This window comes from Aulostomus chinensis, chromosome 4, assembly GCF_037954235.1.
Source record: "Aulostomus chinensis isolate RoL2024-O1b breed Wild chromosome 4, RoL_Achi_v1.0, whole genome shotgun sequence".
NCBI lineage: Eukaryota > Metazoa > Chordata > Actinopteri > Syngnathiformes > Aulostomidae > Aulostomus > Aulostomus chinensis.
In genome coordinates this window covers 21,932,769-22,056,459 of record NC_141323.1, presented here as the reverse complement: position 1 = coordinate 22,056,459, position 123,691 = coordinate 21,932,769, and the positions used below count along the sequence as shown (strand labels likewise).

General features: G+C 42.3%; 2 long non-coding RNA genes, 37 other non-coding genes and 6 pseudogenes across 40 annotated transcripts; 4 read left to right on the top strand and 41 right to left on the bottom strand.

Moving 5' to 3' along the window:
- Positions 1–16,588: 16,588 nt before the first annotated feature.
- On the bottom strand, positions 16,589–16,660 carry trnae-uuc (transfer RNA glutamic acid (anticodon UUC)). Its single transcript has one exon. It is a non-coding gene; the product is annotated as a tRNA-Glu (tRNA).
- Positions 16,661–24,181: 7,521 nt separating this feature from the next.
- Positions 24,182–24,254, bottom strand: trnak-uuu (transfer RNA lysine (anticodon UUU)). Its single transcript has one exon. It is a non-coding gene; the product is annotated as a tRNA-Lys (tRNA).
- Positions 24,255–27,162: 2,908 nt separating this feature from the next.
- Positions 27,163–27,244, bottom strand: trnas-aga (transfer RNA serine (anticodon AGA)). The gene has a single exon. It is a non-coding gene; the product is annotated as a tRNA-Ser (tRNA).
- Positions 27,245–34,267: 7,023 nt separating this feature from the next.
- Positions 34,268–34,349, bottom strand: trnas-uga (transfer RNA serine (anticodon UGA)). Its single transcript has one exon. It is a non-coding gene; the product is annotated as a tRNA-Ser (tRNA).
- Positions 34,350–46,527: 12,178 nt separating this feature from the next.
- trnaf-gaa (transfer RNA phenylalanine (anticodon GAA)) lies at positions 46,528–46,600 on the top strand. Its single transcript has one exon. It is a non-coding gene; the product is annotated as a tRNA-Phe (tRNA).
- A 1,275-nt stretch (positions 46,601–47,875) lies between these two features.
- Positions 47,876–47,994, bottom strand: LOC147263550 (5S ribosomal RNA). The gene has a single exon (XR_015114724.1). It is a non-coding gene; the product is annotated as a 5S ribosomal RNA (ribosomal RNA).
- Positions 47,995–48,303: 309 nt separating this feature from the next.
- LOC147263549 (5S ribosomal RNA) lies at positions 48,304–48,422 on the bottom strand (annotated as a pseudogene).
- A 310-nt stretch (positions 48,423–48,732) lies between these two features.
- LOC147263548 (5S ribosomal RNA) lies at positions 48,733–48,851 on the bottom strand. The gene has a single exon (XR_015115591.1). It is a non-coding gene; the product is annotated as a 5S ribosomal RNA (ribosomal RNA).
- Positions 48,852–49,160: 309 nt separating this feature from the next.
- LOC147263547 (5S ribosomal RNA) lies at positions 49,161–49,279 on the bottom strand. Its single transcript, XR_015113728.1, has one exon. It is a non-coding gene; the product is annotated as a 5S ribosomal RNA (ribosomal RNA).
- A 310-nt stretch (positions 49,280–49,589) lies between these two features.
- On the bottom strand, positions 49,590–49,708 carry LOC147263546 (5S ribosomal RNA). Its single transcript, XR_015113503.1, has one exon. It is a non-coding gene; the product is annotated as a 5S ribosomal RNA (ribosomal RNA).
- Positions 49,709–50,017: 309 nt separating this feature from the next.
- LOC147263545 (5S ribosomal RNA) lies at positions 50,018–50,136 on the bottom strand. The gene has a single exon (XR_015113727.1). It is a non-coding gene; the product is annotated as a 5S ribosomal RNA (ribosomal RNA).
- Positions 50,137–50,446: 310 nt separating this feature from the next.
- On the bottom strand, positions 50,447–50,565 carry LOC147263544 (5S ribosomal RNA). The gene has a single exon (XR_015113726.1). It is a non-coding gene; the product is annotated as a 5S ribosomal RNA (ribosomal RNA).
- Positions 50,566–50,875: 310 nt separating this feature from the next.
- Positions 50,876–50,994, bottom strand: LOC147263543 (5S ribosomal RNA). Its single transcript, XR_015113424.1, has one exon. It is a non-coding gene; the product is annotated as a 5S ribosomal RNA (ribosomal RNA).
- A 309-nt stretch (positions 50,995–51,303) lies between these two features.
- On the bottom strand, positions 51,304–51,422 carry LOC147263542 (5S ribosomal RNA). The gene has a single exon (XR_015113253.1). It is a non-coding gene; the product is annotated as a 5S ribosomal RNA (ribosomal RNA).
- A 310-nt stretch (positions 51,423–51,732) lies between these two features.
- LOC147263541 (5S ribosomal RNA) lies at positions 51,733–51,851 on the bottom strand. Its single transcript, XR_015114588.1, has one exon. It is a non-coding gene; the product is annotated as a 5S ribosomal RNA (ribosomal RNA).
- Positions 51,852–52,160: 309 nt separating this feature from the next.
- Positions 52,161–52,279, bottom strand: LOC147263540 (5S ribosomal RNA). Its single transcript, XR_015113725.1, has one exon. It is a non-coding gene; the product is annotated as a 5S ribosomal RNA (ribosomal RNA).
- Positions 52,280–52,589: 310 nt separating this feature from the next.
- On the bottom strand, positions 52,590–52,708 carry LOC147263539 (5S ribosomal RNA). The gene has a single exon (XR_015113252.1). It is a non-coding gene; the product is annotated as a 5S ribosomal RNA (ribosomal RNA).
- Positions 52,709–53,018: 310 nt separating this feature from the next.
- On the bottom strand, positions 53,019–53,137 carry LOC147263538 (5S ribosomal RNA). Its single transcript, XR_015115207.1, has one exon. It is a non-coding gene; the product is annotated as a 5S ribosomal RNA (ribosomal RNA).
- A 309-nt stretch (positions 53,138–53,446) lies between these two features.
- Positions 53,447–53,565, bottom strand: LOC147263537 (5S ribosomal RNA). The gene has a single exon (XR_015113724.1). It is a non-coding gene; the product is annotated as a 5S ribosomal RNA (ribosomal RNA).
- Positions 53,566–53,875: 310 nt separating this feature from the next.
- LOC147263536 (5S ribosomal RNA) lies at positions 53,876–53,994 on the bottom strand. The gene has a single exon (XR_015112992.1). It is a non-coding gene; the product is annotated as a 5S ribosomal RNA (ribosomal RNA).
- Positions 53,995–54,303: 309 nt separating this feature from the next.
- LOC147263535 (5S ribosomal RNA) lies at positions 54,304–54,422 on the bottom strand (annotated as a pseudogene).
- A 310-nt stretch (positions 54,423–54,732) lies between these two features.
- On the bottom strand, positions 54,733–54,851 carry LOC147263534 (5S ribosomal RNA). The gene has a single exon (XR_015113220.1). It is a non-coding gene; the product is annotated as a 5S ribosomal RNA (ribosomal RNA).
- A 309-nt stretch (positions 54,852–55,160) lies between these two features.
- Positions 55,161–55,279, bottom strand: LOC147263533 (5S ribosomal RNA). Its single transcript, XR_015113416.1, has one exon. It is a non-coding gene; the product is annotated as a 5S ribosomal RNA (ribosomal RNA).
- A 309-nt stretch (positions 55,280–55,588) lies between these two features.
- Positions 55,589–55,708, bottom strand: LOC147263532 (5S ribosomal RNA; annotated as a pseudogene).
- Positions 55,709–56,017: 309 nt separating this feature from the next.
- LOC147263531 (5S ribosomal RNA) lies at positions 56,018–56,136 on the bottom strand. Its single transcript, XR_015113723.1, has one exon. It is a non-coding gene; the product is annotated as a 5S ribosomal RNA (ribosomal RNA).
- A 310-nt stretch (positions 56,137–56,446) lies between these two features.
- Positions 56,447–56,565, bottom strand: LOC147263530 (5S ribosomal RNA). Its single transcript, XR_015114587.1, has one exon. It is a non-coding gene; the product is annotated as a 5S ribosomal RNA (ribosomal RNA).
- Positions 56,566–56,874: 309 nt separating this feature from the next.
- LOC147263529 (5S ribosomal RNA) lies at positions 56,875–56,993 on the bottom strand. Its single transcript, XR_015113721.1, has one exon. It is a non-coding gene; the product is annotated as a 5S ribosomal RNA (ribosomal RNA).
- Positions 56,994–57,303: 310 nt separating this feature from the next.
- Positions 57,304–57,422, bottom strand: LOC147263528 (5S ribosomal RNA). The gene has a single exon (XR_015113134.1). It is a non-coding gene; the product is annotated as a 5S ribosomal RNA (ribosomal RNA).
- A 309-nt stretch (positions 57,423–57,731) lies between these two features.
- On the bottom strand, positions 57,732–57,850 carry LOC147263527 (5S ribosomal RNA). Its single transcript, XR_015115621.1, has one exon. It is a non-coding gene; the product is annotated as a 5S ribosomal RNA (ribosomal RNA).
- Positions 57,851–58,160: 310 nt separating this feature from the next.
- On the bottom strand, positions 58,161–58,279 carry LOC147263526 (5S ribosomal RNA; annotated as a pseudogene).
- Positions 58,280–65,267: 6,988 nt separating this feature from the next.
- LOC147263525 (5S ribosomal RNA) lies at positions 65,268–65,386 on the bottom strand. The gene has a single exon (XR_015114909.1). It is a non-coding gene; the product is annotated as a 5S ribosomal RNA (ribosomal RNA).
- Positions 65,387–65,695: 309 nt separating this feature from the next.
- LOC147263524 (5S ribosomal RNA) lies at positions 65,696–65,814 on the bottom strand. The gene has a single exon (XR_015113720.1). It is a non-coding gene; the product is annotated as a 5S ribosomal RNA (ribosomal RNA).
- A 310-nt stretch (positions 65,815–66,124) lies between these two features.
- LOC147263523 (5S ribosomal RNA) lies at positions 66,125–66,243 on the bottom strand. Its single transcript, XR_015113362.1, has one exon. It is a non-coding gene; the product is annotated as a 5S ribosomal RNA (ribosomal RNA).
- A 309-nt stretch (positions 66,244–66,552) lies between these two features.
- Positions 66,553–66,671, bottom strand: LOC147263522 (5S ribosomal RNA). Its single transcript, XR_015115228.1, has one exon. It is a non-coding gene; the product is annotated as a 5S ribosomal RNA (ribosomal RNA).
- A 309-nt stretch (positions 66,672–66,980) lies between these two features.
- Positions 66,981–67,099, bottom strand: LOC147263521 (5S ribosomal RNA). The gene has a single exon (XR_015114911.1). It is a non-coding gene; the product is annotated as a 5S ribosomal RNA (ribosomal RNA).
- A 309-nt stretch (positions 67,100–67,408) lies between these two features.
- Positions 67,409–67,527, bottom strand: LOC147263520 (5S ribosomal RNA). Its single transcript, XR_015113719.1, has one exon. It is a non-coding gene; the product is annotated as a 5S ribosomal RNA (ribosomal RNA).
- Positions 67,528–67,837: 310 nt separating this feature from the next.
- Positions 67,838–67,956, bottom strand: LOC147263519 (5S ribosomal RNA). The gene has a single exon (XR_015113351.1). It is a non-coding gene; the product is annotated as a 5S ribosomal RNA (ribosomal RNA).
- A 309-nt stretch (positions 67,957–68,265) lies between these two features.
- Positions 68,266–68,384, bottom strand: LOC147263518 (5S ribosomal RNA). The gene has a single exon (XR_015113795.1). It is a non-coding gene; the product is annotated as a 5S ribosomal RNA (ribosomal RNA).
- Positions 68,385–74,006: 5,622 nt separating this feature from the next.
- LOC147263517 (5S ribosomal RNA) lies at positions 74,007–74,125 on the bottom strand. The gene has a single exon (XR_015114238.1). It is a non-coding gene; the product is annotated as a 5S ribosomal RNA (ribosomal RNA).
- Positions 74,126–74,434: 309 nt separating this feature from the next.
- LOC147263516 (5S ribosomal RNA) lies at positions 74,435–74,543 on the bottom strand (annotated as a pseudogene).
- Positions 74,544–75,083: 540 nt separating this feature from the next.
- LOC147263515 (uncharacterized) lies at positions 75,084–75,975 on the bottom strand. Its single transcript, XR_015112628.1, has 3 exons — positions 75,847–75,975; positions 75,505–75,618; positions 75,084–75,361 (listed from the first exon to the last, which is right to left on the bottom strand). It is a non-coding gene; the product is annotated as an uncharacterized LOC147263515 (long non-coding RNA).
- Positions 75,976–80,721: 4,746 nt separating this feature from the next.
- LOC147263514 (uncharacterized) lies at positions 80,722–82,720 on the top strand. Its single transcript, XR_015112627.1, has 3 exons — positions 80,722–80,836; positions 82,263–82,500; positions 82,622–82,720. It is a non-coding gene; the product is annotated as an uncharacterized LOC147263514 (long non-coding RNA).
- Positions 82,721–92,912: 10,192 nt separating this feature from the next.
- On the bottom strand, positions 92,913–92,985 carry trnaf-gaa (transfer RNA phenylalanine (anticodon GAA)). Its single transcript has one exon. It is a non-coding gene; the product is annotated as a tRNA-Phe (tRNA).
- Positions 92,986–106,188: 13,203 nt separating this feature from the next.
- Positions 106,189–109,330, top strand: LOC147263512 (E3 SUMO-protein ligase ZBED1-like; annotated as a pseudogene). The gene is made up of 3 exons (XR_015112626.1): positions 106,189–107,001; positions 107,369–107,985; positions 108,143–109,330. The product of XR_015112626.1 is annotated as an E3 SUMO-protein ligase ZBED1-like (transcript).
- A 4,153-nt stretch (positions 109,331–113,483) lies between these two features.
- trnas-aga (transfer RNA serine (anticodon AGA)) lies at positions 113,484–113,565 on the top strand. The gene has a single exon. It is a non-coding gene; the product is annotated as a tRNA-Ser (tRNA).
- The last annotated feature ends 10,126 nt before the right edge of the window (positions 113,566–123,691 follow it).

Below are 123,691 nucleotides of genomic sequence, written 5' to 3'. Positions count from 1 at the left end.
AGATCTTGACAACCAACAACATTGAAGGTCTTTGTTGGCTCCATGCAGCAGACCAGCTCACTGTGGTGCTTGTGGGATCCAGAAAGAAACACTTCTCTTACAGAGTCAAACAGTGAGAAGAACAATGGGCTGGTCCTCAGTTGACTCTACAAATACAGATGTGCGTGCAGCTGAGTGACAGGGAGATGAGAGGAAGCTGAGACTGTATCACGCACCTTTTTTTGCATTTTTTCCGCTACTGCAGATAATTTTGTCAACTCATAATATATCAATTTTGTCTGTATATCAAAATGTTTTTTTTTTAACTTCTAAAATTTTGATTTGAGGGGGCAGTGCATTTGTTTGAGACAGATCTTGCTTCCCCATAGAGCCGCCCTGTTGATCTTATATCATCTAATATCCCACATGTGTCAATCAGAGAACACAACTGGAATCTCTGGTTTTCATCACCTTCTGGACCCTTGCAAAATTGAGCACTGGTTATGTCACGATCCCTGTCTCGTGCTTCCTGTTTTATTTTGTAGTCATGTCCTGTCTTCCTGACCTCCCTCCTGTGATTCCCTCATGTGTCTCACCTGGTTGATTGCACCACCTGTGTCTTGTTTCCCCTCTCATTTTTAACCCGTGTGTTTTCCCCTGTTAGGTTGTTGGGTCATTGTTGTTGTTGTCGTTGTTGATGATGTCGCTGTCGTCGCTGATTGTTCTGTCTTGTAGACTGTCAAGTTCATCAGTCACCGGTCAAGCCTCCAGCCTCACGTCTTGTCTCCGCCCTCACACCACGTCTCCGCCCTCACGCCACGTCTCAAGCCTTCGCCCTCACGCCACGTCCAGCCCCCAGTCACCCAGCTTCAATAAACCTCTTTTGTGCACCTCCCAAAATTGTCTGCATTTGGGTCTCCCACACAATCCTCAACCCTCAACCCTAACATGTTACCAAAAGGAAAGAAAATTAACTTGTGATTGGAAGGTTGCTGGTTCAATCCTCAGGATTTGCAGGAAGAAGCAGTGTAAATGACTCTAATGTCGGTCCATTTCTGAGGGAAAATTTCCCGTGGGCTTTTATTTTGTTAAGGCAATTCTCAGGAGTTGAGGCTTTTATATTGAAGAGCATCCAGTTAAGTTCCTGCACATCTGGCAGGCAGCATTTTGAAGCTCCTGGCTGGAACTGGAACAAGGAACTGTGTTTCATTTGTTTGATGTCAATTTATGGGAATCAATGAACTTGATTGAGTGTTGAGATGAAGGCTATGCTAACAGGAGCTTCTCTCACAACTGTTTCTCAGTCTTGTTAGCTTCTCTACCTCACCACATGAGCACACTATGGGTGAACATGACTAATTTTTGTGGTTCGTTGTTGTGAAGATTGTTTATGTTGCAGATCTGACGTTTAAAAAAAGAGCTAATTTCATTTATCTGTCTTTTAGCACTTGAGGGTTTTTCCTGAAGAAAAGGATGAAACAGACAGTAAATTATGTTAAAATCCTGCTGAGTGCTGAACAGATTAAAAAGCTACTGGAAACATCAGTGCACTTCACCTTTGTCTCACCAGGATTGAGCTACAAGCAGCACTGCTGCCTCCCTCATGAACACCACTGAGGTGCCCTTGAGCAAGGCCCTCAGTAGGTGAACTGAGCAGCTTGATTTGGTTTTTGTGAACATTATCAGAGTGATGCTGCAAATGTGAGTCACTCAGGGAGTTTCTTCTGGTTAAATAAATGTTAAAAATGGAATATCATCATTGTCAGAATAATAGAAGAATATTTGTGTTCATGTAAACAGCCAAAGACAACTTGTCCTGGATCTCAGTCACATGACTGTTAGTGTCAATAATGTTACCTGAGCAGGTGATTTCCAGGATGGTGAAACCAGGAGAGTTCCATGATCTCACACACTCCTTCAGTGTTGATGTAGACTGAACACACTCAGAGTCGATGAACCACACGAGTCGTTCTGAGGACTCGTCTCTCTGCTGTGTTGAGACAGCAGAACCACAGTCCAGCCATCTACATATCACAGCTGTTTCCTTCAGGGTCCAGGACCGGTCTGTCTCTGCTTCTCTCCACTCTGCCAGGTGTTTCACCTCCAGTCTACCAGCACAGTGGTTTGCTCCTCCCACCAACCTGACATCATCAGCATCTGAGCAGAGACAAGAGCATCATTAATACATGAATATGCAACAGGATGGAGGAGGACCTGAACCAAAGCTCCACCTGAGCAGATGAGTCCAACTGATTTGCCAGGTGAGCAGGTGTTTCCAGACCCTGAGCGTCCACAGTCCAGGAGGGAAGATTCATGGCCCTCACACTGGAACACCTGAGCCCAGAATGGAGACTCTGCTGGTCCAAAAAGTGCCCCCTCCAGGACTGAAGGTGTCCCACATCTCAGCTCTCCACACAGCACCTCTGCATCCTGCATGTCAAAGTCCTCTTCACACACTGAGGACCACAGCTGGTTAGATTTCACCTCCAGTCTGCCAGAGCAAAGGTCCGACCCGTCCACCAGCCTGACAGACTCTGAAAAAGACAACAAGAGGCAGATTCATGATGAGAATGAATTCATGTTAACATGAACTCACCTGTTCATGCCTCTGACATGTTAACTAGCAAATCCTGTAAATGAGACAGGAAAAAAGATTTCCTAGGAATTTATCCTCCTTGGAAAAATTCATGTGATTGTTGAAACTGGGAAACAATATTCCTGCTCATTTCTCACTGAACCTAATATCCCAGGATTTAATATCCCACATTTCTAAATCAGAGAACTCAACTGGAATCTCTGGTTTACATCAGCATCTTGACCACATAGAGAAGTGAACTTGTGATGGGAGGGTTGTCAGTTCAATCATCAAGAGAGGCAGGAAGAAGGAGTGGAAATGAATCTGATAGGCTGTTATTGGGGTTAAACTCTGTGAGCTTTTATTTTCTTAAGGCCTTTTTTAGTAGAGGCTCCTCACATGTAGGAATCATTCAAAATTTTGAAGCGCCAAGTTGGAATGAGAACAAGGTCTTCTGTCATTGATCTGTTTGATGCCATGTTCTGTGTTTTGGGTGGGGTTTTTGTATCTGTGTGTTGAGGTAAAGGCTATGCTGACATCAGTCAAGTCAAGTCACTTTTATTTGTATTGAGCCAAATCACAACAAAAGTTATCTCATGACACTTTACAAGTACAGCAGGTCCAGCACCAAACTTCTTCAATGAATCTACACCCAACAATTCTCCATCAGCAGGCACAAAAGCAGTGACAAAAGCCTTCCTTTTAACAGGCAGGAACGTCGAGCAGATCCAGGCTCAACAGGAACGGCCTTCTGCTTTGAATAGCAGGGGGAAAGAGAGCAGGAGAGCAGGACAAGACAGAAAAGGGAGGAAGACAGATAAACAGAAGGAAAGAGAGGGACAGATGTAAAGACAGAGAGAAAGTGGAAGAGACTGATGGACAGATTGGGACGGGGATTAAAAAGAGTTCTGTGGAAATACAACTTGATATTCGGCTTCAATTCCATACGACAGGACGAGGTTGAGGGTGTGACTGAGACAGTGAGTGGGCTCACCTGCAGACTGATGGAAACCAATGGAGTCTAAAACCATGAGCTTTGGTCACAACTGTTTCTCAGTCTTGTTAGCTTCTCTACCTCACCACATGAGCACACTATGGGTGAACATGACTCATTTTTGTGATTCATTGTTTTGAAGATTGTTCATGTTGCACATCTGACGTTTAAAATTTGTGTTTTTATTAAGAACTGATTTCATTTCATTTATCTGTCTTTTAGCTCTGAAGGTTTATTTCTGAACACAAAAATGAAACAGAGAGACAGTAAATTATGTTAAAATACAACTGAAAGCTGAACAGATTAAAAAGCTACTGGAAACATCAGTACACTTCACCTTTGTCTCACCAGGATTGAGCTACAAGCAGCACTGCTGCCTCCCTCACTACCACCACCATGGGGCCCTTGAGCGAGGCCCTCAGTGGCTGTACTGAGCACCTTGTTTTGGTTTTTGTGAACATTATCAGAGTGGTGCTGCAAATGTGAGTCCCTCAGGGAGTTTCCTCTGGTTAAATAAATGTTAAAAATGGGATATCATCATTGTCAGAATAATAGAAGAATATTTGTGTTCATGTAAACAGCCAAAGACAACTTGTCCTGGATCTCAGTCACATGACTGTTAGTGTCAATAATGTTACCTGAGCAGGTGATTTCCAGGATGGTGGAACCAGGAGAGTTCCATGATCTCACACACTCCTTCAGTGTTGATGTAGACTGAACACACTCAGAGTCGATGAACCACACGAGTCGTTCTGAGGACTCGTCTCTCTCCTGTGTTGAGACAGCAGAACCACAGTCCAGCCATCTACATATCACAGCTGTTTCCTTCAGGGTCCAGGACCGGTCTGTCTTTGCTGCTCTCCACTCTCCCAGGTGTTTCACCTCCAGTCTACCAGCACAGTAGTTTGCTCCTCCCACCAACCTGACATCATCAGCATCTGAGCAGAGACAAGAGCATCATTAATACATGAATATGCAACAGGACGGAGGAGGACCTGAACCAAAGCTGCACCTGAGCAGATGAGTCCAACTGATTTGCCAGGTGAGCAGGTGTTTCCAGACCCTGAGCATCCACAGTCCAGGAGGGAAGATTCATGGCCCTCACACTGGAACACCTGAGTCCAGAATGGAGACTCTGCTGGTCCAAAAAGTGCCCCCTCCAGGACTGAAGGTGTCCCACATCTCAGCTCTCCACACAGCACCTCTGCATCCTGCATGTCAAAGTCCTCTTCACACACTGAGGACCACAGCTGGTTAGATTTCACCTCCAGTCTGCCAGAGCAAAGGTTCGACCCGTCCACCAGCCTGACAGACTCTGAGAAAGACAACAAGAGGCAGATTCATGATGAGAATGAATTCATGTCAACATGAACTCACCTGTTCATGCCTCTGACATGTTAACTAGCAAACCCTGGAAATGAGACAGGAAAACACAGATTTCCAAGGAATTTATCCTGAGAGTGAGAAGGAAAATATAGAATTGGAAGGAATTTATCCTCTTTGAAATAATTCATGTGATTATTGAAGCTGGGAATCATGATTCCTGCTCTTTCCTCCCTAAACCATCTAATATCCCACATGTGGATACCAGAGAACACAACTGGAATCTCTAGTTTACGTTATCATCACCACCATTTTCAGATCCTAGCAGTGGCAGCCTAAAGTTGTGATTCTCAAACTGTGGAAAACCCAAATATCTTTTGGAAAGTTAAACAAGTCAAAATTGTTTTGAAACAATGAATACTATAGAAAAAATAGCAAACAATTTTGAAAGAAAATACATATCTGTATCAATCAAGGATGGTTCCAAGTCTGCTTTCAGACAGGAGGTGGAGCAGCTGGTCCACTGGGGCAGTCTGAACCACCTGGAGCTGAACCTGCTCAAGAATGTGGAGATGACAGTGGACTTCAGGAGAAGCCCACCCACACTCTCCCCCCTCACCATCCTCAACAACACAGTGTCTCCTGAGGACATGTTCAAGTTCCTGGGAACCACAATCTCCAAGAACCTGAAGTCCACCTCTAACATGGACACTGTCCAGAAAAAAAGCTCAGCAGAGGTTGGACTTCCTGTGACAGCTCAGGAAGTTGAACCTGCCACAGGAGCTGCTGATCATCTTCTATACTACAATCATTCAGTCTGTCCTGTTCACAGCCATCACTCTTGGTTTGGATCGGCCACCAAACAAGACAGGATCAGACTGCAACGAACAATCGGGTCAGCAGAGAGAATCATGGGGGCCGACCTACCTGTCATCCAGGACCTTTATCGGTCCAGGGTCAGGAAACGGACAGGCACCATCTCTGCTGACCCATCACACCCCAGTCACAAACTGTTTGATCCCCTCCCCTCTGGAAGATGCTACAGAGCCCTGGATGCTGAGACCACCAGGCTAAAAACAGTTTCTACCCTCAGGCTTTCAGTCTGATGAACGGGAAATAGTCAGAGTGTCAGGAAATAAAAACAAACATCTGCTACACCAGCAGCTCAATAGCAGGTGATCTGACAGGAGGGAACTGCAAATCACTACAATGGTGATGAAGGAAAAGCCGGCCCTGGTGTTGTTCAGTGTGAAAACCCTGGAAGAGATCGTCATGAGGCCACAGCTCCTGGAGGAGCTGAATGATTCCCAACTCCTGTGTTGTCCTGAGGATGAACTCACGTCACTGCTGCTCGCCTCCACAGAAGAACCAGAGCCAGCGTTTCCCTGATTGATGCTAAGATACATTCTGATGTCTGTGATTCTACAACTGTCTGGTGTGCATCTCAGTCAAACAGCAACAGTGTGTTGGCCTACCTGTGCTGGACCCTGAGCAGCACACACTGGGTCTTCTATTGGAACCTGTGCTCAGTGTGTATTGCTATCAAAGGTGATTCCAACAGAGGCTCCAGCTGACTGCTGCATCAGAGCACTGATACCAAAGACACTGCCCAGCTCCTTACTTTCAAATATTCTCAAACACTATTCATAATATAATTTACTGTATTTCATCATTGATCAATGCATCATTTATAGCAGTAATTGGCAACAAGTGGATCTTTTCACTGGAACCTCAGAGTTCACCAGATTGACACACACACTTGAAAACAAGTTCAGATTCATAAAATATTCCAGTGTTTCATGTTTCTCTATGGTTGTCTGATGGTTGGCCTCTGACTCACTCTGACTCTGAGAAAACATGCTGTCCACCTCTGATGCAGCTGAACAGAGGCACTATGACACTGTTCCATGGTCATCATGGAGGTACTTGCTTCAACAGTTAGACAACCACTGGCCTGAAGGACAGAGAAGTGAACTTGAAACTAAAAGGTTGTTGGTTCAATCCTCAGGACTGGTAGGAGGAAGCAGCCACACTCATTAACACCACCAAGATGCCCTTGAGCAAGGCTCTCGGAGGTGGTACTGAGCAGCTGCTGTTCTATGACTGTGAATGTGATCAGGGTGCTCCTGCAAATGTGAGTCACTCTCAGTGAGTTTCCTTGGACTAAATAAAGGTAAAAAATAAAAACACTGGAGTTTTGTGAATATTTGTGTGCATGTTAAAAAAACAAAGTCACTTGTACTGGATCACAGTAACATGACTGCATTACTGTGTACCAAATCACATACTTCCATACTGCATATGTAAAATTTTCAAACTGAGTATTCTACGCAAAGTATGTACTCAATCGCGCAGTGCGCGTGTTTCGAGGGTGCAGTGCTGTCCCAAACCACATCCTGCCGTGCGGTGCACTCTTCAAAATGATGACGTGATGTCTTCTTCTTCTACACAGATTTGTGACTGGCGAGCACCGCATCAGCATCAGCTAATTACCGCCTCCTTTTGCCTGTGCTTGTTTGTCAATTTCTGAAGCAGTAAAAAAGCAAAATGGAGGGTCATCGCACATTGGTACACCACAATAGGCGCCAACAACACGATGTCCTCCTTCTACTGGCTGAAGATGCAACTGTCTGTAGAGTTTAATTATGTGATTTATTTAGCACAACATTTTGGTGACAAGTGATTTTATCTTTTCAAACCCGTGTCCACACAGAATTTCCTACTTGTCCCTGTTATTTCATGTAAAGATGACTCTATACAAGTCAGTGTTGGCCGACTCTCACCACAGCAAGTGTCCACAGTTGCACACTCAAAATCTTAACTGATTGGAGTACATCATCCGGGAACTTTTGCATTCTCAATTTTTGAAAACTATCCATACGTTTTTCCATTTTCAGTTGAGTAGACTCAAAATTTTAAGTATGCAGTATAGAAGTATGCGATTGAGAAAACACGCAGTGAGAGTCTTCTGGCGAGATGAAGGTTAAAAAAATTGTTATGTTATTGTCAGAATAATAGAGGAATATTTGTGTTCATGTAAACAGCCAAAGACAACTTGTCCTGGATCTCAGTCACATGACTGTTAGTGTCAATAATGTTACCTGAGCAGGTGATTTCCAGGATGGAGGAACCAGAAGAGTTCCATGATCTCACACACTCCTTCAGTGTTGATGTATACTGAACACACTCAGAGTCGATGAACCACATGAGTCGTTCTGAGGACTCGTCTCTCTGCTGTGTTGAGACAGCAGAACCACAGTCCAGCCGTCTACATATCACAGCTGTTTCCTTCAGGGTCCAGGACCTGTCTGTCTCTGCTTCTCTCCACTCTCCCAGGTGTTTCACCTCCAGTCTACCAGCACAGTGGTTTGCTCCTCCCACCAACCTGACATCATCAGCATCTGAGCAGAGACAAGAGCATCATTAATACATGAATATGCAACAGGATGGAGGAGGACCTGAACCAAAGCTCCACCTGAGCAGATGAGTCCAACTGATTTGCCAGGTGAGCAGGTGTTTCCAGACCCTGAGCGGCCACAGTCCAGGAGGGAAGATTCATGGCCCTCACACTGGAACACCTGAGCCCAGAATGGAGACTCTGCTGGTCCAAAAAGTCCAACCTCTAATTGGCCTTCCTGGATGAGTTTTACATTTTACTTTCTACTGCTCACTGCAGGTCCAGTCAAGTGAGAGCACTTTTCCTTCACCTGCCTCAGCATTTTGGGACTCAAAAGTACTGCAATTGGAGGAGGGTGGAGCCGACAGGGAGGGAGAAGAAAATGTGCTTGAGAAGCAGCTAAATACATAAAAACTGATGCTACGTTTCCAGGCAGCACCTCTGGTTTGAAGTAAACATACTAGCTTTGTTTATATGTGATCTAACCTCATGTACACAGCAAGTTAATGGTGTGATTCTCATGATACTCCTGCCTAAACTGTATAATACAACATTATTCCACATTTATACTTGGATTCATCTGCACGTTCCAGTTGATTTGCACTTCTGGTTGGATGCTAGCTGCATGTCAGTACTTGTACTCTGAAAAATGACAAATTTGAATCTATAATTGATGTTTAATATACATCATCGAGACTATTTGTAAGTATTCAGTGGAAAATGTTTTTATTGCACCAGGTGAACAAGTGCACCTCCTAAAATTACGAGTGTATATTAGGCCTGTCACAGTAACACGTTATGTTAGTTGATGTATCCCATCAATTTCGTACCTCTTATCTTGTTAAGGGTGCCGGGGGGCAGGAGCCTATCACAGCAGCCTTCCTGTGAGAGGCCAGGTTCAACCTGGACAGGTCACCAATCCGTCACAGGGCCAACACATAGAGACAGACAACCATTCACACTCAAAGCCACACCTACGGACAATTTGGAGTATCAATCAGCCTCGTCCCCTCTTGATGTCTTTGGACTGTGGGAGGAAGCTGGAGTACCAGAGAGAACCCACACAGACACAGGGAGAACATGCAGACTCCACACAGAAAGATCCTGTGCTCAAGTTTGGGCTCAAACCTGGAACCTTTTCGCTGTGAGGCAACAGTGCTGACCACTGCACAACCATGTCTCCCAGGATATATTATCCAAGAATTATTTTGATTTATGATATGATTATTGACATTTTAACAATTTTACCACTTCAATAATTATGTACCACCTAATAAATCAAGTGCACACTTTATCTTTGTTCCTGTCATGACTTGAGCTTGGACGAGAACCCAAAGCCACGACTCCCAGGCAAGGTGCCAGATGAAGAAAGTTTATAACTAAAGTACAAATCAAAACCACTCTTTTGAGGAAAAAAGCCTAAACTACAAAAACTCAAACTCACTCGACTGAGGAGAACCTGACTCGACAAAGTGACAAAGAAACTCAAAGTTAGATCAGGTAAGGAGCATGGCATGGAAAACAAAACCTGACTAGACAAAGATTCAACAAAAACACAAACTTGATGAGGCATTAAATGACGTAGCACGTTTGGAACTGACGGAAAAGACAAACTCGCACCAGACAAAGAGAAATGCAGACGACATAAACTCATGAGGTGACGGAAACAGGAGGACACAGTCGGGGTGGGGAAGACAATCAGACTGGTGGGAAATCCACCACGGGGAAGTGGAAGTTACCAGAAACTGGGAGGATGGTTAAATTTCAAAATAAAACAGGACGTCATGACACAACATAGACACATGGCAAACAAAGAACACCACTACATGCATGGACATGACAGTTACAAGAGTATTTAAGTCTGTTACATCACCAAAGAGGACCAGTATCATGATGGGTTTATTGAGAAAGGACTCCAAAAAGAAACTGAAATTCCAGACTGGAGTATCAAGACTCTGAGAGAGTCATGTTCACTCAGACCTGGATTAACAACTGTGTCATGATGAGTTTCCAGGACCTTTTCAATTACGGTGCTATGAGCCAACTTAAAGGAAATAGAAGGGAGCTGTGCCCCCCCTCCCCCCTCCCCCCTCCCTCAGTGGAGGAGGAGAGGAGCAGGAGACCTGTCACAGGAGAGGAGAGGTGCTGGTGACCAGTAAACCTGCCTCAGTGGTCTTTTCTGGTGTCAAATGCTCACACGTACACACAATTATCACAGTTACTGAGGACAGAAAAATGATGGAGGTCGTACTGGAGAAGAGTTCAAACTGGAGCCAGGAGGCAACGACCATTCCATCATCCATCTTCCAGCATTCCCCTCCAGCACTCACTATCACCCAGAAGTCCATCCTGTTAGACTGGAAACCTCCAAACAACCTCAACATCCTACAGTGGAAGAAGCTGCTGATGAGCAGAAATCCCTGGAAAAATGTCTGCATCCATCAACCATGAAACCACCAACTTCAGTAAAACCTGGTCCACTACCATCAATAAATGAACCTCTGAGATGCCTGACCTCCAACCCTCAAAGTGACATTGAACACACAAACACCCAACACATTCAACACACACACACACACACACACACACACACACACACACACACCAGCTCCATTCACCCTTTATTCTTTTTAAAATGCCTTTATTTGTTCATACATTTATTGTTTTCATTACAATATCATAATTATATTACATTTGATATTATTGTTGCTGTATTAGAAACATTTCTACTGATCGTGGTGATAACAACAAAAGCATTGAAAAGGATACCATTGATTCTGAATAATACAGAATTACTGCATGATGAAATTATTATTATTGTTATTATTATTAATACTCTCACTCAATCAATATTTTGTTCTATTTTATTATTAATAATGTATCATTTCAGACATTATAACTATGTTCTGGTCTCTTTCTCCTCGTCCACTTGCTTGTTTATATATTTTTTGACAGTAGAAATGCTACAAATCCTGTATGAGGAATCACTGCAAGTGGAGGAGGAAAAAATAGGAACAGCAAACCAGAGATGAACAATTTATCCTCATTCACCATTATTATTACCAAACACAAGTTATTAATGAAATGTGACACTTCTCTCTCATTATTATTATTATTATTATTATTATTATTATTATTATTATCACTGTTTTTGTGGCATCACTGTTTTCTGGTTCTCATCACTACTCTTGCTATTATTGTTCTGGCATTAACAACGTTGTTTATGATGACATCACCTTTATATTAATATCACAACTATGGTTATTGTTTTTCTTATTATGGTGATAGTCATTAATTACATATTTCTACTCTTTGTCTCCTATGTGTTTGTTTATTCTTTGCTGTACAAAATTATTGTGGAATTATATTTTATTGATATTTCTGTATGATAGAAACCAGAGGTTCTCAATTACAAATGTTAAAAGGCCTTAAAGTAGGATTTATTTCTCTACCCATTCATTTATTCTATTTCTTTTTACAATGATCTTCTTCAGATGTCATTCATCAGCCTACCATGATAGATATTCATCATTCATTATTAATATGATTGAGATGCAAAGATAATGAACACAACACACACACCATCAATTTACACACAACACTGACACAATATTAGTCTCTCATTATTAATGAATTATTGATTTGTTAAAATTATTTTTAGTTTATTCCTTTTTTCCCCCAGATAATTCTTTTAATTTTAGCATTTCAATTCATGAATTAATCTTGTTCATTGTTTCCTCCAATTTCCTGCCTCTCCCTTTCCAGTTTGTCCAGTCCTCTTTAAAGAGAAAACACACAAAATGACTTTCAACCGTCCGATTGCTCAACTACTTGAATAAATGAATAATAAATAAATGAGACAAATATGTCATGAGCAGACGCCCTGACATTGGGTCTGGGGGTTGAACTGGGAGGAGATGGAATAGCGGCTGGTGGCTTCCATCAGCAGCTTCCTCCTTTCGTTTGGTTCCACACCCGACGCTGCTAACGAGTGGCTAGCCAGCCTCAGCTGTGAGCCTCTGCTGCTGATGCTGACTGGTTGCTAGGCAACCAGGTTCCCCCCTCCTCCTTCTCTCTTTGGGACACACACACACACACACACACACACACACACACTCACACACACACACACGTTATCACTTTGTATCTTTTGGTTAGATTGAACTGTTATTCCAACGTGTTGCTGATTGATTGATGCATTGTGTTTAATAAACATTTTTAATCATAAGAGAGAAGTCGCAGTGTCTTTTGTGTCCAAAACTGTGGTCACGTGTCTCAGTGATAGGCAGCGCTCTGATCTCACTCTTCTAAGATCAGAGTTGTCCCTGTTTAGTTGATATGACAGAATATTGACTGTTTAGTGGATAAACTCTGTTTGAGACTGACAATTTTTACAAATTTGGTCAACATTTTAGTTTCCCTGAACTCATCAGGGTGGTGCCCCGATTGATTAATATTCAATATTAATTAGTATTTCATTCAATAATCAAAAATTATATTCATAATTATTGACAATTATAATTTTGACCAAATCGCTCCTCAATGCACAACATTGGCAAAAAAGTCTTTTCTGGTTCTGACCCCCCCTCCCCACACACACACACACACACACACACACACACACACACACACACACGCACACACACACACACACACAATTTCTGCAAATGTGGCTTCAGTGTCTTTGATTCTAGTTTCTTATTTCATGGTTCAGTTGTTGACACTCGGTCTTTTCTCAGCGTTCCTGTTATCTTGTCTCTCCTGCTTCATGTAAATTAAAAGAATATTTTTCAAGTTGATCTGAAACTAAGCTGAGACTAGTTAGACTGTGGAGGACCGACACTCTCTGGGTTTAGCAGCAGCTCAGCCACCTCATGTGATTGAACTACTGTGTTTGTACCAGCACACTACAACTGGAGAACAGTCCATTTATTTGACTTCTTGACATACGGAACACAGAACATCAGAGCAGTTGAGGGCCGACTGGAGCAAACAGTGAGGGAGTCAATCCAGAAATGCAGCTGCTGCCTCCAGGACATGAGGCAGTTGATTTGAGCCGTTTCAAACACACGTCTATCTGAACCATGCAGATCAACAACACCTCCAACAGGAAGCCTACCTGAGCTCCACAGCACCAGCAGCACCAGCAGCACCAGCAGCACCCTGCCATCCATGTCCAGTGTCAAGCTCCTCCGATCGTCTGCTACTAGTTTCTTCACTCTTATTTCCTCATCAGGACTCTTAAGTGCAGCTTTTCATGTCCGTGTCAACAGCTCCTGATGTGCTGAAGTGATACAAAGATAAAGCTGGGGGTCGGACACGTCATCCACATCAGAGTTGCGACACTCATGATCTTCTGATCAGATGAGCAGTTTCCTCTCCTTCACTGCTGCAGACGCATCAGATTGTCAGCACCACATCTCCTGTTTCCTGATATAAAACGACACCTACTTCATAAAACAAGCCTGACCAACTTAACACATTTCATGTCAACTGCATTTAACAACACAGAGATGTTTTGTTAAATTCTACTAGAGGTGAATCTCATCCATGATTCTCCAGACATTTTTTAGGACCTCTGACAGTTTCAGCATCTGAGGAGGCAGACGACAGCGTGTCTGAAACAGAGGGTTTCAAAGTGAAGTCCTCAGATAAATTAGCTGAGTTTCACTGGACTGCTAACGAAGGTCAGAGGAGAGAGAGAGAGAGAGAGAGAGAGAGAGAGTGAGAGAGAGAGAACAAGCAGTGTACATAAGAATGAAATTTCATTCCAGAGGCAAAAACACAACACTGCACAACAAAACAGTGAACCCTCCTGAGCTCAGGATGAAAGCAAGCTTTTCCCAGGCATTTCATAAAAGTAAAATCTGACAAAATCTCTGATCTGACTTTTAAATCCATTTCTTAAAATGACACTTTTACTGACTTCAGGTGATTTCCTTGCTGTCGTTACTTCTCATTTTTAGGGAGTTTCTTGATCGTCACTCAGGACTTCATCCCCCATGTTTGTGAAGGAAACAGGAAAAAAAGACTGAAAACTGACACACATTCCTGGAATATTAATAACAAACCTGCCAGAGGAATCATGAATAGAACAGACAGGAAAAAAGTTAATTCACTTTAATGATAGTTTTGAGTGTAAACTCACTGATCCTGGATCAGATTTGAGTTTAAAGGATAAAAGCAACTGGACTTGCTTGAATGTCTTGAAGAGGCTTCATCATCCAGGTACTTCTTATCTTGTAGTAACTGCAGTACTTCAACCTTTAACTTGGTCATGTTCACACATTGTCACCACATATTTCAAAGCAGGGAAACTGAACTGGTGATTTCAGGCCTGTTAAAAGAACCCTGCAAGTGAATGTGTTGGTCAGACCAGCAGATTGAGGGCCAAGTTTTTCCATTTATTTCTGTGTGAGAAGCAGCGTTGCACCACAGGCTTGTATTTTTGTGTCAAATCTACAAATCTTTGTTCAGTCGTAGAAGCAGGAGGAAGGGGAGGACATTGGGTGAAAGTGAGAGTCAGAGGCTGATAGAGAGGAGGGGGGAGGCCGGTGGAGACAAACCACAATCATGAGACGTTTATCAGCACAGACGTGCAGCATTTAGAGAGACGACCTGATAGAAACCTGTTTTTGCTCTTAACTTGCTTTTGCTGGTCTACAATGTTGGAGAGAAGAGAGAGAAATCCACAACACTGGACCGGGCTGATACCAGCGGAACCAGAGCTCCGCTCCTCCAACCTAAAATTAACTTGAGGTCACTCGGTGCATTTTGCTGCTTCCTAACTTGATCTTTTGAAACACATCAGCTTCATTGGGAGAGTGAACAAGAAATGAAATGGTCTCCCTACAAGAGTCACCTTCAAGCTGCTGAGGCAACATGGCTGCTGATCTCTGGTCCTTTTGCTTGAAGCACTGTTGCTTCCTTGACCGGATACAATAACCCAGTACAAACACTAAGTAAGTGCATTGAACAAATCAACCATTGGATGTGCCAGAATTTTCTTCAGCTGAACAAAGATAAAACTGAAGTAATTGTTTTTGGAGTTGAAGAAGAGCGATTAAAAGTCAGAGCTCAGCTTCAATCAGTAATGTTAAAAGCACAAACCAAACCAGAAATCTTGGTGTAGTCATGGACGCAGACCTGAATCTTAACAGCCACATAAAGACAATTACAAAGTCAGCCTACTATCACCTGAAGAACATATCAAGGGTTAAAGGACTGATGTCCCAACAGGATTTGAAAAAAGCTTGTCCATGCGTTTATCTTCAATAAACTCGACTCCTGTAAAAGTGTCTTCTCAGGTCTCCCTAAAAAATCCATCAGACAGCTCCAACTGACTCAGAATGCTGCTGCTCGAGTCCACACGAAGACCAGGAAAGTAGATCATATCACTCCAGTTCTCAGGTCTTTACACTGGCTTCCTGTCTGCCAAAGAATTGATTTTAAAAGACTACTGCTGGTTTATAAAGCACTGAATGGTTTAGGACCAAAATTCATTTCTGATCTTCTGGTACGTTTTGAACCATCCAGACCTCTCAGGTCGTCAGGAACAGGTCTGCTTTCTGTCCCCAGAGTCAGAACCAAACGCGGAGAAGCAGCATTTAGTTTCTACGCTCCACATATCTGGAACAAACTCCCAGAAAACTGTAGGTCTGCTGAAACTCTCAGTTCTTTTCAATCACAGCTAAAAACCCATATGTTTACCGTGGCCTATTATTAAATCAAACTTGAGGCCTCTGATCAGTATCTCACACTGCACTGTAACTTCTATCTGCCTGTTTAGCTTCTATCTCTAACTTTACTTAAGCTGCAATGTAACTCTTCTAATTGTGTTGAATGTCTTTCTCTGTCTTTACTTTCTCTAATTATGTTGAATGTCTTTTTATGTTTGTTTTATGTAAAGCACGTTGAATTGTCCTGTTGCTGAAATGTGCTGTACAAACAAACTTGCCTTGCCTTGCCTTGCCTCACTGTTCTGTGTTTGTTCTGCTCAGTGGAGGAAGGAACGAAGGACTGGAGCTCTAAGTTTTTCTGTTCCTACATCAGTGAACACACTTTCTGTGCTGAGAAGGAACCAAAGCTACTAAGGAGGATTACAGAGTTTGTCCTTGCAGGAGTCAGTGACTTAATTGTGTCTAACAAAGGGTTGAATCTGAATGTGACAGTTCCCCTTCAACTTGGGGCCATGGCAGAGTGAACCAAGAACACTGGCAATGGGGGTGAGAGTGGAGCCAACGATGGATTCACAGTTCATCACCTCCACCATAATGTGGACCACCTTTCCTGTATCCAGTTTCAACCTCTAAAGAACTCATTCCCTGACCGGGAATCAAACCCGGGCCGCGGCGGTGAAAGCGCCAAATCCTACCCACTAGACCATCAGGGACCACACAGAGCTCTCCAACAACAGAGATGATACACAATGACTGTGGTCTCAGTTGAGCTGAGCCACTCAGACACAGTCACCCATTCAAGCTGGGCCTGATACCACACTTCAGTACAGACAGAGAGAAAGAAGATACACGGGATCCTTTGAAGAAAATGCAATAAAGACAGGAAGCCCCCATCACATCGTCAGTGTTTCAGTGACTGGCATTGTGAAGAGACTGAGACAAAGTCACATTATGAATGGAGGGCTGAGTTGGAGCAGAGAGGGGGCAAGATCCTGGGGGTGGACTGTCTTTGGGAAGCTGAGGTGTCTGGTGGTCTTGGTGGACCCTCTGTAGCTCAACTGAGACCACCAGAGTCAGTGTGACTGTAAGCCTTCAAAGCCAGCATGAAGGAGCTGGTTTTATCTTTGAAGGGGAAATCACACACACAGCTACTCTCAGTTCCCAAATGTGTGTGTCCTCACTCCTCCGTCCTCCTGCTGCCCTCAGAATACAGACACAATTCAACCTGGTAGGTCTGGTGCATAGAAGTGCTCCTGAAAAGATTTGTGTCAGCCCACAGCTGGCTGTTCTTACCTGGAACCTCAAGATGAAACTGCTTCCACAGATTGGAAATGAATCTGATGTTGACTTTTGGACAAATCACCTGTTCATCAGTTCAACCATCACTTCCATCCATTTTCTACTTCTTATCTTATGATAGAAAGGAGTCTATCTGCTGTGTGACGGAGGCAGTTACTGTGAGCTGCTGCATGTCTCAGCTGTGTGTGTGTGTGTGTGTGTGTGTGTGTGTGTGTGTGTGTGTGTGTGTGTGTGTGTGTGTGTGTGTGTGTGTGTGTGTGTGTGTCAGTGACGTGCGGTCAGGGGAGGCAAGTGAGGCTTTGGAAAGATACTACAAAATTTTATATACATGATTATATACACTACTTTTTCAATTAGAATGTGGATCAGATCAGCTGATTTCAGTGTGAAGTCCATCCCTCCATCCACTTTCTATTCTTATCCTTTAAGGGTCACGGGGGGGGGGCGATCCCAGGTGACATTGGACAAGAGGCAGGGTTCACCCTGGACAGGTCACCAGTCCATCAGGAGAAATGAGGTGGTCGGTATCATGCAACCTAAACTAAAACATTAGTCAGATCAAATTCAGGTTAAAGCAAGAGTCTCCAGATCAAAGTCAGAATTCCTGATGATGTCATCAGGACTTTGACAGTACCTAGAATTCTGTCTTTGATCTCAGGAGGACATGAAAGAAACACAATTGAGGAAAGTATAAGAGAGCACATTCAGCTTCATCAGAAACACTTGAACTGTTGAACAGTAGAATTTGTTTGAAACAGTTTACAACACTTAGTGACACGATTGAAGAGGGAAGATTTTTCTACTTTAAATTTAATTCTAACTTCAAAGTCAAGTCAAGTCAAGTCAATTTTATTTATAAATGCCAAATCACAACAGAAGTTATCACATGACACTTTACAAGTTTATCTACTGAGATCGGTACCCTGGAAGGTATCACCTTGGCCCCCAGCACGACCCGAAGGAACCTTGGAGTTCTCTTTGATGAGGATCTGTCCTTTAATGCCCACATTAAGCAAATTTCTAGGACTGCTTTCTTTCATTTGTGAAACATTGCTGAGATCAGACACATCCTGTCTCAAAAAGATGCAGAAAAACTAGTCCATGCCTTTGTCTGCCTTTTGCCTTGCCTTTGAGAATTCAAAATTCTCCTTCTAACATACAAAGTCCTCAACAGTCAGGCTCCTTCATACCTGACAGAGCTCCTAGTCCCCTATTATTCAGCTAGAACCCTTCGCTCCCAGGATGCAGGGTTACTGGTGGTTCCTAGAGTTCTAAAAGTACACTGGGAGCCAGAGCCTTCAGCTATCAGGCTCCCCTCCTGTGGAACCGTCTCCCAGTTTCGGTCCAGGATGCAGACACCCTCTCGACCTTTAAGAGCAGACTTAAGACCTTCCTTTTTGATCAGGCTTATAGTTAGGCTGCTTAGGCTGGCCCTTAGATATGCTGCTATAGGCTTAGTCTGCTGGGGGATCTCCCATGGTGCACTGGGCTTCTCTCTCCTCCTCTCTGTCCTCCTGTATGTGTCATACATAAATCATACTAAAAAAAGGTCCAGAGGCCCACAACAAAATATTCAAATCAATATTTCCATGGATAAGGAAGCCTAACAAGGAAACCAAGAGATGGGAAACAACTTGGATGATAGAAAATTGTTTTTAGTTTATTTGACAGCTGATTGAAGACGTGGGTCAAAACTGACCTGTTCACATAAGAGATGGGAACAGAAAGCTAACACAAGAGGAAGGTTGAAGCTATGAAAAAGGAGTTTGATAAAAATATTGAACTGACAGTAGAAATATCCTTTTGTATGTTTACCTTTTTTGACAGAAGTCACTTTAGCTTGGCAGTGAAAAGAATCTCTGCTAGCTTGACAAATAAGTGGCACAAACTGGGTTCAAGCTGGACTTTGGACACTGGTATCTGCAACAACTCCCATCAACTCCTAATCTAGCATCTCTGCTGTGCTCAAACTATTTTACAGAACATTTGACAGACCTGTGGAGCAGTGAGGACAGACATGAGTTGATCCACTGAAGCGCCATTTTCCCCTGCCAATGAGGTCACCAACATGAGCTGGAGTTGGGAATCTTGAACTGAACCTGGTATCACAGCGACACCTACTGCTGCTAAATGGAACAGCAACATTGAACCCAAGTGCAGGATTGGAGGGAGACTGATGGTCGCTGTTTGGGTTTTTGAAGAACAAGGAGGGCGTTGGTTCAAGCTGGATTCTCAGAGACTATTTCCCCAACCTCTACATTGGAATCTACACTGTCATCCAGTCATGTGACTGAAGTCATCCAGTCATGTGACTGAAGTCATCCATTCATGTCAGTGATGTCACTTGGCAGGACTGTCATTGCCATCACATTCTAGAAAAGAACCCAGACTCCACATTTACTCCTGTCTATTATTGTGTACCACCCTCCTGGTTCTTACTCTGAATTCTCAGAGTTTATATCCAGTTCAGTTCTCAAAACAGATGAAGTCATGAGTGTAGATAAATTTCCTTTTCTCCACTGATTATATGTCAAGGTTTGTGTGTGGGGGTGGAGCCTATCCCAGCAGCCTTCGGACAAGAGGCGGGGTTCATCCTGGATGTGTCACCAGTCCATCACAGGGCCAACACATAGAGACAGACAACCATTCACACTCACAGCCACACCTACAGTCAATTTAGAGTATCAATCAGCCTCGTCCCCTCTTGATGTCTTTGGACTGTGGGAGGAAGCTGGAGTACCAGAGAGAACCCACACAGACACAGGGAGAACATGCAGACTCCACACAGCTGGGGCTCGAATCTGGAACCTTCTTGCTGTGAGGCCACAGTGCTGACCACTGCACCATTGTGTCCCCTGAAAATGCCACCAGATCGTTTGGATTTCCTTTAAAATGAAGTACACATGAACATGAAGAGGTTTTCACAGGGCTGGAGGTGCAATGGATAGCATGACTGACTACTGTCAGAAGATTCCAGGTTCAACTCCTGGCTTGCGCACTTAAAACTTTATACTGAGAAGCTTTCACACCTGAAGTGTGAACCACTGCTAAAAGTCCCTGAAATCCTCCAAGGTTTCCTCCTTGTCTGCTGTAAACATGAACACATGCATGGATCCTGCTACCTCTCACATGTTAAGCTGGCACTTGACAGTGACAGCAGGAGAACAAAAGAGCTTGGTTCTCACGTTACTTGACAGCACTTTTTAGGGCCTGAGCCAGAAGGAACTTCTGGCAAAGACTCCATTATTTTTCCACTTTTTTTTCTTCTTGCAATCAACACTGCCCAGAGTTGATCTGCAGGAAATAAGACTCATACAATTGATGCAGTTTGGTCAGACGGTGCAGACACACTTGACACCCAGAGAGGTGAGCAGGTTTTGGACCAAGTTGAAACTTGTCAAGTATTTGAGACAGAAAATGACAGAAAGCTGTGGCTGTGTTCTGGTTCTGCATGTTTCAGATTTATTCCCCTCCCAGTAATGTCTTATTTCCAGCTCTGCTCTCCCTCAACTACTGTTTAGTGTCATATTTATTTTGCTGACTACTTCATTGACATGTGGTAAAAATGTCTTGTGTTTCCTGAAATTAACTGAGTGCTGCTCAGTAAAGTTGACATGACTTGAGATTCTATTCCTGGTTGGTCCATTTCAACATTCTTATCCTTCCTAGCATTGGAGATAAAGTTTCAGTCAGGGCTGTACTTGATTAGTACTGCATATAGTACACATCAGTCACTGCCATTACACAGTGGAATGGAAGTTGAAATACTGTTGACCAGCAAGCTGAAAACTGTTGTGGTATTTGACAATTCTATTGTTTCTGAATGAAAATCATGTGAAGGAGAATCATTGAGACATCCTTAAAATGGCTGAGGTCTCTGAGCTGCAGCAGGTCTGAGCTGCTTTTGATGCCCAGATGATGAGGAGGCAGTGAATGTTGGGTTTGGTGGAGCTGAAAAAATGCTGCAGGTGTTGAGAGGTCTGCTGGTGTCCAGGACTTCCTCTCCAGGTCTCAGCTTCTCCCTGCAGTTCCCACAAACACCACAACAGTCCTGGAACCCCTGCAGATGGTGGAGGAACATGATGACCCCGATGCACCATCAGGGCATCAAAAACCAGTCCTGATGATCAAAAAGGTCCCTCCACTCATCCAGCGTCAACTCTAGAAGAAGCTTCTGGAACAGATGCGCAAACGCACTCAACTAGAAATCATGATTTAAACACAATGTTGATTTTTACAATTTCCTTCAATGTTTTAAAAACCATCAAAGTAGACAGAAGCCCAGATGGTCCAAACCTGTTTCCTGTCTCCTGCCATTGTGCAGAGCCTCTGTTCTGTCCTGCTGCTGTCCAGTTGTCTCTACTGAGCTCCTCTGCTGGTTCCACCTTGAAGAGGGTCTGAGCTAAAATTGAACCTTGGGGAACATCAACCTTTGATCTCAGAGTTTTGTGTTTGATCTTAGAATTCTTTCTTTGATCTCATCTGAGACAAAGACATGGAAGCTCAATCTGGTGTTGAGGAGGCCCTGATCGTATAGTGGTTAATACTCTGTGTTGTGGCCGCAGCAACCCCGGTTCGACTCCGGGTCACGGCAGCATGAGACAAATTTCTTGTGTGTATTGATGGACACAAACCAAGCAGAATTTTCCCACAATGCAATAGGGCGGTGTTTGGTCAGTGTTGAGCAGGCGTCAGTCTGACAATGATGTCATATTATTTTGTTATCACTTGACCAGACCCAAAAGTAGGCTCCAGGTATTAGTCTCTTCTCAATGCTAATATCTGCTAGCTTAGTCTGCTACTTTGATGGCTCTGACTACTAAAAGGTCCAGACCCCTGGATATGGTGGTTCCTACCTAAACGTAGATTCTGTCAGCTCATGTTTTGAAATCAACTCACCATGAACACAAGTAGATTTCAATGGACTGCAAATGTGTCTCATTTAATGGTAAACATGTCAAATATAAATTCCATCACCTGAGGAGGTCTGCTGCTGGAATTAAGCTCCAGATATTCACAAGATATTTTATATCTTAAAATGAAGCATTTTTATATTTGATTTATTATTCATTAGCCTGCTTCATGTGGTGTGATTTTATGTGTCCTATATTGAATCGAACTTTGTAAACGATCGTCCCTCAGGATGTTGAATGATGTCAAAAAAGTGTTCTCTAAGCTCTCCTTTCCTCGAAATAGAGGAGTCTCTGCTGAGGTTGTTCCCTCTCAGAGTCCTGACGTCTATTCGGATGCACCGAGAGACTCAGGCAAACAGAAGACAAGGGGAAGTGAAGTAACCTGAAAATGAGAGGGGAGGTTCGACATCAAACTAAAACAGGAAGAACAGGACACAAATGGGATATCAAAATAAGAGAGACCATGAGACATGACCCCCCAGTTCCTGCTGCTTCCAGCTCTTCATATCGAGCCCCTCGTACAGTGGTTGAGAGAGACCACAAATATTCAAGGTGTCTAAATAAATGGAGAAGAACACAAGGTGGCGCTGGACGCTGATGATGTTTTAACATATTGAAGTGAGCCCCCTAACACAGGACCTGCATTAATAAAACTCTTTGAAACACTGGAAGCTTTGCTGGATATAAATTCTCCATTCTAATCACTCACCTCCAGAACACATGGAGGAAAACCTCCACCTGGATTGGGGCCAGAACTCCTTGAAGATGATAGAAGAAGATGGAACTCCATTTCCTTTCTGAGTCTGAGTCACAGGGTTGATAGAGTAAAAACAAATGTCCTACCACAAGATCTCTTTCTAGTTCCAGGACCAACTGGAGAAATTGCCTTCAAAACCGTTTCTGAATTGAACAAAATGCTTTCCAGATTTATCTTGCAGGGGAAGAAACCCAGGCTCAAATTTAAACCACACCATGAATGAGCCCCAGTTCCTGCTGTACTGGCCCATCAAAATCTGGAAAAATGTTTCCGTAATGTCCAAATCTCAATGAATAATTTGGAATGTTAACAGGAGAATATCACTACAAGTCATTTAATGATGTGCTTTTAATCCAGGGTTCAAGCCTCATGAAATGAACCCTAGATTTAAATCCTGGATTCAAAGAGAGTAACAACTTTCTACTCACTTGTGGAAAATGGAAATTTAAAAGATTTGAAAGCCTGAGAAGAGAATATCACTGAGAAAGTCGGACTTTTTAGAATCCTCTTAGGTGAGCAATTATTTTAGAACACGACATCAGAAATGAAACAGACTTTAATGATCCAATGCTGAAAATATTCTTGGCTGCCCATCAAGAAACAAGTAAAACCTCATATCGTATGTTGTTTTCCGTTTGACCTGATTCTTGGTTGTCAACTAACTGGCTCATTGGCTTTCTTGATGGAACAACAAAAGCAAAAGTTGAAGACTTTGAATATCCAGACCTCTGGCGTGATTCTCAGCTGTCATTTAAATTTCACATGAACTCAGTGTCCAAGCAAATATCTGGTTGGCTAAAATGACTTTTGTCGTTCTGTTGACTTTTTCCATGAGAAGTCTGGAAAAGTATTATAACACAGTTCATGTTCCCAATGTTGGACTACGCTGGTGGTTTCTATGAGAACACTGGTGACGGCCCCAGGCCTGGGTCCTATGCAGCGTTGTGTGTGCAGGGTCCTGTTGGTGGGTGTGTTTGTGTCTTTGCAGGTCTGACGTCCTCAACAGTCAGGTTCCTTCATACCTGACAGAGCTCATAGGTGAACCCTGCCTCTCGCCCGTAGATGCTGGGATAGGCTCCAGCCCCCCTGCAACCATTAATGTGGGTGTTTTGTTAATTGCATGCCACATGAAATTATTATTGGTCACTTTTCTAGCAACAGTCTCACAGTGGTAAGACAAGAACACTTCTACTTTTGATGATGACAGTTTGTTCAACACTAAACTTCATCCAGTACCATGTTGTCAAACACTGGAACATCCACAGCACCTGAACAGGGACTTGAACCCTGGACCCTCAGATTAAAAGTCTGATGCTCTACCGTCTGAGCTACTCAGGCTCTTTCTACAGCATTTAGACAGGAAAAGAAACACCTGTGAAGGTCAAACTGCTGCTTTCTTGACTTGTTCAATCCTCCATGTTAAAGTCCACCATGCTTTTGATTGGCTCTGATTCTCTGTGGCAAAATCCAACAAGAGGCTCCAAAAATGTCTTGAATGTCATAAGAATGCACAGGACAAAATGTTAGTTTCCTTCATGTCTGCAGTTCCTCCACTGGAAAGTAAAGTCAATGCTGTTCCTCTGCTGAAACCTGGGATCGGACCAGGGACCTTTAGATCTTCAGTCTAACGCTCTCCCAACTGAGCTGTTTCAGCTCTGAGGGAGGGCCCTGCTTCTCTCATTTTATAATCTCTTCCACTCTCACTAGAACTTAGAGAGGATTTGAGCTTCTGAAGTCATGACACATTGAACAGTTCTACAGGACCATTTTTGATGAATGTCTGAATCACACAAGCCTCTTTTGTTTGTCTTCTTCCCAGTTGCCTCAACATTGTGAGAGCCAATAATTCCACATCTGTACCAGACAAACCTCTGGTTGGTGGGTTTTCTGGATCTTTCTGTTCTAACAGTGTCTTTTGTCTTAATTATGCCACTTTCACATGATACAAACACAAAATGAAAAGCAGAACAAGCCAGAACCCAAAATATGGATTTGCAAGGTCAAACAAACAACAACCAGTCAAGCAAATCAAACCAACAGAAACCAACTACTGGTTCAAAACCAGTAAAAAACAAAAACAGAGGAAAAGTCTCTGTGTGCAAGAACATGCATGTGTGTGTGTGTGTGTGTGTGTTTAGATGCGTGTGTGTGTGTGTGTTTAGATGCGTGTGTGTCAAAAACTGACAACATGAGCCAACAGTGGTGGTGTCTGTCAAAGAGGTGGAGCTCTGTCCTTCACCTGCAAGATTTCAGCAGGCAGCTCAGGTCCAGTTTTCTTCACTGTGCCACCATGATAAGTTTCCTCCTGAGAAGTTCTTGTCCAAGGTCATAGCTAGTAAAAGAATTGTCACAGTGATACTGGGACCCTGCAGTCCAGTCGTCATATCCAGGACCACACTGGACATGGCCGTCTTTGTTTGTTTTGTTGTTGTGCAACGTGAGAGAACGTGACAGACCATTTTATACCAAAGACAGGCTCTGTGTGTGTGTGTGTGTGTGTGTGTGTGTGTGTGTGTGTGACCATGTTAAATTCTTTTAAATAAATGTGTTTCAACCTGCTATTATTTGTATGCTGTATGATTTCTGAAAACCAAGACTAACTAAGCGCACTGACCGATTGAGCCACAGAGACTCTGAGTCTCCTGCTTTTCATGAAGAGTTTTCAGGCTAATTTCAGAGTGTGAGGTCCACACTGCACATTTGAGGGAACATGAGGGACAGCTGAGAGTCTGACTGTCATGGTGAAAGCCTTCAGCACTAGAACTGATACAGCCCCCACCATCTTAACCCCCCCCAGACCAAACATCATCATCCAGCCTCCAACCAGAGGTCCATCAGTTATCATGGGAGCCACGTGTGGAGTCTGGATTCTTTTCTAGAAAGTGACGGCAATGACAGTCCTGCCAAGTGACATCACTGACATGAATGGATGACTTCAGTGCATCCAATTACCAAGTGCACTGCAGCAGTCCTTGTTGCTGTCTGCTGTTGTGTCACAGCAAAGTCTTTGGTGCTGGGATGAGGTCATGGAGACGATCTGGGAGCAGTCCTGATGTCAAATGGACAAAATGTGTCAACATGAAATAAAATTGGAAACCTATTTGAAGCCTTATTTTGTGTTTGATGGACATTTTTTTTTAAATCTCTAATGACTTGTTTTAACTGAACCTACTGGATCCTGTGGTGCCTGATGAGGAGACAACTTGCAACTCTCTTCTGGGAGGCCTCCCTGCATGCTCATTCAAGCCTCTGCAGATGATCCAGAATGCAGCAGCACGCCTGGTGCTTCCAGCCCAGCGCTGCTCCAAATCTCTAGCCAGACTCTTCTCTTCTGTTGTTCCCAAATGGTGGAACAAACTACCGAACTCTGTGTGTTCTGCTGAGTCCCTTTCTACTTTTAAGAGACAATTGAAGACTCAATTGTTCAGAGAGCACCGAGGCACTTGACCTGACTCTTCTCCTCTTTGTGCTGTGGGGTAGAATAAGTCAGAGGGTCCAAGACCCAGCACTTAGTGATTATGTAGCACTAACTGTGTTGTGTGATGTTGTATGTCTGTCAAAAAAAAGAAAAAAAAAAAGGGAGGGGGGGGCGACACTTCTTCTGCCACTAGATGGCGGTAGCTGTGACCAAATCACAACTGAAGCACTTTTGCGCTTCCTATGGACTTTTCCTTAATTAAGTCTAAATTCTTACTTGTGTTGTACGTCACTTTGGACAAAAGCGTCTGCTAAATGAAATTGTAGAATTGTAGAATTGTAGAACTTGGGTACAAAGTTGAAGAGGAGGGTTTTTGGAGGGGAGGGGATTTTTTTTCCAGTGTTGTAAATCAAAGTAACTACAACTACATGCTAGAATTTCTCAAAATGTCCTAAGATGGATTCCAAACCAAATCAGCTGTCACAAGGGAAAGTCTGCATGTAAACACACACACACACACACACACACCAACTGACATTCCCAGGGACTAAACCAAACCAATTCCTACGTAACCCAAAGCTCCACCTCAGTTCCAGATGAAACTGGTTGAACATGGAACCGTCCCACTTGGAACATTTCCATCAACTTCACCACCACTGGAGTATCAACAAAGATTTTGGTCAACACCAGAATGGTTGAGACAAGACAACATGCTACCAATCCTCTCTCTCTCCCTCATCATCAGCTGCTACAGCCCTTGAAAGAAAACCTTTGACACATGGACCTACAGTAGGAGCAGATGTTGTCTCCCCTGGAACAGCAGTTTAACGTTGTTGGCAGGACTCGAACCTGCGCGGGGAGACCCCAATGGATTTCTAGTCCATCGCCTTAACCACTCGGCCACAACAACTACACTCCCACACACATGAGTAGAGGACTGATATTCAACAATTTATCTTCATCAAAGCACAGTAGATTTTTTTTATCTTCTCACAAACACAAACTATTTGTGTGTGTGTGTGTGTGTGTGTTGTTTACCAGCAAGCTGAAAACTGTTGTGGTTTTTGACAATTCTATTGTTTCTGAATGAAAATTATGTGAAGGGACTTCCGGTGACGCCATGATGTAGAAGACACGAGGGAGAATTGCTCCGAGAGAAAACTTATGTAAAAATAGCTCTTTAACGTGATATTAGCAGCAGAAAGGGGTCGAGGACGCGGATAATCAGAGACTAAAGATAAGAGAAATAAAATGGACAAAAAAGGGAAGTCAGCTAAGAAAGAAAATGCGAATGATACAGGCGCCGGTGGAGCGCGGAGCGCCGCACCGGGGATGGCGATGTCCGGAGACGAGGTATCGATGATATTAGCGGAGCTCCGTAAACTACGCCAAGAACATGCAGACGCGGTGACGGAAAACAAAGGAGCCTTAGCAAGACTAGAAGCTAAAATAGCTGAAATGGGGGAGAAAATGGCTCAGTTGGAGCAGCGGTCAGATGAGATGGAAGAGAGGATTAACGACACGGAAGGCCGGACGGCGAGGCTGGAAAGAATGGTCACTTTTCTACTTCAACACGAGGCAAGGCTGTCCGCGAAATGCGAGGACTTGGAATCAAGATCAAGAAGAAACAACATAAGAATACACGGAATCCCAGAGGGTGCTGAGAAAAACGACACCATAGGATTTGTGACTCATTTTATTCAGTCCTCAATGAACTTCCCTGATAAAATGGCGGTTCATTTCGAGAGAGCGCACCGATCACTGACTACGAAGCCGAGAGAAAACACGGCCCCCCCGCGAGCAATAATTGTTCGCTTCCTCAACTACAGGGTGAAAGAACGGCTGATTCAAGAAGCATGGAAGAAAAAGCTCACGTATGAGGGACGTAACGTCTACTTTAAACAGGATTACACAAATGAAGTACAAAAAAAGAGGAAACAAGTAAGGGAAGTTATAAAGAAACTGAAGGAGAAGAACGTGAAGGCACAATCTCCATATCCTGCACAGCTGAAAGTCTTTCTGGAAGACGGGACAAAGACGTTTGCCACATTAATGGATGCTGCACCCATGCTGAGGAATATGGGGATTCAGGTGGAGGAGGAGGACGAGACCGAGAGACTACAGAGAGTGATGGCGCAAGGCAGCTGGACCATCATGACGGGACAGAGGGGGAGAAGACAGCAGCCAAACATCACAGAGACGGATCTACGGGCCCTTATCAAGTGAAGTATTTCATACGAAGAGGATGCCCTGAAATATACATGATCAATAAAAGTGTCTGTTAAAAAGGACATACACGAAGACAAATGGAGCTGGTTAAGAGGTAATTTACTACTTATAAAAAAAAAAAAAAAAACAACAGACAAAATATTGTTTTGGTTCTATTTTGGAGCAAAATCACTGCTTTTGTGGAGCAAATGGCAACTTTACACAACATCCGAGAAGTTGCAAGTGCACATAGTGCGAACCACCAGAGGGCCTTCGTCACAACTCTCTGGTCAGGGGACAGTTGGGAGTCTTGTTTTTCTTGTTATTGTGTATTAGTTCTTGAGGAGATGCAGACTTGTCTTTTTCGCTGTGCTACTTTTTGCACAGTTATATTAGTTAATAAGAGATGTAAAGTTACTGGGTTTCCACTTAAACAAATATGAGTAGGCTAAACCTTGTGTCATATAATGTCCATGGGTTGAATCACCCCATAAAGAGAAAGAAAATACTGAGTCAATTGAAAAAAATGCAATGTTCAATAGCTTTGATACAAGAAACACATCTGGATGACAACGAATGTAACAAACTGAAAAGGGAATGGGTAAACCAAGTATTTCATGCTTCTTTTGGAAAAAGAAGGGGAGTAGCCATATTAATAAATAAATCCCTGCAATTTCATACAGAGAAAGTGATAAAAGATCATCTGGGAAGATATATAATGATGGTTGGTTCCATAAGCGATATGACAATATCCATACTAAATGTTTATGCCCCAAATGAGGAAAATGCGGCATTCTTTAAAAATATAGCCAACGTAATTGCCAACAATGGGAAAGGGATGATAGTGATTGGGGGTGATTTTAACACAGTGCAGAATGGTAAGCTGGATAGATTGCCTCCAGAACAGGGACCAAGTGTCAAAAAAAATCGAAGGTACTAAATAATGTCATAAGAGAGCGAGGTCTTACTGATCCATGGAGAAGAATTAACCCTAGAGGGAAGGATTTGACTTTTTACTCAAACCCACACGGGAGTTATTCAAGGATAGATTTTTTCTGCGTTTCACAACAACATATGCATAAAGTGCTGGACTGTGGCAGAGACACCATAACTATAAGTGATCATGCTCCTATTACGCTAACGGTAGATATGGGTAATGAATCTTTTTTCAAATACTGGAGACTTAATGTATCTCTGTTATCAGATGAGAGTGTGGTCAAGGAACTAAAACAAAATTTAAAGGAATACTTTCAAACTAATGACAATGGGGAAGTTTCACCTTCAATTTTATGGGACGGGGGGAAGGCAGTTATTAGAGGGAAAATAATAGAGATATCTTCCAGAATGAGAAAGGCCCGATTAAAGCAACAAAATATGTTAGAGAATAAAATTAGAGAGTTGGAATTGGAACACAAAAGAACATCAAGTAACTCAACACTTATCGAACTGAAAAAAATCAAACAACGGCTCGATGAACTATTAACTTACAAAGCAGAGGGGGCTTTAAGGTTTACGAATCAGAGATATTATGAGATGGAGAATAGAGCCAGCAGATTATTAGCATTTCAACTTAGAAAAGCCCAGGCAAATAGGACGATAAATAAAATAAGACATCCTAACTCTAAAAAATATATGATAAAGCCAACGGAGATAGCAGCAGCGTTTGCAGAATATTATAAAAATCTATATGATGACCCTGACTCGCAATCACTAGAAAATAAAACACTGGCATTCCTCAAAAGATTGCACTTACCGTCATTATTAACAGAGGAGGCATCTGAAATGGTTAGGCCAATCTCAGTACAGGAAATAGCTAATACAATTAAGGTACTTAAAAATAATAAATCCCCTGGCACGGATGGGCTCTCGGGAGAATTTTATAAGTGTTTTGCGAAGGAGATTACACCAGCCCTTTTCAAAGGATTTAATTATGCCCTGACATCAGGTGACCCAGCAACATCTTGGTCAGAAGCCATTATCTCAGTCATACATAAAGAAGGAAAGGACCCAACCACATGTGAAGGATACAGGCCTGTCAGCTTGTTATGTAGTGATCTGAAGATATTGACTCATATTTTAGCACATAGGATACAGATATATATAACAAAATTAATCAAACCAGATCAGACAGGGTTCATCCCTGGTAGACAAGGAGCTAACAATATTAGGAGAACATTAAATCTTATATGATGTACTAAAAACAACAGACAACCCGCTTTGATGCTCAGTTTAGATGCACAAAAGGCATTTGACCGGGTAAAATGGAGCTTCCTATATCGGACATTAGAAGTTTTTGGGTTTCATTCAACATTTATAGATTGGGTAAAATTGGTTTATAAAAACCCCAAATCACGGATTAGAGTTAACGGATGCTGTTCAGATTTCTTTCCCCTCAAAAGAGGGGTCAGACAAGGGGATTGTCTGAGTCCATTGCTGTTGGCATTAAGTACTGAACCATTAGCCGAATCAATAAGACAAAATAAGGATATTAAGGGAATAAGAGATGAAGGGGGAGTGGAGCATAAAATATCTTTATTTGCTGACGATATATGAACATATCTAAGTGAACCCTCCTTAACTATACCAGCTTTATTGAACAATCTGAATGAATATGGAGAATCATCAGGTTATTTAACTAATGAATCTAAGTCAGTAGCAATGATGCTTTCAGGCAAATATCCAACTGAATTAGAGGGAAAGTTCAATTTCAAATGGACCACCACAGGGTTTAGATATCTTGGCATCATTATTACTCCCATTATATCACAGCTATTTAAAGAAAATTATGGAAAACTGATTACAGAAATAAAGAAGGATTTGGCCAGATGGGAGATATTGCCCCTGTCGATGGTGGGAAGAATCGAAACAGTGAGAATGAACATTGTACCCAGATTGTTGTTTCTGTTCGAGTCACTGCCAATTATGGTCTCGAGTTCAACTTTTAAGATGTTAGACAAAATCATATCTAAATTTGTTTGGCAAAATAAAAAAGCTAGAATCAAATACAAAATCCTTCTTTGCCCAAAAGAGAAGGGAGGGTTAAATTTACCTGGTCTAAAAAATTATTATTGGGCAGCACAACTTAGAGCGATTATTACGTGGATCACGAAGGAGACAGACACAATGTGGGTGGGAATGGAACAAAATTCCTGTCAGAAAACACCTTTGGAGGTACTCCCGTTTTTGAAAGAGAAGATGCAGAAAAAAGAGGGGCTGCGTAATGACTGGATTAGGGTAACAATAAAAGTATGGTCAATAGTGCGAAAAAAACTGAAAATATCTAAGTCAATAAGTAGAATCACCAAAATAGCAGGAAATCCAGACTTTTTACCATCTGTTATGGATGCAGGGTACAACAAATGGAGAAGTAAGGGGTTAATTTATATTGCACAAGTTTTCAATGGACAGTATATGAAGTCGTTTGAGCAACTTAAAAAAGAGTTTAACTTACCGAACCATGACTTCTACAAATTTCTACAATGAAGACACTACCTTCAGAAGCACAGAGAGTGGGAAAATATTTGTAGAACACCATCTAAGCTGGAGGAATTGCTGTTGTCGTATTTGGAGGGGGAGACTAAAAAGGGGTTAATATCAAAAATCTATAGAGTACTACAACATGAATGTAAGGACAACAATTTGGATGTTAAGGAAAAATGGGAATTAGAAACAAATACGATTATACCAGATGAAAATTGGGAGGAAACATTCAGAGCAGGACACAAATTAACAAGCAGCCCAATGTGGAGGGAGTTTGACTGGAAGGTGAAGATGAGATATTTCAACACTCCATCTAAGACTTCAAAATATAGCAACACATCTGAACTGTGTTGGAGAGGATGTCAGTTAATAGGAGATTTTACGCACATATTCTGGGATTGCCCACAGCTGTTGAACTTCTGGGAGAATGGTCGGAAGGAGATTGGGCAAATTTTGGACATTAATTTTGCTTTGGACGCAGCAATGTTTATCCTTGGCATACCACCTGAGAATCTGACAGACAGAAACCTGATTGCTTTGTGGAGGATTTTGATTCTGATCGCTAAAAAGACAATAACAGCCTGCTTGCTAAAGCCAGAACCTCCAAACATATCACAATGGAGGAATAGAGTAAAAAATGTATACATCATGGAAAAAATCACAGCAAGGTTACAGCTGAAAACAGGACAGTTTGCTGAAAGATGGGCACCAGTGAAAACAGTATTGGAATTATAAACATCAACATTTTTGAAAATTTTTTTATTTATTTATTTTTTTTTCATGTGTGTCTTGGAATAAGTATCTGAACACTTGTCTGGAATATTTGTCTGCGCATCTCTGTCATGTTCTATCTGTGCTGTATGTATGTTAAATAAAAAATAAGTTCCAAAAAAAAAAAAAGCCTCACAGTAATTCAATAATCTAGAAGTAGAAACCAGAGACACTTGGGACAAAGATGGGATTCAAACCCATGCTTGCAGAGCACAATGGATTAGCAGTCCATCGCCTTAACCACTCGGCCACCTCGTCTGCTGACAGCAACCCTGAGCTTTTAAACACCTGAACTCTTTGGAGCCTATTTGTCAGAAATGGACCCAGCAGGAGCCACTGAACACAACTCTGACATAATCAGGCTTCTTCCCAGCAGCATCGTGCTACAGAAGGCAGAATACAGACCATCGATACATCATCAGAGTGAACACCAGCTGATGTTTACAAGTTTAATTCACCTCTTACTACAAAATGACATCCAAGCTCAGATTCTCTTGTCCTGATTGAACAAGTAAATGTTTAAGAAGATGAGAGTACCAGACTTTTTCATCCAAGGAAACAAGCATCCTATCACTGTCCTATGCAGAGTTTCTATGAAAAAAAGTGAGACAACCCCAAGATTTTCTTTTTCCTCTTGTTGGATTTTGCCACAGAGAATCAGAGCCAATCAAAAGCTTGTTGGACTTTAACGTTGGAGGACTGAACAAGTCATGACATCATCAGTTTTACCTTCACAGGTGCTTCATTTACTTTACTTTCAATTTTACAGAGGTAGAACCTGAAATCAAAGCTGTCTGTCAAAAGAAGTGAAAGCTTCCCAGGCTGTGATGTTCTTGTCTACAAACTGTCTTGTATGGAGCTTCAATCTTTAATAAAAAGAATAAAAAGAGGATAACATTTGTTGTGATTTGGCGCTTTAAAAATAAAACTTACGACTTACATGGAAACTGGGGGGGGGGGGGGTGGAGCCTCCATCAGGTATGTGTTTGATGTCTGAATTCTGTCTCTGATGTCTGAATTCTGTCTTTGATCTCTGGGTTCTGAGCATTGGTCTCCTGCTTCAGTCTTTGATCTCTGACTGATCCTAAACTAATCAAAGGATCACATCAGCATATTGGTCCAGTCTACAGATGGTGATTTTACCTATTTGAAGCCTTATTTTGTGTTTGATGGACATTTTTAAAATCACTAATGATTTTTTGACTGAACATCCTGGACACTGTGGTGCCTGATGAGGAGACAACTTGGGTACAAAGTTGAACAGGAGGGTTTTTGGAGAAGGGATATTTTTGCAGTGTTCCAAGTCAATAATAACTGTGGCAAAATGTCATCATTTTTCAAAATGTCCTCACGAAGATGGTTTGAAATTCTGTCTCTCCCTCATCCTCAGCTTCTACAGCCCTTTAAAGAAAACCTTTGACTCGTGGATCTAAAAAGATCAGATGTTGTCTCCTCCAGAACATCAACACTTTAACGTTGTTGGCAGGACTCCAACCTGAGCAGGGAGACCCCAATGGATTTCAAGTCCATCGCCTTCACCACTCGGCCACAACAACCACATTCACACACAAATTTGTAAAAGATTCACATTGACACAATTCTTTAAAATTATGTTACAAGCCCATTTGTGTGAGGTCCTATTTTCTCTTTTTCAGCATTCCTTTGTTTCCAGGTCTCTAATAAGTGCAGAATTACAAAGACAAGCAAGCTTGATCCATCCTGGGCAGGTGATAGGAGCCCATTGACCACTGGCCAGAGACCCTGGCACAGACGTTGGGGGTGGTGATAGAGAGCATTTCTACAATTATATTCTACATTTATAGAAGTCTACAATCCTACAATTTCATTGAGCAGACGCTTTTGTCCAAAGCCACTTGCATATGTTTTTGGTGAGTTTGGCTCCTGAGCTCAAGACAGTTGTGACTCATAAAGGACAGCTTCAAACGCAGCTGTGAAGCCTCATTGTCAGCTGGGAGGAACGACAGGTGTCTCCCTCTAGTGGCTCCTCACAGCAACACAAGCCTCATTTCATTCACATGCATCCACCACCTCACTACCAAAGGCCAGTTGGGCCTCCACAGACAGGTGAGTTTCAAGTGTTGGACAAAGGTCTTTAAGATGTTCTTATTAATTCTATAACATCTGAGATTAAAATCTATGGAATTACAACTAACAAGCAGTCAAACACCTGATCAGATGCTCCTTCATGAGGCTGAGAAGAATCAATCTAAACTGGGATGAAGAAAATGAATTGAGAAGAGAACCTACTGATTGGATGACATGGACCCACCTGATCCATGTTAGCCTTGTTGGAGCAGAAAGAGGTGGATCAGAGGAATCAGTGGATCAAGACTCAGGTGTCAGATGCAGAATGTCTTTATTGACAATGGAGTCAGAGAAATCTTCCAATGTGAGAGAACGTGACAGACCATTTTATACCACAGACAGGCTGTGTGTGTGTGTGTGTGTGTGTGTGTGTGTGTGTGTGTGTGTGTGTGTGTGTGTGTGTGTGTGTGTGTGTGTGTGTGTCCTAACTGACTGGAAACTGGATAATAACCAGACTAACTTTTATTATTGACCAAGTCTGGGTGACTCACTAAATTCATAACTGAAGTGATTATTTAATTAATAAACAGAACATTTGTCCAAAAGTCATGATCAAATTCATGTAAAATCTGAGCAACGAGGGTTTGAAAATGTTCAAATGAGCCAAAACAATGTCCTGGGATCCAACCAGGGACCTTTAGATCCACACCAATCTTCCCTGACCTCATAGAAACTGGAACATTTCAACAAATAAATTCAAATTCAACTAAGCAGCAACTCTAGAACAGTCAGAGCACTTGCTAATTCCCCTGTTAGCTCCAGATCAGACAATGCAGGCTCACCTTCACGCTTGGTTGTACGACCGTCACCAGTTGAATCTTCTCTGGTTTAACAAACTCTGGGGACTCAAGACACAAGTCAGCACCGGTGCAGGTCCAGATCCAGATGTTAGCTGATGGGGACAATGGCTTAAGGGAGCTCCAGGTAGCTGGTTTGAACTGGTCCCTCATCTCTGTGAGGAGAAACCATCTGAGGTGGAGGGTGAAGATCTGCTTTGTCCTCCTGATCTCCCAGTAAAGCCAGTATCAGTAGCGGCTGGCTCATAGGGGGCGCTGGGGCGCCGCCCCACCAGCTGTGGAGAGGAAAATCCCTACATGTATTGATACATATATATGTGCATATGTTTACAATTTGTATCGTCAGTGTCAGCCTTACTTAATTGTGTGTGTCTACATGCAATATGGGTCATTTAAACAACATTTACGCCAACTGACTCATTCAATTAATAGTGAATTTACTCTGATAGACTGTATAATTTGTCTTTAGGGGCGCTCGTCAAAGCGCCCCAGACCTGCAATTAATTAGCCAATCCTGTATGGTTGCTAGGGAAAAATAATGAATAATTGGCCAATCAACATCGCCAAATTTAACGGCGTAGGGGCGCTGGAAAAGTCGCCCCTACGCCAACGTAAAATGCGTGAAGGTTTGGATTGCTAAAGCTAGCTGAGGAGCCCGCGATATTCTTTTTGCGTAGTGAGATTCCCAGATTTCCGAATCCCTACGAAAAAAATACCGCGAGAAGTGAGTGAGAGAGAAAATGGCGACAACAACGATCGAAGTTCAAGAGCAGCAGTTTCCACCGATTTCGGTGAGATCCCTTTTAAATTTCCCTTTTGCGAGGAGGACCATGGCGGAAAAAATCCGCGTTAAGGAGCTGGGACCGGACAAGCCTGAAATCAACATCCAGCAGTCCTACAACAGGACTTTTTGCCGGAGCTGGTTTCAGCGCAAGCCGTGGCTGACGGGTTGTGGAGCAGCCAACGCACTTTTTTGCTTCCCCTACATCCCTTTCAGGAGTGACCGGTGTGATTCAGCATGGACACAGACAGGAATCACTGACCTAAAGCACCTCTCCGAGCGGATTAAGAAACACGAAAGAGCGAAAATTCACATGGAAAACTGCGTGAAGCTAGCGGTTCTTGGGAAGATTAGCATAGCAACGCAGCTCGATGACAGTCACCGCATCGCTGTAAGGAAGCACAATGATGACGTAGATAAGAACCGTAACATCTTATCTAAGATAATTAACTGTTAAATTCCGTGGTGCTTTTGAACTGGCTCTGCGGGGACATGACGAAAGTGATTCCTCTGACAACGCTGGAATATTCAGAGGTCCAGTTGACTTGATGGCATCCATTGATCGGTACTTGAGGGAGCACCTTGAAAATGCAACCGTTTTTAAAGGCACCTCGAAGACAGTACAGAACGAGCTCCTGGACTGTATGCTGGCAGTTTTGAGAGAACAGATCCTGGATGAAGTTAAATCGGCAGACTTTTTAGCGATCCAGGCTGATGAAACTACTGACGTTTCAACACAGTGTCAGTTAGTCTTAGTTCTGAGATACATTGACGACCGCCACAATATTCAAGAGCGGTTCTTTGAATTTCTGAAACTGCCCAACACCTGTGCGGATGCAATAGCCAGTGCCTTATTGGAGAGGCTGCACAGCATCCTTTCTGAGGGACAAGAAAAGAAGCTGATTGCCCAGGCCTGTGATGGGGCAGCTGTGATGAGGGGTGCCAAAGGAGGAGTGCAGCGAAAGGTACAAGACATCTATCCAAACGCTCACTATGTTCACTGCTATGCCCATCAGTTAAACCTGATACTGCAGCAAGCAACCTCCCACATCCCTCAGATCAGTCACTTTTTTTCTGACATGGGGGGATTTGCTTCTCTTTCCTCTAAGTCAAGCAAGAGAACTGCAGTGCTTGATGAGAAGTTTGCGCACCGACTTCCAAGTGCATCATCAACACGTTGGAACTTCAACAGTCGTGTTAACACAGTTTATGAGCACAAGAAGGATCTGGTGAATTGCTTTCAGGCTATCCGAACAGTGAAGGGTTTGATAGCCAGACAAAGAGAGAAGCTGGTGGCTATGTGAGAATGCTGGAAGATGAAACTTTTTGTTTTTTACTGGCCCTGTTCCACAAAATCATGCCACATGTGGACATCCTTTACAACCAGCTGCAGAAGAGAAACATTGATGCTGTCTACATGGCAGGAGTCACCCAGACATTCATTGACCACATGCAGGCTATCAGGTATGCTAAATTAATTAATTTGTAGCCTAACCTAAATTTCTCTGTATATGTAGACTTAAATGCTTATATATCATCTTATTTAAAGAATTGATTTATCTGTATAATATAACTGACAGTAATGACATCCACCTTTGGTTTTGTTAATGTATCCCTAACCAGTTTTTAGAACTTACTCATGAAACTTATGTGTTGGGTCAGGGAGGATGTGCCTACTCTGGCTGAGGATGAGGAGTTCAGGGGACCTGCTCAGGAGCCACCCGCAAAGAGACGCAGAACCTTGGGAGAAGACACACTGCACCATTTGGCACTGGAGGTAAGAACTTGCTTTTTAGTGTGATTTGAATCACATTATTAAATAAAATCAAAATAAGATGTTGGCCAAATGATACAGTGGTCCAGACTTAAATGTATATTGTTTTATGATGATGTGAATCATTACAGTATGTTTATTACATAATGTAGGCTAGCTCATCAGGTCAATGTATTAAGACAAGTGAAGATGCAATAATTCCTATTTTGTATAATTATATCATTGCATAGGTATGTGACACCATTGTGAGCCATGCCAAGGAGAGATTTAGTTTCACCAAGCATTTTGTCAGCGCCACACTCCTGCAAGGAGACCTGTTCCCACAGCACAGCCGAAAGTTCCCAGATTCAGCACTGAAAACCACAGTGGAAGCCTATCCCTCATTGGACAAGGCCAGACTTTAAACAGAGCTGTCTCTGATCTACGGGAACGAAGAGTTTCAGAGTTGCAGTGGTGCACTGGCTCTCTATCAGGTTTTGATGGAAAATAACCTTCAAGACACGTTCACTGAAACTGTAAGTCTGCTCAACATCCTCATCACCACACCAATGACAACGTCAGAATCTGAGAGGTGCTTCTCCACTTTGAAGAGGATAAAAACTTTTCTTACAAATACCATGGCACAAGATCGGCTCAACGCTCTGGCTATGCTCTCCACTGAGAAAAAACTGACACGAAACATTCCTGGTTTCAACACCAGGGTCATTGAGAAATTTGCCTCCCAGAAAGAGAGACGAGCAAAGTTCCTGTACAAATGACTGCTGAATTCGAACACACACCCAGAAAGACTGAAACAAATAGACAGAGAGACAGAGGGAGAGAGACAGGTAGACGAAGAGAGAAAGAGAGACGGACACAAAGAGAGAGAGACAGAGAGAGACAGACACACTAAGAGACAAACAAACAGAGATAGAGACACAGAGAAAAGGACACAAAGACGGAGACACAGAGAAGGAGACAGAGACAGACACAGATGAACAAAGAGAGAGACAGAGAGAGAGAGACACACACATTGTTGATTTGTATCGTATAGATTAAGCTCAAATCACCTTCTGTAAAGTTAACATCATTGTATAATATTTGATCTCATAAAATTGACTGTAGTTGTAAATTGTTGTTGTTTTTTTTGTCTTTGAAACTGTCGATTTTAAGAAGGAAAGTAAATACTATTTTAAAACATTTAATAATTGTCCGGCTGCTCTTTTTGAATGATTATACTAGACTAGGCACGGAAATGTTTTTGGCACACCAGCCCCACCAAGAATTTTTTTCACCAGCCGCCACTGGCTTCTGTCATTTAGTTTCCAGGAAATGTTGATGACATACTGGGATTTCTTGTTCTCCTGCTGTCACTGTCAAGTGCCAGCTTAACATGTGAGAGGTAGCAGGATCCATGCATGTGTTCATGTTTACAGCAGACAAGGAGGAAACCTTGGAGGATTTCAGGGACTTTTAGCAGTGGTTCACACTTCAGGTGTGAAAGCTTCTCAGTATAAAATTTTAAGTGAGCGAGCCAGGAGTTGAACCTAGAATCTTCTGACAGTAGTCAGTCATGCTATCCATTGCACCACCAGCGCTGTGAAAACCTCTTCATGTTCATGTGTACTTGATTTTATAGACAATCCAAACGATCTGGTGGCATTTTCAGGGGACACAATGGTGCAGTGGTCAGCACTGTTGCCTCACAGCAAGAAGGTTCCAGATTCGAGCCCCAGCTGTGTGGAGTCTGCATGTTCTCCCTGTGTCTGTGTGGGTTCTCTCTGGTACTCCAGCTTCCTCCCACAGTCCAAAGACATCAAGAGGGGACGAGGCTGATTGATCCTCTAAATTGACCGTAGGTGTGGCTGTGAGTGTGAATGGTTGTCTGCCTGTATGTGTTGGCCCTGTGATGGACTGGTGACATGTCCAGGATGAACCCCGCCTCTTGTCCGAAGGCTGCTTGGATAGGCTCCACCCCCACACACAAACCTTGACATATAATCAGTGGAGAAAAGGAAATTTATCAACACTCATGACTTCATCTGTTTTGAGGACTGAACTGGATATAAACTCTGAGAATTCAGAGTAAGGACCAGGAGGGTGGGACACAATAATAGATAGGAGGAAATGTGGACTCTGGGTTCTTTTCGAGAATGTGAAGGCAATGACAGTCCTGCCAAGTGACATCACTGACATGAATGGATGACTTCAGTCACATGACTGGATGACTTCAGTCACATGACTGGATGACTTCAGTCACATGACTGGATGACAGTGTAGATGCCAATGTAGAGGTTGGGGAAATAGTCTCTGAGAATCCAGCTTGAACCAACGCCCTCCTTGTTCTTCAAAAACCCAAACAGCGACCATCAGTCTCCCTCCAATCCTGTACTTGGGTTCAATGTTGCTGTTCCATTTTGCAGCAGTAGGTGTCGCTGTGATCCCAGGTTCAGTTCAAGAGTCCCAACTCCAGCTCATGTTGGTGACCTCAGTGGCAGGGTAAAATGGCGCTTCAGTGGATCATGTGCATCAACTCATGTCTGTCCTCACTGCTCCACAGGTCTGTCAAATGTTCTGTAAAATAGTTTGACCACAGCAGAGATGCTAGATTAGGAGTTGATGGGAGTTGTTGCAGATACCAGTGTCCAAAGTCCAGCTTGAACCTAGTTTGTGCACTTATTTGTCAAGCTAGCAGAGATTCTTTTCACTGCCAAGCTAAAGTGACTTCTGTCAACAAAGGTAAACACACAAAAGGATATTTCTACTGTCAGTTCAAGATTTTTATCAAACTCCTTTTTCATAGCTTCAACCTTCCTCTTGTGTTAGCTTTCTGTTCCCATCTCTGATGTTAACAGGTCAGTTTTGACCCTCGTCTTCAATCAGCTGTAAAATAAACTAAAAACAATTTTCTATCATCCAAGTTGTTTCCCATCTCCCGGTTACCTTGTTAGGCTTCCTTATCCATGGAAATATTGATTGGAATATTTTGTTGTGGGCCTCTGGACCTTTTTTTAGTCAGTAAACCCTCGATTTCAGTTAAAAAAATGATCAAATGAACCTCCAGAAAATCATAGAAATAAACAAAATGTTGTTGTGTTTCCTGACCATTACTGAGGGGTGTTAGAACACATCTCTGACATGGATTGGTTTGATTTATTATTCATTTTAATATTATTAACTATTGTAACATCCATGGTGTTATGGGTCAGTTTCGACCCTCATATATTTACTTCAACAAAAAGGCAAAAAATTCTCTTTTTTTTCAGCAATAGAACTTTAATACAAACACAAAATGAAAAGCAGAAATGGAGTGACTGCAGGAACAGGAGCTCCATGGAGCTCAAAGGAGTGATCACTCTCAACTTTGAGCAGTCCTGTTCAGAGTTTTCCAACAGGGCTTTGAGAGACCAAGAGTTCCCCAGAGCTGCAAGGAGGAACAAGAAGGAGACTTGGAAAAAGAAGGGAGGGAAACCTGCTGATGTGTTATGAACTTAAGTCACATAAAGTTCTCCATTTATTGAGTTTGTATTTTAAAACTTAAATGTGCAGTTCAGTGTTGAACAATAAAGAATGTGTTTATTGGTGATAAAGCATTTTCAGGTTTTACCTCCCAAGGTTGTCTGGTTCCAGGGGAAATTTGAAAATTCCAGTCCCCAACCTTGGCTGTTCTGAAACTCTTCTCCTGAATCACTCCTGAGCTGCAGCAAGAAAAAATACCAGTGCCCAACCAGATCAACTTCATGGCTGCTAACAGCCTCAGACACTTGATTTCCATCAATCTGGAGCCAAGAAGGCCCTCACCTGTGGTTCTCCTCCAGGAGGGTCCAGGTTCTGCCATTGTGGCTCCTTGTGCCACTGCCAGAGAGTCTCAGCTGCACACTGCAACATTTCAAGAGGAGATTTACATTCCTTCAAATGTCCTGACATCTTATTCCAATGGTTCTGTTCCATATTTATATTTTAAAATCAATCACACAATGAAAGCTGCCACAGCTGGTTTAACAGAGAGAACACACTAAGAGATTTGAAACCAGTAAAATATGCTTTTCTGTGTGCAAACTAGTGAGGGGCATGGAAGGATATTTTACCACCAATACAGAACCCAAACTTTAGTCATGTGATGAGATGGCGACTGTGAAGAGTGATTATGAAGTTAATGGACAAAATGTGAATTGAAAGAAAATACATTAAAAAATACTAAATAAACAAATAAATAAAAGAAGGAGCACAAATGACATTTTTCTGCACAAATTTACTGGTATTAGACTGCATTTTTGGTTCATGAGTAGATGAAAGAGTATCACATATATATTATATACATGTGATACATGCACGTGGCTTTGGACGAAAGCTGAAAGAAATTGTAGAATTATTTAAATGTACCAAGTGGACTGTTTCAGGTTTCTTGAAGATGCTTCAGCTCTCATCCAAGAGGCGTCTTCAGTTTTCTTCACTGATGGGAGGATTTATAGCTCTGTGGGGGCGGGACCTTCTACAGAGGTGATTGACACATGTGAGCTCTGGGTGTCTGAGTTGTTTTGGTCAGGTTGTGAAAGGGAAGTTGACTCAACTGGTATCTGTGTCAGTTAAAAGCCTCACAGTAATTCCATAATGTTGGAGTAGAAACCAGAGTCGCTCACAATGAGGATGGGATTCAAACCCACGCGTGCAGAGCACAATGGATTAGCAGTCCATCGCCTTAACCACTCGGCCACCTTGTCTGCTGACAGCAACCCTGAGCTTTTAAACACCTGAACTCTTTGGAGCCTATTTGTCAGAAATGGACCCAGCAGGAGCCACTGAACACAACTCTGACATAATCAGGCTTCTTCCCAGCAGCATCGTGCTACAGAAGGCAGAATACAGACCATCGACACATCATCAGAGTGAACACCAGCTGATGTTTACAAGTTTAATTCACCTTTTACTACAAAATGACATCCAAGCTCAGATTCTCTTGTCCTGATTGAACAAGTAAATGTTTAAGAAGATGAGAGTACCAGACTTTTTCATCCAAGGAAACAAGCATCCTATCACTGTCCTATGCAGAGTTTCTTTAAAAAAAAAAAGTGAGACAACCTCAAGATTTTCTGTTTCCTCTTGTTGGATTTTGCCACAGAGAATCAGAGACAATCAAAAGCTTGTTGGACTTTAACGTTGGAGGACTGAACAAGTCATGACATCATCAGTTTTACCTTCACAGGTGCTTCATTTACTTTACTTTCAATTTTACAGAGGTAGAACCTGAAATCAAAGCTGTCCATCAAAAGAAGTGAAAGCTTCCCAGGCTGTGATGTTCTTGTCTACAAACTGTCTTGTATGGAGCTTCAATCTTTAATAAAAAGAATAAAAAGAAGATAACACTTGTTGTGATTTGGCGCTTTAAAAATAAAACTTACGACTTACATGGAAACTGTCTGGGGGGGGTGGAGCCTCCATCAGGTATGTGTTTGATGTCTGAATTCTTTCTCTGATGTCTGAATTTTGTCTTTGATCTCTGGGTTCTGAGCATTGATCTCCTGCTTCAGTCTTTGATCTCTGACTGATCCTAAACTAATCAAAGGATCACATCAGCATATTGGTCCAGTCTACAGATGGTGATTTTACCTATTTGAAGCCTTATTTTGTGTTTGATGGACATTTTTAAAATCATTAATGACTTTTTGACTGAACATCCTGGACACTGTGGTGCCTGATGAGGAGACAACTTGGGTACAAAGTTGAAGAGGAGGGTTTTTGGAGAGGGGATATTTTTGCAGTGTTCCAAGTCAATAATAACTGTGGCAAATATCATCATTTTTCAAAATGTCCTCACGAAGATGGTTTGAAATTCTGTCTCTCCCTCATCCTCAGCTGCTGCAGCACTTTAAAGAAAACCTTTGACTCGTGGATCTAAAAAGATCAGATGTTGTCTCCTCCAGAACATCAACACTTTAACGTTGTTGGCAGGACTCCAACCTGAGCAGGGAGACCCCAATGGATTTCTAGTCCATCGCCTTCACCACTCGGCCACAACAACCACATTCACACACACATTTGTAAAAGATTCACATTGACACAACTCTTTAAAATTGTGTCACAAGCCCATTTGTGTGAGGTCCTATTTTCTCTTTTTCCGCATTCCTTTGTTTCCAGGTCTCTAATAAGTGCAGAATTACAAAGACAAGCAAGCTGGATCCATCCTGGGCAGGTGATAGGAGCCATTGACCACTGGCCAGAGACCCTGGCACAGACTTTGGGGAGTGGTGAGAGAGAGCATTTCTACAATTATATTATACATTTATAGAATTCTACAATCCTACAATTTCATTGAGCAGACGCTTTTGTCCAAAGCCACTTGCATATTTTTTCGGTGAGTTTGGCTCCTGAGCTCAAGACAGTTGTGACTCATAAAGGACAGCTTCAAATGCAGCTGTGAAGCCTCATTGTCAGCTGGGAGGAACGACAGGTGTCTCCCTCTAGTGGCTCCTCACAGCAACACGAGCCTCATTTCATTCACATGCATCCACCACCTCACGACCAAAGGCCAGTTGGGCCTCCACAGACAGGTGAGTTTCAAGTGTTGGACAAAGGTCTTTAAGATGTTCTTATTAATTCTATAACATCTGAGATTAAAATCTATGGAATTACAACCAACAAGCAGTCAAACACCTGATCAGATGCTCCTTCATGAGGCTGAGAAGAATCAATCTAAACTGGGATGAAGAAAATTAATTGAGAAGAGAAACCTACTGATTGGATGACATGGACCCACCTGATCCATGTCAGCCTTGTTGGAGCAGAAAGAGGTGGATCAGAGGAATCAGTGGATCAAGACTCAGGTGTCAGATGAAGAATCTCTTTATTCACAATTGAGTCAGAGAAATCTTCCAACGTGAACGTGACAGACCATTTTATACCAAAGACAGGCTGTGTGTGTGTGTGTGTGTGTGTGTGTGTGTGTGTGTGTGTGTGTGTGCGTGTGTCCCTACTGACTGGAAACTGAATAATAACCAGACTTATTTTTGTTATTGACCAAGTCTGGGTGACTCACTAAATTCATAACTGAAGTGATTATTTAATTAATAAACAAGACATTTGTCCAAAAGTCATGATCAAATTCATGTAAAATCTGAGCAACGAGGGTTTGAAAATGTTCAAATGAGCCAAAACAATGTCCTGGGATCCAACCAGGGACCTTTAGATCCACACCAATCTTCCCTGACCTCATAGAAACTGGAACATTTCAACAAATAAATTCAAATTCAACTAAGCAGCAACTCTAGAACAGTCAGAGCACTTGCTAATTCCCCTGTTAGCTCCAGATCAGACAATGCAGGCTCACCTTCACACTTGGTTGTACGACCGTCACCAGTTGAAGCTTCTCTGGTTCAACAAACTCTGGGGACTCAAGACACAAATCAGCACCGGTGCAGGTCCAGATCCAGATGTTAGCTGATGGGGACAATGGCTTAAGGGAGCTCCAGGTAGCTGGTTTGAACTGGTCCCTCATCTCTGTGAGTAGAAACCATCTGAGGTGGAGGGTGAAGATCTGCTTTGACCTCCTGATCTCCCAGTAAAGCCAGTATAGATGTTGAGCTTGGAGGAGTTGATGGCCTCCTTCATCTTCTTGTTGGAGATGTTTGCTAAACTCAGCACCACCACAGATCAGAGGAAAGTCCACTTGTCAGCTGGACACTGGAGTTTCTAGTGACCTGCAGGATCTTAGTTGTGGTGGCAGCAGGCCTGTTCTAAGAGCTTTGCTCACATTCATGATCAGGCTTCATAATGGTTCTGGACCACTGTGTGATAGGAGCTGATCCTGGAGCAGCAGAAGACAAATATAGAGAAGAAAAGACAAAAGACAGAGAGAAATGAGGGAGAGAATGACAAAAAGATGGGAACAAGATGAGGGTGAAAGACAAGCAGAGAGAAAGACAGGGGGGACAGGGGGATGGAAGACAGACACACAACCAACAACAGCAACAGCAGCAATAATAGTTTTGATATTGTCCTGTTATTGATGTTTTCATGTGAAAGTGGCATATTTAAGATAAAAGACACTGTTAGAACAGAAAGATCCATAAAACCCACCAACCAGAGGTGTGTCTGGTACAGATGTGGAATTATTGGCTCACACAATGTTGAGGCAACTGGGAAGAAGACAAACAAAAGAGGCTTGTTTGATTCAGACATTCATCAAAAATGGTCCTGTCGAACTGTTCAATGTGTCATGACTTCAGAAGCTCAAATCCTCTCTAAGTTCTAGTGAGAGTGGAAGAGATTATAAAATGAGAGAAGCAGGGGCCTCCCTCAGAGCTGAAATAGCTCAGTTGGGAGAGCGTTAGATTGAAGATCTAAAGGTCCCTGGTCCGATCCCAGGTTTCAGCAGAGGAACAGCATTGACTTTACTTTCCAGTGGAGGAACTGCAGACATGAAGGAAACGAACATCTTGTCCTGTGCATTCTTATGACATTCAAGACATTTTTGGAGCCTCTTGTTGGATTTTGCCACAGAGAATCAGAACCAATCAAAAGCATGGTGGACTTGAACATGGAGGATTGAACAAGTCAAGAAAGCAGCAGTTTGACCTTCACAGGTGTTTCTTTTCCTGTCTAAATGCTGAAGGAAGAGCCTGAGTAGCTCAGACGGTAGAGCATCAGACTTTTAATCTGAGGGTCCAGGGTTAAAGTCCCTGTTCAGGTGCTATGCTGGTGTTCCAGTGTTTAACAACATGGTACTGGATGAAGTTCATTGTTGAACAAACTGTTATCATCAGAAGTAGAAGTGTTCTCGTCTTGCCACTGTGAGACTGTAGCTGCAGGTCAAATGTGAGATAAAAGTGACTAATAATAATTTCATGTGGCATGCAATTAACGAAAGACCACAAATGACACTGGTCAAGTTAATTTTATTTATATTGCACCAAATCACAACAAAACTTATCTCATGACACTTTACAGGTAGAGCAGGTCCAGTACCAAACTGCTTCAATGAATCTACACCCAACAATTCTCCATCAGCAAGCACATCCTGCAAAAGCGGCGACAAAAACCTTCCTTTTAACAGGCAGGAACATCGAGCAGATCCAGGCTCAATGGGGACGGCCTTCTGCTTTGACCGATTGGGGGGAAAGAGAACAGGAACAAAACAGATAATGGAGGAAGACGGATATGTAGAAGGAAAGAGAGGGACAGAGATAAAGAGAGAGAGAGACTGATGGAAAGACGGTGATGTGAGTAGGTGGAGCTACGGGTGGCAGCTTGAGCCTCTTCAGCTCTGCAGCCTCCTCCAGCAGCACCCAGATCTGGAATGAGAGGAGCCAAAAAGGCTCCAGAAAAGGAGACAAGTTAGTAATACCTATGAGTATAATTAATGTATGACACATATAGGAGGAGAGAGAGGAGTAGAGAGAAGCCCAGTACACTGCATCTGCCATCTTTCTACTTCAAATTAAATAGGTGTCCTGTCAATAAAAGAAAAGAAAGTTGATGTCATCGAGAGAAAAGTACTGCATCTGCCATCTGTCTACTTCAAATTAACCACTGCATGAAATTCCATTCCAAAGCTGCAGAGGGCGCTTCAAGAAAAGGTGTGTGAGGGAAGCTCGCTCATGCTGGTCCCCAAAGACTCAAAGCTGCCCTTTCCTCACAAAGAAATAAAAAAGCTTACAGCACCTGGTAATCCCAGGCGGTCTTCCATCCAAGTACTAACCAGGCCTGACCCTGCTTAGCTTCCGAGATCAGACGAGATCGGGCGTGTTCAGAGTAGTATGGCCATAAGCCTTTGACTCTGACACACATGGGCTCTATATCCATTTCACACAATTTACAACCTCAGAAAAAAAGTGATGCGCAACAGCCTCAGGGTCTTTTCACACGCCAAATCGGTGTCATGTCAATAAAAGAAAAGAATGTTGATGTCATCGAGAGAAAAGTACTGCATCTGCCATCTGTCTTCTTCAAATTAACCACTGCATGAAATTCCATTCCAAAGCTGCAGAGGGCGCTTCAAGAAAAGGTGTGTGAGGGAAGCTCGCTCATGCTGGTCCCCAAAGACTCAAAGCTGCCCTTTCCTCACAATGAAACAAAAAAGCTTACAGCCCCTGGTATTCCCAGGCGGTCTTCCATCCAAGTACTAACCAGGCCCGACCCTGCAAAGCTTCCGAGATCAGACGAGATCGGGCGTGTTCAGAGTGGTATGGCCGTAAGCCCTTGACTCTCACACACATGGGCTCTATATCCATTTCACTCACTTTACAACCTCAAAAAAAATGTGATGTGCAACAGCCTCACAGTCTTTTTACACACCAAATAGTTGTCCTGTCAATACAAAGAAAAGAATGTTGATGTCATCTAGAGAAAAGTACTGCATCTGCAATCTGTCTACTTCAAATTACACACTGCATGACATTCTATTCGAAAGCTGTGGAGGGCGCTTCAAGAAAAGGTGTGTGAGGGAAGTTCGCTCATGCTGGTCCCCAAAAACTCAAAGCTGCCCTTTCCTCACAATGAAACAAAAAAGCTTACAGCACCTGGTATTCCCAGGCGGTCTCCCATCCAAGTACTAACCAGGCCCGACCCTGCTTAGCTTCCGAGATCAGACGAGATCGGGCGTGTTCAGAGTAGTATGGCCGTAAGCCCTTGACTATGACACACATGGGCTCTATATCCATTTCACACAATTTACAACCTCAGAAAAAATGTGATGCGCAACAGCCTCAGGGTCTTTTAACACGCCAAATAGGTGTCCTGTCAATAAAAGAAAAGAATGTTGATGTCATCGAGAGAAAAGTACTGCATCTGCCATCTGTCTTCTTCAAATTAACCACTGCATGAAATTCCATTCCAAAGCTGCAGAGGGCGCTTCAAGAAAAGGTGTGTGAGGGAAGCTCGCTCATGCTGGTCCCCAAAGACTCAAAGCGGCACTTTCCTCACAATGAAACAAAAAAGCTTACAGCACCTGGTATTCCCAGGCGGTCTTCCATCCAAGTACTAACCAGGCCCGACCCTGCTAAGCTTCCGAGATCAGACGAGATCGGGCGTGTTCAGAGTGGTATGGCCGTAAGCCCTTGACTCTCACACACATGGGCTCTATATCCATTTCACTCACTTTACAACCTCAAAAAAAATGTGATGTGCAACAGCCTCACGGTCTTTTTACACACCAAATAGTTGTCCTGTCAATACAAAGAAAAAAATGTTGATGTCATCTTGAGAAAAGTACTGCATCTGCAATCTGTCTACTTCAAATTACACACTGCATGACATTCCATTCGAAAGCTGTGGAGGGCACTTCAAGAAAAGGTGTGTGAGGGAAGCTCGCTCATGCTGGTCCCCAAAAACTCAAAGCTGCCCTTTCCTCACAAAGAAATAAAAAAGCTTACAGCACCTGGTATTCCCAGGCGGTCTTCCATCCAAGTACTAACCAGGCCCGACCCTGCTTAGCTTCCGAGATCTGACGAGATCGGGCGTGTTCAGAGTAGTATGGCCATAAGCCTTTGACTCTCACACACATGGGCTCTATATCCATTTCACAAACTTTACAACCTCAGAAAAAAAGTGATGCGCAACAGCCTCAGGGTCTTTTCACACGCCAAATCGGTGTCCTGTCAATAAAACAAAAGAATGTTGATGTCATCGAGAGAAAAGTACTGCATCTGCCATCTGTCTTCTTCAAATTAACCACTGCATGAAATTCCATTCCAAAGCTGCAGAGGGCCCTTCAAGAAAAGGTGTGTGAGGGAAGCTCGCTCATGCTGGTCCCCAAAGTCTCAAAGCGGCCCTTTCCTCACAATGAAACAAAAAAGCTTACAGCACCTGGTATTCCCAGGCGGTCTTCCATCCAAGTACTAACCAGGCCCGACCCTGCTAAGCTTCCGAGATCAGACGAGATCGGGCGTGTTCAGAGTGGTATGGCCGTAAGCCCTTGACTCTCACACACATGGGCTCCATATCCATTTCACTCACTTTACAACCTCAAAAAAAATGTGATTTGCAACAGCCTCAAGGCCTTTTTACACACCAAATAGTTGTCCTGTCAATACAAAGAAAAGAATGTTGATGTCATCTAGAGAAAAGTACTGCATCTGCCATCTGTCTACTTCAAATTAACCACTGCATGACATTCCATTCCAAAGCTGTGGAGGGCGCTTCAAGAAAAGGTGTGTGAGGGAAGCTCGCTCATGCTGGTCCCCAAACACTCAAAGCGGCCCTTTCCTCACAATGAAACAAAAAAGCTTACAGCACCTGGTATTCCCAGGCGGTCTTCCATCCAAGTACTAACCAGGCCCGACCCTGCTAAGCTTCCGAGATCAGACGAGATCGGGCGTGTTCAGAGTGGTATGGCCGTAAGCCCTTGACTCTCACACACATGGGCTCTATATCCATTTCACTCACTTTACAACCTCAAAAAAAATGTGATGTGCAACAGCCTCACGGTCTTTTTACACACCAAATAGTTGTCCTGTCAATACAAAGAAAAAAATGTTGATGTCATCTAGAGAAAAGTACTGCATCTGCAATCTGTCTACTTCAAATTACACACTGCATGACATTCCATTCGAAAGCTGTGGAGGGCACTTCAAGAAAAGGTGTGTGAGGGAAGCTCGCTCATGCTGGTCCCCAAAGACTCAAAGCTGCCCTTTCCTCACAAAGAAATAAAAAAGCTTACAGCACCTGGTATTCCCAGGCGGTCTTCCATCCAAGTACTAACCAGGCCCGACCCTGCTTAGCTTCCGAGATCAGACGAGATCGGGCGTGTTCAGAGTAGTATGGCCATAAGCCTTTGACTCTGACACACATGGGCTCTATATTCATTTCACACAATTTACAACCTCAGAAAAAAAGTGATGCGCAACAGCCTCAGGGTCTTTTCACACGCCAAATCGGTGTCCTGTCAATAAAACAAAAGAATGTTGATGTCATCGAGAGAAAAGTACTGCATCTGCCATCTGTCTTCTTCAAATTAACCACTGCATGAAATTCCATTCCAAAGCTGCAGAGGGCGCTTCAAGAAAAGGTGTGTGAGGGAAGCTCGCTCATGCTGGTCCCCAAAGACTCAAAGCGGCCCTTTCCTCACAATGAAACAAAAAAGCTTACAGCACCTGGTATTCCCAGGCGGTCTTCCATCCAAGTACTAACCAGGCCCGACCCTGCTAAGCTTCCGAGATCAGACGAGATCGGGTGTGTTCAGAGTGGTATGGCCGTAAGCCCTTGACTCTCACACACATGGGCTCTATATCCATTTCACTCACTTTACAACCTCAAAAAAAATGTGATGTGCAACAGCCTCACAGTCTTTTTACACACCAAATAGTTGTCCTGTCAATACAAAGAAAAGAATGTTGATGTCATCTAGAGAAAAGTACTGCATCTGCAATCTGTCTACTTCAAATTACACACTGCATAACATTCCATTCGAAAGCTGTGGAGGGCACTTCAAGAAAAGGTGTGTGAGGGAAGCTCGCTCATGCTGGTCCCCAAAGACTCAAAGCTGCCCTTTCCTCACAAAGAAATAAAAAAGCTTACAGCACCTGGTATTCCCAGGCGGTCTTCCATCCAAGTACTAACCAGGCCCGACCCTGCTTAGCTTCCAAGATCAGACGAGATCGGGCGTGTTCAGAGTAGTATGGCCATAAGCCTTTGACTCTGACACACATGGGCTCTATATCCATTTCACACAATTTACAACCTCAGAAAAAAAGTGATGCGCAACAGCCTCAGGGTCTTTTCACACGCCAAATCGGTGTCCTGTCAATAAAAGAAAAGAATGTTGATGTCATCTAGAGAAAAGTACTGCATCTGCCATCTGTCTACTTCAAATTATCATCTGCATGACATTCCATTCCAAAGCTGTGGAGGGCGCTTCAAGAAAAGGTGTGTGAGGGAAGCTCGCTCATGCTGGTCCCCAAACACTCAAAGCGGCCCTTTCCTCACAATGAAACAAAAAAGCTTACAGCACCTGGTATTCCCAGGCGGTCTTCCATCCAAGTACTAACCAGGCCCGACCCTGCTAAGCTTCCGAGATCAGACGAGATCGGGCGTGTTCAGAGTGGTATGGCCGTAAGCCCTTGACTCTCACACACATGGGCTCTATATCCATTTCACTCACTTTACAACCTCAAAAAAAATGTGATGTGCAACAGCCTCACGGTCTTTTTACACACCAAATAGTTGTCCTGTCAATACAACGAAAAAAATGTTGATGTCATCTAGAGAAAAGTACTGCATCTGCAATCTGTCTACTTCAAATTACACACTGCATGAAATTCCATTCCAAAGCTGCAGAGGGCGCTTCAAGAAAAGGTGTGTGAGGGAAGCTCGCTCATGCTGGTCCCCAAAGACTCAAAGCGGCCCTTTCCTCACAATGAAACAAAAAAGCTTACAGCACCTGGTATTCCCAGGCGGTCTTCCATCCAAGTACTAACCAGGCCCGACCCTGCTAAGCTTCCGAGATCAGACGAGATCGGGTGTGTTCAGAGTGGTATGGCCGTAAGCCCTTGACTCTCACACACATGGGCTCTATATCCATTTCACTCACTTTACAACCTCAAAAAAAATGTGATGTGCAACAGCCTCACAGTCTTTTTACACACCAAATAGTTGTCCTGTCAATACAAAGAAAAGAATGTTGATGTCATCTAGAGAAAAGTACTGCATCTGCAATCTGTCTACTTCAAATTACACACTGCATAACATTCCATTCGAAAGCTGTGGAGGGCACTTCAAGAAAAGGTGTGTGAGGGAAGCTCGCTCATGCTGGTCCCCAAAGACTCAAAGCTGCCCTTTCCTCACAAAGAAATAAAAAAGCTTACAGCACCTGGTATTCCCAGGCGGTCTTCCATCCAAGTACTAACCAGGCCCGACCCTGCTTAGCTTCCAAGATCAGACGAGATCAGGCGTGTTCAGAGTAGTATGGCCATAAGCCTTTGACTCTGACACACATGGGCTCTATATCCATTTCACACAATTTACAACCTCAGAAAAAAAGTGATGCGCAACAGCCTCAGGGTCTTTTCACACGCCAAATCGGTGTCCTGTCAATAAAAGAAAAGAATGTTGATGTCATCTAGAGAAAAGTACTGCATCTGCCATCTGTCTACTTCAAATTAACATCTGCATGACATTCCATTCCAAAGCTGTGGAGGGCGCTTCAAGAAAAGGTGTGTGAGGGAAGCTCGCTCATGCTGGTCCCCAAACACTCAAAGCGGCCCTTTCCTCACAATGAAACAAAAAAGCTTACAGCACCTGGTATTCCCAGGCGGTCTTCCATCCAAGTACTAACCAGGCCCGACCCTGCTAAGCTTCCGAGATCAGACGAGATCGGGCGTGTTCAGAGTGGTATGGCCGTAAGCCCTTGACTCTCACACACATGGGCTCTATATCCATTTCACTCACTTTACAACCTCAAAAAAAATGTGATGTGCAACAGCCTCACGGTCTTTTTACACACCAAATAGTTGTCCTGTCAATACAACGAAAAAAATGTTGATGTCATCTAGAGAAAAGTACTGCATCTGCAATCTGTCTACTTCAAATTACACACTGCATGACATTCCATTCGAAAGCTGTGGAGGGCACTTCAAGAAAAGGTGTGTGAGGGAAGCTCGCTCATGCTGGTCCCCAAACACTCAAAGCTGCACTTTCCTCACAATGAAACAAAAAAGCTTACAGCACTTGGTATTCCCAGGCGGTCTCCCATCCAAGTACTAACCAGGCCCAACCCTGCTTAGCTTCCGAGATCAGACGAGATCGGGCGTGTTCAGAGTGGTATGGCCGTAAGCTCTTGACTCTCACACACATGGGCTCTATATCCATTTCACACACTTTACAACCTCAGAAAAAAAGTGATGCGCAACAGCCTCAGGGTCTTTTCACACGCCAAATCGGTGTCCTGTCAATAAAACAAAAGAATGTTGATGTCATTGAGAGAAAAGTACTGCATCTGCCATCTGTCTACTTCAAATTAACCACTGCATGAAATTCCATTCCAAAGCTGCAGAGGGCCCTTCAAGAAAAGGTGTGTGAGGGAAGCTCGCTCATGCTGGTCCCCAAAGTCTCAAAGCGGCCCTTTCCTCACAATCAAACAAAAAAGCTTACAGCACCTGGTATTCCCAGGCGGTCTTCCATCCAAGTACTAACCAGGCCCGACCCTGCAAAGCTTCCGAGATCAGACGAGATCGGGCGTGTTCAGAGTGGTATGGCCATAAGCCCTTGACTCTCACACACATGGGCTCTATATCCATTTCACTCACTTTACAACCTCAAAAAAAATGTGATGTGCAACAGCCTCACAGTCTTTTTACACACCAAATAGTTGTCCTGTCAATACAAAGAAAAGAATGTTGATGTCATCTAGAGAAAAGTACTGCATCTGCAATCTGTCTACTTCAAATTACACACTGCATGACATTCCATCCGAAAGCTGTGTAGGGCGCTTCAAGAAAAGGTGTGTGAGGGAAGCTCGCTCATGCTGGTCCCCAAACACTCAAAGCTGCCCTTTCCTCACAATGAAACAAAAATGCTTACAGCACCTGGTATTCCCAGGCGGTCTCCCATCCAAGTACTAACCAGGGCCGACCCTGCTTAGCTTCCGAGATCAGACGAGATCGGGCGTGTTCAGAGTGGTATGGCCGTAAGCCCTTGACTATTACACACATGGGCTCTATATCCATTTCAAACAATTTACAACCTCAGAAAAAAAGTGAAGCGCAACAGCCTCAGGGTCTTTTCACACGCCAAATAGGTGTCCTGTCAATAAAAGAAAAGAATGTTGATGTCATCTAGAGAAAAGTACTGCATCTGCCATCTGTCTACTTCAAATTAACCACTGCATGACATTCCATTCCAAAGCTGTGGAGGGCGCTTCAAGAAAAGGTGTGTGAGGGAAGCTCGCTCATGCTGGTCCCCAAAGACTCAAAGCTGCCCTTTCCTCACAAAGAAATAAAAAAGCTTACAGCACCTGGTATTCCCAGGCGGTCTTCCATCCAAGTACTAACCAGGACCGACCCTGCTTAGCTTCCGAGATCAGACGAGATCGGGCGTGTTCAGAGTGGTATGGCCGTAAGCCCTTGACTCTGACACACATGGGCTCTATATCCATTTCACACAATTTACAACCTCAGAAAAAAAGTGATGCGCAACAGCCTCAGGGTCTTTTCACACGCCAAATACGTGTCCTGTCAATAAAAGAAAAGAATGTTGATGTCATCGAGAGAAAAGTACTGCATCTGCCATCTGTCTTCTTCAAATTAACCACTGCATGAAATTCCATTCCAAAGCTGCAGAGGGCCCTTCAAGAAAAGGTGTGTGAGGGAAGCTCGCTCATGCTGGTCCCCAAAGTCTCAAAGCGGCCCTTTCCTCACAATGAAACAAAAAAGCTTACAGCACCTGTTATTCCCAGGCGGTCTTCCATCCAAGTACTAACCAGGCCCGACCCTGCTAAGCTTCCGAGATCAGACGAGATCGGGCGTGTTCAGAGTGGTTATGGCCGTAAGCTATTGACTCTCACACACATGGGCTCTATATCCATTTCACACACTTTACAACCTCAGAAAAAAAGTGATGCGCAACAGCCTCAGGGTCTTTTCACACGCCAAATCGGTGTCCTGTCAATAAAACAAAAGAATGTTGATGTCATCGAGAGAAAAGTACTGCATCTGCCATCTGTCTTCTTCAAATTAACCACTGCATGAAATTCCATTCCAAAGCTGCAGAGGGCCCTTCAAGAAAAGGTGTGTGAGGGAAGCTCGCTCATGCTGGTCCCCAAAGTCTCAAAGCGGCCCTTTCCTCACAATGAAACAAAAAAGCTTACAGCACCTGGTATTCCCAGGCGGTCTTCCATCCAAGTACTAACCAGGCCCGACCCTGCTAAGCTTCCGAGATCAGACGAGATCGGGCGTGTTCAGAGTGGTATGGCCGTAAGCCCTTGACGCTCACACACATGGGCTCTATATCCATTTCACTCACTTTACAACCTCAAAAAAAATGTGATGTGCAACAGCCTCACGGCCTTTTTACACACCAAATAGTTGTCCTGTCAATACAAAGAAAAGAATGTTGATGTCATCGAGAGAAAAGTACTGCATCTGCAATCTGTCTACTTCAAATTACACACTGCATGACATTCCATTCGAAAGCTGTGGAGGGCACTTCAAGAAAAGGTGTGTGAGGGAAGCTCGCTCATGCTGGTCCCCAAACACTCAAAGCTGCCCTTTCCTCACAAAGAAATAAAAAAGCTTACAGCACCTGGTATTCCCAGGCGGTCTTCCATCCAAGTACTAACCAGGCCCGACCCTGCTTAGCTTCCAAGATCAGACGAGATCGGGCGTGTTCAGAGTAGTATGGCCATAAGCCTTTGACTCTGACACACATGGGCTCTATATCCATTTCACACAATTTACAACCTCAGAAAAAAAGTGATGCGCAACAGCCTCAGGGTCTTTTTACACGCCAAATCGGTGTCCTGTCAATAAAAGAAAAGAATGTTGATGTCATCTAGAGAAAAGTACTGCATCTGCCATCTGTCTACTTCAAATTAACCACTGCATGACATTCCATTCCAAAGCTGTGGAGGGCGCTTCAAGAAAAGGTGTGTGAGGGAAGCTCGCTCATGCTGGTCCCCAAAGACTCAAAGCGGCCATTTCCTCACAATGAAACAAAAAAGCTTACAGCACCTGGTATTCCCAGGCGGTCTTCCATCCAAGTACTAACCAGGCCCGACCCTGCTAAGCTTCCGAGATCAGACGAGATCGGGCGTGTTCAGAGTGGTATGGCCGTAAGCCCTTGACTCTCACACACATGGGCTCTATGTCCATTTCACTCACTTTACAACCTCAAAAAAATTGTGATGTGCAACAGCCTCACGGTCTTTTTACACACCAAATAGTTGTCCTGTCAATACAACGAAAAAAATGTTGATGTCATCTAGAGAAAAGTACTGCATCTGCAATCTGTCTACTTCAAATTACACACTGCATGACATTCCATTCGAAAGCTGTGGAGGGCACTTCAAGAAAAGGTGTGTGAGGGAAGCTCGCTCATGCTGGTCCCCAAAGACTCAAAGCTGCACTTTCCTCACAATGAAACAAAAAAGCTTACAGCACCTGGTATTCCCAGGCGGTCTCCCATCCAAGTACTAACCAGGCCAAACCCTGCTTAGCTTCCGAGATCAGACGAGATCGGGCGTGTTCAGAGTGGTATGGCCGTAAGCTCTTGACTCTCACACACATGGGCTCTATATCCATTTCACACACTTTACAACCTCAGAAAAAAAGTGATGCGCAACAGCCTCAGGGTCTTTTCACACGCCAAATCGGTGTCCTGTCAATAAAACAAAAGAATGTTGATGTCATTGAGAGAAAAGTACTGCATCTGCCATCTGTCTACTTCAAATTAACCACTGCATGACATTCCATTCCAAAGCTGTGGAGGGCGCTTCAAGAAAAGGTGTGTGAGGGAAGCTCGCTCATGCTGGTCCCCAAAGACTCAAAGCTGCCCTTTCCTCACAAAGAAATAAAAAAGCTTACAGCACCTGGTATTCCCAGGCGGTCTTCCATCCAAGTACTAACCAGGCCCGACCCTGCTTAGCTTCCGAGATCAGACGAGATCGGGCGTGTTCAGAGTGGTATGGCCGTAAGCCCTTGACTCTCACACACATGGGCTCTATATCCATTTCACTCACTTTACAACCTCAAAAAAAATGTGATGTGCAACAGACTCACGGTCTTTTTACACACCAAATAGTTGTCCTGTAAATACAAAGAAAAAAATGTTGATGTCATCTAGAGAAAAGTACTGCATCTGCAATCTGTCTACTTCAAATTACACACTGCATGACATTCCATTCAAAAGCTGTGGAGGGCACTTCAAGAAAAGGTGTGTGAGGGAAGCTCGCTCATGCTGGTCCCCAAAGACTCAAAGCTGCCCTTTCCTCACAAAGAAATAAAAAAGCTTACAGCACCTGGTATTCCCAGGCGGTCTTCCATCCAAGTACTAACCAGTCCCGACCCTGCTTGGCTTCCGAGATCAGACGAGATCGGGCGTGTTCAGAGTAGTATGGCCATAAGCCTTTGACTCTGACACACATGGGCTCTATATCCATTTCACACAATTTACAACCTCAGAAAAAAAGTGATGCGCAACAGCCTCAGGGTCTTTTCACACGCCAAATCGGTGTCCTGTCAATAAAAGAAAAGAATGTTGATGTCATCTAGAGAAAAGTACTGCATCTGCCATCTGTCTACTTCAAATTAACCACTGCATGACATTCCATTCCAAAGCTGTGGAGGGCGCTTCAAGAAAAGGTGTGTGAGGGAAGCTCGCTCATGCTGGTCCCCAAACACTCAAAGCTGCCCTTTCCTCACAATGAAACAAAAAAGCTTACAGCACCTGGTATTCCCAGGCGGTCTCCCATCCAAGTACTAACCAGGACCAACCCTGCTTAGCTTCCGAGATCAGACGAGATCAGGCGTGTTTTTTTTTTTTTTTGTCTTTTATTATCAAAAATACATCATACATTTTTACCAACTGTACATTCTTATTTACATGACAAAATTTAACAATTATATAAAAAATAAATTCCTTCAGGAAAGAAATCTTACCAAAAAAAACCCCCACCCTTGATACACCTCGAACTTGATGACAACACCATCAGAGTTTTTTTTTTTTTTTTTTTTTTTTTTTTTTTTTAATTAAGTTAAATTTAGACAAATAAACCAACACTATGTGCCTACAGCCACTGGAGCAATGCAGGTCATTCCAAAAAAAAATAAATAAAAATTAAAGAGAGACAAAAAAAAACTCATGGGACTAAAAAGAACAAATTCCTGTCGTGAAGTGTCACACACACAAATTTTTTTTTTTTTTTTTTTTTTTTTTTATAAATGAAATTTTATCAAAATGAAATGTTAAACACACCAAAAACATAAACCACCCAATTTGCTCACCCCTTTATTAAATTTGAAAAATACTTTGCTTTATAAAAAAAAAGAGACTACTTAGCTGGGAATTTGAAGAGAAAACATACCATTGTCAATCTTGTTTATTTCAATTTTGCCATTTGCTATGTTGAAAAATGTGTTTTTCCTGCAGAAAGTGTTTTCAAAAATATCCTTGTCCATGTCATGTAAGATTTGTAGGTGCGTCAAGAGTGTTGTGTAAAAAACCCCAAATATGTTTATTTTCTTCTTTTCATAGAGAGCGTAGTTTCTAGTTGTCCATATTGATTTTTTTGCAAAAGTGAGTATGGTATTTATGAGAGTCCTGTTCTGATCCTTTTGTTTCAGTGTTGTACCAAAGAGAAGAGTCCATGTCCATAGTGTTTCATCTGTCAAACTGAAATTGCAGTGCTCTTGCAGTAGCATCCTGATGAAATTCCTGAATTTATCCGATTCCTTGCAGTTGATGAATAGATGCTCCTGGTCTTCCGGTTCTTTATTGCAGATTTGGCATGTCCTACTGTAGTTTTCCTTATTAATCTGGTGTAATTTGATTCCTGTGAAAATTCTCCTGTGTCTGATATTGAATTCTAGCTTGAAAGTATTGCTGTCCATGTAAGGTATGTTAAGGTTTTGCCAGATTTTTCCTATCGGTATTCCCTTGAATAATTGTGCCCAGTGTTTTTCTGCTTTTGGAGTGCGTTTCATTGAGTTAATCCCTATGGTGTACCAGTCCTTTGTTTTCACCTGTGACAGCTCTTTCCCTGTGTACTGTGTGACAAGCTCAAGCGGTGGGAGTTCGGGGTCTGCTCTCGATTTGTCCGTGATGATTAAGTTTCTCCACAGTGAGGTTATGTTTCTGTTGATTTTGTTACCTAGTCCATTTAGGTAATCCTTTCTGCACGGTGTCCCTGTTTTTTTGAGTTGGGTTGTGACTTTCCTGAGACTGAACAGACCCCTTTCCCCCACCACTTGACCGACCCTTGTTATATTATGTTGCTGAAGTGCCCTGCATTTAAGTGTCCTACCATTGTGTGTGAAAAAGGTGCTTTCGAGAAAAGGTAACTGCAGCACATGACTTTTCTGACTGCACTTAGGCCTGAGGTGGGGCAGGAATTTGCCCCATGCCTCTAGCACCTCCTGGTAGAACATCGGTAGCGAGCCATGGCTTTTCCCAGGAAGGAGGTGATAAAGAGGGAGTTTCTCCCCCTCCCCGTACTCAGCCAGGTAGCCCGCCATTGTGTCCTCCCAGGGGTACTGCCTGTTCGAATCGAGAAAATTTCTAACTAATTTGGCCCTGAGTGCATCTTTTTTTGCACTGATGTCAATTAGTCCTAATCCCCCCTCCCTTTTATTAGCAATTATCACCCGATGAGCGATCGAATTTCCCTTTCCCCTCCAAAGGAAGGAGGAGATCGCTTCATTGAGCGAATTTAGTGCCCACTGCGGTAGCTCACAGGCCCCCAAAACATGATTAATTTTTGACAGTATTAAGGCATTGATGACAATTACCTTTCCTCTCAGGCTTAAACCCCTACTTCTCCATAAATTAAGTGTATTTTCTACCTTTTTTACAAGTTCTCTCCACCCTAAGTCCCTGGCTTCCCCTTCATTTTTACCAATGTATACACCCAGTATTTTCCTGTATTCTTTAGTGCTAAAACCCCAATTATTTTTTAAACTATTTTTACCGAATTCCATCATTTCTGACTTATTTCTGTTAACCTTAGCTCCTGATGCTTTTTCATATCTTTCTAGATGTTTTATAATATAATTTAAATTTTCTTCATTTTTAAACATTATATTGATATCATCCGCAAATTGTGCTATTTTAACGACTTTGTCTCTATATGTTTTTATACCTATAATATTCTTATCATTCATTATACTTAAAGCTAGTGGCTCAGCAACAATACTGTATAAAAGAGCTGAAAGCGGGCATCCTTGCCTTACCGATCTTTTTAATTTGATCTTTTCTGTTAGTTGTCCATTTATCTTTATTTGACTGTATGCGTTATCGTATAATAATTTAATCCATTTAATAAAGCCTTCACCGTATCCAAATCTTTTTAAAGTTTTATATAAGAAAAGATGTTCTACTCTGTCGAATGCTTTCTCCAAATCAATTCCGAGCAGATACCCCCCCTGTGCTGCCATTGTCCTGACGGTATCCTTTATTGTAAGGATCGTATCTATGATGTCTCTATCTGGTATGCCGTATGCCTGTGTATTACCAATAATGGTTCCTATTGTAAGTTTAAGCCTGTTTGCCAGTGTTTTGGTCAGTATCTTGTAATCTGTATTGAGTAAACTTATTGGTCTATAGTTTGTTATATCCTGTTTTGAACCTTTATTTTTGTAGATAAGTGAAATTATTCCTGCAGTGAATGTATTGGATGTTCTCTGTTCCCGTTCCATTGAGTGGTACAATGACAGCAACAGGGGAGCTATCTGCTCTTTGAAACAAATATAAAATTCTGCTGTTAAACCATCTACCCCTGGACTTTTGTTTTTATTTAAGCTATCTATTGCCATCTTTATCTCATTAATAGTAATTTGTGCATCAGACCATTCCTTATCCTCCACTGAAATACTAGTTTGGATATTTGATAACAACTTGTCTACCTCTTCGCTATTGCTATATCCATTATCAAATAATTCTTTATAAAACTCTGTAGTTACTCTTAGTATATTTTCTTGATCGTCATATTCTTTTCCAGTTATATCGTTGATTTTTTCTATTATAGTTTTGTTTTGTTTTTGCTTTTCGAGCCCCAAAAAATATGCGGTGCATTTTTCTCCTTCTACTAAATTTTTAACTCTGCTTCTTATCATTGCACCTCTGCATTTTATTTTTTCTATGTTTCCTAGTTTTGCTTTATATAATTCATAGTTTTCTGTGTTTCTGTTAGGTTCTTTATCAAATAATGCTATTTCATGATTGATTAATTTTCTTAGTCGATTTTCTTCCAGCTCCTCTCTCCACTTTTTCTCTTTACTATAATTTATACTACTTCTTTTAATTCTTTGCTTTAGAATTTCCCACTTTTCTATAAAATTATTTTCTATTTTCATTTCAATTTTTGCATAATCAAGCAGTTTTGTGATTTTTTTAACGTAAGTTGAATCTGCCAGGAGGCTGGAGTTGAGGCACCAGGTACCTCCCCCCCTGAAACCTCCTGCAGCACCCAAGTAACACTCAATTGTTGCGTGATCACTCCATGCGTTATAATTATATTGTATTTTATTGATCTGTTTTGTTGCTTCAGGGGCCGCTAGACATAAATCTATTCTGGCTTGTTTCATTTTTCCCTGCACAACCTGTCTTCTGGAGTACTCTTTCTTGAATGGGTTGTGAATTCTCCATACATCTGTCAAATTGTGAATATTCATTAAATTATATAGCTCAGTTCTGCTTGTGTCATTCTTGTATACATTGTTAATTGATATATCATCCTTAGTTAATGCGATATTGAAATCTCCTATTATTATGGTTCTATGATCTATCCATCTGCTTATACTATTTAGAAACATTTTCCTTTCCTTTTCACAGTTACTGGCATATATGTTAACAATTCTGTATGTTCTATTGTTTATGCAAACATCTATAATAAGTATTCTACCTTTCTTGTCATGATATATTAACTTGCTATTGGTACTTATAGTCTTTTTTACTAAAATAGCTACGCCACAAGATTTACTTGTGCCGTTGCTAAAAAAGACATCTCCTTCCCACATTTTGCTTGCTGCCGCCACGCTATCCCCTTCCCACCTTGTCTCCTGTAAGCAGAGAATGTCACACTTGCTTTTAAGTAAAATGGCGGTCATCCTGCCATAAGTGCGGAGTCCATTGACATTAAGGGAGTGCAGCAGAAACATGGTCAGACCAAAAAAACCTTTAAACAGCCAATTTTCCCTCAAGATTTTTTACCTCTCCCTCCTTCTTTCTTCTGTTTTTTCTTCATCGCAGCATCTTTTATTGAGGTGTGCTTTTTCCGAATATTTTTTATTGTGGCAAAGTCCATTTCCGAGTCACTGTTTGATCTACTCTGAGGAGGGAAGGTGGAGGGCACATTTAAGGTAGGTACCCTGGTGGATGTGGCTGCCGCCGGCTGCAATTCTCTTGGGGTATCCCCCACCTCCATTGATTCCAGGAGTTGAGAAGGCTCCGGCTCCTTTTCGGACCCGTTTCCTCCTCCATCCTTTCCTCTCTGCTGTGGGCCTGAGTCAGTGCTCATGTCATTCAGACTTGAACCAAGCCTTGTGCCTGGGCTCTGCACCACTTTAGGAGGGCTCTGGGTTCTCTGAGGGGCGTAACCCTCACCGGCAGCCTGCTTGGCGGCGCCACTACCCACCTCGTCATCTTCCTCCTCATCCTCCGTTCCTCCCTCACTTAAACCTTCCATCTCACTGTACAGCTCCTCAGATCCAGATTCCACCACAATATCCTCCTCACTATAATTACAATTACATTCATCAATTTTGTTCCAACACACCTCACATTTCTGTATCTTATTAGGTTTCCTGTTGCACTCCCTTGCATAATGCCCCTGGACACCACACTTATGGCAGGAGAACTCAGGACAGTCCCTTAGGATGTGCCCCGGCTGGAGGCACATCCTACACACCCTAGCCTGCCTATCATGTATGACCCTGAAATATTCCGGTCCCATTGCTGTGTCAAACCGTGCTGAATAAGGCAGAGATTGGACTTTATCTGTAAACTTTACTTTGAGAAACCGCGTCCCATCAGCAATTTGCGTACCCGGCCACATCCTCCTCCTTATAGTTGATGCAGCTGAGACTCCCCACCCTTCTAGCTTTTGTAAAATTTCCTCATCTCTGATGTAAGCTGGTAAGCTTAAAAAAGAAACCATGAGTTCATCATTACACAGATCTTTGACATGCACTGTGTTGTCCCCAATTTTGAAACCATCTAGGATTCTCTCTTTCCCTTTGATGTGTGACATGGTAATTTCATATTTCTGCGGCCCTGTCGCCCTACAGGCTATTAAACCTCCACACAGTGCTCTTATGCATCTCATTAATTCGAGAACTGGGACTTCATCCTGCCCAGTTACCTCGACACTGACCGTCAGTTCTCTGTCATACTTGTGGTCGCCACCCGCAGATTTCGCCGCTCCATGTCGCTGCTGCAGCTGCCTTTCCCCACCAGACGCCGCATCTCTTTCCGCCGCCAATTCTCTCTCACTCTCCGCCGCCTCTCCAGTAGCTCCTCGCTGCCCAGGTCTTCTCGGAACCACGTCTTCAGCTCTGTTCTTCAGGCCACCAACTCTCGTTGCCTGTGGACCGGCTCCAGCGCTCATCTCCTCTGAATCAGCCGCTGCTCGCCGTCTTTCCCCCGCTGTCGCTGCGGAAGCCGCTCTCGCATTTCCCTCCGGCAGTTTTCCTTCCGACTTCTTCATGTTTCGTTTCTGATTGTTTCTTTTAACAAGCAACCATTTTTCATTTTCTTCACCTGTTTGTGCGTTTATGTCAAGTCCGTTTTCCATGCTCGTAATCTGAAATCCGTTTGCAGAGTTCAAATCCATTTGGTCCGTCCGAAAGTTTTCCATTAGGAAAAAAAAACTCATATTGACCTCCCCCGATCAGTATAAAAACTGTCGGGGGGAAAAAATGTTCACTCTAAAAACGAACCAAAAATGCACGGAAAATAAGGAAGAACAATGAAAAAGGCTGAAAAAAAACGAAAGAAATGGGAAAAGCGGAGTCCGCGACCTCCGTGTGTCGTGCTGTCAGCGTACCGTCTGATTGGCGCATGCGTGTTCAGAGTGGTATGGCCGTAAGCTCTTGACTCTCACACACATGGGCTCTATATCCATTTCACTCACTTTACAACCTAAAAAAAAATGTGATGTGCAACAGCCTCACGGTCTTTTTACACACCAAATAGTTGTCCTGTCAATACAAAGAAAAAAATGTTGATGTCATCTAGAGAAAAGTACTGCATCTGCAATCTGTCTACTTCAAATTACACACTGCATGACATTCCATTCGAAAGCTGTGGAGGGCACTTCAAGAAAAGGTGTGTGAGGGAAGCTCGCTCATGCTGGTCCCCAAAGACTCAAAGCTGCCCTTTCCTCACAAAGAAATAAAAAAGCTTACAGCACCTGGTATTCCCAGGCGGTCTTCCATCCAAGTACTAACCAGGCCCGACCCTGCTTGGCTTCCGAGATCAGACGAGATCGGGCGTGTTCAGAGTAATATGGCCATAAGCCTTTGACTCTGACACACATGGGCTCTATATCCATTTCACACAATTTACAACCTCAGAAAAAAAGTGATGCGCAACAGCCTCAGGGTCTTTTCACACGCCAAATCGGTGTCCTGTCAATAAAAGAAAAGAATGTTGATGTCATCGAGAGAAAAGTACTGCATCTGCCATCTGTCTTCTTCAAATTAACCACTGCATGAAATTCCATTCCAAAGCTGCAGAGGGCGCTTCAAGAAAAGGTGTGTGAGGGAAGCTCGCTCATGCTGGTCCCCAAAGACTCAAAGCGGCCATTTCCTCACAATGAAACAAAAAAGCTTACAGCACCTGGTATTCCCAGGCGGTCTTCCATCCAAGTACTAACCAGGCCCGACCCTGCTAAGCTTCCGAGATCAGACGAGATCGGGCGTGTTCAGAGTGGTATGGCCGTAAGCCCTTGACTCTCACACACATGGGCTCTATATCCATTTCACTCACTTTACAACCTCAAAAAAAATGTGATGTGCAACAGCCTCACGGTCTTTTTACACACCAAATAGTTGTCCTGTCAATACAAAGAAAAAAATGTTGATGTCATCTAGAGAAAAGTACTGCATCTGCAATCTGTCTACTTCAAATTACACACTGCATGACATTCCATTCGAAAGCTGTGGAGGGCACTTCAAGAAAAGGTGTGTGAGGGAAGCTCGCTCATGCTGGTCCCCAAACACTCAAAGCTGCCCTTTCCTCACAATGAAACAAAAAAGCTTACAGCACCTGGTATTCCCAGGCGGTCTCCCATCCAAGTACTAACCAGGCCCGACCCTGCTTAGCTTCCGAGATCAGACGAGATCGGGCGTGTTCAGAGTGGTATGGCCGTAAGCCCTTGACTCTGACACACATGGGCTCTATATCCATTTCACACAATTTACAACCTCAGAAAAAAAGTGAAGCGCAACAGCCTCAGGGTCTTTTCACACGCCAAATAGGTGTCCTGTCAATAAAAGAAAAGAATGTTGATGTCATCTAGAGAAAAGTACTGCATCTGCCATCTGTCTACTTCAAATTAACCACTGCATGACATTCCATTCCAAAGCTGTGGAGGGCGCTTCAAGAAAAGGTGTGTGAGGGAAGCTCGCTCATGCTGGTCCCCAAAGACTCAAAGCTGCCCTTTCCTCACAATGAAACAAAAAAGCTTACAGCACCTGGTATTCCCAGGCGGTCTCCCATCCAAGTACTAACCACGCCCAACCCTGCTTAGCTTCCAAGATCAGAAGGGATCGGGCGTGTTCAGCGTAGTATGGCCGTAAGCCTTTGACTCTGACACACATGGGCTCTATATCCATTTCACACAATTTACAACCTCAGAAAAAAAGTGATGCGCAACAGCCTCATGGTCTTTTCACACGCCAAATCGGTGTCCTGTCAATAAAAGAAAAGAATGTTGATGTCATCTAGAGAAAAGTACTGCATCTGCCATCTGTCTACTTCAAATTAACCACTGCATGACATTCCATTCCAAAGCTGTGGAGGGCGCTTCAAGAAAAGTTGTGTGAGGGAAGCTCGCTCATGCTGGTCCCCAAACACTCAAAGCTGCCCTTTCCTCACAATGAAACAAAAAAGCTTACAGCACCTGGTATTCCCAGGCGGTCTCCCATCCAAGTACTAACCAGGCCCAACCCTGCTTAACTTCCGAGATCAGACGAGATCGGGCGTGTTCAGAGTGGTATGGCCGTAAGCTCTTGACTCTCACACACATGAGCTCTATATCCATTTCACACACTTTACAACCTCAGAAAAAAAGTGATGCGCAACAGCCTCAGGGTCTTTTCACACGCCAAATCGGTGTCCTGTCAATAAAACAAAAGAATGTTGATGTCATTGAGAGAAAAGTACTGCATCTGCCATCTGTCTTCTTCAAATTAACCACTGCATGAAATTCCATTCCAAAGCTGCAGAGGGCCCTTCAAGAAAAGGTGTGTGAGGGAAGCTCGCTCATGCTGGTCCCCAAAGTCTCAAAGCGGCCCTTTCCTCACAATCAAACAAAAAAGCTTACAGCACCTGGTATTCCCAGGCGGTCTTCCATCCAAGTACTAACCAGGCCCGACCCTGCTAAGCTTCCGAGATCAGACGAGATCGGGCGTGTTCAGAGTGGTATGGCCGTAAGCCCTTGACTCTCACACACATGGGCTCTATATCCATTTCACTCACTTTACAACCTCAAAAAAAATGTGATGTGCAACAGCCTCACAGTCTTTTTACACACCAAATAGTTGTCCTGTCAATACAAAGAAAAGAATGTTGATGTCATCTAGAGAAAAGTACTGCATCTGCAATCTGTCTACTTCAAATTACACACTGCATGACATTCCATCCGAAAGCTGTGTAGGGCGCTTCAAGAAAAGGTGTGTGAGGGAAGCTCGCTCATGCTGGTCCCCAAACACTCAAAGCTGCCCTTTCCTCACAATAAAACAAAAAAGCTTACAGCACCTGGTATTCCCAGGCGGTCTCCCATCCAAGTACTAACCAGGCCCGACCCTGCTTAGCTTCCGAGATCAGACGAGATCGGGCGTGTTCAGAGTGGTATGGCCGTAAGCCCTTGACTCTGAAACACATGGGCTCTATATCCATTTCACACAATTTACAACCTCAGAAAAAAAGTGAAGCGCAACAGCCTCACGGTCTTTTCACACGCCAAATAGGTGTCCTGTCAATAAAAGAAAAGAATGTTGATGTCATCTAGAGAAAAGTACTGCATCTGCCATCTGTCTACTTCAAATTAACCACTGCATGACATTCCATTCCAAAGCTGTGGAGGGCGCTTCAAGAAAAGTTGTGTGAGGGAAGCTCGCTCATGCTGGTCCCCAAACACTCAAAGCTGCCCTTTCCTCACAATGAAACAAAAAAGCTTACAGCACCTGGTATTCCCAGGCGGTCTCCCATCCAAGTACTAACCAGGCCCAACCCTGCTTAACTTCCGAGATCAGACGAGATCGGGCGTGTTCAGAGTGGTATGGCCGTAAGCTCTTGACTCTCACACACATGAGCTCTATATCCATTTCACACACTTTACAACCTCAGAAAAAAAGTGATGCGCAACAGCCTCTGGGTCTTTTCACACGCCAAATCGGTGTCCTGTCAATAAAACAAAAGAATGTTGATGTCATTGAGAGAAAAGTACTGCATCTGCCATCTGTCTTCTTCAAATTAACCACTGCATGAAATTCCATTCCAAAGCTGCAGAGGGCCCTTCAAGAAAAGGTGTGTGAGGGAAGCTCGCTCATGCTGGTCCCCAAAGTCTCAAAGCGGCCCTTTCCTCACAATGAAACAAAAAAGCTTACAGCACCTGGTATTCCCAGGCGGTCTTCCATCCAAGTACTAACCAGGCCCGACCCTGCTAAGCTTCCGAGATCAGACGAGATCGGGCGTGTTTTTTTTTTTTTGTCTTTTATTATCAAAAATACATCATACATTTTTACCAACTGTACATTCTTATTTACATGACAAAATTTAACAATTATATAAAAAAAATAAATTCCTTCAGGAAAGAAATCTTACCAAAAAAAAAACCCCCACCCTTGATACACCTCGAACTTGATGAAAACACCATCAGAGTTTTTTTTTTTTTGTTTTTTTAATTAAGTTAAATTTAGACAAATAAACCAACACTATGTGCCTACAGCCACTGGAGCAATGCAGGTCATTCCAAAAAAAAATAAATAAAAATTAAAGAGAGACAAAAAAAACTCATGGGACTAAAAAGAACAAATTCCTGTCGTGAAGTGTCACACACACAATTTTTTTTTTTTAAATGAAATTTTATCAAAATGAAATGTTAAACACACCAAAAACATAAACCACCCAATTTGCTCACCCCTTTATTAAATTTGAAAAATACTTTGCTTTATAAAAAAAAAAGAGACTACTTAGCTGGGAATTTGAAGAGAAAACATACCATTGTCAATCTTGTTTATTTCAATTTTGCCATTTGCTATGTTGAAAAATGTGTTTTTCCTGCAGAAAGTGTTTTCAAAAATATCCTTGTCCATGTCATGTAAGATTTGTAGGTGCGTCAAGAGTGTTGTGTAAAAAACCCCAAATATGTTTATTTTCTTCTTTTCATAGAGAGCGTAGTTTCTAGTTGTCCATATTGATTTTTTTGCAAAAGTGAGTATGGTATTTATGAGAGTCCTGTTCTGATCCTTTTGTTTCAGTGTTGTACCAAAGAGAAGAGTCCATGTCCATAGTGTTTCATCTGTCAAACTGAAATTGCAGTGCTCTTGCAGTAGCATCCTTATGAAATTCCTGAATTTATCCGATTCCTTGCAGTTGATGAATAGATGCTCCTGGTCTTCCGGTTCTTTATTGCAGATTTGGCATGTCCTACTGTAGTTTTCCTTATTAATCTGGTGTAATTTGATTCCTGTGAAAATTCTCCTGTGTCTGATATTGAATTCTAGCTTGAAAGTATTGCTGTCCATGTAAGGTATGTTAAGGTTTTGCCAGATTTTTCCTATCGGTATTCCCTTGAATAATTGTGCCCAGTGTTTTTCTGCTTTTGGAGTGCGTTTAATTGAGTTAATCCCTATGGTGTACCAGTCCTTTGTTTTCACCTGTGACAGCTCTTTCCCTGTGTACTGTGTGACAAGCTCAAGCGGTGGGAGTTCGGGGTCTGCTCTCGATTTGTCCGTGATGATTAAGTTTCTCCACAGTGAGGTTATGTTTCTGTTGATTTTGTTACCTAGTCCATTTAGGTAATCCTTTCTGCACGGTGTCCCTGTTTTTTTGAGTTGGGTTGTGACTTTCCTGAGACTGAACAGACCCCTTTCCCCCACCACTTGACCGACCCTTGTTATATTATGTTGCTGAAGTGCCCTGCATTTAAGTGTCCTACCATTGTGTGTGAAAAAGGTGCTTTCGAGAAAAGGTAACTGCAGCACATGACTTTCTGACTGCACTTAGGCCTGAGGTGGGGCAGGAATTTGCCCCATGCCTCTAGCACCTCCTGGTAGAACATCGGTAGCGAGCCATGGCTTTTCCCAGGAAGGAGGTGATAAAGAGGGAGTTTCTCCCCCTCCCCGTACTCAGCCAGGTAGCCCGCCATTGTGTCCTCCCAGGGGTACTGCCTGTTCGAATCGAGAAAATTTCTAACTAATTTGGCCCTGAGTGCATCTTTTTTTGCACTGATGTCAATTAGTCCTAATCCCCCCTCCCTTTTATTCGCAATTATCACCCGATGAGCGATCGAATTTCCCTTTCCCCTCCAAAGGAAGGAGGAGATCGCTTCATTGAGCGAATTTAGTGCCCACTGCGGTAGCTCACAGGCCCCCAAAACATGATTAATTTTTGACAGTATTAAGGCATTGATGACAATTACCTTTCCTCTCAGGCTTAAACCCCTACTTCTCCATAAATTAAGTGTATTTTCTACCTTTTTTACAAGTTCTCTCCACCCTAAGTCCCTGGCTTCCCCTTCATTTTTACCAATGTATACACCCAGTATTTTCCTGTATTCTTTAGTGCTAAAACCCCAATTATTTTTTAAACTATTTTTACCGAATTCCATAATATAATTTAAATTTTCTTCATTTTTAAACATTATATTGATATCATCCGCAAATTGTGCTATTTTAACGACTTTGTCTCTATATGTTTTTATACCTATAATATTCTTATCATTCATTATACTTAAAGCTAGTGGCTCAGCAACAATACTGTATAAAAGAGCCGAAAGCGGGCATCCTTGCCTTACCGATCTTTTTAATTTGATCTTTTCTGTTAGTTGTCCATTTATCTTTATTTGACTGTATGCGTTATCGTATAATAATTTAATCCATCTAATAAAGCCTTCACCGTATCCAAATCTTTTTAAAGTTTTATATAAGAAAAGATGTTCTACTCTGTCGAACGCTTTCTCCAAATCAATTCCGAGCAGATACCCCCCCTGTGCTGCCATTGTCCTGACGGTATCCTTTATTGTAAGGATCGTATCTATGATGTCTCTATCTGGTATGCCGTATGCCTGTGTATTACCAATAATGGTTCCTATTGTAAGTTTAAGCCTGTTTGCCAGTGTTTTGGTCAGTATCTTGTAATCTGTATTGAGTAAACTTATTGGTCTATAGTTTGTTATATCCTGTTTTGAACCTTTATTTTTGTAGATAAGTGAAATTATTCCTGCAGTGAATGTATTGGATGTTCTCTGTTCCCGTTCCATTGAGTGGTACAATGACAGCAACAGGGGAGCTATCTGCTCTTTGAAACAAATATAAAATTCTGCTGTTAAACCATCTACCCCTGGACTTTTGTTTTTATTTAAGCTATCTATTGCCGTCTTTATCTCATTAATAGTAATTTGTGCATCAGACCATTCCTTATCCTCCACTGAAATACTAGTTTGGATATTTGATAACAACTTGTCTACCTCTTCGCTATTGCTATATCCATTATCAAATAATTCTTTATAAAACTCTGTAGTTACTCTTAGTATATTTTCTTGATCGTCATATTCTTTTCCAGTTATATCGTTGATTTTTTCTATTATAGTTTTGTTTTGTTTTTGCTTTTCGAGCCCCAAAAAATATGCGGTGCATTTTTCTCCTTCTACTAAATTTTTAACTCTGCTTCTTATCATTGCACCTCTGCATTTTATTTTTTCTATGTTTCCTAGTTTTGCTTTATATAATTCATAGTTTTCTGTGTTTCTGTTAGGTTCTTTATCAAATAATGCTATTTCATGATTGATTAATTTTCTTAGTCGATTTTCTTCCAGCTCCTCTCTCCACTTTTTCTCTTTACTATAATTTATACTACTTCTTTTAATTCTTTGCTTTAGAATTTCCCACTTTTCTATAAAATTATTTTCTATTTTCATTTCTATTTTTGCATAATCAAGCAGTTTTGTGATTTTTTTAACGTAAGTTGAATCTGCCAGGAGGCTGGAGTTGAGGCACCAGGTACCTCCCCCCCTGAAACCTCCTGCAGCACCCAAGTAACACTCAATTGTTGCGTGATCACTCCATGCGTTATAATTATATTGTATTTTATTGATCTGTTTTGTTGCTTCAGGGGCCGCTAGACATAAATCTATTCTGGCTTGTTTCATTTTTCCCTGCACAACCTGTCTTCTGGAGTACTCTTTCTTGAATGGGTTGTGAATTCTCCATACATCTGTCAGATTGTGAATAGTCATTAAATTATATAGCTCAGTTCTGCTTGTGTCATTCTTGTATACATTATTAATTGATATATCATCCTTAGTTAATGCGATATTGAAATCTCCTATTATTATGGTTCTATGATCTATCCATCTGCTTATACTATTTAGAAACATTTTCCTTTCCTTTTCACAGTTACTGGCATATATGTTAACAATTCTGTATGTTCTATTGTTTATGCAAACATCTATAATAAGTATTCTACCTTTCTTGTCATGATATATTAACTTGCTATTGGTACTTATAGTCTTTTTTACTAAAATAGCTACGCCACAAGATTTACTTGTGCCGTTGCTAAAAAAGACATCTCCTTCCCACATTTTGCTTGCTGCCGCCACGCTATCCCCTTCCCACCTTGTCTCCTGTAAGCAGAGAATGTCACACTTGCTTTTAAGTAAAATGGCGGTAATCCTGCCATAAGTGCAGTCCATTGACATTAAGGGAGTGCAGCAGAAACATGGTCAGACCAAAAAAACCTTTAAACAGCCAATTTTCCCTCAAGATTTTTTACCTCTCCCTCCTTCTTTCTTCTGTTTTTTCTTCATCGCAGCATCTTTTATTGAGGTGTGCTTTTTCCGAATATTTTTTATTGTGGCAAAGTCCATTTCCGAGTCACTGTTTGATCTACTCTGAGGAGGGAAGGTGGAGGGCACATTTAAGGCAGGTACCCTGGTGGATGTGGCTGCGGAAGCCGCTCTCGCATTTCCCTCCGGCAGTTTTCCTTCCGACTTCTTCATGTTTCGTTTCTGATTGTTTCTTTTAACAAGCAACCATTTTTCATTTTCTTCACCTGTTTGTGCGTTTATGTCAAGTCCGTTTTCCATGCTCGTAATCTGAAATCCGTTTGCAGAGTTCAAATCCATTTGGTCCGTCCGAAAGTTTTCCATTAGGAAAAAAAAAAACTCAAATTGACCTCCCCCGATCAGTATAAAAACTGTCGGGGGGAAAAAATGTTCACTCTAAAAACGAACCAAAAATGCACGGAAAATAAGGAAGAACAATGAAAAAGGCTGAAAAAAACGAAAGAAATGGGAAAAGCGGAGTCCGCGACCTCCGTGTGTCGTGCTGTCAGCGTACTGTCTGATTGGCGCATGCGTGTTCAGAGTGGTATGGCCGTAAGCCCTTGACTCTTACACACATGGGCTCTATATCCATTTCACTCACTTTACAACCTCAGAAAAATGTGAAGCGCAAAAGCCTCAGGGTCTTTTCACACGCCAAATAGGTGTCCTGTAAATAAAAGAAAAGAATGTTGATGTCATCTAGAGAAAAGTACTGCATCTGCCATCAGTCTACTTCAAATTACACGCTGCATGACATTCAATTTCAAAGCTGCAGAAAGGCACTTCAAGAAAAGGTGTGTGAGGGAAGCTCGCTCATGCTGGTCCCCAAACACTCAAAGCTGCCCTTTCCTCACAAAGAAACAAAAAAGCTTACAGCACCTGGTATTCCCAGGCGGTCTCCCATCCAAGTACTAACCAGGCCTGACCCTGCTTAGCTTCCGAGATCAGACGAGATCGGGCGTGTTCATAGTGGTATGGCCGTAAGCCCTTGACTCTGACACACATGGGCTCTATATCCATTTCACACACTTTACAACCTCAGAAAAAAAGTGATGCGCAAAAGCCTCAGGGTCTTTTCACACGCCAAATAGGTGTCCTGTCAATAAAAGAAAAGAATGTTGATGTCATCGAGAGAAAAGTACTGCATCTGCCATATGTCTTCTTCAAATTAACCACTGCATGACATTCCATTCCAAAGCTGCAGAGGGCGCTTCAAGAAAAGGTGTGTGAGGGAAGCTCGCTCATGCTGGTCCCCAAACACTCAAAGCTGCCCTTTCCTCACAAAGAAACAAAAAAGCTTACAGCACCTGGTATTCCCAGGCGGTCTCCCATCCAAGTACTAACCAGGCCCGACCTTGCTTAGCTTCCGCGATCAGACGAGTTCAGACTGGTATGGCCGTAAGCCCCTGATTCTGACACACATGGGCTCTATATCCATTTCACTCACTTTACAACCTCAGAAAAAAAGTGACGTGCAACAGCCTCACGGTCTTTTCACACGCCAAATAGGTGTCCTGTCAATACAAAGAAATGAATGTTGATGTCATCTAGAGAAAAGTACTGCATCTGCAATCTGTCTACTTCAAATTACACGCTGCATGACATTCAATTTCAAAGCTGCAGAAAGGCGCTTCAAGAAAAGGTGTATGAAGGAAGCTCGCTCATGCTGGTCCCCAAAGACTCAAAGCTGCCCTTTCCTCAAGCTGAAGTTAAAAGAATTGCAAATTAATCCTTCACAGGTACTTGTTCACAGAGATGGATGAAATAAAAATTGAATATATTCTAGTATTATAAAAATACAATGAACAAAACTATTAGCAATGAGTAAGAGGATTTTCAAAACAAAACAAACAGTGTCTTTCTTGGTTCTGAACTTTCGTTTCACTGAAAATAAAAATCTTTTTTAGTTAGATAGTTTCACATAAAATACCCTCAAGTCATCCTTAACACCTCAATTGTAAGGAAAAAAAGTTTCCTCTACAAAAGATAACCCTTTTGTTTTTTTTAAATATACATCATATTTAATCCCTTTCAGAATCCTTAAGTTACCTTCTAAAACGGTATTCTTTAATTTACAACAACTAAAACTCAATATTTTACCTGTGGGCACACACACATTCATATGAAACACCTTAAATTTAATTTTTACCTGTTTCAGGCCTGTTTATTGAAGCTCGTGTGCGGTCGGGGCTTCACAACTGTAATGGCCGCTTCACTCGCAGCTGAGCACACAATAAAAGCAAGTGCATGTGTATGTTAGTCCTCACAAATCCAGGGTTTTATTAGAAGGGGGAGAACGGGAATGGAGGATGAGAGTCTGAATGGTAATGGCAATGGCGCTGGCAGTCACAATCCAAACACTCACACGCAATGGCGGGACAGCGAAAGTCACGAAGAAGAAAACACAGCAGGACAGGGCACAGCAGAACAGCAGAGCCATCGGATGGAAACCCGTCTCTCTCTCTCCAATGTCCGTCTCCTTCAAGCATATTATCTTAATTTAGCCACAATTATCAAACATTATCTCGTGTCGAATTCGCATTACCTTTACTTTCGCTCCAAACATATTACAACGCTAAAGCTACGATCTGCAGGCACATTAGCACGGAATGCTATCCCTAGCTAGCACGTCGCTAACCATGTACACATCCAGTCTCTTTTCACTATAACAGTTCGATAAAGCGCAAATACAGGCATAAATATTCACCTCTCGAAGGTCACACAGAAGTTTACATCAGGACCACCAGTCGTCGACCTCCAAAATAAACTTAAATGCTCTCCACACAAACGATGCCTCCCCTCTTAACTCTCTGATCATTGCCTCTGTTTCTCTCCCCATGCGCGCTAACTACTCACCTCACAAACCTGCGCCACTAGTCCCACCCCTTACACAGTAACTTTCCTCTCATTGGCTTTTGCGGTCTTAATACACCCAAAGATAAGACAGGAATGAAATGATTGACAGGTAACAATTGAGGTTACATATAAACACGGCTTCTTCCCCTCTCCTTATTCTCAGATCACTGATCTTTTCCAGACTCAGAGAACTTAAAGACCTTTATATGAATTTATTTTTTAACTGTAAATAGTTTTACTTTTTAAATGTTACATATTATATTTATGCTTTTAACCTGCTCACATTATAACCAATTTTAACGATCATGAACTCTATTTATTTTTGAACTTTTTAACACATCTTTTTATGCTTTTTATGCGATGTAATTTATTTGATTTTTGTACAGGGCTACGTGTTGTATGATAACAAGAGTGTATATTGTTTACAATGTGTTACAGTCAATGGGTGGCACGGTGGTACCGTTGTTAACAGTGTCGCCTCAAAGCAAGTTCAAGTCCTGGCTCGAGCACAGGTTCTTTCTGTGTGGTGTGTGCATGTTCTCTCCGTGCCTGCGTGGGTATTCTGTCTGCAATGGACTGGCTACCTGTCCAGGGTTAAACCTGCCTCTCACCTGAAAGCCACTGGGAAAGGCTCCAGCCTCCCCCTGCAACCCTTAACAGAAATAAGCTGGGATGCATGGAAGTATAGAAAGCGGATACAATGAAGCGCATACAAATTTTTCGAATGCATGAAAAAGTCTCACCTTTTGTTTTTTTCATATTGGTTAGTTTGGAAGCATGGAATTTCTGACAAAGCCTAAGTTTGTATTGTTTATTCACTGATTTTTCTGACAATTTACAAACAAAGCTTTCAAAACTGAGAGGACAAGCAGTGGTGTTTAAGATCAACACCCAACATGGGGCTTGAACCAACAACCCTGAGACTAAGAGTCTCATGCTCGACTGACTGAGCTAATCAGGTTACATCAGTGTAAGTCCCATAGCATGAAGCGGTCAGAGTGAGACACTCACAGTCCTGTGAGTGATCACCCACCCATCTATCCATCCATCCATCCATCCATCCATCCATCCATCCATCCGTCCATCCATCCATCCATCCATCCATTTTTCCGCTTATCCTGTTAAGGGTCACAGGGTGGGGCTGGAGCCTATCCCAGAAGGGACATTACCTTGGACAGGTCAGTGGTCCATCGCAGTCCACCGCAGCCAACAAATATTGACAGACAACCATTCACACTCACAGCCATACCTACGGTCAATTTAGAGTTGCATTTCCATTTGCATGTCTTTGGACTGTGGAAGGAAGCTGGAGTACCTGGAGAGAACCAGCACAGGGAAAACATGCAGACACTCTCAGGATTTATTCCAATGAAGCGCCTAAAAAAGGAGTGTTGGAACTCACTCAGATGAATGAGACATTATAAGCCATCAAATATATACATGTAGATGTAGTGTTGGAGATCCAAGAAAAAAGGGAGAAAAGAGAAGAGAAGAAGAAGAAGAAAAAAACAGCTTCTTTGACCAGATAACATAGTTGTCTATTTCAATGTTTGAGGTCTGAAAAAATAACTGATTAACTGTGAAATGTGATGGACAGGCAAGTACTTACTAGGATCAGGGCAGCTGGAAAATAGGCTCCTGCATCTGTAGGCAATATCAGAGACAAAGAAAAATCAACACAAATGAGCAGGCACTTGAACGATGCTAAAACCACTCTTTTTTAAACAAATACAACCACAGCTCCTGATCTATGGCCTTAAGTACACTGTAATCATGCCATCAGACAGACTCATGCCAGAGCAGTAGCCTAGCACAAGATGGAGGAACGTAATTGCATGTAAACACAGTCAGTGTGCACTCATCTTAATATGAACCGACTTAACTGTTGTGTGACACGTATATTGTGTGTACTGTAAAATGGTTCAGACTATCAGAAAGCTTCATGAATTCACAGGCAAAATACAGATGTCGCACACATTAATTTGCGGAGGCTCGAGATGTAAAAAGTAAAGTCAACTCTCTGTGTTTTTTGGATTAATTTGCAAGCATTTTCAACATTTTGGCTAGCTGCTAAATCTGGCTAGCATGATGTGCACCGAGTGTAATTATCAATGCAAATGTGGCAGGATGAGAGGTCCCATCCTAGCAGTGAGACTGGTTGGTGATGCCTGACTTGGCTTGTACCATCATTAGCCAACCAGTGTGAGGCGCTGCTCTATAAATAGGGGCAGCATCTACCTGGTCAATCTCTTGCTCTTGGGGTCCGCGGTCCTCCCACTTCCTGGTCACCTCGCTTCCGCCTCTGATCGCCTCACGTCTGCCTTCTCGCCACCGTCTGTGCTGGTATGTAGCAGTAGCTCCCTGTAGCTCGTGTTGCATGCTGATCATGCACGTTTTTCATATTCACGTGTTTAATTGTAGGCGTCCGGCTTTTGGGACACGGTCCCTTAATCGCCGCTAGTGGGGAAACACCCCCCCCCCCCCATCTGACGTGCAGAGGCTGTTTGCCACAGCATACTAGCTGTGAAACCCTTTGCTCTGCATGCGTGCGATCTACACCTGATTGGCACAGCTGGTGAGCCGTGACACTGAGGAAGAACTAGCTGCTGCTTTGCTACCGGGCGCTGTCTTGCCAGACTATCCTGCTTTGCTAGATGCTCCTGCTTTGCTCTGGCTGCTGTTTTGCTACAGACTACCCTGCTTTGCTCTGGCTGCTGTTTTGCTACAGACTGTCCTGCTTTGTTAAAGGCTCCTGCTCTATTAGCCTGCTCTGCTACTAGCCTGTTCTGCGACCTACTGGCCATCTACACATGTTTTGCTTGTTTGTTTGTTCACTGTTTACTGTGTTCACTGGAGTGCCCTGCTTCTGTGTTAACGAATTGGAATCTGCTGTGTGTTGAACTGGAGGTTGTTTCAGTAATTCATCTTGTTTAACCAGAGTCTGCCAGATCCTGATGTCCACCGTGTGGCGCCACTGAACTGTCCTTCATGGTGCTCTGAAGGTTTGGATCTGCATTGTTTCCCATTCCTCCGCTTGGGCTTCAGGGTGTAGCAAGCTGCTGGACGGTTATCTGTTAGCTCCCTGGTCTAGCAATGGAGAAATGAACTAGTTTATGGTTATTTTGGGTTGTATTATTTTTCCTTGCTAATTTGTGTTTAATAATTAAATCTTGTTTCTCGAATTAATTTTTAAATTGTGGTTTGAGTTTGGTTCTGGTTTTTGTGTTTTTTTTGTTTAGTTTTGGTGTTAAATTATAATTCTTGTCATTTCGTTTCAGGTACTGGAAGCTCACGGTCCTGGCGTCGCTTTTCCTCTTGTGTGCTGTGCACCCCTGTTTTGCTTTAATCATGTGTGGTTTTTTTTAAATGTGATGTCCCAATTGATCAGGGTGTCTTCTACCTTGGGATCCCTCACCCCCACTGGTAAGCTCCAGACTTGTTTAGATTCATTCTTGTACTCTTTTTAATCTGCTGGCCTGTTTACAATAAAATATTTTTGTCATGTAACCACATCTCCTGCCAATTAGTAAATGAACCTGTGAGTGCCTTTTGGTCGGTACGGTAACTATTTCCTTGGGCGAAATTCCCAAGGTGGCGTTGTCCGGCTTTGGTCACTATTATATTTTAATAAGTGCTCCCCCCACTCGTGTGTCGCCACACAAACTGGAAACTTCACTTAGCCTCCACTGGCCTACAGACTTTGCGCCAGTGTCTACAATAAATGCAATCGCTACTCACCAAATGACTGAGATTGAGATGGATGGCGTAAACCAAGGCTCTGGCCTCACGTGCAGATCAGGAGATTCTCCTTGCGTCCATAAGGCAAAGATACTGCATGATACTATTTTATTTACAGTGAAGTACTGTATTTTAGCATTACAGCATAGTTCTGTTAAACAGTCATGGGGTGTAATTTAACAGATTCCTATTAGAATTAACGGCAAAGTACTGTATTTTTATAAACGGTGATACTATTGAAATCTTGTAGTAAATTTACAGCAGTTGCTTGCAGTGTACAAGTCCCACCGCTTTCATAAAATTCATCACTGGATTCAGGACGACCCCTGCTACTCGGCCCCGGTGGGCGGGAGGAGGCTCAGGCCCAAACAACGCTGACTGCAGCTTTAATTTAATCCTAGGTGTATGTAATACTCTGATAGATCAGTGGTATTTATTTCATGATTTTCACAGGAATAAATTAAGAATAAAATGCCAGTTCATGGTTAACTTAAAATTTACATAAATAAGTATTATGAAGAAGATATTAAAATGTAAAAATTTGTTTAAAATTAGTAACTTTCAAAAAAACATCATTTCATGGGGTGTGAATGTCTTTAAAAAATGTTAAAGTAATTCTATTACGTTAGGTTACGTGCGTGAGTTCATGACCTTTAGTGTTTACACTTCCGGGAGAAACGAGCGCGAGGAAGGAGCATCGTGTGAATGGCGTAACGTTATCGGAGTTTGGAGACTGTGTGTCGTCGGAGAGGAGTTTTTATCGGTAACGGACTGTGAACTGTAATTGACCGACGTGATCGGAGTGCGTGAGTCGGATTCTCCGCCACCGATTGTGTTTTGAGCACCAGGCAAGTCCAGTTACAGAAGCTAGCGGGAGCTAGGCTAAGGCTGTCCACGCTGAAGGGAGACGACGCTGCACGGACGGGACAGGAGCTTCGGATAGTCGCCTCGGGAGAGAGTCGTTAACGGAGGACGCGTCACTGCTGCCGACGGAGTCAGAGGATGTGCCGCTGCTGCCGAGTCACGGAGGTCTGTTGCTGCGGGCTGCTGCGAGCGGGACGGTTGCTGCCACAACGAGCGAGGGATTCATCAGCTGCGGTCCGGTATTGTTGACTTCACCGACACACGGGGGGATCTGGTAAAGGTTTCCATCATGAGCTCCAACTAAAGCGCGCCAACGAAAGTAAACATGAGTGCACTCGAAATAAAATTAGACAGTTGAAAAAAAGACAAACAATATACCCCGGGGTTCTTTTTATTTTCTATAGTCTTGTTTATTCAAGGTTTGAATGTGTTTTTCTGCAAGCCTTTAATACATTTTCTAAACTGAAATCTTGTGTTGTTTCATTGAATTTGTGTGTTGTTACTGAAGCTTTACAGCAGAGTTTAAAGGTCAAGTGTACTCCCCATAGCCTCCATTTGAATATTTAAGAGTGAGAATCATACATTGCCCGAGATTGATATTAATTATTCCAGATGGGACTTTTACCATACAAGATATTTGAAATGAGTTAAAGTGTTCCCTGTAAGCCTAAGGTGGGTTTTAATATTGGAGCCGGTGGTAAAAGGGTTACATTTAGAAATCTAAACCCCTGCTACCATGAGCACACATGGAAATAAAGACTCAACTGACCGCTCGGTCTACTTCAGCTAGCACACTGAACAATACTGTTGTTTACTTGCTAGCTGATAAGTGAGCAGCTGATGTTTGCAATAACATTGAAATAAACTAAAAATAGAGTCAATAACTCAAATCCTATCACCACCAAAGGAGCCACGTCTTTAACACTTCAATCTCATAGCGACTCCTCAGGATTTCTTCTCTCCATTGCATTTTGTAGGAGGCTCCTGCCGGTCCACACTGCCTTCCCCCTAACAGATTCAGCTACTGAGACTAAAGTTCGTTAGTGAGCTCAATGCATTAAAGTGACTTAATATTTGTTGAAAACTAAATAGGCGTGAAGCTGTAACCTCACATGAACACTCGAAGTCTAGATTTCAGCTGCATGTGAAGAAATCAGCATAAAATCCTTGTGTTGGTGTTTAAACCTGGACTACCAGAACCAGGCTAAGAGGTGTTTGTCTGTTAGCTGTGAAGCAAACTGAAACATGAAGGCTTTGAGGGTTTGTTCTCAACACAAAGAAAGATTCAATGCTCAAACTGCCAACTCTGTAAAAAAAAAAAAAAAAAAGTTTTACAAATCTCAGTTTATTTCTTCATGAAGATCTTAATGACGCAATCAGCACCAGAGCACTAAAGTTAAAATTAGTAACACCGTCACTAACGATGCATTTATTTGACCCAATGTAGTTTTCCTGATCAAATATAGTTTTCATCAAAATATAGTATTTTTTTTATAATTAATTATTTCCCAATATGCAACGTCACATAAATGAAAAAATGGAGGACCCTATAAAATGACCTGACGTCAGTGTTCAAGGGTGAAGTCATTTTTGGAATGAAGAAGAGTTCATCCAGCTTTTTTTGCCTCGTGTCTCTGAACCAGCTCATTTGTTGTGTCCACGCAGAGACAGAGAGGATAAATGTGATCGTGGAGAAGTCCTTTTGTTCTTCAACTTGTCCAACTTGATGGTGAGTCTCCCTTTATCAAGGATTACTGAATGCTTGTGTTATTCATGGCATTGTTCACACTTTATAAACCCTTCATTCAGAGCTGTAAAGAACCTTTAACCTCATATCCCAGACATCAAAGTGGGCCACTAACCGGTGAGATGAAGCTATGCTATGCTGCTACATTCTGAAGAGGTAAAGTAGCAGGTTCTGAGAGTGATGGCTAACCTGGATGTGTTCATCTCCTACTTTAATATCAGCGTCCCAACTTGGAGCTCTGACCACCTCCAGCTTTTGGTTCCTGTTTCTGCTTCAGTCAACAGGGAACTCAAACCTGCAATAGAATCATCAACAACAATGGAATAGAAAACAGAGGAAGACAAAATATCATAAACTTACAAAGCTGAGAAATGTTAATGAAGAAAAATGCACACATTATGATTGAGGCCAGAAAGTAAAACTCCACACCAAATGTGTTTTGACATGTAGGGATAATGAACTTGAATGTGTTGAAATAGCAGATAAATGAATCCACTATCACACAACAAGATGATGACCCACTATCACAAGATGGCGTCACAGATCCTGATGCTCTGAGCAGGAAACACCGAGCAAAACATGACTAAAAAGCTCCTGTTGTTCCCTCCATGAAAAACTGTGGCACTGATGAGAAGAAGGATCCCAGCGTCCTCTGAGGATCCATCGCCGCACCATTCGGTAGAAGGATGATCGGGTCGGCACCAGGAGAAACCCTTGTGTCTCCGATGCAGGGAAGATGGAGCACTGAAGAGGCCACATTGTGGCGTCCTGAAGAGGACATTTGGTGGAGCCTGAGACAGCAAACATCATGCCGCCCTTCATCAGAAGAACCACAGCACCAGAAGAAAGAATCCTGGCAGTGACGACAGGGAGGATCAGGGTGTCCTCCTCACCACCACCTTTAAACCTTCAAATGAACTTTCAAAAGCTTCAGAGTGGTGAATGATTTTTTTAAACCTTTTTTTTTGTTGTTTTTCCTTTAATTCTCATTTGTGCGATTGTCTGATTCATTAGAAATAAACACTGTCTGCTGGGTTTAAGTTGACTGTGATTCTCTTTTTGCATGCAAGTTGAAAGTTATGCCAATAAAAACCGCAAGTATTTGAAGACCAAAGGAAGAACCCCCAAAGTCAGGACCCTGAGTTCAAAGTGAGCGCTCTGATCTCAGAGGTTTGGGATATTTCACATCCCATGGCCCTTCAAATAAGAGCCCTGTGTCACTGTCTACAAGTTTTAAACCGTATTTGTTTGTGAAAATTAAAACCAGACGACCACTGTGGTCCTGTTTACACGGTAAGTAAAGCCCAGATGCCATGGTGGACCTGTTAGCACCCTGGACTTTGAATCCAGTGAGCTGAGTCCAAGTCTCAGTTCCAGCAGGTTTCCTGCAGCCTTCAGAAGAGCTGCTATGTTTCTCTGTAGATAACTAAGTGATGCTCTCAGCAGGTTGAGGGCACCACCAACAAGTGAGGTTATGAACCTCTGACTTGTAGGAAGAAGGTAGGAGATCTCCAACAGGATCCTTCTTTCCTCTGTCCTCCTTGGATCTCATGGATCATCACAGTCAAGTGGAGACCCAAGCTCCTGGATGGATGTGGCACTCAGGAATTGCTGAGTTTTCCAGTGGATTTTGTTCCATCCATGGTTCAGGAGCAGGATTCCTCCTGGTTAACCTTGTATCTGTGGACCCCAACTGTGTGTTTTTGGAGAATTTTTCATGTCATGTCAAGAAATCAGGCTGGTGGGTTTTTCAATGAGAGAAATTCTGGTAACTTAATTATGTGGCATGTTTGTTGAAGCAGTAATTAACTGATAAATTAAGGAAGGCCTGGCCAGTCTTTGCTCACAGGTCATACGATGTAGTTAGAAGGTCCTGAATTAATCTGGAGTTCCATGATTTCCTTGTGGTTCATGTTCCTTTTGGCAATGTAGTCTGGAACAAGAGCAAGATGAACCTCCAAATATCAACAGTTTGGATTGCAGGTGATGTCAAGTTGTATTTTGAGGAAACTCCTCCTTGTGTTTGGTTCCATGGTGAAATGGTGAGCACTCTGGACTCTGAATCAGTGATCAGAGTTCAAGTCTCAGTGGGACCTTCCTGTCTGGAATGTGTCCCATGGAACAAACTGATAAAGAGATATTATGTGGTTCTAATGTTCTGGTTCATTTCTTGTCCTTTAGAAAAATTAAATTCATTTCTTACTGCCATGAACACAGACTGTGTGTTTAATGTTAACAATAAATACAACAACTCAGGAGCCAGTCGCTCCTGTGGAAAAGTTCTACTTTGTCAATGAATTAATTCATTTCATATTGCAGTCTGCAACTATAAGTTTCTGTCAGGATGGCCGAGCGGTCTAAGGCGCTGCGTTCAGGTTGCAGTCTCTCCTGGAGGCGTGGGTTCAAATCCCACTTTTAACGAAGGATGTTTTCTCCACATTCCTATGCATCCACAATGGAAACTTCCAAACTAAGTTGAAGCTGCTCTCCACTGATGGGAGTGAGTGGTCGTCTGCCAAAGTGGGTTGAACTGGCAGCAGAGGAGGCAAACGAGTTTCCCTGTGACGTTCCAACATTGGCCTGGTTTCCTCCAACATGGAGCAGCCACCAAAATCTAACTACAAATGTTGGATCAAAGTCTACTGAAGAAATGCATTTTCTTTCAATTCACATTTTGTCCATTAATTTCATAATCAGAGTCACCATCTCATCACATGACTAAAGTTTGGGTTCTGTATTGGTGGTAAAATATCCTTCCATGCCCCTCACTAGTTTGCACACAGAAAAGCATATTTTACTGGTTTCAAATCTCTTAGTGTGTTCTCTCACTTAAACCAGCTGTGGCAGCTTTCATTGTGTGATTGATTTTAAAATATAAATATGGAACAGAACCATTGGAAGAAGATGTCAGGACATTTGAAGGAATGTAAATCTCCTGTTGAAATGTTGCAGTGTGCAGCTGAGGCTCTCTGGCAGTGGCACAAGGAGCCACAATGGCAGAGCCTGGACCCTCCTGGAGGAGAACCACAGGTGAGGGCCTTCTTGGCTCCAGATTGATGGAAATCAAGTGTCTGAGGCTGTTAGCAGCCATAAAGTTGATCTGGTTGGGCACTGGTATTTTTTCTTGCTGCAGCTCAGGAGTGATTCAGGAGAAGAGTTTCAGAACAGCCAAGATTGGGGACTGAAATTTTCAAATTTCCCCTGGAACCAGACAACCTTGGGAGGTAAAACCTCACATCATAGCCACTCAGATGCAGCAGCAGAAAGAAGCTGTCATCTACCCTGACAGTCAGAGCATCAAGTCAAGAAAACATCAACCATCTTGGAGTTCCAAACCTTCATCTGTCAGATTCAGCTACTTCTTGTTGTGGGACTTTAAATTTGAACACAATGGAATTTGGACAAGGAGTTTTCCTTCAAGTCCAAACATCATCGTCCAGCCTCCAACCAGAGGTCCATCAGTTATCATGGGAGCCACATGTGGAGTCTGGATTCTTTTCTAGAATGTGACGGCAATGACAGTCCTGCCAAGTGACATCACTGACATGAATGGATGACTTCAGTCACATGACTGGATGACTTCAGTCACATGACTGGATGACTTCAGTCACATGACTGGATGATAATGTAGATGCCAATGTAGAGGTTGGGGAAATAGTCTCTGAGAATCCAGCTTGAACCAACGCCCTACTTGTTCTTCAAAAACCCAAACAGCGACCATCAGTCTCCCTCTAATCCTGTACTTGGGTTCAATGTTGCTGTTCCATTTTGCAGCAGTAGGTGTCGCTGTGATACCAGGTTCAGTTCAAGAGTCCCAACTCCAGCTCATGTTGGTGACCTCAGTGGCAGGGTGAAATGGCGCTTCAGTGGATCATGTGGATCAACTCATGTCTGTCCTCACTGCTCCACAGGTCTGTCAAATGTTCTGTAAAATAGTTTGACCACAGCAGAGATGCTAGATTAGGAGATGATGGGAGTTGTTGCAGATACCAGTGTCCAAAGTCCAGCTTGAACCCAGTTTGTGCCACTTATTTGTCAAGCTAGCAGAGATTCTTTTTGACAAGAATTTTTACTTTCGTTTTAGTTATCGTCAGTCATCGAAGACTGGATTCAGTTAAATTCCCATCTTCGCCTTTTAGTTTAGAAAAGTTTTAGTTTAAATTTAGTCTTTTGTCTTAAGTTTTAGTCTCATTTTTGTCTGAAGCAATGTTTTATTTTCCTGAGATGTTGCAAAGGGATATGTGATGTTCTATAAAACTCCATACAAAGCAAACATGAAACTGTCATTTAAACTGAGATTGAAGCACATTGCTCTTGTCAATAAGGATCATGATCATAATAATGAAACGTCAGAAGCCTGTTAGAAAAAGTGCAAGTTCTTGTTTATTTTGTGTATTTGACTGACAAGCCACAAGAGTAAAGCTCCAGCTGCGGGATGGCGGGCCTTCAGGTGTCTTTTCAAACTGGTCGTGTTTTTTCCACTAATCTAAGATCCACAACGCTCCCCATCCTTGTCAGGAACAACACACTCCGTCTTCTTTTCAGCAGGATGATAACAGAAATGCGTCCATAAATCCGCTCGTCTTTTTCTTCCAACTTTCCACGCTGCCGCCACAGGTGAAGGTCTGCTGCTCGTCTACACAGCGTCTCTGCAACGTGCACTGAAACACCACGGAGGGCGGGGCGGGTGTGGGGTCGGGGCCGCCAATCAAAAAGTCGGACTGAGAGTTCAAATTTGTTTTGAGATGATTTATTGGTTCAAAAGAAAAGAAATCAAGGCATTAAGGATGGTTGTAACCCTGAGAGTCCGACCGGCCGCCGTCATCCTTTTCATCACGTTTTTACTCGTCAGCTTATAGTGAACAGCGATTTTGTTTTAATGTTCGTTGTCAGTACTTATTAGTATAGTATAGTCCATCCACTGTCATCTTCCACTTATTCCTACACATTAAGGGTAGCGGGGGGGCTGGAGCCTATCCCAGCGTCAACGGGCGAGAGGCGGGGTTCACCCTGGACAGGTCGCCAGTCCATCGCAGGGCCAACATAGAGAGACCTTTTTTTAGTCAGTAAACCCTCGATTTCAGTTAAAAAAATGATAAAATGAACCTCAAGAAAATCATAGAAATAAACAAAAGGTTGTTGTGTTTCCTGACCATTACTCAGGGGTGTTAGAACACATCTCTGACATGATTGGTTTTATTTATTATTCATTTTAATATTATTAACTATTGTAACATCCATGGTGTTATGGGTCAGTTTCGACCCTCATATATTGACCTCAACAAAAAGGAAAAAAGTCTCTTTTTCAGCAAATGAACTTTAATACAAACACAAAATGAAAAGCAGAACAAGCCAGAACCCAAAATATGGATTTGCAAGGTCAAACAAACAACAACCAGTCAAGCAGATCAAACCAACAGAAACCAACTACTGGTTCAAAACCAGTAAAAAACAAAAACAGAGGAAAAGTCTCTGTGTGAAAGAACATGCATGTGTATGTGTGTGTGTGTTTAGATGTGTGTGTGTGTCAAAAACTGACACACTTCATTTTTTGACAACATGAGCCAACAGTGGTGGTGTCTGTCAAAGAGGTGGAGCTCTGTCCTTCACCTGCAAGATTTCAGCAGGCAGCTCAGGTCTAGTTTTCTTCACTGTGCCACCATAAGTTTCCTCCTGAGAAGTTCTTGTCCAAGGTCATAGCTGGTAAAAGAATTGTCACAGTGATACTGGGACCCTGCAGTCCAGTCGTCATATCCAGGACCACACTGGACATGGCCGTCTTTGTTTGTTTTGTTGTTGTGCAGGTCGATGGGAAAACGAGGCCAAATGAGAATCCCCTGAAGCTCCCATGACTGGGAGAGGAGCTGCTGTCAGTGGGTTGCTGACAGTGCACTTCTGACTTCAGGTTTGGCTCTAATTGTTGCTTTATCATCTTATTTTGATCACTGGGTCAAAACCGATACTTACTCTTTTATAATTTAGTGACAAACATTTTTTTGCTTTATTTTTTTGAACTGGAGCTTCCTGACAAAGTCAAAAAGCAATAAACAAATTGATGTGCTTCTTTGATGCATTTAAAACCTCCAAACAGGTCACACAGGAGGAAGGTTAAATCATGTGACCATCATTCTAACAGCTGTTGACCTTGTTTGAACTATTTGATGGTGCTAAATATTGCCAGCTTGCTAACGTTAACTAGCTAACGTTAGCTAGCTAGCTAATATTATTTTCTAACTTCAGGCCTAAATTTGGGATTGATTGTGAAAATTGTTCACCTCACCTTTGTCAGCACCAGGTTTTTTCTTGATGATGTCATTGTAACTGCCTTTCTGATTCTAAAATATAATGCATCCAAGAATAAAAATGTAAAACTGCCCCTCCATGGAAATATCATATTTAATATATTGCAATATTCTTTTCCAGTATACTTCACTATATTTTTGTTTTATCAGAGAGACTTTAATGTCTGTCTTTGGTTTCTAAACTCTGACTCTCCTGTTATTGGTGCTGACTGAATTCTACCACCTGACAGACTGGGAAGGCTCATATTTGTGATGGATCCATAAATATAGGAAGGTCTTGTTTCAATGAATTGGTGTGAAATAACTTGTTATTTTGTTTGTGGTTGTCATGGTGACTCGTGGTGTCGGGGCTCCATTGATGATGGCGTTTTGTCGTGGTTGTGCACGTGTGCAACTCAAGGTGAACGTACTCACAGTTGATGGAAGCAACTCAGATCAGCTGTTCTGGAACCAGATACTCAGAGTTTCCCATCTCAGAGTGTCAACTCAGGAGTGATTGAGGAGAAGAGTTTCAGAACAGCCACAGTTGGGGGACTTCCATCCAGCCATCCATTTTCTTTACCTGTAAGGGAGTTCAGGGATCTGGAGCTGCTTCGTTCAGGTGGATCCAGAACACAAGATGGGTGTCAGTCAGGACACCAGAAGGAGACCAGCATCTGGAAGGTGAAGTGCTTTAATCTGACACCGTTGTGTCAACAGTTCTGAAATAAGAACAAAAATAAACAGTATTATTTCCACCTCATACTCCTGCATATATTCAAGTGAACAGGGAACACCAATTCATGCACAACTTCTCCTGTGTGTTCATCCACAGTCACTAAACAACAACCAAACCAAACAAAAGGGGGTTTGCTAGCGTGGCGTGCTGAGGTAGAAAGGAGCTGTACAAATTGAGTCCTTTTACCATTTCTTTCCTGGCTGCTTCTAGCAGCGCTGTCGTCACTTCCTGTGACCGTGGGAGGAAAGGGGTCCCCCTTCAGAATAAGTTTTATATCATTATGTTACTTCCTCTTCAACATGCCTTTAGCAGACCAACTCCCTGAATAGCACAGTGAGGTGGTGTGGCCGAGCGGTTTAAGGCGCTGGATGAAGACTCCAGTCTCTGAGGAGACACAACTTCTTGCATGTTGGTGCCCCATCACACACAACAGGTGCACTTGTACTCTTTTCACCTCTGACCCACAAACATTCCACCAGTGAACGTCCAGAAATTGAAGCATAAACAGTTCAGCAACAATGAATTCTTCAAATCCTCCTCTGAAATAAGAGATGAATCTTTACCTGCTGAGGCCTGCTTCAGAGCAAATTATGAAACCTTCAACACTCACATTCCTGTTCTTGTCACAATCCTGCTCTCCTCAATTAAGGCCTGTTCAATGAATGGTAGAGCAGAGTGGAGCAGAGGAAGCGTGCTGGGCCCAGAACCCAGAGGTTGATGGAACAAAACCATTCTCTGCTGAAAGAAAGGAGCAAAATAAACCTGATTGTTTTGAAATGTGAATCTGTTAAAAAGAGGTAGAAATGGTGATGTAGTCAGCTGTTCCTTTTGTTTTATGACAGAGGCCTCATTGTTAATGAAATAATTTTAATTCTTTACTTGAAGTTTCATGCTGTTTCGACTGAAAAAGGCGAGTTCCTGGAGAAGATCTTCCAGGGCGTCCAGATTAAAGCGGTGCCCCAGCTGGCACCAGGATCTGACCCAGGTCCTGCATGTGAGATACTGTCAGTTCTGTTCTGCCCTGCTCACAACCACAGGCTGGTGTTGAGGCCTGCAGCAACCAGGGCCCCAGTCACCAAGTGTATAAAGGCTGGTCATTGTGGCAGTGGGAGGAGTCAAAATGAAGACAGACCAATGTGAGCAGGACTTGACTGCAAAAGTAAGAAGAACTTGACCATGTTTCCTACAGTACCCAGGAGGCTTGGTAGTTGTTGAAGGAAGCTCCAAAAGCAAAGAGCAGACAGCAGGATATAAAAAGAAAAGATCCAGACACTAAAACTACAAGTAGAAACAAGATGAAATACTAAAAGCTTTGGAAAGATACTACAAGGTTGTATATACATTATTATATACACTACTATTCTCCATGACTCCTAAAGAGGGAAAGGAAAAATTAGAATGTGGATCAGATCAGCTGATTTTAGTGTTAAGTCCATCCCTCCATCAACTTTCTATTCTTATTCAGATGAAACAAGAGTCTCCAGATCAAAGTCAGAATTCCTGATGATGTCATCAGGGCTTTGACAGTACCGAGAATTCTGTCTTTGATCTCAGGAGGACATGAAAGAAACACAATTGAGGAAAGTAGAAGAGAGCACATTCAGCTTCATTAGAAACACTTGAACTGTTTAACAGTAGAATTTGTTTGAAACAGTTTCCTACACTGAGTGACAGGATTGAAGAGGAAAGATTTTTCTACTTGAAATTTAGTTCTAATTTCAAAGTCAAGTCAAGTCAATTTTATTTAAAAAGTGCCAAATCACAACAGAAGTTATCTCATGACACTTTACAAGTTTATCTAATGAGATCGGTACCCTGGAAGGTATCACCTTGGCCCACAACACGACCCTAAGGAACCTAGGAGTTCTCTTTGATGAGGATCTGTCCTTTAATGCCCACATTAAGCAAATTTCAAGGACTGCTTTCTTTCATTTGTGAAACATTGCTGAGATCAGACACATCCTGTCTCAAAAAGATGCAGAAAAACTAGTCCATGCCTTTGTCACTTCCAGGCTGGATTACTGCAATTCCCTCCTATCAGGCTGCACCAGTGGGTCCCTAAAGACTCTCCAGCAGGTCCAAAATGATGCTTCCCGCGTGTTGATGAGAACTAGTAGAAGAGACCATGTCTCTCCTGTTCTGGCTTCTCTGCATTGGCTCCCTGTTAATTTAGAAGAGAATTCAACATTCTCCTTCTAACATACAAAGTCCTCAACAGTCAGGCTCCTTCATACCTGACAGAGCTCCTAGTCTCCTATTATCCAGCTAGAACCCTTCGCTCCCAGGATGCAGGGTCACTGGTGGTTCCTAGAGTTCTAACAGTAGACTGGGAGCCAGAGCCTTCAGCTATCAGGCTCCCCTCCTGTGGAACCGTCTCCCAGTTTCGGTCCAGGATGCAGACACCCTCTCGACCTTTAAGAGCAGACTAAAGACCTTCCTTTTTGATCAGGCTTATAGTTGGGCTGCTTAGGCTGGCCCTTAGATATGCTGCTATAGGCTTTGACTGCTGGGGGATCTCCCATGGTGCACTGGGCTTCTCTCTACTCCTCTCTGTCCTCCTATATGTGTCATACATAAATCATACTCATACATATTAATAACTCGTCTTCTTCTCCGTAACCTTCAGGCTCCTCTCATCCCAGATCTGGGTGCTGCTGGAGGAGGCTGCAGACCTGAAGAGGCTCAAGCTGCCACCCGTAGCTCCACCTGCTCACCGTCTGTCCATCAGTCTCTTCCCTTCTCTTGCTCTTTATCTCTGTCCCTCTCTCTCCTTCTGCATATCTGTCTTCCTCCATTATCTGTCTTTGTCTCTGCCCCGCTCTCCTGCTCTCTTTCCCCCCAACCGGTCAAAGCAGAAGGCCGTCCCCATTGAGCCTGGATCTGCTCGATGTTCCTGCCTGTTAAAAGGAAGGTTTTTGTCACCACTGTTGCAGGATGTGCTTGCTTATGGAGAATTGTTGGTGTAGATTCATTGAAGCAGTTTGGTACTGGACCTGCTCTACCTGTAAAGTGTCATGAGATACGTTTTGTTGTGATTTGGTGCAATATAAATAAAATTAACTTGACCAGTGTTATTTGTGGTCTTTTGTTAATTGTATGCCACATGAAATTATTGTTGGTCACTTTTCTCTCACAGTGGCAAGACAAGAACACTTCTACTTTTGATGATGACAGTTTGTTCAACACTAAACTTCATCCAGTACCATGTTGTCAAACACTGGAACATCCACAGCACCTGAACAGGGACTTGAACCCTGGACCCTGAGATTAAAAGTCTGATGCTCTACCGTCTGAGCTACTCAGGCTCTTTCTACAGCATTTAGACAGGAAAAGAAACACCTGTGAAGGTCAAACTGCTGCTTTCTTGACTTGTTCAATCCTCCATGTTAAAGTCCACCATGCTTTTGATTGGCTCTGATTCTCTGTGGCAAAATCCAACAAGAGGCTCCAAAAATGTCTTGAATGTCATAAGAATGCACAGAACAAGATGTGAGTCTCCTTCATGTCTGCAGTTCCTCCACTGGAAAGTAAAGTCAATGCTGTTCCTCTGCTGAAACCTGGGATCGGACCAGGGACCTTTAGATCTTCAGTCTAACGCTCTCCCAACTGAGCTATTTCAGCTCTGAGTGAAGGCCCTGCTTCTCTCATTTTATAATCTCTTCCACTCTCACTAGAACTTAGAGAGGATTTGAGCTTCTGAAGTCATGACACATTGAACAGTTCTACAGGACCATTTTTGATGAATGTCTGAATCACACAAGCCTTTTTTGTTTGTCTTCTTCCCAGTTGCCTCAACATTGTGTGAGCCAATAATTCCACATCTGTACCAGACACACCTCTGGTTGGTGGGTTTTCTGGATCTTTCTGTTCTAACAGTGTCTTTTATCTTAAATATGCCACTTTCACATGAAAACATCAATAACAGGACAATATCAAAACTATTATTGCTGCTGTTGCTGTTGTTGGTTGTCTGTCTGTCTTCCATCCCCCTGTCCCTCTGTCTTTCTCTTTGCTTGTCTTTCACCCTCATCTTGTTTCCATCTTTTTGTCATTCTCTCCCTCCTTTCTCTCTGTCTTTTGTCTTTTCTTCTCTATATTTGTCTTCTGCTGCTCCAGGATCAGCTTCTGTCACTCAGTGGTCCAGAACCATTCTGAAGCCTGATCATGAATGTGAGCCCAGCTCTTGGAACAGGCCTGCTGCCACCACAACTAAGATCCTGCAGGTCACTAGAAACTCCAATGTCCAGCTGACAATTGGACTTTCCTCTGATCTGTGGTGGTGCTGAGTTTAGCAAACATCTCCAACAAGAAGATGAAGGAGGCCATCAACTCCTCCAAGCTCAACATCTATGCTGGCTTTACTGGGAGATCAGGAGGTCAAAGCAGATCTTCACCCTCCACCTCAGATGGTTTCTACTCACAGAGATGAGGGACCAGTTCAAACCAGTTACCTGAAGCCATCCCCCCCCCCCCAACACACACACACACACACACACACACACACACACACACACACACACACACACACACACACACACACACACAATTTCTGCAAATGCGGCTTCAGTTTCTTTGATTCTAGTTTCTTATTTCATGGTTCAGTTGTTGACACTCAGTCTTTTCCCAGCGTTCCTGTTATCTTGTCTCTCCTGCTTCATGTAAATTAAAAGAATATTTTTCAAGTTGATCTGAAACTAAGCTGAGACTAGTTAGACTGTGGAGGACCGACACTCTCTGGGTTTAGCAGCAGCTCAGCCACCTCATGTGATTGAACTACTGTGTTTGTACCAGCACACTACAACTGGAGAACAGTCCATTTATTTGACTTCTTGACATACGGAATACAGACCATCAGAGCAGTTGAGGGCCGACTGGAGCAAACAGTGAGGGAGTCAATCCAGAAATGCAGCTGCTGCCTCCAGGACATGAGCCAGTTGATTCGAGCCGTTTCAAACACACGTCTATCTGAACCATGCAGATCAACAACACCTCCAACAGGAAGCCTACCTGAGCTCCACAGCACCAGCAGCACCAGCAGCACCAGCAGCACCCTGCCATCCATGTCCAGTGTCAAGCTCCTCCGATCGTCTGCTACTAGTTTCTTCACTCTTATTTCCTCATCAGGACTCTTAAGTGCAGCTTTTCATGTCCGTGTCAACAGCTCCTGATGTGCTGAAGTGATACAAAGATAAAGCTGAGGGTCGGACACGTCATCCACATCAGAGTTACACTCATGATCTTCTGATCAGATGAGCAGTTTCCTCTCCTTCACTGCTGCAGACGCACCAGATTGTCAGCACCACATCTCCTGTTTCCTGATATAAAACGACACCTACTTCATAAAACAAGCCTGACCAACTTAACACATTTCATGTCAACTGCATTTAACAACACAGAGATGTTTTGTTAAATCCTACTAGAGGTGAATCTCATCCATGATTCTCCAGACATTTTTTAGGACGTCTGACAGTTTCAGCATCTGAGGAGGCAGACGACAGCGTGTCTGAAACAGAGGGTTTCAAAGTGAAGTCCTCAGATAAATTAGCTGAGTTTCACTGGACTGCTAACGAAGGTCAGAGGAGAGAGAGAGAGAGAGATGAAAGATTGATGGATAGAACAAGCAGTGTACATAAGAATGAAATTTCATTCCAGAGGCAAAAACACAACACTGGAAACAAAACAGTGAACCCTCCTGAGCTCAGGATGAAAGCAAGCTTTTCCCAGGCATTTAATAGAAGTAAAATCTGACAAAATCTCTGATCTGACTTTTAAATCCATTTATTAAAATGACACTTTTACTGACTTCAGGTGATTTCCTTGCTGTCGTTACTTCTCATTTTTAGGGAGTTTCTTGATCGTCACTCAGGACTTCATCCCCCATGTTTGTGAAGGAAACAGGAAAAAAAGACTGAAAACTGACACACATTCCTGGAATATTAATCACAAACCTGCCAGAGGAATCATGAATAGAACAGACAGGAAAAAAGTTAATTCACTTTAATGATAGTTCTGAGTGTCAACTCACTGATCCTGGATCAGATTTGAGTTTAAAGGATAAAAGCAACTGGACTTGCTTGAATGTCTTGAAGAGGCTTCATCATCCAGGTACTTCTTATCTTGTAGTAACTGCAGTACTTCAACCTTTAACTTGGTCATGTTCACACATTGTCACCACATATTTCAAAGCAGGGAAACTGAACTGGTGATTTCAGGCCTGTTAAAAGAACCCTGCAAGTGAATGTGTTGGTCAGACCAGCAGATTGAGGGCCAAGTGTTTCCATGTATTTCTGTGTGAGAAGCAGCGTTGCACCACAGGCTTGTATTTTTGTGTCAAATCTACAAATCTTTGTTCAGTCGTAGAAGCAGGAGGAAGGGGAGGACATTGGGTGAGAGTGAGAGTCAGAGGCTGATAGAGAGGAGGGGGGAGGCCGGTGGAGACAAACCACAATCATGAGACGTTTATCAGCACAGACGTGCAGCATTTAGAGAGACGACCTGATAGAAACCTGTTTTTGCTCTTAACTTGCTTTTGCTGGTCTACAATGTTGGAGAGAAGAGAGAGAAATCCACAACACTGGACCGGGCTGATACCAGCGGAACCAGAGCTCCGCTCCTCCAACCTAAAATTAACTTGAGGTCACTTGGTGCATTTTGCTGCTTCCTAACTTGATCTTTTGAAACACATCAGCTTCATCAGGAGAGTGAACAAGAAATGAAATGGTCTCCCTACAAGAGTCACCTTCAAGCTGCTGAGGCAACATGGCTGCTGATCTCTGGTCCTTTTGCTTGAAGCACCGTTGCTTCCTTGACCGGCTGTTTTACTGCACTCCTGGACTTTGTCTGATAGAACAGAAATATTCAGCCCCCTTTTCCATCATGGAAGCGCTCCTGTTAAAGTTCAACAAAACTACAAAGGACAACAGTGAAACAAAAACACTGATAAAGAAGAAGGTTTACTATTTTTGAATTTGTGTCCCATCCTATGAATCCAAGTCATTGTCAAACTGGCATTTTCATTGACTGATGGTTTTAATGACTGTTATTTTGTATTTTCACATCTGCTTTGATGATCAAGTTGAACATTGTAGCAGACTTAAAAATATGAATCAAGGTACTACAGCATTACATCACATTACATTAGACAGTAACAAAGCCATCAAACCAAATATTACAATGTTGACAACTCCAGTTTTTCAGAGGGAACTCTTAAATATTCAGTCTTGTAAAGTAAAACCCCAAAGTTCTAGAAATTAAAACTGCTGACATCATCATCTCCAGGTTTCCCCAGTAAGCCATTTTCTACCATCCACACACAAGAGGTAAAAAAAAATTTAAATTTTCAATCTACTTTTAAGACAAAGTGATGAGGTTTGTGTGAGTGGAGATGGTGTTGAATGATCTAAAGGAGACAAATCTAGAAACAGACATGTTTGTGAAACTCCATTTTTATGGCTGCGTCCATTTTGTTATTTTTCCACAAAGTAGTTCAAATCATTGAGATTTCATTTTCAGTCTTTCAAGTAACCTGTATTTAATAACTGAACATGTTACAGAAATGTGACCCAACTCTGTCACTGCAGTCCAGATTTCATTAACATGTCAAGTTAAGCTGCATCAGAGAAAATGTGTTTCTGACTGTTTGTTAACAGCAAAGCTTCATAATGACCCCTGCCTTCATCACCTACGTCTGGATTGGCTTCCAGGAGTTCAAGGAGGACATCTTCCTCCACTGCTGCCTCAGTCTCATCAAAAATGTCAAGTTCAGCTGCGCTGGGAATCCACAACTGTTTTTTTAACTACAGGAAGAAAGCATTTAACAAGATAAAGCTGGATTAAGTTTAAAAATGTTTCAAATGAAGAACTGCTTCAGCAGCTTTTAATCCCCACAATAAATGCAAAATGTACCATTGCAGTAACTTGTTCACAGTTACATCATGAATTTGTATCTTGTCCATTACCAATATTAGTGGATAATAAAAAAAACTTTCTCATTCAAGCTGAAACCTGTAAGAGGAAGCAGACAAGGTCAAATTAATTTGACACATCAAACTAAACAACAATAAGGTGCATACTGCCCTCTACTGACTCAAGCTGATAATGCTACCATGAACTCTCAGGAAAAGAGAAGCACAAATTAAACAAAATAATACAGGACATTCACACCCCCCCCCCCAAAAAAAAAGAAAAAGAAAAAAGAAATTCAACAGTTTAATGTCCTCAAATAGTGAAGTTTCATCAAACCTTGTGTCTGTATGTTGTGATAGTATTTTATACACAAAATGAGACTAAACTCACCTCCATGTTTGATGCAGTAGAGAAAAAGAACATAGTTCCCTTTATTCTCCTGCCATTAAAGTTCATAAACTAGCAAGAATGTTAGGTAGCATTAGCATTAACTTCAGCTAAAGTCTACCAGCTTCAGGTGCCTTTAACAATCGCCTTCCTCGCTACTTAAGGCTTTATACGCGGCGTATATAAAGTTTTAGAACCTGTAGAAGTTCATACACTTAGTTTTTTTTTCTTTGTCAAAAGAAACGTTGGAGCGACTTTGTTTTTAAAGTTATTCTATATTTGTAAAGATATTTATATTTTTACGAAAGACAGTACTTTAACTTGAACTTACCTTGTTTCATGATATGAACTTCATTGTAAACAGCTGAGTGATGGCTTCATATTTAATAGAAGTAATCAATGTTTAATATCATTTATTGTGAAGCCATGAGTGAAAGTGGAGTGTTGAAATTGTCTAACAGGAATCTTTATGAGATCCTTGTTTCTGTGGGGAACATATAGTAGGAGGTACGTAAACAGTCTGCACTGTCTGTCAACTGTTGAGAAAGTAGTGCTTTATTACTCCTGGTGCTCTGCAACAAACCTCATCTGTCAGAGGTGAGACACCAGCACCCAATATTACACATTTCTTTGGTAAAGCACAAGATTGGACATTAAATGCTTAAAATAGAACAATGTCTGAAACTGTCATTCACCTTAAATGTGGGCATCATTATAACCATATACAGGACACAGAGCATGGAAGAAAAGATGAGGACAAGTATCTGCTACAGTCAGTGGGAATTCATCAGGAATAAATTTGTTTTCAGATAAAACAAGGACAACAGCTGTTATGATGATGGTCACATGATTTAAAAGATTAAAAACAACTCTCTGTATCAATGTGAGATAGAGTTACAGAAATGAATAGAACATTACTCACTGACTGAAAATTGAAAAAGCACCAGACTTTGGTCCAGAGCTTGGTTCTAACATGACTTGACAGAACTTTTTTCTACTTTTTTTTCTTCTTGCAATCAACACTGCCCAGAGTTGATTTGAGGAAATAAGACTCACACATTTGATGAAGTTTGGTCAGACGGTGCAGACACACTTGACACCCAGAGAGGTGAGCAGGTTTTGGACCAAGTTGAAACTTGTAAAGTATTTGAGACAGAAAATGAAAGAAAGCTGTGGCTGTGTTCTGGTTCTGCGTGTGAACACTTCGGCCCCTAAAGGTAGCGTCTGCTCCTGCTGACTCAGGGCAACATTGAAGAATGTGGATGCCCCTGATAGAGGAGCAGGTCATGATGATGCCAGATGAACTTGCGGAGCAGAACAGTTGCCAGTCCCACTTGTCTGGCTTGTTGGCAGTGGATTGGTGGAGAGAGCAGCCCTGGTTCTTCAATGAGCAACCATGACCTCATGCACACTGAGCTGATAAGCTGATGGTATCTGGTGATATCTGATGGTATCTGATGGTATCTGATGGTATCTGGTGGTATCTGATGGTATCTGATGGTATCTGATGGTATCTGATGGTATCTGGTGGTATCTGATGGTATCTGATGGTATCTGGTGGTATCTGATGGTATCTGGTGGTATCTGGTGGTATCTGATGGTATCTGGTGGTATCTGATGGTATCTGATGGTATCTGATGGTATCTGATGGTATCTGGTGGTATCTGATGGTATCTGGTGGTATCTGGTGGTATCTGATGGTATCTGGTGGTATCTGATGGTATCTGATGCTGACTACTTCATTGACATGTGGTCAAAATGTCTTGTGTTTCCTGAAATTAACTGAGTGCTGCTCAGTAAAGTAGACATGACTTGAGATTCTATTCCTGCTTGGTCCATTTCAACATTCTTATCCTTCCTAGCATTGGAGATAAAGTATCAGTCAGGGCTGTACTTGATTAGTACTGCATATAGTACACATCAGTCACTGCCATTACACAGTGGAATGGAAGTTGAAATACTGTTTACCAGCAAGCTGAAAACTGTTGTGGTATTTGACAATTCTATTGTTTCTGAATGAAAATCACGTGAAGGAGAATCATGGAGACATCCTAAAAATGGCTGAGGTCTGCTGAGCTGCAGCAGGTCTGAGCTGCTTTTGATGCTCAATTAGGGGTTCAGTCTATTACTCAAGGACACTTTGACATGGTCACCGGGGGAAATGAGGATCAAACCAGCCACCCTTTGGTTGCCAGACGGCCATGCTACTCCTGAGTCATGTGACCTGGATAAGATGGTGAACAACAGCTGATCGCCATGCTCGCAAACCCCCTTTTGTTTGGTTTGGTTGTTGTTTAGTGACTGTGGATGAACACACAGGAGAAGTTGTGCATAAATTTGTGTTCCCTGTTCACTTGAATATATGCAGGAGTATGAGGTGGAAATAATACTTGTGGGAGAATGAGAGTTAAGTCTCATCACTATGACCTGTGCTGACACTTCAACATGTCAGCCCACATAACAAAGATGGCAGTCATCTGGGAAAGCAAGTACACCACACATACACATGGTAAAGAGACGCCACACACAGGCAGCCAAGGTCCAAGATAAGTGTAATCGGGGAATGTCCCATTCCTTTCTGGTCCTTGAAGATAGTGTGAAGGCCATCACATCACACAAACACACACACACACACACACACACACAGCCTGAGTACAGTATAAAAAGGTATGTCATATTCTGTATCAGTGGGAGGACATCTTTAACTGCACTGCTCGGAGGGATCGTCGCTAAGAATAAAGAGAACCCCCATCTGGCACCTGAGACTCAGTCCTCTGATTCCTCTCATCCACCATTTTCCACCACGACATGCTGTTTATTTTTGTTATTTTTGCAGAACTGTTTCCACTCCCTTACAGGTAAAGAAAATGGATGGCTGGATGGAAGTCCCCCAACTGTGGCTGTTCTGAAACTCTTCTCCTCAATCACTCCTGAGTTGACACTCTGAGATGGGAAACTCTGAGTATCTGGTTCCAGAACAGCTGATCTGAGTTGCTTCAATCAACTGTGAGTACGTTCACCTTGAGTTGCACACGTGCACAACCACGACAAAACGCCATCATCAATGGAGCCCCGATACCACGAGTCACCATGACAACCAAGAACAAAATAACAAGTTATTTCATGACAGTGGAGTTGGAGCACCACTGCAGCAGCGAAGGAGAGAGAATCGGCATGAGAGAAAGGAGCTACCTGAGTCAAGGCAGAAGTTTGAATGTACTTTTCCATTGATTTAACATTTAGCTGTAAGAGGTTGTAGCTTACACTTGTAGATATTAATAGGAATAAAATCTGATTTTCATTCTGGTGCCATCCAACAGGGGAGGAGTGGACTGGGGAGAAGTTAAAATGAAACATAAAAACACCTTTCAATAGGTAAGCTGTATTTTGCTGGGCAATGATTGTACCTCACTTTGATTTTATTTTTTTAAAGATACTTAAGCGATGAAGTAAATATTAATTCAGTGGCTACTTCAAGTACTGATTTAAACCCCTAAAAAATGTTGTTTTAACATCACTTGATACCCACTTAGTAGATTGTACATCATACAATGTTGACACATTTTTATTGACGTCACATAAAAAGTGTGTAAACGAACAAAACAAAATCAACTAACATAACAAAAGATTAGCATTTGAGGCCTGTGTGAATGAGATTACACGGTAAAGCGCTTTGAGTGCAGATAAGGTAGAAAAATAAAATTGAGTCCATTTACCATGAAGTTGATCTGGTTGGGCACTGGTATTTTTTCTTACTGCAGCTCAGGAGTGATTCAGGAGAAGAGTTTCAGAACAGCCAAGGTTGGAGACTGGAATTTTAACTCACAGAGAGTTTATTCGCTCTTTTCTGAGAGTTGATCTTTTAACTCTTATCAGGAGTTAAAACTGAACATGTACAGGAATTAAAAAATGACTCCCATTCAGAGTACAATTAACTCTTATATTTAGTTACATTTATGTTAACTCTTTTTCAGTGTTAACAGTCAACTATTAATGTGTTGTATTTTACACTCATGGAGTTAATATTTCAAGACACTAAAATGTTTTTTTTTTAGGTAAAATAAATATGAAATACACCAAATAAATTACTTTAATGCCTCTCTTTATTTAAAACATTGATACATTAGGTCAGCAACACTTCGCTGCATGAATACATACTTGTGAACCAAGTTATATTTTGGTAAAATCATTTATCTAACAATGAGCTTTGTTCAACAACATCGTTCTTCAAGTAGAAAATAAGGTAAAACCTCAAATCAAAAGACACTTATAATGGCAGCTTAACAGTTGCAAAACGGTGTTATAAAATGTAAGTCAAATAAAAAACAAAATGTTATACAAAAACATATTTCAATTTCTCAACAAATAATCTCAACTAGATTTCTACAAATTCTTTGGAGAAAATCCATCCAGTGCAAACTTTGTCAAAAACCTTGACATATTGAACACATTTAACAAATGTGACTTCCTTGTAATGCAGGATTGCAGACATAATGTAAACAGTTCAACTCATCATTAAGCTCAACACGTGTACATACAAGTCAAGATCAATTCCACTCAGTTTCCTTTATCAAACATTTTGACACTTCAAATAATACAACTCTCTGACACAACATAAAAACATGAATCACACCCACAGGACATTTGGCCATCAAAAGCTTTGAAGTGTCTTCAGGCCCTTCTTTCCAGAACCAGAATCTTATTTGGGTTGATTTCATTTACTTGGAAAGCAAGAAAATGGTCATGGAAACAAGTTTCATGTTCCATCAGAACAAAAAACACTTCACCTTTATCCAAGATAATAGTGGTTATTTTGCTGAACAAAGGCGTGTTTTCATCAGTGCCTATGCAAACAAAAAGGCCAACATGATATTCAACTCCATCACACTTTACCCAGTTTGTCAGGTTGACAATGGACTGTGGGTCAGTGTGAAGGTATGCAGATACATCTTGATGTTTCAAGTAAACACATTTTGATTGGACCAGACTTGACTGCTTTTAAGGCCAAGCATTCCCAATGATAGGCTACAGCAAACTGATGTTTTCTTGCAAGTGAGACAGTCAAATTCTTGAAGTTCTTATCACAGTCCTTGAAAAATGTATGTTTAGCTTTGAATCTCATTGTCCAGATATGAATAAGTGGTCCTATTTTTCAGAAGCACCGAGGATAGCGGACCATGAAATGGTGTTTTGGGATCAAGGTTTTTGATGAGTAAAGTTCTTTGAAGAGTTGGTGATGTTCGATAATAAGATGCTTTAGATACACAGTCATCCCTTCAGTGATCGAGTATGAAAACACAACGTCAATAATGTTCAGCAACAAAAGCATCAAATGCCAGTGCAAATCATCCTCTGGTACCAGGTCACCAAATATTAAGGGTATGTTTGTGATCAAACACAGACTTTGGGATGTGTTTAACCCGAGTCCATGTCCCACACAGTCAAGCTTAACATTGGTTGGCTTGTTTTTCTTTTCCAAATAGCCATACTTGAAAGCATAGATCCTCTTCAACAGGCTTTCTTTAGTGATGAAATGTTTCATCAGGTATTCAAAAAGTAACCTGGCCTCATATTGACCAACCCCCTCCAAAATGTCATGCATGATGTCAACAGCATAATTTTCTGAAATACTGCAAAGTGTTCAGAATGCTGTTCCGCTTAATGCCAAATAAGGAGGTTATTGTTGGATCATTTTCCAGAGCAGTAAAATGTTGGTCATTCAAAACTGCAGATCTTAAAGTCAAACACGGGTCATCTTCTGAGAAAACTGACTTTTGACAAATCCACAGAAATGATTTGCACTAAATGACTCCATGAATCCAAGAATGCTGTGCATACCCACGTTATCACCAGTCATTTGTGCAAGAGTGCCACGAACACAGACTTCAGAAAATGGAACAGCAACTCCAGCTGTTTCTAATATTTTCAGGTCTCTTACTAAGGGTTTCAATATTTCATCAATACCATATTTCTTAGCATCTTGTGCATGGAACAATGATACCAGATGAATGTTCATCAAGGCTGAATTCACCCTGGGTGGAAGATTCCTTAAAATGAAGTAAAGACAGACAACTTTATGGATACCTTTTTTTGAACCTGGCGGATTTGCGCACTCCAATTCAACAAAGTACAACTGGAGAGCAAACTTTTCACTTGAAAACAGGGGATGATTTGTGAAGTAGCTTCCATCACACAAGTCCTCATATTTGTCACAGCTAGTAGATTTTTGCATCAATTCACAAATACTTTCATTTGTGAAAATGAACTGCAGTGTTTTAACTATTGAATACAGATCAATTTGTCAATGATTGGAACTTGCTCCTAGTTTCCAGTTTTGGTGTTTCGTCTGGTATCAAATCTTACACCTAGGCGCTTTTCAACTGGTTGCATGATATCCCATTTTTCTGTGAAATATTTTTCCAACTTGCTATTTGAATTTAAATGGCTGAAAGGATTGTCTGTGTGTTTAAACAACTCTTCAATGGCCGATCTGGCGGGATTGGTGGCTGGTATTAAGTTCAGCACTTGTTCCTGTATATTAGTTTGCAAGTCTCCAACAAGTCTCCAAGTTCTCAATGGTAGAAAGTACGACAGTATTTGGTACACCACTTCCTAAAAGTTTGGCAATAATTGATGCACACATGTCCTTGTTGCTTAGTGGCACTGAAGAGCCTTCTTCAATATTTTGGTGTTGTGATGAAGCAGAGGGGGTTTCATCATTGAAGCACTTCAAATTATCGTGCTCTTCAGTGTCATGGCTGACAGGGGTCTGATCTGTCAGACATGGACTGTCAAATGGTGCATGTATCTTAATGAGGTGCCTTCTAAATCCAGAATAACTTGAGAACTGCAAGCAGCATCCTATTTGACCACATTTTCATCTTAAATTTTTCCCTGGATACATTCCATGAATTAGTTTGAGGTGCCTGAACAAGAGCAGAGCTGGACCAAAGGATGACGCACAGAGGAAACATCTCAGCATTTTAGCGACTGCTTGTTCAACAACTTTGCTCTTAACTCTTTGACTCTTGGAGTTTCTTCTGTTGTGTCAATGTCAATGTTGTACAGTGTAGTCTGCAAAAATGTGTACAGGCTGGAGAGAGCATCATCATATTTCAGACTGAAAACAAAATGAGACTTGAACGGCTCATCAAATGCACCCAAAGATGTACTTGACTGACATGGAAGAAGCTTTCCATCCAAGACTATGTAGAAGCTGAAAACCTGTGCTCGTGAGGTTCCTCTGGCCAAAAGATATGGCTGGGGGTTTCGCTCTGTGGTAAGGTGGCCCTCCAAGCTCTGGCACGCCTGAAACACAATGAGAAGCACTGTCACATAAGCAGTTAACTAGAAAAAAATGTTACAAAATACTGGAAAAGATCACGTGGCTTTTACAAACCTTCTGAAATAGAACTAAATGATCTGCAGCCTCTGCAACACTGATCTTTTTTGGCCGCTTACGTCCAGCTGGTTGAGGTGTAAGCAGATGCAGCAAGACAAGAAGGGAGGCCATGTCACTGTCCCACTCTGCAGACAAAAATCAACATATATTTTACCTAAGAATATCTTTCTCTACATTTTAAAAGAAAAACAGGCGGCAGTAATAATCAGATATACTCCCATTTGCTTAAAAATGTATGCTAACTTATGATATCGCAAACAAACCCTTAACAACATACGACCTGGCTCATCATCAGCAGTGTCAGACTCTTCATTTAGGGCAGAGTTGAGGTGTTTTTTCAGAAGAGGTGTCTGTCTCAGGCTCCTGGCCTCTCGGATGATCTTGTCTTTAAAGCAGGTGGTCCACTTTTCCAGGAACCTGGATGGAATCTCTCATCCAAACATCAGCAAGAAATCCTGCAAAATCTAATGTAAAGCGGAGGGAACTACCATTACAATCATATCAATTGAATAAAATTTATTTTAAGAAATATTATTCAAATCGTATTTGTTTCCTACCAGTCCTTTAGTGTCCAAGAAACGAGGGAACATTTGGAGAATGTCTGCTGACTGCTGTGGATCATGGATCATCTGTTGGCGATAGAGGAATGTTTCTCTCATCTTCTGGAAGACTAAGTCACAGTCAGTTGTGTGGTGAAGATGAGACATTGCTTCCGTGCAGCCATCTCCTGATTGCTGGTCATCAATGGGACCAACTGTCCTTGACGATGTGGGACCTCCTTTACGCATCACTTTGTTGTGGGAAGTTGATGCAGTTTTAGACTGACGTTGAACTAGGGCTGAACGATTTATCGTTTTCTGATCGAAATTGCGATTTCAGATAACGCGATCATGTGATCGCCAAAGCTGCGTTTTTTTTTTGCAGTGCTCCTGACTGACCCAGGATCTGTTGTGTCAACTATTTTACACATACATGCCGTCTCCTTACCATCCTGCCAAACTCACCAATCAGAAGCGGCTTGCTGCTGGTGGACAGGTCACGCTAACCAATCAGTATAACCTGCTCCACCTGCTCTTTAATTTCTGAAATGGCTTCAGCTGGACCACAAGCGGCGTTAGGGGATTTAATCCCCAAGAAAAACAGCACGTCGGTCATTTGGGAGTATTTCGGGTTTGAGGCTGCAGACATGCACCAGAAACAGGTACTGTGCAAAACCTGCCACGCTAAAGTTGCAACATCCAGCGGAAACACAACCAATTTATACCGGCACTTGAAAAATCACCACAGGCATTTGCATGACGAGTGCATGACAAAAAAGTCCGGTGAAAGGTCTGGCGAAGATACTACTTGGGCCCATAGTAGCAAACAGACTACAATTACAGCATCTTTTGCCAGTGTAACTCCGTATGATAAGAGCAGCAGAAGACACCGGGAAATAACGACTGCCATAACACACTACATTGCGAAGGACATGGTGTCTGTTAACACTGTCACCAAAGACGGATTTAAAAACCTCCTCCGCACGCTGGACAGAAAGTATGTGATTCCCTCTCACACCTACTTCAACCAGGTTACCGTCCCACAGCTGTACGCCGAGTGTAAAGAAAAAGTGGTAACAGAGCTGAAAAATGTGGAGTATTATGCCACAACTACTGATAGGGGGTCAAGCAGAACGACCGAGCCATATCTTAGTTTGACTGTATATTTCGTAAATGAAAACTTGGAGTTGAAAAGTCGCTGCCTGCAGACAGCATACTTTCCCACTGACCACACCGGAGGGAATATTGCCCTGGGTTTGCGAGTGTGTCTGTCAAACTGGGGTCTGAAAGAAGAGGACCAGACGTGCATCACAACGGATAATGCAGCAAACGTCATCAAAGCTGTGGAACTTAATCAATGGACCAGACTTCAATGTTTTGGACACAGGCTGTATCTTGCAATTGGTAAGTGTAAGAGTGTGTGTTTAATTTATCCATTCATACGGGTTTAATATGATGTGTGCGTGTTTTCAGTATAGTCCGTATAGCTTTTCTCAATGTTTTTCTTTGAAACCCTTACAAATACCAACTTTGAATAATTAATATAATAACAGATTATTTATCATCAATAGTAGATGATGAATAGTGTGTACATAACAGTATTTGTCATCTACAATTGATTTGATCAATTTTTTTCCTTACTGTTGTCTGTAATGACTTTCTTTGTTTTTAATTTGTTCTCTTGCTAGAAAATCTGCCTTGCAAAAGTTTACCATTATTATCCTTACATTTTCAGCCTGTAATTCTCATTTAATGTTCTTTTTTTGTCCAGAAAATGCTGTTAAAGATGATGCAAGAGTTCAACGGGCAACAGGACTTTGCAAACAGATGGTTGTCTTCTCTCATAGCTGGAAAAAGAAAACAGCACTGAAAAAGGCACAGCAAGAATTAAATGTACCAGAGCACTCACTGATAACAGAATATCCGACGAGATGGGGCTCAAGGCAAAAAATGATCGGGAGGGTGTTGGAGCAGAGCAAGGTGTTGTCTCAGGTCCTGTCTGAAGACAAGAAGACGCGTCACTTGGTCCCCACTTGGCAGGACACAGATGTCCTTGAATCGATAAACAATGCCCTTGCTCCTCCTCAGGAGTTTAGATGCCCTGTCCGGTGAAGCCTATGTAAGTGTGTCATACCTGAAGCCAGTTCTCCATCTCCTGAGAACATCAACCCTGACTGAAAGGGACGAGGACACAGATCTTACAAAGAAAATCAAATCAGGTGCTCTTGGCTACATTGAAGATAAATACAGCGACCCAGCCACACAGGAGCTACTGGACATTACTTCTTTCCTTGATCCTAGATTCAAGACTGACTACACAAGTGCAGAGAATGTCCCAGACATCAAAGAAAGAGAGTGAAGATTGAAATGGAACAGGTGGCACAAAAGGTAACTTGTCCTGTTTCTTTGTGTAGTTTAATAATACAAAATGCCACATCAAATCCAATATTTACATATTACATTTTTTAATGTTTACATAGAATGCCCAATTGCTCTAAATCGCAGACTGCAAAACTTTGACAGCTCTTATCTCTGTGTTTTGCAGGAAAAGAGGGCTCGTGTCAGCACCACTGATCCCATGCCCCAGGGTGCAGCAGAGGCAGAGCCATCCACCACAGGGAAGGGGAAGCGGACATTGGGGGGCTTCTTCAAGAGCAAGGCTGTCCCTCCTTCTTCCACTACGCAGCTGGAGGATGCCATGAAAGCTGAACTGGACAACTACCTGATGACTCCTACTATTGATGGAGAGGACGATCCACTGGCCTGGTGGAGAGTGCAAAATGTAAACTTTCCATGGCTGAGCAAAGTGGCTCGTAAATTCCTATGCATACCAGGTACCAGTTCGCCATCAGAGATTTAGTGCCAGTGGCAATGTTGTCACATGTCAGCGCTCATGTCTAAAACCATCAAAGGTTGACATGCTGGTTTTCTTGACAAAAAAATCTGTTAAGAGTGACGTAGAGATGTCAGGAAAGCAAGTATTATTGTTGATTTAGTACTTGAGATTTTATTTGTTTGATCTGCACTTCACCCTGACTTGTGGCGTCAGCCTTTTGTTTAAAAAAAGATATTTGCTATTTTTGCTATATTGTTTAAAGAATAGATTTGCAATATTTGGTCGCTGCTGAGCCATAAATGAATGACCCACCTATTGTAATGTCTGACATTTTTCAGAAGGGAAGAGGTAGGGTCATTTTATTTTAGCAAGTTATTTTATTACCATTACTTTTCAGTTTCACTTACTCTAAAAAGAGTCCAGGTTTCTTAATGTAGGGTTGAATAAAGTACTTTCACTGCTGCTATAGATGTTGATAAGCTAGCTCCCTTGAGCCATAAAAGACTGACCTTGACCTCTCCCTACTTGAGTGTAAGGCTGTTGGGCAAGATCATTTGGTAATTGTTGAATTTAGTTTTTTTGGGGGGGAATTTTGTATTTTATTTAACTTTTTTTTAACTTAACACAACGAAGGATTTTTTTGCACTACTTTAAGTGAACAGCCAAAGAGGGCTCTTTAGTTTCAGTTGTAATGACTGCCGTTGGTCAAGGACTTCATAGAATGTACATGCATGCTTCTTGTCAATAAATCCATTTGAAATCAATTCTTAACTTTAGTTTTCATTCTTGCATTAGAGTAATGGCATTTAATGTTTTAATGCTATGATGTAATTTTGTCATGTTTGTAAATGTTACTGTACATGGTGAATATTGCACTGAAGCTTGATTTGAAGAAAATCGCAATATCTGCCAGAAAAATGGCAATTATATCTTCTAAGATCGTTCAGCCCTACGTTGAACTGTCTTCACCCTCCACTCAAGAAAACCTGTGTTGCTCTGGATGTCATAGAAATGTTCCTGAAATAATATCTGGTTAGAGTTCTGACATTTTAAAGTTTCAAAGGAAAGCAAATGGTAAAATTCTGAAAAAGATCAGGATTTCACACTGTATTTACAATGCAAACTCACATATCCCTTTTTTGAGTATGGATCCTTCAAAGATGGGAAGAGTGACACAATCCCAAGAGCATGAAACTCCTTGGTTGTTTTGGCTACTGCTCTCCTAAAATACATAAATATTGTTTGTGAAAAGATTCTTTCCTTCACTGAAAAAAAGAACATTTAGGTACCAGCATCAAGCTTCTTACCCTTCCTTTTCACGCATGTGAGCCACAATGATGTTCACCATTAATGGGCGAGTTGAATCTTTCAAACTCCCCGTGTCTTCATACTCCTGAATCACGGTCATCCCTGCTGGCTTTGAGCTCGGAATCTGCTCCACCACCTAATTGGAATAGATTTTTAAAAAGATCAAAAGAATTAGCGACCAAAAGTACTGATCATTTCTTCAGGAAACATCAATCTGTCACAAAAAAATATCATTTAGGATGAGGCTTTCAAGATCTGTAGCCCCTGAGTTTAATCTGCATCCTAAGTTACGCTAACCAACTAGCAAACTGTCAAGTATGTAAATCACTACACTTACACTTCTTGCACGGGTGCTGTCCATATCAGGGTGAGCAAGTTGATATCCAGCATCACTTGTGTCGCTTCTTGGGCTGCTTAAGCTTGTGATGGACAGTGTATCTGTTAGACTGGAGGAGGAGGATCCTTCACCTGGCTGCAGAAGTGCCAAATCTGAGGATAAAAACCCCATCAGTGTATAAGGCATAAACCTGATCACCAAAATCAACATTACTACTTGCTATCAACAGAGAATAGTTACTTAGTATTTCATTCTGTACGTGATAACATTCCCTACCACATGGTTTGAGTGTTATATACTCGGCCAGGTCTGCACTGTCAGTGTTGTCCTTGAAAAGGTCTGGTGGTTGGAGGTCTGAAAAGCAGACATTTGGTTGTGCTTTTTTTAAATATCCAATTATTTTGATTAAAAAAATTAAACACTGACACATTTCTTTCAAAGGGAACATTTTTCTCAAGAATATCATCACTTCATAATGATAAAACAGAAACTGACACCACTTTACCATCATCAGTGCAGATGACGAAGCAGACATCTTTAACAGTCGCAAGCTCCGGAGAGACGTCCTCATCCACCTCTATTCCCTGGTCATCTGTGGTTTTCAGCATTGTCTCTTCTGGTATGAGAAATTTCTGATGAACTGAAGCATGACAAGCAACACTCCATTAACACATTGTCATTAAAGCCCCATGAATTACTCAATTCAAAATGAACCTAACTTACCCAAACCGATGAAATCGGAGAAGCTGATTTCATCAGTTTAACACATTTCCTTGTCCCTTTGTATTTCACCTTTATCAACATCTTGAGCACTTAAGGGAAAAAGGAGTTTTAATATAAACATTAATAGCAAAGAAAGGATTGTAACTGTAACAGTCTGTCTGTGTTGGGGCTGTTAGGGTATATAATGCATTATTTTAATCATTTTTTAAGTAAAGGAGGCCCAGTGTGGTGTAGGCAAAAATTATATTTTGAGAGGGCCAATAAAAAATTGGGTGGGCTATCTTTTCCCATTTAAAAACATTTGCCAGTAGAAAAAAAGACACTGGCAGACTGAAGAACAGCAACATTTTGTGTAAAAAATCTGCTTTTGCTCAGCATAGCCAATTTCCAGAGCTAGTAATCCAATGTCTGCACACAACAGCACTCTAAACCATGAACTCTTATCACTGGTGTTCTCCATTAGCTTAGTCTGCATTTAATCACATTATTTAGCACGACTAGCCGACCGTGTTTTCACCATTTGATTCACAATTACAGTACGTCACGGTCGCGTTGCTTGTCAAAGCTTTTCGTGGTAAATGTGAAGCGTTAATGTTACCTGTCAGGTTCCTCTCGTGAAGGCCCCGGTGTCCTGTCACGCAGCCTTCGAGCCGCGGCGTGTCCAGTCCGATGTTGTGACAGAAGTTCGTCTAAAAACGACACGCGCAGGAAATAAAAAATAAACAACCGAACGTGAAGCGAGCAAAACTACTTTTTAACGACACCAGACGGAATGACAAGAGCCAGTGTTCATTTAATACATGAAATATGAGCACGACTGGAAGAAGCTCGCTTACGCAGTTGCCTCACTGATGACGTTCTGCAAGAGTTGGAAAATTGAAGTTCTTCCTTACAAGTCACTTAGTCCTGGCCAGTATTCAGTTTGATATTACATAAATCGAAACATATCAACATTAAGAACGGTTTAAGAGGTACAATTGCTCACGTACCTGTCTCTGTATAAGTAGGAGCGAGAGAAACGTTGAATGAACTCTGGGGTGGAGGTGATTCACTGCCCTGAACACCCAGTGAATGTACGACTTTTCCCACACTGCTTAAGAGTATCAGTTAACACGAGCTGGAGTCTCAATGTGGGAATAAACTCCAAAATTTTTACTCCTTCACTGCTTTGTGTCAAACTCCAGATTTTTTCACTCAGAAATTTGCTGTGCATGCAGCCCCCTTGAAACATTACTATTTATGTCTTTAATGCACCAAAACCTTTATTTTTCTGGGGTTTTGAGTGGTTCTGGGTCATGAATCAAAATTTAAATTGGACAAAAATATCATGCAGGGTCACTGGGGCCACACGTTTCATGTTCTTGTAGGAATTTTTCAAAAAGTCATCATTACTCAATCAGAAGGACCCACAGAGTATATGTATTGCGCTGTTCAAAATCCGGAGAGGACACCTTCCAGTTGGTTCAAAAGAATTTATTCAGATTAACAGGAAAGAATACAGAGCTCTGGAGATCGTCTTCCCCTATGCTGGAGTCAGCATACTCAGATGCGTCGTCCCTGGCGTTGGGGCAAGAAGTCCAACGATCTAACTATCTTCTCCAGTTTTTATGTGTTACAGGGGAGGTGCTTATGTGATCGCTTCTGCGTGCAAGTGTGTATTTTTGATCTTCATGTCTGTTGCAGGATCTTCTGTCTGACCCCATGCCAGTCCCTTCTGGTCCATCGTGGCCTTGTTGTTGCAGCTGTGAAGATTAAAACCTCTTTCCGATTTACGGCCATGCTCTTATCTTTCACGGCCTCATCCCACCATGGAAATTCTTGTGGACTCTGTTCTGACTTAATTGGCTTGAGGGAGTGATGCTAGCATGAGCTACACTCCCGCTATTCCCTGTTGTGACCTTTTCACCTGTCCACTCTAAACAGTCTGGTCTGTGCTTCACTGCTGATAGGAAGTGTTTTTCTGTTGTCTTATATCTTGGAATGTCGATCTGTGTTGTCTCCAGTATTTATAAGTTCCTTCCTAGAGTCACAATGGCACCAACTAATCCTGGTGCTTTGGAGATTTGTGGGACCCCTCTGTAAAACACCTTTTACTACTACCAGATGTTCACGAGGTCAAATAAGGTGACTTGCAGCGAAGTCATCGATTCTGCCTGGGATGCATAAGCAGGAGATCCCGGTACCGCTACTAACACTAAAGAAGTACATTGATGAACTAAATACAGTGTTGGAACCTTTCCTACCTCTTTGGGAACTGCCACAGAAACATCTTTATTACAACTGCCTTGTGTGTCCTACACTCTATTTTAAGTGAATGTATGTATAAATTTAACTACAGTTTAAGCAAATATATATAAATTTGTCTACATTCTCAACAGATTAAAAGTGTAGAGTGTGTGACATGTGGTGTGTTTGTCAGGAGCTTTCAAGACCAAAGTTGTTGACACACAAAAGAAAGAAATATGTCAAAGTTTGTTCATTCTTATGAGATAAACTGAAAATTGGTTGCAGAGTGACGACAAAAATGGAGAAATCCTCCTCTTCATTACTCAGTCAAAACCACTGACACACACACACACACACAAATAGTTTGTGTGTGTGAGAATATAAAAAAAATCTACTGTGCGTCAATGAAGATAAATTGTTGAATATCAATCCTCTACTCATGCTCATGGAAGTGTAGTTGTTGTGGCCGAGTGGTTAAGGCGATGGACTAGAAATCCATTGGGGTCTCCCCGCGCAGGTTCGAGTCCTGCCAACAACGTTAAACTGCTGTTCCAGAGGAAACAACATCTGCTCCTACTGTAGGTCCATGTGTCAAAGGTTTTCTTTCAAGGGCTGTAGCAGCTGATGATGAGGGAGAGAGAGAGGATTGGTAGCATGTTGTCTTGTCTCAACCATTCTGGTGTTGACCAAAATCTTTGTTGATACTCCAGTGGTGGTGAAGGTGATGGAAATGTTCCAAGTGGGACGGTTCCATGTTCCAAGTGGGACGGTTCCATGTTCCAAGTGGGACGGTTCCATGTTCCAAGTGGGACGGTTCCATGTTCAACCAGTTTCATCTGGAACTGAGGTGGAGCTTAGGGTTAAGTAGGAATTGGTTTGGTTTAGTCCCTGGGAATGTCAGTTGGTGTGTGTGTGTGTGTGTGTGTGTGTGTGTGTGTGTGTGTGTGTGTGTGTGTGTGTGTGTGTGTGTGTTTACATGCAGACTTTCCCTTGTGACAGCTGATTTGGTTTGGAATCCATCTTAGTCAGGACATTTTGAGAAATTCTATCATGTCGTTGTAGTTATTTTGATTGACAACACTGGAAAAAAAATCATCTCCCCTCCAAAAACCCTCCTCTTCAACTTTGTACCCAAGTTGTCTCCTCATCAGGCACCACAGGATCCAGTAGGTTCAGTTAAAACAAGTCATTAGAGATTTAAAAAACATTTTGTCCATTTGACATCAGGACTGATCCCAGATCATCTCAATGAGCACATCCCTGCACCAGAGTACCGCCCAAGTTCATCAAGGACAGTAAACACGAGCAGGTCTAGATTCACCTCCATCTTTGGAGGTTGTTGAATTTCCTCCTGAGGACCGTCAGGCTGTTTCCTTACTTTGCTGTGACACAACAGCAGACAGCAACAAGGACTGCTGCAGTGCACTTGGTAAAATCACCATCTGTAGACTGGACCAATATGCTGATGTGATCCTTTGATTAGTTTAGGATCAGTCAGAGATCAAAGACTGAAGCAGGAGATCAATGCACAGAATTCAGAGATCAATGCACAGAATTCAGAGATCAAAGACAGAATTCAGAGATCAAAGACTCCTGGAGCATTACCCTCTCTTGTCTTTGGTCCTGGATGTTACTGAATGTTTTACACATTTCTTTTGAAGAAAAAACTTGCATGACATTTCAAGGAGTTTTTCCTGCCAATACAGGACAACACCCACTCACAAACCAGTGCTGGACAAGTTCCTTCAAAGCTGTAATGCCTTATTTCTTACTTGTTACTGTCATTTTAAAATAATTGGTTCCATCACGATTGTGTCTGCCAGTTCTTGGTGACTGTACAGGAGGTCTGTGGACCGCAGGGCCACAACAAGCCCATTTCCTCAACTCTCCATTTAGTACAGAGGTCCCCAAGTATGGACCAGTGAGAATAAATGTGATAGTGGAGAAGTCTGTTTGTTCTTCAACTGGTCCAACTTGATGGTGAGTCTCCCTTTATCAAGGATTACTGAATGCTTGTGTTATTTATGGCATTGTTAACACTTTATAAACCCTTCATTCAGAGCTGTAAAGAACCTTTAACCTGATATCCCAGACATCAAAGTGGGCCACTAACTGGTGAGATGAAGCTATGCTATGCTGCTACATTCTGAAGAGGTAAAGTAGCAGGTTCTGAGAGTGATGGCTAACCTGGATGTGTTCATCTCCTACTTTAATATCAGCGTCCCAACTTGGAGCTCTGACCACCTCCAGCTTTTTGTTCCTGTTTCTGCTTCAGTCAACAGGGAACTCAAACCTGCAATAGAATCATCAACAACAATGGAATAGAAAACAGAGGAAGACAAAATATCATAAACTTACAAAGCTGAGAAATGTTCATGAAGAATAAATGCACACATTATGATTGAGGCCAGAAAGTAAAACTCCACACCAAATGTATTTTGACATGTAGGGATAATGAACTTGAATGTGTTGAAATAGCAGATGAATGAATCCACTATCACACAACAAGATGATGACCCACTATCACAAGATGGCGTCACAGATCCTGATGCTCTGTGCAGGAAACACCGAGCAAAACATGACTAAAAAGCTCCTGTTGTTCCCTCCATGAAAACTGTGGCACTGATGAGAAGAAGGATCCCAGCGTCCTCTGAGGATCCATCGCCTCACCATTCGGTAGAAGGATGATAGGGTCGGCACCAAGAGAAACCCTTGTGTCTGCGATGCAGGGAAGATGGAGCACTGAAGAGGCCACATTGTGGCGTCCTGACGAGGACATTTGGTGGAGCCTGAGACAGCAAACATCATGCCGCCCTTCATCAGAAGAACCATAGCACTTCAGTCATGTGACTGAAGTCATCCATTCATGTCAGTGATGTCACTTGGCAGGACTGTCATTGCCGTCTCATTCTAGAAAAGAATTCAGACTCCACATGTGGCTCCCATGATAACTGATGGACCTCTGGTTGGAGGCTGGACGATGATGTTTGGTCTGGGGGGGTTAAGATTGTGGGGGCTGTTTCAGTTCTTGTGCTGAAGGCTTTCACCATGACAGTCAGACTCTCATCTGTCCTTCATGTTCCCTCAAATGTGCTGTGTGGACCTCACACTCTGAAATTTAGCCTGAAAACTCTTCATGAAAAGCAGGTGACTCAGAGTCTCTACAGCGCAATCGGTCAGCGCGCTCGGCTGTTAACCGAGAGGCTGGTGGTTCGAGCCCACCCAGGGACGATGAACAGGCTCTACTGGTGCTTAGGACTCTGTTGATCCGCTGAGTTGAGTAGCTGAGTTGCTACTTGATGTCCACATTGGTCTGTTTCATCCTGAGTAGTTTGATCATAGCAGAGTTGTTGCATCATTGATCAGAATGTGGACGGACAGATTGACCCTCCACAGCAGACGCATGTGACAGATCTCTTGATGAGACACTTTGTGGTAAAGCCAGATTCTGCCAGTCCCACTGACATATTTCAATCACACATGTTCAGAGATTTTTTTTTTCCTGAATACATTTATTATTTTCTGATCACCTTGTGGATTTTTCATCATTCTCCTCATTACCATACTTTAGGTTGCAGTATGTACACCTTAATTAGTCTTGGGTTTCAGAAATCATACAGCAAACAAATAATAGCAGGTTGAAACATATTTATTTAAAAGAATTTAACATGGTCACACACACACACACACACACACACACACACACACACAGCCTGTCTTTGGTATAAAATGGTCTTTCACGTTCTCTCACATTGCACAACAAAACAAACAAAGACGGCCATGTCCAGTGTGGTCCTGGATATGACGACTGGACTGCAGGGTCCCAGTATCACTGTGACAATTCTTTTACCAGCTATGACCTTGGACAAGAACTTCTCAGGAGGAAACTTATCATGGTGGCACAGTGAAGAAAACTGGACCTGAGCTGCCTGCTGAAATCTTGCAGGTGAAGGACAGAGCTCCACCTCTTTGACAGACACCACCACTGTTGGCTCAAGTTGTCAGTTTTTGACACACACGCATCTAAACACACACACATACACACGCATCTAAACACACACACATACACTTTTGAGACTTTTCCTCTGTTTTTGTTTTTTCCTGGTTGTGAACCAGTAGTTGGTTTCTGTTGGTTTGGTTTGCTTGACTGGTTGTTGTTTGTTTGACCTTGCAAATCCATATTTTGGGTTCTGGCTTGTTCTGCTTTTCATTTTGTGTTTGTATTAAAGTTCTGTTGCTGAAAAAGAGACTTTTTTTCCTTTTTGTTGAAGTAAATATATGAGGGTCGAAACTGACCCATAACACCATGGATGTTACAATAGTTAATCATATTAAAATGAAGAATAAATAAAACCAATCCATGTCAGAGATGTGTTCTAACACCCCTCAGTAATGGTCAGGAAACACAACAACCTTTTGTTTATTTCTATGATTTTCTTGAGGTTCATTTGATCATTTTGTAACTGAAATCGAGGGTTTACTGACTAAAAAAAGGTCCAGAGGCCCACAACAAAATATTCAAATCAATATTTCCATGGATAAGGAAGCCTAACAAGGTAACCAAGAGATGGGAAACAACTTGGATGATAGAAAATTGTTTCCTGTCTCCTGCCATTGTGCAGAGCCTCTGTTCTGTCCTGCTGCTGTCCAGTTGTCTCTACTGAGCTCCTCTGCTGGTTCCACCTTGAAGAGGGTCTGAGCTAAAATTGAATATTGGGGAACTTCAACCTTTGATCTCAGAGTTTTGTGTTTGATCTTAGAATTCTTTCTTTGATCTCACCTTAGACAAAGACATGGAAGCTCGATCTGCTGTTGAGGAGGCCGTGATCGTATAGTGGTTAATACTCTGTGTTGTGGCTGCAGCAACCCCGGTTTGAATCCGGGTCACGGCAGCATGAGACAAATTTCTTGTGTGTATTGATGGACACAAACCAAGCAGAAATTTCCCACAATGCAATAGGGCGGTGTTTGGTCAGTTTCTTCTCAATGCTAATGTCTGCTAGCTTAGTCTGCTACTTTGATGGCTCTGACGACAAAAAGGTCCAGACCCCTGGATATGGTGGTTCCTCCCTAAACGTAGATTCTGTCAGCTCATGTTTTGAAATCAACTCACCATGAACACAAGTAGATTTCAATGGACTGCAAATGTGTCTCATTTAATGGTAAACATGTCAAATATAAATTCCATCACCTGAGGAGGTCTGCTGCTGGAATTAAGCTCCAGATATTCACAAGATATTTTATATCTTAAAATGAAGCATTTTTATATTTGATTTATTATTCATTAGCCTGCTTCATGTGGTGTGATTTTATGTGTCCTATATTAAATAGAACTTTGTAAACGATCGTCCCTGAGGATGTTGAATGATGTCAAAAAAGTGTTCTCTAAGCTCTCCTTTCCTCGAAATAGAGGAGTCTCTGCTGAGGTCGTTCCCTCTCAGAGTCCTGACGTCTATTCAGATGCACCGAGAGACTCAGGCAAACAGAAGACAAGGGCAAGTGAAGTAACCTGAAAATGAGAGGGGAGGTTCGACATCAAACTAAAACAGGAAGAATAGGACACAAATGGGATATCAAAATAAGAGAGACCATGAGACATGACCCCCCAGTTCCTGCTGCTTCCAGCTCTTTAAATCGAGCCCCTCGTACAGTGGTTGAGAGAGACCACAAATATTAAGGGTGTCTACATAAATGGAGAAGAACACAAGGTGGTGCTAGACGCTGATGATGTTTTAACATATTGAAGTGAGCCCCCTAACACAGGACCTGCATTAATAAAACTCTTTGAAACACTGGGAAGCTCTGCTGGACATAAATTCTCCATTCTAAAACACAGGTTCTGACCTTCAATCACTCACCTCCAGAACACATGGAGGAAAACCTCCACCTGGATTGGGGCCAGAACTCCTTGAAGATGATAGAAGAAGATGGAACTCCATTTCCTTTCTGAGTCTGAGTCACAGGGTTGATAGAGTAAAAATAAATGTCCTACCACAAGATCTCTTTCTAGTTCCAGGACCAACTGGAGAAATTGCCTTCAAAACCGTTTCTGAATTGAACAAAATGCTTTCCAGATTTATCTTGCAGGGGAAGAAACCCAGGCTCAAATTTAAACCACACCATGAATGAGCCCCAGTTCCTGCTGTACTGGCCCATCAAAATCTGGAAAAAATGTTTCCATAAAGTCCAAATCTCAATGAATAATTTGGAATGTTAACAGGAGAATATCACTACAAGTCATTTAATGATGTGCTTTTAATCCTGGGTTCAAGCCTCATGAAATGAACCACAGATTTAAATCCTGGATTCAAAGAGAGTAACAACTTTCTATTCACTTGTGGAAAATGGAAATGTAAAAGATTTGAAAGCCTGAGAAGAGAATATCACTGAGAAAGTCTGACTTTTTAGAATCCTCTTAGGTGAGCAATCATTTTTGAACACGACATCAGAAATGAAACAGACTTTATTGATCCAATGCTGAAAATATTTTTGGCTGCCCATCAAGAAACAAGAAAAACCTCATATTGTATGTTGTTTTCCGTTTGACCTGATTCTTGGTTGTCAACTAACTGGCTCATTGGCTTTCTTGATGGAACAACAAAAGCAAAAGTTGAAGACTTTGAATATCCAGGCCTCTGGCGTGATTCTCAGCTGTCATTTAAATTTCACATGAACTCAGTGTCCAAGCAAATATCTGGTGGGCTAAAATTACTTTTGTTGTTGACTTTTTCCACAAGAAGTATGGAAAAGTCTTATCACACAGTTCATGTTCCCAATACTGGACAACACTGGTGGTTTCTATGGGAACACTGGTGACGGCCCCAGGCCTGGGTTCTATGCAGCGTTGTGTGTTCAACCTCCTGTTGGTGGGTGTTTTTGTGTCTTTGCAGGTCTGGTCATCAGGCTGACAGGGAGCACCAGGCCAGTGTTCCCAGTTAGGCCTGTTTAACCCCGCCTTCCCAGACATTTGTCTCCCTTCTGCGCTCAGCCGGCGTGATGTTGTCCTTTTGTTTTTCCTTGTTTTCCACCAACAACATGCAGCACACACTGACATCACATCACACACTCACCTCTACTGCTGACACTGACTTCCACACCTCACATGGTTGATTATTTACTTTAATAGATGGTGATTTGCTGCTACCAGGTTTTGCTGCACCTCTGAGCCGGTCCTAACACATTCAGACATCAATCTTTGTCCTCTCAATGTCTGATATAATAGTCTTTGTAGATTTGTGCTCACGTGCTTGGATAGAACCCATCATTATTTAATGTAGGAGTCCCAAAGACAACTCCACTGGTCAGTATTTATTTTCAAATGTGTCTGCTTGAATTTTCCTTCATACTTGAAACAACTTTCAATTCCTTTCAGCTCACAATGCAACCTAGAGTGTAGAGATCATTTGTTTCTATGTCTGCCTAGAATCAGCAAAGAAACTGGTCATCGCACATTCATATTTTCCTAAAGTCAATTTTATCATTTGGAAACCATCTTGAGGACATTTGGAGAAAGTTCAATCATTCAGCTGCAGTTACAGTGACTTACAACACTGCAAAAAGAAAAAATCACCCCTCCACAAACACTCTTGTCCAACTTTTGTGCCCAGATTTTCTCCTCATGAGGCACCAAATCAAGTCAAGTCATTTTTATTTGTATGGAACCAAATCACAACAAAAGTTCTCTCATGACTCTTTACTAGTAGAGCAGGTCCAGCACCAAACTCCTTCAATGAATCTACACCCAACAATTCTCCATCAGCAAGCACATCCTGCAACAGCGGCGATGAAAACCTTCCTTTTAACAAACAGGAATGTCGAGCAGATCCAGGATCAGTGGGGACGGCCTTCTGCTTTGTCCGGTTGTATTTAAAGCTCCATCAGATTGGAACAACCTTTCCTCCTCACTTCGGCCTCTCACTTCCTTTCTCATCTTCAAATCATCAAGCATTTTCAAACATCTGCTCTTGTTTCTGATGCACCTCACCTTTTCTCTCCAGGATTCACTCTGTACTTGTTCTTGTTTGTTCTCTGTACTGTACATATGTGGATATTTGTGTATGAATATGCATTGTGTACTTTAATGGTGCATGGAAGCAGAATTTATTTAGATGGGGGTTTAAATGTATGAGTATGTGAAGACTTTACTTTGCAATGGGATCTCTGATCATACTTTGTATAATGCTGGATGGTGGCTTTGGGGAACATTGTTGACAGCATTCACCACTGGAGCCTACTTTGACTGCCAGTCAGGTGTTACTCAGGATGGAATATTGGCAGGACAAGTTGCTCCACATTCACTTTCAGCCAAGCCAGGAGTTGAACCTGGAATCTTCTGATCTGAAGTCAGACGCGTTGTCCATTGTACCACCAGCCCTAAGGAGTGGAGGGGTCTTATACAAAAAGAGTCTACACATTCAGATGTATGACAGAAACTGTAAATGATATGGTGGCATTTTCTGTTTTTTTTGCTGTCTGATTTTCTAAATATAACATTTATTCTATATATATTTATTTATAAATATTTGTAAGACGAAAATAAGAAAGGCAACCTGCATCATCACAGTCATGAAGACCTCAACACGGTTGAAGAGAAAGTCTCAGGGTGGATTCTTGTGTTTTGCAGCATCCTTGATGTGTCTGCATAGAAACATTGGTGTTGTGGACCCACATCCACCAAGAGTGGAACCAAGAAAAGCAAGTGGAGAATGTTTCTGGAGGAGCTGGGAAATTCCCTGGTCAAGCCACACATTGAGGGAAGGGAACGGATGCCCTGAGACCCAGACGCTGCAGCCTTGCTCAGACAGCTGCAGAGCTCACCCAGCACTCCATCCATGCCATCAGCAACACAGAGAGCATCCACACCAGCATCCTCCTCAGCAGCCCTGCCTCAACACCAACCAGAACAGCCACAGCCACAACCCACCAGATTCCAGAAGAAAGAGGAGTCAGGTCTGCCCAAGCAGTCAGGACAGCAGGACAAACGGATTGTGGTTCAACTGCAAACACACACACACACACACACACACACACATATGCATGTTTTTGCACCAAGAGACTTTTCCTCTGTATTTGTTTTTTACTGGTTTTGAACCAGTTGTTGGTTTCTGTTGGTTTGATTTGCTTGACTGGTTTTTTTTTGTGACCTTTCAAATCCATATTTTGGGTTCTGGCTTGTTCTGCTTTTCATTTTGTGTTTGTATTAAAGTTCTGTTGCTGAAAAAAATACTTTTTTGTCTTTTTCTTGAAGTAAATATATGAGGGTGGAAACTGACCCATAACACCATGGATGTTACAATAGTTAATAATATTAAAACGAAACAATGAATAAAACCAATCCATGTCAGAGATGTGTTCTAACACCCCTCAGTAATGGTCAGGAAACACAACAACCTTTTGTTTATTTCTATGATTTTCTTGAGGTTCATTTGATCATTTTTTAACTGAAATCGAGGGTTTACTGACTAAAAAAGGTCCAGAGGCCCACAACAAAATATTCAAATCAATATTTCCATGGATAAGGAAGCCTAACAAGGTGACCAAGGGATGGGAAACAACTTGGATGATAGAAAATTGTTTTTAGTTTATTTTACAGCTGATTGAAGATGTGGGTCAAAACCGACCTGTTAACATCAGAGATGGGAACAGAAAGCTAACACAAGAGGAAGGCTGAAGCTATGAAAAAGGAGTTTGATAAAAATCTTGAACTGACAGTAGAAATATCCTTTTGTATGTTTACCTTTGTTGACAGAAGTCACTTTAGCTTGGCAGTGAAAAGAATCTCTGCTAGCTTGACAAATAAGTGGCACAAACTGGGTTCAAGCTGGACTTTGGACACTGGTATCTGCAACAACTCCCATCAACTCCTAATTTGTGTGTACAAAAAAATCATTGAGAAATCAAGGTGAGATCAAAGAAAGAATTCTAAGATCCCCCAGGGACGATGAACAGGCTCTACTGGTGCTTAGGACTCTGTTGATCAGCTGCTGAGTTGCTACTTGATGTCAACATTGGTCTGTTTCATCCTGAGTAGTTTGATCATAGCAGAGTCGCTGCATCAATGATCTGAATGTGGACGGACAGATTGACCCTCCACAGCAGACGCATGTGACAGATCTCTTGATGAGACGCCTCAGTCTTCAATTTAGTCGTCGTGTGTCATGCAGTGTTGAGGAGGCCGGCTGGCTGTGGGTAAAGTGGGGCTCAGAGTTTGTGGAGTTGGCTCTGGACTGAAGGGGGTCACTGATTTGTTCTCAGATGCTACAGCTCAGGTTAGCGAGGTGGTGGAGAAATGAGTGAGAACTCTGCCAGCTGGAGCCTCTTGGGTCCCGGGAGGCTTCACTCCTGGAGGTGGAAATGATGAGGAGTTTTAAAATCTGCTCCTCTTTCACGCTGACTTGTTTTCTTGGGTTCCCTCTTTTATTCATGTGTGATTTTAATCTCAGCTCTCTAAACCTGAATGGAGCCAGAACCCATTTTAAAAGAGCTGCTCTTTTTAAACTCCTGGAGATCAAGAGGATCCCTGCCATGTTTGTCCAGGAGACCCACAGCACAACAGTCAGTGAATGGGGATACAGGCAGGCTTTTAATGGAGGTCATTTGAAGTCCCAAGTCCAGTTGGAGCAGAGGGTGGAGTTTGATTCTCCAGGAGTTTTTTGTTGTTGTTT